Genomic DNA, 126,561 nt, shown 5'->3' with positions numbered 1-126,561 from the left:
GACATATTTTCCCTGGTCAACGACGACAGAACTCTCCTTGTGGACAAGACAACCGGTCGCCTGTCAGATGCTCAAGGTTGTAGGTATCCAATTTTACTTCTGGGTGGACATATGACACTTTTGAACAAACACTTGCCTAGGTAAGACCACAAGTATCACATGTGCTTCGTTATGGAGCAGGACAGTAGTCCTAGAAATTCTCGGGAGTCAAGATGCCAAGGTTGTTCTGTGGTGATTTGGCAAATGCGTCAGCATGAACAATTGACTCAATCGCCATTCGTATCCTGCACGCTGTATGTGATTAGCATCGTTGAGGAAGTGAGTGGCGCAGTTGTCCACAGGTCTAACTTGCCATGCAGAGTTCTGTCCCTTGGATACGACCAAATCCTAAGTTAAAATGCTTTGTTAATTTATCTTTATATGGAGGGAACCATCCGCATCAAAACAATGTTATACCAATAGTTTGATGCACAAACATTAATCTGTAAAAAGATTCTAAGAGGGCAGCTTCTCCCTGTGCCCCTTGGCTCCCGACGGCCCTTGGTCCGGATCATGTTGGGATGTTCATCAGCGACAAACACGACCTTGTGGGTTTTACAAAATGGTGTGACCGACTTAAACGACTTTGGGCTTTGCTCTTACTTAAATATTACACAAGAGGATATGGCTGGAATCCTGTTCAAATCGGCTTACGCGTTCACTCACTCATTCACTCACTCACTCACGAACGAACATACGAATGGCCGTATCGTGCTCACAAGTGTGGCTTGTCTTTTTATTTGTTTCGGCCGGGATTAATAGCTACAGATGGCTCGATGAAAATGTTTTTCTCTTTATAGAGAACTGTAACTAAGTAAGTGGCAAATTATAATCTCACCTTAAACCGGCCAGTGCTCCCTGGTGTTCAGTCCCATTAAGATCCCAGGTGGTCCTTGGTCCGTCCAGATTACAACATCATCACATTTCAGGTCAACCCATGTGAAGCCCACTTCTGATGTCTCCCGCCGTCAAATTGCTGGAAAATTGCTAAAAAGCGGCGTAAAACCATACTCGCTCACTACTTTTTAATAAAAGGCTCACAACAGAAAACAATACAGTAAATATTCCACTGTTTCCCTAGCTGATTTTCATTTTTTTATATTTCAACATTTCAAGTCGGATTAGAAAACGCCATATTTCGGAATGCCAAATTTCTTTTCTGATTACCTGCATTCCTCTTGCATTCAAAGCTAGATTTTTTATAGGAGATGTTCGTTTTCCCATGTACTGTAGCCGCTTTTCTGCTCCTCTTAAGCCGCCTTAAAATAACATAGGTAGCGTCTGCGTGTAAAATAATAACTTCCAAAATGGTGTATCTATGTTTAAAATAGGCTCGGTTATGTTTATAAAACAGTATTTATGTAAGCTTCCTAATGGGTTAAGCATATTACTATCTACTAAAACATTTATGGAGAAATTGATCTCATGTCCTAACTATATATATATATCATATCTCTACCACACATGTAATTTACATCAAGGAGACCGTCCTACGTTTTACCGTTAACGTTGAACGGTGGTCCGTGTTGACGTTGCAAGGGTTAACGGTACTCCATCGTAACGGTACTTTAGTTTGACATGATGTGTATTTGGTTAGGCTATGGAAAGGAGGCTATCTCCAGATGTACATGTATACATATAGCATGTACGCGTTATCTTTAGTTGCAACATAAACACGGCCATGCTCCATATATACAGCTGCGCACTCAACTGTAATTCGTAGCATTTTAAAGGGACTCGTCTGGCAAACTGTTAACATGCCGTTGCTATTTGTGGATGTAAATGACGAGCATGGCCAATAATATGCTTAGACTGGTTTTGCAGAGCTTTCAATTTGCCAGAAATACGTACATTACTTCCACTTATATGTATTATGTTTTTTCTCGCGAAACAAAATCATTTGAACATTATCAAAATATAAAAATGTAAGTCTGTAATTGTCTAGTTGTGTAATTAGCCCAGAAGTTAAAGCGCTCGCTTGTCGCGCTGAAATCCGGGTTCGATTCTCCACATCGGTACTATTTCTGATGTCCCTCGCCGTGATATTGCTTGTATACTGCTAAAAGGCGGCACAAAATCCAACTCACTCACTCACTCTCTATTCTTGTGACATTCCAACTAATTCAGTTTTCTAATTTTGGAATAGAATTATTATCTCAATATATTGTTCATAGCGCAGTCTGTAATTGAATTTATTTAAACCAAATTCCGAAAATTGTTTTCTGATTAGCTGATCGATCCAAGTTCCAGAAAGGTCGTTCCAGCCTGACCTGTAGTGGAATATCCTCAGTGATTTAGTTGGCAAAAGCTAGCTCTAAAGTCTAACTTTAAATAGACCGGCATCGCGCCCTGAATTTTAGCTTTCTGTATTTACAGAGTCCGTACTATCGAGATTTTATTTCATCATGTTTGAGTGAGTGAATGGGTTTTTACGCCGCTTTTAGAAATATTCAAACAGTAATACAGCGTCGGTCATCAGAAACGTCCATTACAAATTGTACCAATGTGGGGAATCGAACCCGGGTCTTCAGTGCGACGAGCTAACGGTTTAATCACTAGGCTTCCCAACAGCAACCTCACAAACATGCGTTTGACTCAAAGAGGGTTGATGTATACAGCCCAGTGCTTACACAAACCGGACCTGACCAACATATTTCACATGTACTGGGAGCCATTTGGTTTCCCATGTTTGTTTTCAAAAGCTTAAGAGTGATAAGCTGGAAAAACGCTTACGTGAATATGCGCACTGAATGTGATATGTGACTGCGTGGGGCGCAGTGTATGGGGCTTCCATGCCCAATACAGTTAGTTTATCCTTTATTCTACAGTGACAATGCAACGGGGAACCAGCACGCTCTACTTTCACTTTAATCGGGACAAAACGTTTTGTTTTTTTTATACTTCTGTATGGTTCCACTCTACAATATTCCAGCTATAGTGGTTTCATAAGCACATCTTACCCAGAAGGGGTAGCCTAATGGTAAAATCGTTCACCCGGGACGCCGAAGACCCGAGTTCGATTCCCCAAAGGAGTACAATGTGTGAAGTCCATTTCTGTTGTCCCCAGACGTAATGTTGTTGCCCTATTGCGAAATGCGGCGTAAAACTAAACTCACTCACCCATCAGCATTATTACGACCCTCATTGTGTCAATCATTTGGTCGAAGTAAACTATAGAAGTGTGCACACAAGTATGTTGATGATAAATGCCAAAAACACAACATAAATACTCTAAAAGAGAAAGTAGCTTTTGCCCAAGCTGGAAAAATGTCACATATGGTCGAGACTTCCTCTTCCATATGCGCATGCCCACATTAGAAGCTGCAGGCTGAACTTTCTCAGATCCAGTTTTGGCGATTTAAAGTAACGTTTTAGCTGTTCCAGTAGCGAGGTATTATGTTTATGTCACTATTCCCACGTTTAAATTTAATGTGGACTAATCAGCGTTTTCCTTCACAGCTGGAAAGTTTTCTTTGGTAGCCCTGAAATACTTTGCTTCCATAACACTGAACACACCACAGGTCCTCCATTTTAACCTTACATGTCTGTCTAGCCTTGTTCCAAGACATCCCTATGTCCATGAAAATATAAGAATAACACTTCTAGGCAAGTCTAGGTAAGCGGACAGTACCCCAGTTAGTCTTTATCCAAGGTTGTACTGAATGTCGAGCCCATGGATGTATAGTAATTCTATCCTTCGGAGAAGCAAGTCTGAATATGTCAACAGTCACCAGTCTGTTATTCATTACTTTTCAGAAATAATTATCAAAATTGACATTTTTTGCTCAAAAGGCTTGTTCAAGTCTATATGTCAGTCTGTTAGAGGTATCTTAAATATATATTTTTAGAAGTTATCATTTAAACAATTACTTATTGCATTAGGGACCCGTGCAAGTCTAACGTATATCCTAAACGTTAGTGTGATTCAGGGGAGGTTAGTATCCTCTTTAACTGCACACAAGGCGCTTTATATCCCAGACAATGATTTCCTAAGTTATTCCCAATTACTGGACTGAAGGAGGTTGTTTCCGCTAGCCATATACGTTGTTGTTTCCCCCCGGTAACAGCCCCCACTGTTTATACTGCCTTGTCACAATTACTAGTATTCAAGCGCATTATTTCGCACAGCCGGCCGGTAACGTAAACACTCGGACTCCTTCGTGTCAATCATCTTATACAAGCATCGACGCTCCGATTGTAGGGACTCTTATGCTACACGCTATATATAATGGGTTCCACGAAAGAAGTGAAAATATTTGGCATCATCATGGATGGGTATTGCAGTTGACCCAGTAACGTCCGTTTGGCCAGGATCCGTTCTTAGTGTGTTCGACACCCACTGGGTCACCAAATGGTTTACTCCCGTCAAAGACATCGAACTCTACTCCAGTGGCGTTCAAACAAAAAGACTTTAAGGTGCTTTAAGCGTATGTCTGAGCAATCGGAATGGCAAGTTTTTATGAATGATGAAATTGTATATTGTACAATGGCGATATGGCTGACATCGTGAAAACGGTTTCAGTATTTACACCGAAGCATCAGCATTGTCAAGAAAGAAGCTGATCATCCATAGAGACTTGTCATCCCTTTTGCTTACAACTTCTAGAATGCCACTCAACCAGTTTATGCCTGAGCACATATAAACTACCCTATTATATGTGACTAGATGAACACAAGTTAATGAATGGATGGGGCGGTAGGGGTAGGCTCGTGGTTAAAGCGTTCGCTCATGACGGGTTCAATTCACCACACAGGTGCAATGTGTGAAGCCCATTTCTGGTGTCCCCTGTCGTGATATGGCTGGAATATTGCTAAAAGCGGCGTGAAACCCAGCCCACCCTATCACTTAATGAACGGGTACGTGTCAGACATTCCCACTTGACTTGGGTCATACGGCAGTTATGCAATAAAGGTTTAAACCCCGTCTTTAAACACTACAAACATGCAACCACTTACTAGCTGTCTGAATATGAACGCGTGTGAGTGTTGCCTTCACAACGATATTAATCGGTGTGAATAAGACGTACCACAGCTCGCCACGGCAACGGCATTACCCGGGAGGGAAGATGCTGACTCCAGGCATGCGTTGTTTCAGCAGGTGCTTGAGCGGGTCCTGTGAGAGCCCATTTAGAGATTGCGTCATCCCATCACAAGTGGGGAACAGAGTTTGCGAGCGATGTCTTAAAGAGAGTTAATAGCCGTGAAGAAAGGAGAAGTACGTTCTCAATATCAAATTAACGACCTGTTGCTGACGCTGGCTGGGATTTCTTGGCAAACCTTTACCCCAGCATCCGGTAGTCAGACTTACGAAACGTGCCTTCGTGACCTTGGTGCAGGCGCGTGTGACCAGTTAAGCTAATTAAACCTTCACAATTTAATGTGTTGTATAAGGGGCATTACATCATGTGTTGGCAGATGTGAGTGTCTTCTGAAAACTTCTCGTGGTTCTTCCCGTCCTGCAATCGCTAATTGGCCCCGTTGTTACATCGTCATGGAAACACTTTTTATGAGTACACATATTATAAAAAGCACTACCAGTTTGATGAGTAGGCGATTAGACTACACGGTACAAGATCAGATCATATAATAATTCTTTGAATTATTATTCTATAGTGGACAGAGCGAAAAGGGGGCCTGTGGTGATGAATACCACAGCGTCGTCGGAAATATTGTCAGAATACTTCTTCCAGAGGCATTTAGAAGTTGGATCAGTGAAGAAGGTTAACAATATATACTGTTTATAAATGAACATCTTCTTTTTTGCTATGATAGCGACGTTTCGGCGTAGGCATTTAGAAGTTGGATCAGTGAAGAAGATTAACAATGCAGTGGAAACCTGATAAGTAAACTTTCAAGGGACTCATTCAAAATTGTTTACTTATCAGGTTTTTTTTACTTATCCAAACTTATCAATATCTGCAAATGACAGAGTAACGGACAACCTTTGTAAGTAATATGACATGTCTTATTGCACAGGTCTACTCACTGAGACTCCCAAGCTACATGTAACAATGAACTACTCATCAGGTCTATTTACCTGGTGACTCACACATGTCCCTCATGTCGCATTATGTGGTGATCGCTAATATAGTTATCAGGTCTCGTTTGGTCAGTAATTTACTTCCAGGGACCATGTAAAACGTTTACTTAAGCGGTATTGTTTACTTGTCCAATTTTAGTTAACAGGACTCAAACAGTGATGATTAATGAAGAAGTTTGCCGGGACCAAAGAATAGTGTTTATTTATCCGATATGTTTAGTTAAGAGGTTTTTACTTAGGAGGTTTCCACTGTATATACTGCTTATGAATGAACGTCTTCTTTATTGCTATGAGAGTGACGTTTCGGCGTAGGTTCTAACATTATCACCCTGCACCGTAACGTTACTCTTCCTGTATTGAAGACGTTATTCGTCCATATATTGTTATCGTTCCTTCCTGTAACAATGACAATATATCATCGTCATCGTCATCGTCATCGATGAAATGATGTCGCATGTACGGAAACGATGACGGTCATACTGTAACGGTGACGGACATGCTGTAACGATGTCGGACATGCTGTAAGGATGTCGGACATGCTGTAACGATGTCGGACATGCTGTAACGATGACGGACATGCTGCAACAATGACGGACATGCTGTAAGGTGTCGGACATGCTGTAAGGTGTTGGACATGCTGTAACGACGTCGGACATGCTGTAACGATGTCGGACATGCTGTAACGATGTCGGACATGCTGTAAGGTGTCGGACATGCTGTAACGATGTCGGACATGCTGCAACGATGTCGGACATGCTGTAACAATGACGGACATGGTGTACCGATGTCGGACATGCTGTGAAGATGACGGACATGGTGTAACGATGTCGGACATGCTGTAACGATGACGGACATGCTGTAACGATGTCGGACATGCTGTAACGATGTCGGACATGCTGTGAGATGTCGGACATGCTGTAAGGTGTCGGACATGCTGTAACGATGACGAACATGCTGTAACGATGTCGGACATGCTGTAAGATGTCGGACATGCTGCAATGATGTCGGATATGCTGTAACGATGACGAACATGCTGTAACGATGTCGGACATGCTGTAAGGTGTTGGACATGCTGTAACGACGTCGGACATGCTGTAAGGTGTTGGACATGCTGTAACGATGTCGGACATGCTGTAAGGTGTTGGACATGCTGTAACGACGTCGGACATGCTGTAAGGTGTTGGACATGCTGTAACGACGTCGGACATGCTGTAAGGTGTTGGACATGCTGTAAGGATGTCGGACATGCTGTAAGGTGTTGGACATGCTGTAACGATGTCGGACATGTTGTAACGATGACGGACATGCTGTAAGGTGTCGGACATGCTGCAACGATGTCGGACATGCTGTAACAATGACGGACATGCTGTAAGGTGTTGGACATGCTGTAACGACGTCGGACATGCTGTAACGATGTCGGACATGCTGTAACGATGTCGGACATGCTGTAAGGTGTCGAACATGCTGTAACGATGTCGGACATGCTGCACCGATGTCGGGCATGCTGTAACAATGACGGACATGGTGTACCGATGTCGGACATGCTGTGAAGATGACGGACATGGTGTAACGATGTCGGACATGCTGTAACGATGACGGACATGCTGTAACGATGTCGGACATGCTGTAACGATGTCGGACATGCTGTAAGATGTCGGACATGCTGTAAGGTGTCGGACATGCTGTAACGATGACGAACATGCTGTAACGATGTCGGACATGCTGTAAGATGTCGGACATGCTGTAATGATGTCGGATATGCTGTAACGATGACGAACATGCTGTAACGATGTCGGACATGCTGTAAGATGTCGGACATGCTGTAACGATACGGACGTGCTGTAACGATGTCGGACATGCTGCAACGGATATCGTTACAGTCTGAATAAGGTGTATCAGATATCGTTACAGTCTGAATAAGGTATATCAAATATCGTTACAGTCTGAGTAAGGTGTATGAAATATCGTTAGAGTTGGCGTTACAGTGACGTATTCATCACCACATGTCCCCTATTCGCTATGTCCACTATGGTTACATCCGGCGTCACGGGATAGTTGTTGTTACAGTATGCTCTGCATTTATTTCAACCGGTGTTAGGTATATCGGGGTTCGTTACAGCCTTTGAGTATTTTAAACATCGTAACAGGTGGCTCTCTGTTTTTATGTGACATCTTTACAGGGGGTTTGGACCCTTGATTTTTCCGTGATCCAAGTTAATTACCTGGTTGTTTGTTGTTTTTCACGTCGCACCCATCAATATTCAAGCCACATGGCGGCGGTCTTTGAATAATCGAGCCTGGACCAGACAATCCAGTGATCGGCAAACAGTTGATTGTTTGGTCCAGACTATATTATTTACGTTTATGTTATTACTCATGTAGTAGAAACAGTTCTGCCTAATAATATAAATTACACAAACATATTCACAATAAATATTTTGTAAAACTCAGAAAGTCTCTATTGAAAATGAGAACATGTTACATTTGGGAATCAAATCAACTATGAGAGCTTGATTTTCAGTAAAGCACACCACATGACAAATTACATTTCTCGTTTTAATGGAATATTTACGGTCATAAAGAAGTCGTATGACGTTCACCGCCATGCAGATGGCGTTGTTACAAATCTGCCGCGCACATGCGCCTTCCCGTCTCCCAAATGTCAACTTTTTGTAACTTTTCGCTGACGTGGCATACGTGGCTGTCAAAGAACCAGCCGCTATAGAAACATTCGACTGTAGGCTCCGGGTTTTATATTCTGCTACGGAGAGAGTTTTTAGTGGAAACGGCTGATAACATAACCCTAACAAATCTGCTACTTCGGGCAAATAACTTCCTTGTCGGGTTCTGTGACGAGAAAGATCGTTTCATCATTTAAAAGATTATTCGTCCAAACGAATCATGTCCTCATACAGACATCAACAGCAAGGCTACCATGTTAGTTGGAGACGCCTAGCTTCGTGTAAGTCTGTGGTCCGTTAGACACGGTCATCTCAAACAAAGTACGAGTGCTGTTTAATTATTATTATTTTTTTGGAAAGAAGAACGAAGGAAAGAGGATGTGTTCATCATAAACCATAATTCATTTATTGCATAAATATATTAGAAAAATACAATGCATAAAATAAAATAAAAAATAATAAAAATGATAAATATTGCCTTCGGTGAAACATATGTGATGGTGTGTGTGAGAGTTACATCAAGCCTTTCGTCATTTTCTCTGAAGATCTTGACCAAAGTGCAACTGTTACTCTGTAGAAGGTCGTAAAATGGTGAAATGAATTCTGGTAAAACAAATGTTACTTATATGATCCCAGCAATGATCCGAGGTTGTACTGAATGCTGCTTTTGCAAAGGTGAAGTAATTATTCTATACAGTCAAAGAGGCATGCGCCAGTCTGTCATAGTGATAACTTGCTGTTATTTAAATAGTCTAGACATTATGATTTAAACAGATAATTATGGCGTCAAAGACTTGTGAAAGTCTAAAGGGAATCCTCGTTAGCAACATAAATGGCACAGTCAGATTGTGAAATCAGTCATTTCGTGAAATGACTAAGAGGGTCAGCCATTTGGTGTCATTTTGTGTAACAACAATCAACCTACTTCAGTCATTTCACTAATATAAGGTGAACTGGGGCATGTGAGGTGTGGCTGCACTGGACACAGCAAGTGTCAAACAAACAGGTGTAACTGTTTAAATGCCATTCTGAAGATCCACTTTTGTAACATTAAGTTATTAAGTGAAATTTCACGAAATGACAGAGGTATATTGATTGTTGTAACACAGATGAGGTGAAATGGACTACACTGTTAGTCATTTCAAGAAATAATTGAAATTTGTAGTCATTTCACGAAATGCCTCTTTTCACAATCTGACTGTAACATATATAGCTATCACTGGATCGTCTGGTCCTGATCAGAGTTCGTAGTGCTGCGACAATCGTAAGCCTTTGATACAGTAGAGAGACACGACCAATGTTTGTCATGAAAGTTGCTCCCTAAAGACCCAGAACCTTAGAAAGTTGTGGGCTCTCTTCAGAATGTGTAGGCCCTATATTTTATATCGAAATAATACTCTTTTAGTTATTGGGGACGAAAAAGATGTCGGCCATAAGGACCTGCAGGAAACAAAAGCTGTGCGATCGTAAAGTTAAGACCTGTCGTAACCAGCCTTCAAAATTAACGTCACACCTTTGGCCCGAGGCCGACTCGTCCTAGTGGATTTCAGCTTCGGGCCTCAAATTAGGACCGACGCTAATATCGAATTCAAGGGTCCCTTTGACAAACCTCTCGTAAGTCTAAGCTCTCGTAACTTTTCTCGTAGGTACGAATGCTGCGAGAAAAGTTACGAGATCTCAGGCTTACGAGACCTTGGTGAAACGGGGCACAGGTTACGACAGGTAGTGACGTTGCGAACGCTTTGAGGCTAGGGACACAGACTCACTGACTTTGTTCATGTATGTCATAGAATCCCAGCTGTCTGGATCGACGTTCATTATGTCAATCACTGGATTATCAGGTTTAAACGCAAGCACACGTATTACTGAACACCGTCAGGCAGCTGGACTATTGCTGAATGTGGCGTTACACTACAAACGAAATGTACGAAAACAAGGATCGATCTGCGTCATCGGTGCCACTGGGAACCTCCTCGGGTGTTAGCATAATGGCCTCACCGAGAGAAATTACTTGTATCTTTATTTTAAAAAACCCCAATTAATCCCCGTCTTAACCCTGAACCAGCTGACCTGTATACCCCTTTCCCAAAACGACCGGCGCCTAATGTGTCTAACCCCTATACCTTAGGCTGCACTTCACCTACTCAGAATCCGTTTTTGCACTTCACCTACTCAGAATTCGTTTTTGCACTTCACCTACTCAGAATTCGTTTTTGCACTTCACCTACTCAGAATCCGTTTTTGCACTTCACCAACTCAGAAATCGTTTTTGCACTTCACCTACTCAGAATCCGTTTTTGCACTTCACCTACTCAGAATTCGTTTTTGCACTTCACCAACTCAGAATTCGTTTTTGCACTTCACCAACTCAGGAATCGTTTTTGCACTTCACCTACTCAGAATTCGTTTTTGCACATCACCAACTCAGAATTTGTTTTGCACTTCATCAACTCATAAAACGCTTTTTCACGTCACCTATTCACAATCCGTTTTTGAACAAGCAGTTTTCGTAGCCTTCAGTGCAGATTGAATCATCTGACAGCGGTGATTGGAAGATTTGACGTTAGAATATTGTCTTTGTACATTAATCCAGAAACTAAAATGATCACATTTTGAAATATTTAGTGCTGTCTTTTGGAACATGATGACCTTGTGACTACATATATTTTTCCAGTGTCTGAAATTTTGTGCAGAACTGGTGTTGGTCTGTACTTGGAATGGGAGCTGGTTGAGACGGTCATGTTGTGTTTTATAACTACTTGAAGTCCAGACTATGTGCACATGCATATGTAATAGGTGTTAATGATTTCATTTGTAAAGAACAGAATTTTAATATTGAATATTGGGGAAATAACTGTATTTGTGTAATATATTAATAATAGTCCATTTATCGTGGGCATTGCTCCAAGCATAATGCATGACCGAAGCACCAAATAACCTATTATTGCCCCGGATACCCCAAGCTGCCTGTGAGGCGCGAGAAGGTTAGAGATTACACGACTTATCCCACCTGGTACCCATTGTCTGCTGGGTGAACAAAGGCAAATTTGAACTAACTCACTTGTCTGAGGTGAGGCCACATGTATCACACGTTTCGTTGTTGAGGAGGACCGAAGTCCCAGAAACTCTCAGGAGTCAAGCTGCCAAACATGGTCACCCATCCAAGGACTCTCCGCGCCCAGCTCTTGATTGTTACCTGAGTTCTGTGCCCAGGATCACACAACATCTATCCAAGCATAAGTGGAACGATTTACGACCGTCATATTGAAAATGAAACATACAACTTTATGGATTACACCTTCTTGTTTATTACGTTCATTTTTGACTCACTTCTAGAATGCCCATTAAAGAAGTAGACCGTCATATTTACTGCTACGAGAGTGACCTAAGTCATATATCACAGCACTAAGTCTGTTTTAGTAACAAATTCTTACTCTTTGGGTGATAATGACCATTTACAACGCACCTATTCCACACACTTAAGTGCATACTCAAAGCGCTAACACATCAGTGCCCTGGATAACCCCAGCGCTAGAGAGTTATTAGTCATATGAGTTATTAGTAGCACCGGGTACCCATTTTCTGCTTGGTGAACAGAGGGAATTTGAACAAACTTACTTGCCCAAGGTGAGACCACAGTCTCATGTGCTTCATTGTTGGAGAGGACAGGAGTCCTTGAAACAGTCATGTGTCAAACACAGTCAAACACGGTCACCCATCCAAAGACTCTCCGCGCTCAGTGTTGGTTAACTGCAATTTATTTGTTTTCCGACAACTGCTACAGACGAATGTCTGATTATATGCTTTATATATTTCCAAACTATTTTGGATTTCGACTTATTGCTGAATTCTGGCACAAACAATATTGTATTCTCCGAGCGAACGTGCTACGGAAAGCCATGAACTGATCTTATTTATAAACCATTTTCAGAAAATGTTGATATCGTTTTCCCAGACCCGAAACTACTGTTTAACGATCCATGGCGATGTTGTCAATGTGAACTGAGTGCGAAAGGAGATTTTTAAAGCACACTTTTCTGTTTTTACTTCCCCTTGGTCGTTATGCCTGAAAGTTCCACATGCTTTCTGAGATATAACGATAAGAAGATGCTGTAAGATGTGGCTCACCAGGGACACATGTACTGGCAGGAATACCAAGCGCCTCTCGTCTCCATACATGCAAATGGATACAGCGGCTATAGGATGCGTTTATACTATCATACATTGTCGCTGTGGTCGACTTTCGTGGCGTTAGAAGACGTATATGATGAAAGAAATAGCTTTGATGTGTTATTATTACGTCTGCGTGTGTGTGCTAAAAGTTTTCTACTCTTTCGGACGTAAAGATCGGAACTGTTAGAAATATCAGAGACGAGTTGAAGGTGACGCCGCCGTTAGCAATGTTCAGTCATTATATCAATCTACGGAGGGCAACACAACTTCAGCGAGACGAGCGAACACCTGAACCACTAGACTATATACTGCTGTATTGACTATATATTCCGCTTGTCACTATGTGAAGGAGGGTTAGTGAGTGAAAGTAGTGGGTTACGGGGCGTCAGTTGTAGTGAAAGTACTAAATTACAGGGCGTCAATTACAGGGCGTCAATTGGAGTGAAAGTTGTGAATTGCAGAGGGATATTTGTAGTGAATTAAAGTAGTGGATTACAGATCGAGGGTCGGCTGTAGTGAAAGTACTGGATTACAGAGTGTCATTTGCAGTGAAAGTATCAAGGGTTTATTTCTAGTACGAAGGCCTCAGGTCCATATACAATGTAGCGCATACAGCTGTATATACAATGTATATTATATATATTATGGTAGCCATATACTGTCTATGTGATATCTATCTATCTATTATCTAAAGTTGTACATGTATTTTCTCTTAATGTATATGCATGCCATAGGAATTTACGTAAGCTTTTTAAAACTACTACATTATCCGTTGATAGAAGGGATCTAAATTTGTACATATTCGGATTTTGATGATACACAGAAGGGAGGTACTTAATTCGTAGCGTGCTATATAGTGTACAAATGAATAAAAATGGTACTCGTCTTCAGTAGCTACATTACAATGTGGACATAAACGCTGAGATTTATCTATTCCTGACCATCTCCCTTCGTTACAAACCACATCTGAACTTAACAAATTTATTCCTAAGTCGTTTGTCAATAGTGCAATCTAGATATTTCTCAGGAGCTAAAATGCTTTTATATTCACAATATAAACAATATCTGGAGCTATTATTCACAGTACAAGTCCAAGACTGGAAAAATATATTAATAGCAACATTTTTAAAGGCATTAATAAAGGAGGATATGTCTCCTACAGATTGGAACATCCACACATAACCAAAACCATGTGAGAACAAGATCTTACGAATATACGATGCATAAGTCGTGTAACCACAGTCAGAATAATATAATTGCATTTTATATACCTTGAGAGGTATCCGGGTTTCATGCATAACTAAAACTCGCATCCAATATCTTAATGTTTTACACATTGCGTTAATAGTGGATTACAGATGGAGGGTCGGTTGTAGTGAAAGTACGTGTGGATTACAGAGTGTCATTTGCAGAGAAAGTAGTGGATTACAAGCGTCAGTTGTAGTGAATGTTTTGGATTACAGTGGGTTATTTGTAGTGAAAGTAGTGGATTGCAGAGGGTCAGTTGTAGTGAAAGTAGTGGATTGCACAGCGTCAGTTGTAGTGCATGTTTTGGATTACAGAGCGTAAACCAGTACACTCCGTGAAAACGTGGCCATCCTTGGTACACTTACCGTGTCTGGTACTGTACTGAATAACCGTTCTGTCGTTAAGTGCTGTACTAACACCATATTTCCGTTGTAAAGTTGTTGCTGCGGTAACGTTGCTGTCAAAGCCGATCACAAAGGTCACTCATTCTATAACAAGTTCATCATAACATAACATTACATAACCTACTTCTAAGGTGGAGGCGTCACCAAATTAATGTCTAGACGAGATCAATTCAGGTTTTGAATACAGAACAAAACATCAAAGCGTGACCACATCAAAACCTCAATTGTGGAATATTTGAAAATATTTAAGATGGAAATAAACTTCCAGTTGTAAATGAGAGAGCGATGGTGTGTCGCCTTCAACAGTTCATTTCTGGGTCTGAATGACAGCACAGTTTGGGTTATGTCAAACTGACTGAATGTTAGTGCAAGTCAACAAATAAGACAAGAAGGGCTGCTATTTATTGACTTAAACTGTAAACCCTTGTTAACGTTTATCGGTATTTTTTATACGAAAACAAACGACATCTCTATCGTAGCAATACAAAAACAAACAAGTGAAAAGTCACCTTGACATTCTTACAATTTCAGCGCCATCAGCAACATGCATCGCTACTCTGTAGGATCCGAGATTATGAAGAGCGGATCCTTTGCGATATGGGTATACGTTTAAAAATAAGTTCTGGTGTGTGTGCGTGTGTGCGTGTGTGCGTACGTGTGCGTGTGTTGGGAATGGGAGGCTGGGGAGGGTGGGGGAGGAACGGAGGGCGTTGTATATCCTTTTGGCATACGACATTGGGCTATTGCATTTCTTCCTGTCAGTGAGAATCAAAGTGTCTGAGTGAGTGAGTTTGGTTTAACGCCACATTTAGCAATATTCCAGCCATATAAAGGCTAGGGACACTAGGAATGGTCATTGATTCCTATTCGTCGCGTTGCTGACTACTAAGTATGGTCAAAATTGTCCCATAGCTGATTGCAGGTTATTTTTCCTATTAATTGCCCAATAACAAAAAAGTATTGGTTCATAACGGTCCTATATTGCAGGTTAATTATGTCCCGATTGCAGGTTATTTATTCAGAATTGTCGCGTTACTTACTGCAAATCATTGGTTCATATTGATCACCCTTTAGCTGACTGCAAATTGCATATTTAGAATATGTGGAAACCAGTAACGGACTTCACACGTTGGGAATCGAACCTAGGTCTTCGATGTGACGAGCGAACGCTTTAAGTACCGGGCTACCCAGCTAACTAACCCATTCTTGGAAAGAAGGGAATTTGTCAAAATCCTATTGACACTTGCTAATTTTGTACATTTGCAGACTGTAACTATCCCGTTAGAATATACACAGTATGTAACAACAATGATTTACTGTTTTGGACTTATTTACTGAAACAATTGCCCGGATGTTTGCACTTTCTTGCAGATCCTCTTTATCAAAACAGCGCATGAAATGGAATTTGTAAACCTAATTCTAAATAAACACAGTCATCAAAATGCTATAGTTGAAAAGCATACTTCATCTGCCTACTGGCGAATTGTATTTACAACACTCATGAAACAGCAAAAGCTGGAAAACGTGTCACGTGACAGCAAACGCGGTCACATGATCGCTCAATCACACATCCGGAGATGTCCACGTCCGATGTGAACAGTCAAATGCTTCACTCCGGCTCGTGACCCGGTATGTGAGCGAGGTGGGAGCGGAGCCTGTGTGGAGATAGCTACCACGTAACTCAGTTGAAACGATCTACAAGGAATCGCCAGTTTCCCTGCTGTTCTCGAGAAGAACGAGTTCCGGTGAGCAGAGCATAATTGACTTCAGTGCACTAAGACTCAGTTACTCAAGAGCAAGAAACAAACCTATTTAAACAGTAAGCTAATGCGTGTTACCTCATATTGTTTACCTTATTTTGAGAAACATCTCGGTGCCCGTGTTTGATGGAATAGTTTACGTGTTAATATTTACAAATGCACATTGCAGGAAAGTTTCAGTGTGCTAAAGGATAGAAGGTCTTGAAGAAATTCACAAATATTAAAGTAATGCAATATTGTGGCATTAACATAATGAAATTTAGGTTTTTGTAACAGCCGTTCTATTAAAACCGTGTTTCCTGAGAATATCGTATAGCTGACAACAGGTTAACCTGTCCGACAGGTGATCGCAGGGTGTTGGTTCATAATTGTCTTAATTATCCAAAAGTTACTCATAACTCTCATACACGTTGCTGAGTGCAAATCATTGATTCACATATGTCTTATAGCTGACAACAGGTGACTGATTTATAGTTGTTGCGTTCTTGACTACAAAGTATTGGTTTATAATTGTCCCATAGCTGATTCCAAAGTATTGGTTCATATTTGTCCCATAGATGATTGGAAAATGTTGGTTCATAATTGTCATATAGCTGTCTGTAAGTTATTGATTCATAACCACCCTAGTGATGATTGCAGGTTATTGGTTCATAATTACCCTGTAACTGATCCTAAGGTATTGGTTCATGATATAATTTGTCATATAACTGACCAAATATTCCAAGAGTAGAATGTGTGTCAAGATTTTCACAGTTTCTCAAAATGAAGTCCCAGGGCTCCTTTTCTTCATATTTTATGATTATTAGTAATGCACCGTGTATGTTTTGTGAAAAATGTTGATTTCAGAGACAAGATATTAGTTTATCCATGTTCTTCAGTGCTCCATTAGCGTCTGTATTAGATACCATGCTTGGACGTTAACAGTCCTAGTGGCTAAAGTCCAGGCACATCATGACCGGTTCTTGTCTCCCCAGATCCACGTGGCCTGATCCCCCTCAAAACAGAAGCCGGCTAATGAGTGGGCGATGATAACACCTTGCCAGCAGGAAAGCAGAAGCGCGAGGGGGGCTTGGATTACTGTAAGTGGAGACTACAGTAGATGAGCCTTCTACACCACAAAAACTTCATGAATGAATCCTCAAAGCGAACAGAGTTCTATGATATAAATAACATCAACATATTGGGTCACTGATTCACAGTGGGCCTTACCCTTCCTCCTTGTAAATACCTCTACAGACGGTTAGCATGGCAGGGGTGATTTACCGGGGATGAGTTGTTGGGGGAGGAACGACCCTTACCGTACTTGTGGACCCCCATAGCGACAGTGAGGGGCTTGAAGGGGAAGTGGACGCGCGAGGAGAGAAGGATTGAGTGCAGGCGAGGTACAGGGCTCCACAGACGCCTTGTGTCTCGCTCATCGCTTGGTGCACGACGTGTTTTCATTCCCGCTCCACGACGCGAGGATCATGGCCGGTGATGATGGAGTTGTATATAATAAGGTGGGAGTTGTGTGTTGTGCAGAAGGTGTCCGGTGCACGTCTTCGCACAAACTGGGGCAAATAGTGTCATGAAATATCATGCTCAACCTCTCATGTGTCTGTGATAGTTGTACCTGATTCAGTGAAGATTTCAGTGCTGGATTTGTGATCGAAGACTTTCGGACTACAATCTCATCAACATGCATCACCAGAGTCTGGCCGCTCAGGTCGTCGTCATGTCGGTCATTATGACCTTGACCTTAGGGGAGACAACTCTTCCACCCCCAACTCCAATACCAACTCCAACAGACAAGTTGGAGGAGACTGTCATTACCTCAATACTGAAGATAGTGGACGAAAAGTTTGAAACTTTGAGTTCCCGAATTGCTCAGATGGAACGGGCTTTGAACGGGTTACAGTTTTTCAACATTCGTCAGTTCCGGGGGGTCACCAACACTCTGCAGACGACAGCAGCTCTCACGCAGGCCATGCATTCAAAACTCGGAGCAAATGACCTTGAAACTAGAACACTTAAATCTACCGTTACTCGGATGGGCCATGACATAAGTTCTCTTAAAGAAACAAATTCTAAAAATTTACAACAGTTGGAGCGTTCCATTGCGTATATAAACCGAAACATTGAAAAGAAAACAAACGAATTGATGACGGCTCTCAATGGTCTTGACACCGTTGGGCGAGGGGAACGTGAGAGTGAAGAAGAAACATCTGAACAGGCCTACACGGGGAGGCAAGACGCTGTTATAAACTGTACAGTGGATATGAAAATTTTAGAAGAGCATATAGATTTACGCTTCAATCATCTGAGAAATCAGTCGCATTTTCAGTATGAGAAATTGCGAAACCAATCAAGTGTGCAGTTTGATAAATTAAAATACCTCTCACAATCCCACTATAGGGGTTTGCGGACTCAGAGCGAGAGCCACACCAACAAACTGAAACATCAGTCGGCGAGTCAGTTCGACAAACTGAAACTTCAGTCTGAGACCAACTATGAAAGACTGACAAACCAGTCTCAGGTGTATTATAACAGTCTTAAATTCCAAGCCCAGAGTCAGTTTAGTCTTATATCCAATGTCAGCCAATCACGGACAGTTGAGAAGTCGCAGGAGACGTATTCACGTGGTGATGACGTGTTCATTGACAACGAGATGCTCTTCCACGCAATCACGAATATGACGTCACATGTGGTGCAGTCAGTCAGTTTCATCCGACACACCGACAGCATGTTAGAGCAAATCATTTCAAACACTGAGACCTTGGCGTACGAACAGGGAAAGCTCCGAAAAGACGTCGTCGACGTGGTCTTACAATCACCACGTGGCAGCGACCAAACCGACCCACAAAACAACCTCCTTCCTACAGGGGAAAGTCATACCAACGTGGGTCAAGGTCGCCTGCGCACAGAGGGTGAGCCTGGATGTACACTTCCGGAAAGTGTGCTGAAGGATATTGCAAAATTTTCGAAAAATGGGTCGCAGTTGTTTGAAATATTAACCGATCTTGCTCAGATGAGTCAGGTGTCGTTGTCATCTTCTCTTGTCGAGCTTCAGGACGAACTCCTCCAAATGGAGGAGACGCGGGCCAAACTAGAGAGGGAGACCAAACTGCCACCGTCCTATGGCTCGGGAGACGGTAACCTTGCCCTTCAGAAAATCCTCAATACATCGAAAGCAACGCTGAAAATGGTCGAGGCAATGGCATCGAACACGGGCTGGATTCCATACATCTTCCACAACGTTCAGTACGTTGAAGGTCAGCTGAACAGGTCGATGTCCGTAACAACACGATTCCTGGCGGAACTCCGAGGTCTGTCAAGTAAACTCAACCGACCTGATCCGAATGCGCAAACTCAGGGTGGTCTGTCCAATAATGTCCCGTCTGAGAGTGAGGGGATCAAACGAAACGGAAGTGCAATCAGCCAGGACGACGTGCTTGAGTTTATATACGACACGAGTGTCAAACTGAAGAGGATTATGCCTGCACTGACAAGACTGATAGCTGAACCAGGTAAGAATTTATCTTTTTAAACCTATCTGCATATTTGCAGTAGGGAAGGTTAGTGGCTAAAGCGTTCTCGTGTCACGCCGAAGACCCGGGTTCGATTCCCAACATTGGTACAGTGGGTGAAGCCCACTTCTGGATTCCTTAGCCGTGATATTGGTGGAATATTGCTATAAGTGGCCAAGTATTAAACCCGCTCATTCTGTCTGCACAATAGGCTCGCTTTCACAAAATATTCTAGTTTTTCATAGCTCACGGCAAAGTGATATTACTAGATCACATTTCGTTTGTGCACAGGTTCTGATTTCTCGCAAAGTTGGTGATATACTCATTCTGTTCGATGTATGTAGTGCAGCCAAAGTCTCTATGCACACAATATACAACAGGTGTTGCACGTACAAAACATTCTCGCATTCACTTACACTAATACACAGACGTTCAGTCACTCACACAAGCAATCACACAGTGTTCAGTCACACTAACACGTAAGTATTCACTCACACATATGCACAAGTGTACACTTACTCACACAAGTACAAACGTATTCACTCATACAAATACATAAGCATTCACTCATACAAATACACAAGTATTCACTGACACAAATACACAAGTGTTCAGTCACACTAACACGTAAGTATTCACTCACACATATGCACAAGTGTACACTTACTCACACAAGTACAAACGTATTCACTCATACAAATACATAAGCATTCACTCATACAAATACACAAGTATTCACTGACACAAATACACAAGTGTTCAGTCACACTAACACGTAAGTATTCACTCACACATATGCACAAGTGTACACTTACTCACACAAGTACAAACGTATTCACTCACACAAATACACAAGTATTCACTCACACAAATACACAGGTATTCACTCACACAAATACATAATCATTCACTCACACAAATACACAAGTATTCACTCATACAAATACACAAGTATTCACTCATACAAATACATAAGCATTCACTCACACAAATACATAAGCTTTCACTCACACAAATGCACAAGTATTCACTCACACAAATACACAAGTATTCACTCACACAAATACATAATCATTCACTCACACAAATACACAAGTATTCACTCACACAAATACACAAGTATTCACTCACACAAATACACAAGTACTCACTCACACAAATACACAAGTATTCACTCACACAAATACATAAGCATTCACTCACACAAATACACAAGTATTCACTCACACAAATACACAAGTATTCACTCACACAAATACATAAGCATTCACTCACACAAATACACAAGTATTCACTCACACAAATACACAAGTATTCACTCACACAAATACACAAGTATTCACTCACACAAATACATAAGCATTCACTCGCTCGCACATATACGGAAGTTTTCACTCAAATACTCGCGTACTCACAACTGATTATCCTTTACTCAATCATTCTAAAGCCGTTAGTGAAAAAAATCCAGATTTCCAAAGATTCAGCGTCTGTATTTCCCATCTCACTCGGACTCTTTTCAATTTTAATGTCATTACTTGTTTCTCTCAAAATGATATATAATCAGAGGGGAAGCGTTAGTCTATCTGTCCAACCGTTCCATTCAGTCAGCTCGTCTCTCCACGACTCACTGCCATCTTTAACGCACAGCATAGCCTCCTTAGTCTAAATGGCGTTTAAGTGATGTGCAAGCTCTCGCTTCTGACCCCCGTAACTCATTCACCAGATAGACGGTCGACTTCCGCACATCCGACAGCACAGCAGTAATGACAATCGCGAAATACGATATTCACTGACTCCAACCTTGTTTCCACAATAACATGCTACAAATGTCGAACTAGAGTTTATAAACAGTGTACACATCTAGCTCAGGAAGTGTGGCTTTGTATTAACTTCTGTAAACATGGCGTAAAGGTTGAACAACCGACGATCATTCTCACAAGACTTCCTTACAGCCAGTGAATTTAGGCTGAGGGCATCAGAAATGGGCTTCTCATCTCTTGAAAGAAACTTAAAAAATATTCCCAGTGAAGCCAATGAAAGTGTAGAATGTGTGCCGGGTTTAGAATGTTACGATCACTGGCCCCATTTTACATGATTTAGGGACCCTTTTTGCCTGTAAAATGTGTTCATTTCTAAGACTAGATGTAAATTTTAAAGACCAGATGTCAGTCGAGCTTGAGAGGTTTTAGTTCTGAGTCGCTTTTAGCAACATTCCTCCTATACCATGGCAGGGGACGCCACACATTTCCTCAAGACGATGTGCCTATTGGGAAATCAAGCCCGCACCTTCGGCGTGTAGAGCGAACGCTTAAACCACTAGGCTATCCAACCACACCCTTCAGCAAAGGTGTACGTGTTCTCACCATGCACTTGAAACGGTAAATAATTTACGACATAATATTTTGGCGATAAAACAAATAATTAGCATTCTGGAGACAATGATATATGTTGGATTTTCTTGCAACGTGATGAAGATACTATCAAAGAACGGCAAACTCGGATTTTATGAACAAATTATGATAAATTATGTTATAAGGACCTGTAACACAAGAGCTAAAGATTGTATATTATCCGCGACATTTTACTTTTCGAATTTTCTGTGTTTTATATTTTATTTTATTTTATTTTTGTTTCTTGTTGAACCAATCAGAAAATAAGTAACTGTGAACCAGTTCCAGTGTTGAAATAGCTTTAACAAAAACACAGGTCACCATTATAACCTTACAAAGTGACAAGTTAATGCTAACAGGAGAGTCAGGATACGTTTACTTGCACCCGACAGAGTGAGTGAGTATTGGTTTGACGTCGCATTTAGCGGTATTCCAGCAATATCACGGCGTGAGACACCAGAAATGGTCTTCAGGGGTTGTACTTAAATGGGGAATCGAACTCGGATCTTTAGCGTGACGAGCGAATGGTTTAGCCTCAGGGTTACCCCACACCATGTCAGTAAAGAGAGAGGACTTTGGCGAGATTAGGATATATGTATACCGCAATACTACAAGGTGGTGTAATCACTCATACAGTCTCTGAAAAACTCGCCCAATACAGCCCAAGTCTAGAATATGTGGAGAGTCTAGGTTGCCACAGTTTCTGAAAATGAGTGAGTTTAATTTTACGCCGCACTTAGCAATATTCCAGCTGTATGGCTGCGGTCTGTAAATAATCGAGCCTGGACCAGACAATCCAATGATCAACAGCATGAACATCGATCTGCGCAGTTCGGAACCGATGACATTATGTTAACCGAGTCAGCAAGCCTGACCACCCGATCCCGTTAGTTGCATTTTATAGCAAGCTTGGGTTACCGAAGGCCTACATTCTTATATGAGAAAATCCTTTTTTTCACATTTATTGCGAGAATTATAGAAACATATATTCTGTATTCCTCGTTTCTGAACGAGACGTGAATCTACGGGAGGTAGGGAGGGGGGTGTAATGAGTGGGTCCGAATGTGTGTGGGCAGTGATAGCGTGGTGAAGTGAGTTGGAGGGTGGTGGGGAGGGCAGGCAGTGGGGGTTACGTCATTTGTGCAAACGACTTTACCTGCTATCATCACATTGCGACAAGCAGCTACACAAGCACGGTCACATACTGAACATCAATTACGGCCAAGTTTATTTTCACTCTTCAATGAAAGTAGTTTCAGAGAGCTAGGTAAGCATGATGAAGGAGGGACGTGATATTTTCAATAGTTAGTGGTATCTGTAATTGGTTTAGTTCTGATAGTGCCTCGTTGATCTTCACGGTTTGCCAACGTGACTTCACATAGGTGCAGATCAGCGTTACCGAAAACACAGAAGGAATTTCTCGACAAAACCGTAACACGAGGTTTCCGGAATAACCAGGTTTAAGTATAAATTGGAAGACAAAATACATATTTGTATTTGTTTATTAATGCCAGTCTCAATATTCTACATTTACCCATATCAAATAAATCAGCTTGAGCAGAGAGAAAACTTTTACACTTGTTCATATCTTAGAAAAAAACATTCCTGTTTTGAAAATTTCGAAAATTATACAAGCGATACAGGCGTAATCTCGAAGTCTACGTCACTTTCTAAATTCTACATATCCGATCCACACGGGTCTTAACTCTCATTAGTCAGGGCAAGGGTTGGATATCACAGAAACATGACCTATCATTTTGGCCATCATTATTTTATGAAATTACGCTCATTGACTTTCTGCTGGGGTTGCATAGACATTACTACTAAGAAAAATATAATAAACTTTATGGATATCAACTTACATATCTATTATGATACGACGTTTTCAGTACAGCTTCTAAAATGCCACTCAAACAGACATTACTGCTACCTGAAATAACAGGGATTTGAAGACGGATACAATATTTTGACATGGCAGTTCATTTATAATGTTTCGATAAAGTGATGACTTTGTTTGCAACGTTTGACCTTTCGTCATGTTTTTCCGCATCTGTTGTCCCTACCCTACACCCTAACCTAGTGGTTAAAGCGTCACGCCGATGACCCGGGTTCGATTATGTGAAGAACATTTCTGGTGTCCCTCGCCGTGATGTTGTCGGAATATTGCTAAAAGCGACGTTAAACCAAACTCACTCACTCACTCACTCACTCACTCACTCACTCAGAGAACGCATTTGGCGTAAAATCGTGACCCTTGGCTGTTCTTCAGGGAGATACTACGAGGTTTATTCCGAGTAATGATATCATATGAATATAGTTTTACGCCGCCTTGTTGCAATATCACGCCAGAGACACCAATGGTAGGATATACATAATGTAGTATATACCCTTGTAAACTTTGGATAGTAATACAGAGGATGACTTCAATGTGGATGACATCGTCAAATTACGTATTGCAGATTCCGTACTGAACCCCTGTCGTTACGCTATCATTTCTTTTATGAAGTAACAGATTAATGCCAAATAAGAGGGTATACAGTGAATAAAGAACATCTTGTTCTCTGCCCCCTTGACATCTTCTCATTCAATACAAAACATCCAAATGCACCAGTATGACGTTCTATACATGTATCCATTTTGAGAATTAAACCCGGACCTTTGACGTGACGAGCGAACGCTTACCCACTTGGCTACACTTCCACTCCCATCGAGGTAGTTGGATCGAAGACCCGGGTTCGATTTTACCCCCATTTCTTGCGTCCCTCTCCACGATATTGCTGGAATAATGCTAAAAGCGGCTTACAAATGTAGTCCCTCTCTCACTAACTCAAACAGTCGGATATTAAACATAAGAATTCTTTTACCAAGTCTACGACGAACTTACCCACAAATACACCAATATATCAAATTTTGACAGAACTTCAGTGGTTTTACGTGTTAAAGGCTAATTACGGGAAACATGAACCGTTAAACAATCTCCACCCTAATCCATCAAAGTCTCTATACTCTAGCACAAGCAGTCGCTGATGAGAGCGAACTCATTGTATAACTTCCTCTTTGAAGCAGAGACTTCAAAATGAAGAATTCGGGACATGTTCCGGTTAGATTCAGACTTGAACTTGAGGCCATCCGAACTGACAGCTCTATCATTTGAACACGGCTGTCTGGCAATGCTGATTCCACCGATAACCTTAACGGTGCCAGCACCATCATCTTTCATCAACCTCGTCATCAAGGACACTAGTTCAAAAACCTATGTAACCGATGTAGTAAATAACGACCCAGTCTCAGAACACCATATATAGTCATTCCTGACTGACTCAGTCTTTGAGTTTCCGCAGGGAGAGAGCGCTGGACGATCGACCATATCTCAGTTTCTTGGCATCTGTTGTTTTTAAAGAAGAATTTGCTTTCGAAAATCTGGGATAATGTATTTTGGCAGTGGTTTTAGAAGAATATAAAGTGTATGCTGGCCCTATGCCGAGAGAATGTGTGCAGTAAATTCAAAGAAACTATAAGACTGAATACACTGAGAGGAAAACTGATAATTGTCCCTATAACATTTAGCCGCAAGTCTACCCCGCCGCTACGACTTCTAGTTAAACCTGTAAGTCGTCACTATAGCTACTGGTACAAGTGAAAGGTTTACCAGTGCCAGATTCACTCTGTGTGATGGATGGGACCCTGGTACTCGCAATATAAACCTGTCTTCAAATGTATATCAGTTGTTTACGGTAACTGGCAAGATGAGTAAGATTTATACATAATTTGTTTATCTGAATTGATCCCTTGGTTCGTTTAACACTTTACCTCACTGCAGAAATATAAAGTAGCACCAACTCTCTTGCGCATGACAAGATAACATATATTTATAGTAGTTGTGCTTAATGGGTTGTGCTCATCCTTAATGGCACCCACTTATGCCATAGTGAGTGAGTCTAGTTTTACGTCGCTTTTAGCTACACTCCAGCAATATCACGGCGGTGATACCAGAAATGGGCTTCAAACATTGTATCCGTGTAGGGAATCGAACACGGGATATCGGCTTGAGGAGCGAAGGCTTTACCCACTAGGCTACCCTACCGCCCACTTACTTAACAATAGATAGACGATACTCACTGACAAGAACAATGGAACTCCTAGTTTGGAGTGAATGTATATTGAATAATGTTTAAGGTGAACTGTGTCAGAAAATGGATGAGAAGAATATTACGGATGATATGACAATGTTGTCATACGCAAGACATTGTGGCAAAGATCGGAAAAAATGCGGAATTTTAGGCCTAGATGGCTAACTTTTGTCTCCATGCAATACTCGACTACCACAACCTCGACGCGACGCCAATCTTACTCTCCTCCAAAACAAAGTGACTGTCCGATTTCACAAATCAGAAATGTTAGGTTAGCTACTGAACACATACAATATGGACAAAAACAAAATGGATTCTAACATAAATGATGATATATTGCCGCTTATCACCACATAAAGTTTTATTGTGCGAGTTATGTGCCCTTGACGACCATAGTATCTGTGATCTATCCGGAAACCTCTTCTTGACATTAAAATATCGCTGTTAAACACTCGACCGCACGCTGGTTGCAGCAGCAGTTACGTCTCTCTGCTCCTCCACATCAGGTCAACCACGACATAAACAGCCACGTGCATTCATTCAAGATGGCCCTTTTTTCCTGAGGGAAGTACCCCGCTGTCTAGATTTCCCACATGTCGCTACTCGCCTCGCCGTTTTAACTTGACGGTCCAATTTCCTCCATGTTGTTCCAATATGGTCGCTACAGGCGAGATAAACCACCTTCAGCAGCTTAATGCTTATGAAGTCCACAGGTGAGGATTCCTGAACCAACTTGTCAATATTTGGCTCCTTAAGTGGCGATGAAATCAGTAGTAAAGCTGTTATGAAGTGGTACACAATTCAGAAGCCATATGATAGAAATGTTTGTTTATTTGACGGTGGTCCGCCGCCATTGTTAGGTTGACGCTGCATAGTTGTTTATGGCCAGTTTCGTACATGGTAAATACTTGAAACGTTATTGGTAAACGCTTTTTCGGTAATGATGTAATTCTGTGAGAGCAGTGGAAGCGTCTGAAATGATGTCATGCTGTCGGAGTAGACGACACATCGGTAATGTCGCCGTAGTTAGGGAGTAGGCCACGGAGCTGCAATGACGTTATGAATGACGTCAGAGTCCACGAACCCGTAAAGATTAACGCATGCTTGTTGTAAGAGGCATCTAACGGGATCGAGTGTTCAGACTCGCTCACCTGGCTGACACATATCATGGTGTTCCAAATGCGTAGACTGATGCTCATACTGTTGATCATTGGATATGTGAACCAAACTCGATTATTAACTTGCCGCCATGAAGCTGCAATATTACGGAGGACGGCGTTAAACGAACGAACGAACGAACGGACGGACGACCAAACGGACGGACTTACATTCATAACCCTGGGCGATAATGCCTATGACTTCGCATTTATTGTCATTAATATTTTGAAATCATTTCTGCAAATCTTATCATGATTTGCAAAGCTGATTTTCTACTCGGAAATATGAATGGTATATCACAGAATGCTATTGTCAATGGATTCTTCCTCTTCTTCCGCCTCTTAATTCCTCGGGGAACAAAGAGCTGCTACAGCACCCCTCCACCGGATTTTGTTTCGGGAGATCCTCTTCAGCTCTGCGCATGTCATTCCTGCTGCCTTTGCCAGTCGATCAATCGATGGAATAGTTGAAAACTTTCATGATATGTAGCATTGCCAGTATATCGTTTGTGTTTCTACGGCGCCATTTTTGCATTACTGCATTTCATTCGTCTTATTTTGTACGCTGTCCTCGTTTACCCTTGTTCAAACACAGGCTGACTCAAATTATAATAATCGAATGTACAAAGCAACAGTTGGAGTCGTTTAGGAATGTCCATATTGTTCTTACGTATGCAACAGCAATATGTATCCTAGCAACCGTAGCTAAGACACAGTCACGTGTTTGTCAGTGTTATATAACCAGGACGGTGTGAGGGCGTGGTCTCTGGAAGTTTTGGTGCTATGAGCAACATTCTATTACGCATTTCTCTGGTCACATACGTAATCCGGAGTGTTTGCGTTCATTGACGAGGGTGGCGCTGCAGGTCTCTGCAGTACGTGTGATTAACGCGAGAGTGACGCGAGACTTATGAAATGAGTCTAAAAATAGTGCTTATGTAAATTTTGCAGCTCAGCTGATGGCTCCATATTTTAATAACCTCATCCAACAGTCTACAGATCCTACATATACCACGCGGCTTGCAGTGTGTGGGATCAGAACCGATATGGACTTCGTTGCCGCTGTTTAATTCACATTAAATGCAAATGCCAAATAAATAAAAAATTAAACATGAAAACATGTAGTGTAACTCTACAACATAAATGTTGGTCTGTCGGCCCGTCAGCCATATGCTGTGGAAAGTTTCTGTGGGAAGATTGTGTCATTTGATGTGATATTTGAGTGGTGTATATCATCTGCTACTGCTATAGACAGAATATCCTTGGGTAGTAGACTATATATCATTTATTTGTGTGGACTGTGTCATTTGCTAGTACGTAGTATGTAATTTACTGGCAAAGCAATACAGCCCGTTGATTGTGTCTTTTAACGTGTATCAGGAGCGGTGTATACACACACACACACACACACACACACACACATACACATACATATATATATATATATATATATATACATACATACATACATACATACATACATACATACATACATACATACATACATACATACATACATACATACATACATACATACATATATATATCTTGTACTTCTTGTACTGCCTTTGTATATGATTTGACAGTAGACCGGCTGGTGTCCAAGTTTACATCTAGTATCATTTGACAATAGGCTGTTTATCAGTTGCTGATGTTGACTTTATCATTTGACAGTAGGCTGTTTATCAGTTGCTGATGCTGACTTTATCATTTGACAATAGGCTGTTTATCAGTTGCTGATGTTGACTTTATCATTTGACAATAGGCTGTTTATCAGTTGCTGATGTTGACTTTATCATTTGACAACAGGCTGTTTATCAGTTGCTGATGTTGACTTTATCATTTGACAATAGGCTGTTTATCAGTTGCTGATGTTGACTTTATCATTTGACAATAGGCTGTTTATCAGTTGCTGATGTTGACTTTATCATTTGACAATAGGCTGTTTATCAGTTGCTGATGTTGACTTTATCATTTGACAGTAGGCTGTTTACAAGTTATTGATGTCTAGTTTATCATTTGACAGTTATTAGGTCGTATAACAGTTATTGTTATCGACTATATTTGTCAGTAGGATGTATGTCATTTATTGATGCAGACTTTATCATTTGACAGTAGGCTGAATATCAGTTGTTGATGTTGACTTTATATTATTTATTTATTGGTGCAAGTTACAACGCTTAAAGTGACGGATCTTGCAAGAAACCGAAAACAAGATTTTTGTTTTGTTTTATTTTGTTCGGTTTTTCATACATGTTCTTCAAATGATCTTTTTTGTCGTTTTTATGTTGTTACAGCGTATCTCTTGATTAAATCAAGGCTACTTTACTTCATCAAAGACTAAATGGACTGAGATTATTCACGTCTAAGCAGAGAGGATAGCCTTAAGTGCACACCTCGGCTGGCATGATGGCCAAGGGCTGAGAAATGAGTGTCATTTGATGCTTTAACAACGCACCCCAGCTTGATTCAAACACCCCCATTCACCCCTGTGCACTTATCAGATAAAGCAGAATTTGAAATCTCGTTTGATCTCGTCTCGCCGCGCCGCCTTGACCTCTCCCTGACCCACTTCCGGTTCCTGGAAGGGCGACAGCTGTGTGTCATTCGATACTCCCAATAACGCTTACTTATTGCTGATGTCTCTGTGTGTCGCTACATCAACACTGGAATGGAAGGGGGAGGAGAACTTGGGGGTAAGGCTAGGGTAAACCGGGGCTGAGAATGTGTGTGTCTGTTATGGGGGTCACACCGGATATAAGCTTACAGGACACATGTACATGGCACATGCAATAAGATAAGATTATTCAGAAATCGTGGTGCATGTCAGTAACTAGCCTTGCTTAATGGTTTAACGACATGGTGAGCCCAAGGATGTATACTAATTCTATCCTTCGAAAAGGCAAGTCTAGACTAACTAGTCTCTGAAATGAACACATTTTACAGGGAAAAGATCATAGTAAAACAACAGATTATAATGAAAAGGAGCCCTGAGACTTTCTTCATTTTCAGAAGGTGTGGAAGTCTAGACTTGCCACATGTTCTTCACTTGTGCGGGCTTTCTTAGATATATTTGTCTCAGGGTTTGTATGGCAGACTACCGTAATTCTGTAACAATAAAGACCCCACTCTGTTATTCACTTTTTTTAAAATAACCATTTACAGCATTATTTTTTCATATCTTACAGATTTGTGCCTGTCTAGTGAATAACGTAATCCGCTCCTTGTGTGTTATCTTCAGGGAGAATAAAAACAAATATTTTCTCCGGTATCATAAACATCTAGCGCATGTCAACACCATGTTGATCGTGTCAGCTGTTCAGTACAGTTTGTCTGTCTCAAAGTCGTTCTTTACCACCCCATCTTACAGTACTTTAATGCACCAAAAGAAGCAAGTCTCTATTTTCGACAAGTTCGGGACTTACGAGTACTCACTTCAGCGGTCGGGTTACAAAGTAAATATATGAAACTGCCTTGGTCAGCATCTTCGCCAGTGGTCAGGAACTGTTGATAAGTAACAGTAACAGTTGCGTCTGCCAACTTTATATCTTCCACTTCACGTGGACGTCTTTTCAATGTAATTGGAATGTCTGGGAGTATTTGTTTTCATAAATTACTTTTTCAGACGCTAAGCGTTAGTTAAGCTGAGAGGGTCATTGACCACACAGACACGGGGACTGCAGATAACGTTCAGAGAGGACACATATTTTGACAGAAAGAACTCCATCAATCTGATAGGGAGTCCCAGCGAGATTCAGAGGAAATCCCGTCGTTTGGACTTTGTGTGATAGTAGTGTTGGACGGGAAGAAAGTAAAATGGTTCGGGGGCTGTAGGAAGGAGCGTACAGATATGAACATGGACTTGCACAGGTCTCCAATGTAGACTTTACAGTTTGAATGATAATATATAATGTATACATAGACTGGTCCTCTACTGTCCGCGCATGTGGATTTTTTTCTTTAATGGATGAAATTATAATACATGGATGGGCTTACCACGCAGCACAGCCTTTGGGCAAGCATAATACGAAGCCCAGTACTGCGATCCCTGTCGTGTATCTCGCACTCCCTGAACCGCATTATTCACCCCTGCTAAAACCCCTCAGTAAGGAGTAAGGTCTATATTTTCTCCGGTTCAGAATCTTCATTTTCACTGGGGATCTTTTTCAGTTTGCTCCAAACAAAATTATAATGTAATCAGGGACTAGGGGTTATTCGATGACCCCATTCAGTGGTAGTCTAGAATACAGCTGACTGTTTTCAGCGATCTTTCCTTAATCCCCACCCTCAACCCCTACGTATGTGGATTGCATTACCATTCGTGTCTGTCTCCAGCCACTGAACCATATCCTGTGTTTTCCTCTCTGGCTATACCGTAATGCCAATAAGCCGTCAATGCTGCAAGTCCAGGTTTTATCAGGTCCAGGTTCCAGCTCACTGGACTTCTTTGAGTTTGAGTCTATGTCTCCGTCGACATTCTCAGTGGCGGTGGTGTATCCTAGGTTGCCTGTCTCGCCGATGATCCGGTTTCGACTGCCCATGGCAGACTAACGCTTCTTCTCTGAATATATAATTTTGATTGTACCAAATAAACCCATTTAAATTGAAAAGAGCCCAACGGAGACCACAGATTCTGAACCTGAGGAAATCTAGACTTACTTCATTTTGGGAGACCCGTGAAGGTCCCGGGGTAAAATAGGCCTTCAGCAACTTGCTTGCCAAAAAAAGGCGACTGTGCTTGTCGTAAGAGGCGACTAGCGGGATCGGGTGGTCATGCTCGCTGACTTGATTGACACGTCATCGGTTCCCAAATTGCGCAGATCGATGATCATGTTGTTGACCACTGGATTGTCTGGTCCCGACTCGATTATTTACAGACCGCCGCCATATAGCTGGAATATTGCTGAGTGTGGCGTAAAACTAAACTCACTCACTCACTCATTCTGGGCTTTACCACTGCCAAGAGGGCTAGGTAGTGGGGAAAATAATGTGGTTCAGCGACTGTGAGACGTATTGCCCACATAGGTACAATGAGAAGTGCCCATTTTGCGTGTCGTTTCCGTGATATTGCTGGAACATTGCTAAAAGCATACTTACCCCCCTTTTCGCCTGTATTCTTAGCCACGTGAGCCGTGGAAGTTTTCCAGTGGTCACAGCGTTTGCTCGTCAGGCCGAGGACTAAGGTTCGATTTCTCACATGGGTGCAGTGTTCCTCGAAGCGAACGTAACCCTAAGACGATCGTAAGTCCCATACTTTTACATAGACTTACGATCGTCGTCGGTTTGAGGACTTTGCCCCCCAATGCCTTGACATTGCTGGAATATTGCGAAAAGCGGCGTAGTACCATACTCACTCACTCACTCACTCACTCGCTCACACAAGATCAACCCTTGTCTAACTTTCATCAAGAAGTGCAATAGCAAAAACTAAGTCGACATTACCAAATCAGGTTTGCAAGCCTGAGGATTTCTGCACAGTATGTCGTGATGACGTAATTACTGGAGTGAGTGAGTGAGTTTAGTTTTGCGCCGCTTTTGGTGATAATCCGGCAATATCCCAGCGCGGGACATGGGCTTCACACATTGCACCCACGCACGGGTCTTTGGCACTGCCCCCTAAATATCGCTGGAAGCCGCATTAGATTGGGCTCTCAAAACTATTCATCAATCCCATCCCTCCGCCTTGCTTCGACTCCATTTCTTTCACCTGACCTTTTCTCACTTTCATCGCCCTTCAAATGTCTGTTCAGTTCTCCCACGCTACATCCTCCGAGTTGACCTGCTTTAGTAGTTTGCTTGAACTGTATCCACCAGATATAAATACGTTTAATTTGGCCGCTGCCTCATTTTATCAAGGCAGTCGAGATAACAGGTGTATCAAATGAGAATAAAGCTAAACTGGTAAAAATGCAGCGTATACATACAATCAGTGGGAGAGTCACGGCATGTGCACTGAATTGATAACGTACACGGTCGTCTGAGTTACTTAGGAACATTCGTTCTTGACTCGTACTGTTCCGTAACAAGTCGTACGTGTCAATTCTCGTATTCCTCTCTATTCGTGCAAAACTCGGGTTATTCCGGGACAAGCCGAAGGGCGAGTGGCGACGAATGTAGCGATCTGCATCCCTCTCCATTCGTGACCAACTCGAGTCATTCCGGTAACAGCCGAGTCATTCGTAACTGCTCGTGTCATTCCGGCAAGCCGGATGGCGACTCGTACCCCGTGGACATGTTCGTGACTGGGCCTTGTTTAAGTTACACGACACCAAATGTTTACCTATAGTAACCTTATACGTACATAGGGGTACAGCCTGGCCTTTAAACTGCAATAAAACACAAATTCTGTCCAACTTGTCCGGCGATTGTTCCCACCACAGAAAGCGCAATACATCAAGTCTCCATTCCGCACCAAATATGTCACGTACTTGAAAATATCGGTGCACACATAAGCATAAGTCATGGTGATGAAAAATGACAGCACTGAATACTTAAACTTGTGGTCAGTTTTAATTACTGGATGGATGTACTTTAAAAACACATAAACATCTTACACCATTTCATCCAATCAGCTGTCACAGGCCTCGCATAGGTAGCATGTGATTCTGATTTAGTGTAGTAGAACCTCAAAGCGCAAACGGACACGGAGATAAATAAACTCAGCAAAAATATAAACTTTACACCCGTTTCAAAGTCGATAATTTGAACATTTTGGAAAATGGGTTTGAAATAACGATTGTATTCAATTCTCTTGTCATTAAAGAAGCTATAGCATACAGATCATGTTTGTCATGGAATCGGTTCCACCGAAAATGCGACTACAATGTCCATGTGAGTCACAACCTAATGAAATCATGTCAATATCGGGTGTGTCCTCCATGGGCGTTCACATCTGCGATACAACGTCTCCCCATAAATTGGATGATGCGTCTGAACACAGCTTGGGGAATGCTCCGCCATATTTGTACCAACATGGCACCAAGCTCCTGCAAGTTCTGTGGAGGGTTCCTTACTTGACGGAGCCGCCTGCCTAACACATCTCACACATGCTGTATGGGGTTTAGGTCGGGAGATCTTGAGGGCCACTCCATGATATTGATGCCAGCGTTCCTGAGGAAATTCGTTGTTAAATTGGACGTATGAGGTCTGGCGTTATCCTGTTGGAAAGTCAGACCAGGGCCATGAGCTGCCATGTATGGCAAAAGCTTTGGAACGAGCACCTGATCCCTGTATGCTGCCGAATTAAGGTTTCCCTGGATGACAATGAGTCGGGATCGAGCATGACCGTTGATACTACCCCAAACCATAACGCTACCTCCCCCAAATCGATCCACTTCCTGTACGCAACACTGGGCATTGCGTTCTCCTCGTCTTCTCCAAACTCTAACCCTTCCATCAGCAAAGGTTAATGTGAACCTTGATTCATCACTAAACACAACCCTATTCCAATCACGCTGGGTCCGTCGTGCCCAGAGAAGACGTTGGCGTCGATGGAAACGGGTTCGAATTGGTCCACGAAATGGTCGCCGCACAAGAAGACGAGTAGAGCGCAGGCGATTTCGGACGGTTTGGGCAGTCAGTCGACCTCCAAACAATACATTCCCAGTGGATGTGGCAGTGACAAACAAATGACGTAAGACAATCTGTCGGTCTTTGCGTGTGACGTCACATGTGGTGGACCAGGACGGGGGCGGTCAGCTCTGGTGCCAGTTTGATGGACACGTGCCTGGAAATCATGGATGGTCTGTCGACTGCATCCCATAACACTCGCAACATCAGTGACGGACGTTCCCGTTTTCAGTATGCCAATGGCACGTTCATACTGAATGTTTGACAGTCGTGGCATTGCAAATTAACGATAAAACCGTGTTTTTCTGAGATGACCCTCTTCTCTGCTACCGTGAGATCAATTGCACATGTATTAATAGGTCACGTGACTTGTGGCACGTGGAAACGTGATTTTAGCGTGCAGTGCTCTCCCCCTTGCTACGTTGGCCCGACCAGTAGAATGAATGTGTGACGTAATGCCCACAGCAATGTATTTAACCATAATCACAACAAGAACTCTTTCAGGAAAACTTTCAAACCACTATCTGAAAAATAATGAGTGTCAAGTTTTTATTTTTGCTGAGTTTAATCAGGAAACCATACTGACCACTGTCATTGATCACGGTACAGGTCTTTGGGTTGAACAAGGTTTGAGAGGAATACGGGCTTCTTGTTGACACCGAGAAACACAGATGCGTGTACAAACGCTTAGTCTTTACAATAAACAATTTTGATATAAACAAACTAGAGAGGTGGTGCTGGTGAGAGAGTGGGTATGGTTTTACGCCGTTTCAAACAGAAATGAGCTTTACATATTGTACCGATATGGGCAATTGAAACCGGTCTCCGGCGTGATGAGCGGACGCCTTAACCACTAGCCTACTCCACCACCCACGGCGGTGAGGATGGTGGATAAATGCTCAGGCCGATTCAGATCCGGTGAAAAATCCATATATCCCCCTTTAGGGCTATATATATGAATATCCATATGAATTTAAAAGGAATCCAAGTGGAATGGGTGGAAATCTAGACTTGTTTCATTTCATCACAAAAGGGATGGGCGGAAGAGAGAACAATGTCGTTCACATGAATTTGAGACCAACCAGGCCGAAGGGAAAATAACATGGTTCAGAGGCTGTGAGACAGATTAGGGCGTGTTTCGGCGATGACGGCATATGGGAGTAGACTGTGGTCAGTCTTTGACAACATATTTTGCTGAACCCCCAACCACCTGTTTACACTTACTTTGAATGAAATTGTCCATGTCACATGTTACATTTTGTAACCATTACCGTGCGAGCGATTTATTTACAAATACGCGATTATAAGACGCAAAATCCGGAGTAAAGCTGGAAATAAAGATGAGAAACTCGTAACCACAACTTTCCTCACCCAGCTGCTGCTTGTCCTCACCTTGACAGGATTTATCAACTCCGGAAACAGGAAACACTACACATCATGTTGAGACGTTTTTAATAGATATACGTGGAATAATTAAACCTTTTTAAATTCTTTACCGACCCCTGTCATGTTCTTTCAAAATGTTACATACATTGACAGTCAATATTTCCTGCCTGGATGTTTTCGTTTAATAGTGTTCACTTTTGCTTAGAACAGTAGCTGATTATAGAGACGTCCTTCTGACGATGCATTGAGACGTCCTTCTGACGATGCATAGAGACGTCCTTCTTACGATACATAGAGACGTCCTTCTGACGATGCATAGAGACGTCCTTCTTACGATGCATAGAGACGTCCTTCTGACGATGCATAGAGACGTCCTTCTTACGATACATAGAGACGTCCTGCTGGTCATGCAGAGAGAAGTCCTTCTGGTGATGCATAGAGACGTCCTTCTGACGATGCATAGAGGCGTCCTTCTGACGATGCATAGAGACGTCCTCTTGACGATCAATAGAGCCATATTTCTGACGATACATAGATACATTATTTTAACTATACATAGATACGTTCTTTTGTCGATGGAGCGATGGGGTAGCCTAATGGTTAAAGTGTTCTTTCGTCACACTGACGGCCCGGTTTCGACTCCCCACAGGGGTACAATTGTGTGAAGCCTATTTCTGCTGCACACCGCGCCACCGTGATATTTGCTGGAATATTGCTAAAACGGCATAAAACCCTATTCATTCACTCCAATGACGATACACAGAGACTTCCTTATGACATGGCCGGAAACAGGTTGCCCCCAAACCACTGATTTTCAGTGCACTACGATCTCCTATCAAAGAGATACCATTGTGCTGTATAACAGGACACGTGTATTACTTTGCACAACACCCGGACTGTCCTGCATCAGTCATCCCCACACCACGGAGGATCCTTTCCTGTATGACACTGTGGGTACGCCAGGGATGGCGGAGGTAGTGAGGGGGGAGGGGGGTACGTCAGCAATGGGGGATGAATATGAGTAGACACTCTCGCTGCTCGGGAGTGACTGGGACATTGTTTGAGAGAGGATACAACTTGTATGATAGGGTGACGGTATGTTAAACGCCCCTGTTCTGAGAGCTCCTCCGTGAGTTTGGGAAATTCCAGAATATTCGATTCGAAGTGCGAGTACGTACAGAATATTCGACTTGTGGGAGATTCTAGTGCATTCAACTAGGGTCATGTCAGAAACTTTCTAATTAACATTGTGCATATGCAAAAATGTGTAGATATGGGTATTATTGTATAGATACAAGCATTGTTTTAATCCAATTACTCACTCATAAGTGATATATGTAACACACACGTTCTCCTTGCTTTCATGGAATTTCATGTTCTTAAGACTAGAACGGCAAAGGATCGTATCCATGGATCATTCATTCAGTACAATCTTATTTTAAGTTTGTGTGAGCTTCCCCGACAAATCAAAATAAACTTCATCTTCAACGCAATATTGGCTATGTAATTTACAGCAAGCCCACTGCTTGACCGTAATCGTGCATGGCACGTAGAGTACATATCCTTTGTTAGGAATACATATCATTATGACTTGGCCACAACATCAAACCGTTTCCTTCCTCTGTCCTCTTTCATATATTAATATAGTCACTGTCGAAGATGAAGGCATCTAAGGTGCCATATGACGTAAAATGATGACTATGCAAGAAATATGCATGGGCCAAGTGTTTACATCTTGACAACCGTCCGTTCGACACAACAGAGTTAGACTGTTGAAGTGAAGATACGAATTTAGCCAGTACCATTATTTAACTACAATGTGTTTATTCGCATGCGTATGATGGAATTTACCGGAACTCCCACATTTCGCATTTCACAGAGACAAACAGTTATTTTTTATCATTTTAATCACACGCGACGACTTCCTGTTATTGCAGCGTTTGTTGGGTGTTCAGTTACAGTAAAATATTGCCAGAGTTGTCAACTTTTCACACAGAGGCAGATGACGTCAATGTCGCCGTAGTACCTACGTCACGTAGGGCAGATGACTCTAGATGACGTGAACGTCCCAGCAATATAAACATGTCATCTAACTGAAACACCATCTGGGCTCTTCTGTAACCAGCCCTTGGGACACATGGGGCGCAGATGTAATATGAAGACTCATGTAATAAACATTGCGTAGAACCATTTTCATGATGTCGATCACTGGCTTGTCTGGTCCAGACTCGATTGTTTACATGCTTCTGCCATAACTGGAATATTGCGCACATCTATTGACGTCAATTTTGTCACATTTCACAGATATCCATGTCAGTAATTGTACGTGCAAGGATGCAAGGCCGCTGGTCTCAGTTTCTGTTAATCTACTGGCGAAAACGTTCTCTATCCCCCAGCCAACGCTGTCAGTTACTGTACATGTAATGGTGAAAAGTTGTACATTTCAGAGTCGCTGGTGTCAGTTACTGTAAATCTACTGGAGATAACGGTGTGTAATTCCCAGCCAACGCTGTCAGCTACTGCACTTGTAATGGCAATACGTTGTATATTTCAGAGCCGCTCATCACCCTGGTGGATGGACGGAATGTTAATGAAGGCCGGGTTGAAATCTACCACAAGGGCCAGTGGGGCACCCTCTGCAACACTAGCCTCGGCCACACAGACGCCTCCGCCATTTGTCGTCATCTTGGATACCTTGGTGGCATTGCGGCCGGCAGGGGGCAGTTCGGTTCCGGTTCCGGTATCAACTGGGATTTCAACGTTACGTGTCTGCGCACGTTCCAGTGCCCCGCTATATCACTTGACAATGAGGCCAAGTCTTGCAGTCACCATGGAGATTTTGCAGTTATCTGTGGTGAGTTATTTTCCAAAAACTGATAAAGATTTTTGAGGTACAAATGAGGTACAGGCGGCAGTGCAGTGCCTACATTTAACGCATTTGAGGCGTCCATTGCATTTTTCTAGGCTGCTACCATGCCGTGTTCCTGGCGGTCGCGAAAGTGGAACACGCTAATATCAGCAGGGTGAGTGAGTTTAGTTTTAAGCCGCTTTGAGCCCAAGCGGGGAATCGAACCCGGACGAGCGATTGCTTTAACCAATAGACTACCCCACCGCCTCTATAAACCTTTCAAGAGACGGGGAGTTTGAGAAGGCTGGTGTGGAAAAAGAGAATAGTCATGGGTATGTTTAGACTAACAGCTAATCTCTGAAATGAACATATTTTACTGAAAAAGGTTCAAAGTAAAAAACAATAATATAATGAAATGAAGCCTTGAGACTGTCTTCATTTTCAGAAGCTAGGGGAATCTAGACTTCTCACATTTTCTAGACTCGCATGGACTTTCTTGGATAAATTTGCTTCAGGGTCTGTACGACAAACTAGGGTACGTTTAATCGGAAGAGGTTTTCCCAAAGAAACCCCACAAGACAATACCTCACGTGTTCATTTTCCCAATCCCGCTCCCTGTATCGTGAATGTAAAATAACTTACAAATCGCTTTGTTTCCATCAATCAAAACGCGCTGACAATGTGTATTCGGTATTTGTTTCACTTTTAGCTTATCAAAGGTGTTGTTCTAAATAAGCACATGCTGTGTTGAAAGATCTACATTTATCAGCTGTGAGTTTGGATCTTAACGTGCAGTAGGAGCGCGTGTTTGTTGTCTTAGCGTCCATCTACAAGGCTCACTGCCAGCCACCCACTGTCTTGTATACAGAGCGGTGTCTGTAGGACGTGTGCACCTACCGTAACATTATACAGTACGGTTTCTGTAGCAGGTGCGAACTTATCGGTACATTATGCAAAACGGTACGCACTTATCGTAACATTATACAGGATAGTGCCTGCAGAAGGGGCGCACCTATCGTAACAATATCTGCAGCACATGCGCACTTATTGTAACATTATTCAGAACGATGCCTGCAGCATATACGTACTTATCGTAACATATAAGACGCTGCCTGCAGACGGTGTGTACCTATATATCGTAACATCATATAGAATGATGGCTGCAACAGGTACGCACTTATCGTAACATTAATACAAAATGGTGCCTGCAGCATATACGTACTTATCGTAACATACAAAACGCTGTGTGCAAACGGTGTGTACCTATCGTAATATCATACAGAATGATGGCTGCAACAGGTACGCATTTATCGTAACATTATACAGAACGGAAAGTAAGAAACTGTTTACGTATCGTTCTGTAAAATGTTACGATAAGTACGCACCCTTTGCAGGCTCCGTTCTGTATAACATTACGATAAGTACGAACCTGTTACAGGGACCATTCTGTATAAGCTAGTCTGTTTAACGAATCTACTGTTTGCCTTAACAGCTCAGTGCATTTTCGAGAGAGGAAACTCGAAATGAGCAGAGAAGGAAGCGAGATCGTTAACAACACTAGGTGCATCCAATTATCACTAAATTAATGAACGTCAGAATTATCTGGATCTTATAAATCGTCCTGTACAAGCCCAAGAGTTGTGAATTACAGGGAGCGGACATGTAAACGCGTGAATAAGCACCGGAAGCATAGCCAGATATTCAGTCGAAAAAAGGCCTACAGCCATAAAACTTTAAACAATTAAAACACAAAGATGATTACTTTCAAATTTGTCATTGTCGGTCATCAAGTTTATGAAACCAATAACAATAATACAATAGCTCAAGACTGACATGACTGAATTTTGAATAATCACTTCAAGTAACACATTGCTACTCTTCAAGCCGAATCCGTGACGATCCGGGTCAAAACGAATATTCAGCAACCCAGTCTTGTCATATAAATAAACCAGTGGGATCTGGCGTGAGATACGCCGACTTTATGGACACATATCATCGTAACCCACTTGCGTAGATCGGCGCTTTAAATAGCGTCACTGGATTCCCTGCATTTTCTTCCCACAAAGGTTACTTCTGTCATATCTTCCCACAAAGGTTACTTCTGTCATATCTTCCCACAAAGGTTACTTCTGTCATATCTTCCCACGTAACCTCTGCTGTAATACGTGTTCGTAGTGTTAGTGTTCAGGATTCGTGATTGGTTGCAGTCAGATTTAGTTGTCCAATCAGCGACGTTGTTTCAAAATTGATCATTCGCAAAGCCTCGGTAATTTCCGCATGTTTCGGGGAAACTAGAACCTCTTTCCCTGCGCGATGCGCAAACGTTTCTTCTAGACAAAACACAGTAATGTAATTGTGGTTAGGTGGCGTCTCCATCGTCCTCGTTGACAACGGACAAGACAAGCTACCTACCCCTTAAAGTTCTTGACTGTCACATCAACATTAGCCATAGGCAAAGAAGGGATATTTGTGGCCCCTCTTTGTCGATGTAACACGTGTTCTGATTGGATACATAGAAGGGAGATAATTCATGTTGCGATCGGAATAGAGGTTACATGGGAAGATATGACTTAATTAACCTCTGTGGGAAGAGAATGGATTGCCTGGTCTACACTCGATAACCTGCCGACAGTCGGCTATGGAGTTCAACAGCAACAAAACCGGTCATGAAACCAGTTCCTAGTATGCGTTGACTTCAATAGGAATTAATTCAAAGAGCTAATTAATTCTTCAGTTCAATCTGTGTATGTTTTGTGGGGGGGGAGGGGGGGGGGGGGGAACATACATTTTCACTCTAAATAAGATCAGTTTTTATTAATTCGCGTTTATGGTGTTATTTCAAAAAACATATTAACAAACACGTATGTTATAAGGATCTCACTCACGCCATTACAAACACAGCTCTGTGCAAGGATGTAGGCATAGCTAGTAATCCCACACCTGCTCTCGCAAAGGAGCGCGGGCTTGTTTTCTGCTCAGTTTTACAGTCACTCAGTGCAGATTCCTTTTCTCATTCCTAAAAGCGATTCTTACTTCATTCGCTTTCATCTCTGAGAGGCTAATTATAAAACTTCCTCTTTCTGAGGAAGCATGATGTCATACCAAAGATAATGAGAATCGTACACAGTCCACCATTACACCGTGCGACCGGCTTGCTGACCTTTGGCTATAAGGCGCTTTATACTGGTTCCACTTTCTTTATGCAACTGCTGACCCTTAGAACCAGGAACTTGGAGATACGTCTTTCGGGTTTATAGTTTTTATTGTCGCTGACCCCTGTTATGGCTCTGTAAAGGAGATCACTCAGCTTCTCGTCTCCAAAATAACCAAACCATGTTTTGCCTTACCTTTCCAGATTTCCAACATTCCTGTCAATTATCATAACATTAGCGAATTAATTTTTCTTCACACTTTGAGAATAATGTCTAAATATGTGTATTTCGCTAAAAAGAAGCCACCCAACCCCCACACAAGAAAACAACAAAACCAAGAAAAAGACAAACACAGTTAAAAACTCACCAAATAACCAAATCAGAACAAAAACAAAACAACCCAAAACAAAAAAGAAAAGTACAAACAAACAAATCATAAACACACAAAACATACGAAAAAAGCAAGACAAAACACAATTAAGAAACAACCAAAAACCCCCCAAACAAAAAAGAAACCAAAAACAAAAAAATAGTCAAATGAATACGCACACACACACACACACACACACACACACACACACACACACACACACACGATAAAATTAAATAAAAAATAAATAAAAACAAAAATAAACATAAACTACAACCGACGTCTGTCGAAAGGCAGAGGCCTATTCGGTGGTCAGACTCGCTGACGCAGATGACACGTGTCATCTTATCGCGTAGATCAGTGCTCATGCTGTCTTGTGCAGTCTCAGCCATACAGCTGTGATATTGCTGAGTGCGGCGTTAAACAACCAACCAACTAACCAATCCTATTATTGTACATCGACCGCTTGTCATCTAAGATATCCTAAACAATTGTAAGGGTGTAGGAGAATGCCCCATCAAGAATTGAAACATTCTAAATGCGTTGTTCCCCATAGTGTCTGGCAACGATTCTGCATATTTAACCAAAGTGTTATAGCCCCGAAGTGCTGAAGTGGTAAAGAAATATCCCCCATGTTCTCGGCTCACTAACAAACTTAGCATAACTGCACGACAGTATGCTCTCACATGCCCGATCATCGTTTATACAACGGCGTTCTTAACACCATAACATCGTAAATTGTAGTAGTCTGACTGCACTAGTTGTAATTATCAGAAAGTGACCTGGCTCTGTCTATCTCCAGATATCCAGTTTACTTCCCATCAAGCACATGCGGCTGAAACACTAGACTGACGCCCAGTCTCTTAATATAAGTTTCAATTTCAAATTTAAAAGGAAAGGTCCAGGTGAGATGGCCGATGCAGAACCAGAGGAAATCTACACTTTCTTCATTTTGGGCCATATCATTACAGAAAGGGCAAAGCAGAAGGGAAAATATTGAAGGACTGTGAGGCAGACTATTAATACCCATTAAACTAAACGTGCTTTATGGTTCCTCCATAAATTTGATTCCTCCAACTTCTAAATGCCTTTGAAACAACTAACACCCATTAACCCGAAACAAATTGCCATGAAAACCTCATTTTCCGTTACAAAGTAAGCATGTGGCTAGTGGTTCAGTTCCGGTACTGACCACACGATTTTGACCAATTCGCAGGATACACAATTCTGATGGAAAATAGCGTTTAAAAGTAAACAAACGGCGTCCTAAAATGACATTGTGTAGTGGTTTCTTTGCAACGTGAGAACTTATTTAAGGTCAAGCACCAGTCAAGCGTCTTTTCCCAGTAAAGGATGCAGTAAGCCACGGCTGTGTTGAATTTTGATGCTAAGTCACGTAAAAACTCAGTCTCTCTGTATGTCTTCGCAGTGTAAAACCCCAAAGCAGTCACTTGGGGTCGTTCAACTTCGACCAAGGTGACTGTACTCTAGAAAAAAGTTCCCAAGATTGTGTCCGTGTACATAACCCATGAAGATCTGGGTTAGAATTTGTCTTCAGTAACTCGTGCTTGTCGTAATGGGCGAATAACCGGATCAGGTAGTAAGGCTCACCGACTTGGCTGACACATGTCATTGTATAGTAACTGAGGAGATCGATGCTCATGCTGTTGATCACTGGAATGTCTGGTCCAGACACGTTCATTTACAGACAGCCGTCATATAGCTTGGATACTGCTGATGACGCCGTGAAAATATATTCACTCACTCACTTACTAAACGTATTCAACACTCTGTTCCAGATCACATGCTGCGTCTGGTTCCGTTTGAAGAAAGCAGCGACGTGAATACGGGCCATGTGGAGATCTATCACAATTCAAGATGGATGCCTATCTGCTCACATGGGTTTGGCCGAAACGAGGCTCAGGTGGCCTGTGAACAGATGGGTTACACAGCTGGTTGGATGAGGAATTCACGTGACCGGTCACGCAACTCCAGATCCTTGTGGATGACCAATGTCCAGTGTCGTGGCACGGAGATTAGGCTAGACGCATGCAGGCATAATAACTTCGGTGCCCGTCAGTGTCCCGGGCTGAAACCTGCCGCAGTAACGTGCGAGTGAGTCGAAACAGGATGTATCAATGGACGCTACGCATGCGCCAAGCATAAGTGTATACATTGGTCAGAAAACATCATAAACTGACACTGGTCAGTTCGGACCTTTTTGAAATGTCAATTTCAATTGTTAGAAGTCGGTTTAGGACGTTGGAACGTGATGTCGGACGAGACAAACGACGCTGACATTGAACATTCAACGTAACATACACTTAACAGTGTTTCATCTCAGCTTGCAAGTCACATGTCAAGGATACTTTCATTCGATTATCCAGACGGATGATGGATTAATGAGCGTTGTGTTTGTCGGCTGGACCTTGAACGTGACATCTATACTGCACGCCGATGGGGAATGGATAAATTTGGAAACATACACTGACTTTGGCTTCCAAGACTCCTCATCTTCGTCTTTCGTGTGGAGCGCAACATTTCACAAGATTCAGTAGGACTTGTACTGTGTACTGTTATCATTAGGAAAACATATTGATAGGCAACGTTACCTGCAGTACTTGAGATTTTCTGATAGATTTAGCCAAGTATAACAATAGCGATTTAAAAATACCCCTTTCAGCTGTCGAGCGGCTCATTAGAGTTGTCTGCCCTCTGTTTATAATCCGGAAAAATGTCATCCGGAAAATGACCGGGATAGACCGGAAACGCATGACTTTTTCGGGGCCCGGTCGATTCAGTAAATTGACCCCCGAGTATACATGTGAATACAGACAGGTCCCTTAGGGACGCTTCGAACCTGCTTCTTTCAACATCTACCTGGTCATTCCACCTCTAAGAACTCGGATGGCCAGAGTTCTTGTGAGTCCGTGAAAGGAAATGATGTGCTCGACCCTCACCTTCACCTTGTGTTAAACAGCTACTTTAGTGAATCTGCTGGGGTCACCATAAATAGAGAATCTCACCAAAGTGTCTACTGACATCCGTTATATCAACACAACTGATAAAGTAACAAATATCCGAGGCTTGCCAAATAAATTTTTAACTTTATCAACGATTGTTGATATCATTGATATCAGTGGACGCGAGGGTGCGATTCTATATATCATTCAAAATCATTCTTCGTTAGTTTTCAGTGAAAAATGTACATCTCTCAACAATGTACTGCCATTAGACTTGCAGTGCTACGATGTCATAACATTGTGACGTCATCAAGTTCATGACGGTGTAAAATTGTCAGGGCATTGTACAAAATCTCACACAGCCGATATCTCCTGCGGAACACAGTTTTGGATGATAAATGTTTTCTTCCCCATCTAGCATTAAAAGACAACATCATATGTACCATGAAGTATTATCAGTTTTATTTGTCAATGAAAATACATTGCGGTTGTAATGCAATCAAGCGTTTTACATGATTATTTTCAGAGATCGTCACAAAATCGATAAACCGAGCCCGGTGTTTACTGTCCTGCCTCCCTAGCATATAACATGTACAGGTGCTTCACAGAAATGACCGAACACCGGACAATTACGCACACATCAATCAATATATCCTATTTTAAAGGTCTCACTAGTATCAAACGCCTTTGTCTATGTTTGCGATGTGTGTAGAGGCGTATGTACATCCGTTTCGTGGGTTTGTTGGGTTTTATTAAATCGCCAAAGACCGAGTTGCTGTGCCCGAAGTATGCAAAATTAGGTCTATCCTAACAGAAGATTGGTACAGGATACTGGTTTACAAGCGTGTGAGGAGGACATTCTCTTAGCAATAACATTATGGACAAAGTAACATGACATAGTCATACGAAATCTCTGTACATCATGATTTCCACATATGTCACAGTCCCGACGTGAATCACCGCTGAACATTCACATCTGGCTGCAGTCCAGTGCCCACTTGCACAAAGCGATCTTAGCGCTACAATGATTGTAATTCCCATACTCCAACATAGGCTTAAGACAGTCGTAGCGCTAAGGTCGCTTTGTGCAAGTGGACCCTGGTCTCAAACTTCTTCCCAACCCGATCAGATCTAGAGTAGCTCTGAGCTTCTCCTTCACGATGAAGAAGAAGAAGGATATTTTACTTGTGTGTCAAATATGATAAATAAAACATATACAGACAAATTAAAACATTCAGTGAAATATCACATCCGGTGATATGGTCTGTGAGACACAACACAATACATTAGACCTTAAACGGGTAGTAATGAATAATATAACTTTATAAGCAACTGTAGGGAAATAATAACTAAATAAATAAATAAATAAATAATAGAATAAAAGAAATGAAAATAACCAAGTAACTGACAAATTCGGAATTCATCAAACCTCAAGTTGTACCTCGAGTTTATACATGATAACAATTCGATTCTCCCACTGTGTCTGTGACCGAGTTTATTGCTACATAAAACCGTATAACCGTTTCTGGTTTTAGTATTTCCACAAAATCTTGAAGAACTGATTACCTTCATGAAGAAGGCACCGAGCTAACGGTAGAATAACGCTTTCTAAAATTTCCAGTATGTATCACTTTGACAGCAACAAATATACCCATTTAAATAGGGCTAGGCATTAGAGGAAATAATGTGGTAGAGGAACTATGAGACGGATTCAACCAACAAATGTGCATGTATCGCGGACAGTGGAGCAGAAAGTGAGGATACGCATATTTTACTTACGCTTCAGTTAGAAAGGAAAAAGGGTTGGTACACCAACCTGGGATCTTCAGTCATACAGTTTCTGAGATAAAATATATCCCATACAGTTCATGCAAGTATATAATATTTGGCAAGTCTAGGCTGCTGCGCCTACTGGCGGTGTCTTCGCTCCTGTATGTTATCGCATTCGTGGTGAGGCCTTCTGTCAGTCGTTGTCAGTCAATTATGACCTTCTCTGGAACTGTGACGTCAATCATGGCCTTCGCTGGAACTGTGACGTCAATTATGACCTCTCTGGAACTGTGACGTCAATCATGGCCTTCTCTGGATCTGTGACGTCAATCATGGCCCACTCTGGAACTGTGACGTCAATCATGACCTTCTCTGGAACTGTGGCGTCGATCATGGCCTACTCTGGAACTGTGACGTCGATCATGGCCTACTCTTGAACTGTGACGTCAATTATGGCCTACTCTGGAACTGTGACATCGACCATGGCTTACTCTGGAACTGTGACATCAATCATGGTCGAATGAGTCTAACTTTGATGCTATTCATGCCTTGCTTGGGATCTCACACGTTAGTCATGGCCTAGTCTGGAACTGTGGCGTCAATCATGGCCTACTCTGGAACTGTGGCGTCAATCATGGCATACATGGGAGTTGGGACGTTAGTCATTGTCTGCTGGGGAACACCAACACCACACGTGTCCTACTGAGTAAAGCTGACGTTATTCTTGGGTTTCTGGGGACACCTCATGTCAGTCATGCAATACCCGGCATATGCGACGTCAGTCCAGGCGCGTCTGGGGTCCTCCTGATAATGACCTCCTGGGGCTCACGAAAGTCAATCATGGCCTACTTGAGATCCTAACCGGATATACACTGTAACTGGAAATCTCTGACGCCAATCAAGGCCTACAGTCGATCTCTGTCTTTCTCTATTGAGAAGCTCTGACGTCAATCATGGCCCATAGAAGAACCGTGACGTTTTTCGTAGATTACTGACGACCTCTTACGAAAATCATTGCCAACTTGGGAACACTAACGTCATGGCCTAGTCATGGCCTACATGAAATCTCTGACGCATCGTCTAGTCTATTGGGCTCTGACATCAATCATGGCCCAATCAAACCCCCTCACGCCAGTCATTATGTATTGGGAAACCTCACGTCCCTGTAGATATATTCCGTCGGTCATATGCCTTCCCAAGGTTCTGTTATGTCAACCAAGACGTAGTTGTAACTGTTAGTGTGCTTTATAGAGTGTGGGTGCGAGGGGTGAAATGTCATCGTGACACATGGTGACACATGGTGACACACACGTAGCCCATACTTGTAGAGATGAGGAACCAATTTAGTTTTGTATCTACAACAACAGTGTCTTATATCGATTATTCGTATCAATTTATCCCTATAATAATATCATAAAACGTATTGAAATCGCCTAATGAAGCATACAGCTTGTCAACCCCTACGGCGCAACCTGGAGGGCGTTATTGACTCGTGTCCCGGTGGCAGATGGCTCACACAGGTGGTGTGTGAAGGTCTCTCAAAACTGATGTCTGTCTGGAGATTCTGTAACCAAACATGATTCAGAAATCTGCCTTATATAAAGGTTATATTTTGGAGATAAGTTTTATGTGTTTTCAAATTCGAGTAGCGTAATGGGAGACTGTTATGTTGCATAAATAAGACTGCGTGAGTGCGTGAGTGGAAGAGTGAGTGAGTGGAAGAGTGAGTGAAAGGGTGAGTGCGTGGAAGAGTGAATGAGTGGAAGGGTGAGTGAGTGAGTGGAAGGGTGAGTGAGTGAGTGGAAGAGTGAGTGAGTCAGTGGAAGAGTGAGTGAGTCAGTGGATGGGTGAGAGAGTGGAAGAGTGAGTGAGTGTGTGGAAAGGTGAGTGAATGAGTGGGAGGGTGAGTGAATGAGTGGGTGTAAGGGTGAGTGAGTGGAAGAGTGAGTTAGTGAGTGGAAGGGTGAGTGAGTGGGAGAGTGAGTTAGTGAGTGGAAGGGTAAGTGAGTGAGCGGATGGGTGAGTGAATGAGTGGGTGTAAGGGTGAGTGAGTGGAAGAGTAAGTGGAAGGGTGAGTGGGTAAGTGGAAGAGTAAGTGAGTGGGTGGAAGGGTGTGTTAGTGGAAGAGTGAGTGAGTGGAAGGGTGAGGGAGTGAGTAGAAGAGTGAGTGAGTGGAAGGGTGAGGGAGTGGGTGAGTGAGTGGAAGGGTGAGTGAATGAATGAGTGGAAGGGTGAACGAGCTTTCAGTAAGGGCTGGTGAGTGAGTTAGTGAGTGAGTCAGCCATTGCGATTTACGCGGCGTTTTGTAATTTTGTGAGTGGAAGAGTGAGCGAGTGTGTGGAAGGGGAGAGAGTGCGTGAGTGAAAAAGTGAGTGAGTGAGGGTTTGAGTGAAAGAGTGAGTGAGTGAGCGGAACGGTGAGTGAATGGGTAGGTGGAAGGGTGAATGAGTGGAAGGGTAAGTGAGTGGAAGGGCGAGTGAGTGAGTGAGTGAGTGGAAGCAAGAGTGAGTGAGTGAGTGTGTCAGTCAGTCAGTCAGTAAGTAAGGACTGGTGAGTGCGTTAGTGAGAGAGTCAGCCAGTGAGATTCACGCGGCGTTTTGTAATATTCCAACTATGGCAGGCGACACCAGAAATGAACTTCATATATTGAATCCACTTAGGAAATCGAACTCAGGACAATGCTGCATGAAACATCTAACTCACAGTTGCACAAGTTTACCTCCAGTCTACAATCACCCCAAGGACAAAAACATCTTATTTATGGAGCACGTAATGCACTGCTTCGTGTTTGTCATCGAGGTGACACTGAAAAGGTAACAAGGAATCAGTCCGTAAAAGAACTACCTGTAAAGCCATCAGACATAGACATGTGGTGTAATGAAAAACGTGTAGTCTAACATTAAAGAACTTCAAACTTTAACGCAAAGGTTACTAAAAAATTACAACAAAGGTATCAATACGCTGCATTCAGCAATATTACAGCTATATGGCGGGGGTCTGTAAATAATCGAGCCTGGACCAGATAACCCAGTGATCAACAACATGAGCATCGATCTCTGCAATTGGGAAACGATGACATGTGTCAAGCAAGTCAGTGAGCCTGACCACATGATCCCGTCAGTCGCCTCTTACGACAAGCATGGCGATCAATTCTAGTCCGAATTTTCTCGGGTCTTTTCTGCACGGAAAAAATCACAAAATTTAATATTTGCAACATTTCCAAATTTTGCACAATCATAATAATTCGACAGAGCAACTCTGATGATTTAGTGACAGATGATTCTGATGGGTAATAGCACTAATTCATGCAATGTAACACAAGACCAGTGACCAGATGATATACGTCTCTCGTCAACAGTAATCCAGCTTAGACAGAGGCAGAATATAAATATCATCATACACAATGCTGGTCGTCTGGTAGCTTGAGATGTAGTGTGAGACGAGAGGCAAGAGTTAACTCCCCTTGCATACCGATAAAAAAGATGCTGGCATGTTCTAAGTTAGGAACATTCTTACTGAGAATAACTACAAACTAGAGCTCAGTAGTAACTGCCACTGAAGTCACTTCAGTTATAACATGATATGTGATTTGATTGGTTGTGGTTCAGATCTGCATTGTCAAAACCAATGTGTGAGCTTATAAACGCGTGAACATACATGGAGATGATTATTTCCCCTGGAGATCTATCTAGAAATGTATTTGCAGCTTCCTACCTTCTGTGGGTAAAATGAATCCATTCCCACGGTTTTTATTGCAAATAGGCAAATGATTCGAGATACATCACCAGATTTTCCTACCTATGTCTAAAGATAGCATACCATTGCCTTTCACTGGCTATGGCACCCAGAATGCATAACAACTGGAATGAGTGAGTTTGTTTAGTTTTGCGTGGCACTCAGCCAAATGGCAGCAGTGATAACAGTTGGTACATAGGAATGGGTACATAGGAACTTCATCACTGATTTTCACTGATCCATTCACACATTTTTCATAGCTGCTGTTCCCTTTTCACCAAGGCAGTTGGGGTAGCCTCGTGGTTAAAGCGTGCGCTCATCACGCCCAAAACCCGGGTCCGATTCCCCACGTGGGTTCAATGTGTGGCGCCATTTTCTGATGTCCCCTGTCGTAATATTGCAAAAAGCGGCGTAAGATCATACTCACTCACTCACCCTTTACCCAGAACCGAATTTGGTTCTGAGTATAGTCAAGTATGGGGTTTTGTCTCAATACCACGAGACCATGAAGCACGAGTCCCTACAGCAGTATGTATCGGACATAATTTTTATTGTAGGTACGTCATATTTGAGACCCGTGAAGGTCCCGGACAGAATAGGTCTTCAGCAACCCATGCTTGCCATAAAAGGTGACTATGCTTGTTGTAAGAGGCGACTAACGGGATCGGGTGGTCAGGCTCGCTGACTTGGCTGACACATGTCATCGGTTCCCAACTGGGGAGATCGATGATCATGTTGTTGATCACTGGCTTGTCTGGTCCAGTCTCGATTATTTACAGACCGCCGCCATATAGCTGGAATATTGCTAAACTAAACTGAAAAGACTGAACTCACTCACTCACTCAGACTTGAAAGTCCACAATACAACACTGGGGCCTTGATCGTAGCGGCTTCAAAGAATACAAACAACTCTGAGTGGGGCAAAAAAAACAACATAATTGCAAAGGAGGTGCCTCTTTTAGAGCCAAATATGCATTTAGCATAAAGAAGGTTTATTAATATACTAATATTGACTTCAGGGTTGTTAACTAAGAAGTCACGATTGTGGTCAGGTAACTATTCTAAAACTGCTGAAATTCAATGCCAAACTGCTCTTGAATACTCAACCCATGCACTTCTCCCTGCTATTAATTTAGGACCTTCGCACGTCTACCTGTAAACATCCTAAGCCAAACTGCCGCTACGTGGAGATCCTCATCCATTTTTGTCTCCCAATACAGATTCCAGATCATGATTGTCTCATCGTAAACATTCTGGGACAGGCGTGTCTCCCAATAAAGATTCCATGTTTGACTTCTCGTAAAGCTTTTCTCCATGACTGACTGACTCGCCCCACTCGTCCCCGAGACAATTCTACCTATGCACTTTTCTTCTTTCCCAGGTTTGACCTGAATCTTTCTTGTCGTAAGAGGTGATTGTTCTTGTCATAAGAGGCTATTGTTTTTGTCTTAATAGGCAATCGTTCTTGACATGATAGGCAATTGTTCTTGCGGTAATGGTCGATTGTTCTTAACGTAATAGGCAATTGTTCTTAACGTAATGAGCATCTGTTATTGACGCAATAGGCAATTGTTCTTGTAAAAGGAGATTGTTCTTGACGTGAGAGGCGATTGTTCTTGTAATAGGCGATGTCCTGGTCGGAAGAATCGGTTGTTATTGTGAGAGGTGACTAACGAGTTGACCAAACACGTATGTAATCGTGTCCTACCTAATTCAAGAGAGTTGCTCACTATTTCAGTCACTTGACACAATTTCATTTTTATTAGCTAAAATCACTTGTAATTCAGGAAAAGTCGTGGATATATTATCTGAAATGCTTTATACCCACATAAGTCAAAACAGCGCTGGCTTCAAGGAAAGTGATAGACTAATATTTTCACATATTCATTGATCGCATATCGACTGTTATGCTCGCCTATGTTTAACCCATAACTACACCCACTTGAAAAAAAGATGTTTCAAATGAAACAGGCCTTACGTTGCAAAATACTATTTTCTTACGATGTGCAAAATATGCGATGATGACGTCATGATGAAATTCCTTTCTTATGACGTACGTGCTTGAAAATTCGACCCCTTTCCCCCAAAATACACTTTTAAGATTTGTCTGCAAGGAAAGCGATATTACCGATTCAGCAGACCGCCATTTTTAGCCCTCAGTACCGCAAAGCTTGGGCCATGGCAACAGCATGTATGGTCGATGTAGCTCTGTGACGTCCCACTGCAAACAGATGGGCCGCCGCGTGTCGACAGGGACCTCTCCAGATGAGACACATCCAAACTCGGCTACGCATTGAGATACACCGTCTCGTACCCATCCACAGACTTCAGGTACGTTACCATAGTAAACTCTGCACCATTGACAATGTAGGTTGTTGGTACATATTCATGTGCTTGACGAAATGCAATCAGAGGTTTCCAGTAGCTATCAAGCATTCGCTTATTGTCTGTGTCAGTATCTCGGTCATATATTGTATTGTACGGGGGCGTCTTGGCGATGTGTAATGCTGTGTAAGTGAATTGTTTCAACTACTGGGCGAACTGTGAGGGCATTCAGAATAGTTACTAGGGTATAAAAGAATGGGATAACGGAAATCAACCCTCAACACTGTACTACTTTGAACATAGAACCAGCAAGACGCCGAAACACTGTATCCCCTGGGCTCCCCATCTAGCCTCTGAGCATAATTAACTCATCATGAATCTTTTTTGCGTGATATCAGTCAATCTTAATTTACAGTTATAGTCCAAATCAAAGATGCTTATTGTATTTCAGGCCTCCAGTCCATATACATTGAAGTTACATGCATTATACATTGACATACAGCCCCAATACATAAATGATATTAACATGGGTATCACGCTTACACATTGCATAGTAAATGTATTGCAATAGTTTAACTTGATACAGTTGTTATTAGTAAGGAGGAATGTTCTTGGATCTTGGATACGTAACATTAACTATATTGTTTACGTTACTCTATCTAAGATGGCAAGGCAAATAAAAATTAAATTCAACAGATAATCAAAACTATGGCCAAATTCTGTCGATAAAAGACCTTAGACCTGCTGCACAACCTGCTTGGATACTTAATTTGCATTTAATCAATTAATTAAATGATAATGTACATAAAATGTAAAATGGTACTCATCTTCTACATCCAGCCTCTTGCACAATTTTTACACTCTGAGACAATTTAATATATGTGTGTCTATATTGTTGAATGATAAGAGTATGCGATGAACATTCCATTCTTAACATTTGCTAAAGACGTTTCAAAAGATACTCTCCAGTTTTAAACTGAATTTTAGACATTAGGTAATGTTTGCATTTTAATCAGTTGAGACCATGTTAATAAGATGTTCGAGGTATTCTCCATTCTGAATTTATACATAGTCAAACCCAGCTTCATAAATAGTTTCCTTTACAAATGTCACACAATTCAATCTTCAAGAATCATACAGTAACTGGGTGTCACACTGTATTTGTTCCACTTATAAGAAGGCATATGGAATAATTTTGCACAATATTATATAACTATAATTTTAGCCAACATGATAAAAATATTAGCATTATAAATCTACCACATTCACACACACACAGCTGTATATGTTTTCTTGTTCTTGAGTTCTTTCACATGCTTGTACTCTTGGAATAAGGCAAAGTCTTTCTTTGTAATGCCCAACACGACAGCCCCATGCAGCAAAATAGGATAATTCTTTGTATCAAAAAAAATTACTCCTGCATTGTGACGTTTTGGAATGGCAAAGTTGCCTTTGCCTGATCTCAGCTTGTCTTAAAAAAACATCATGAGTCAACTAAAGAAATAGACACACAAATATTTGGGTTTTAAAGACAAATACCCTACGGTTATAATCTTGACCGTTAACAATGAGTTTTTACAAGTATGGCGCAGACAATCAATACCATCCAAAACAGCCTGCCAGTAAAATGTTGTCCATACCAACTTGTTATCTGTCTTCTGTTTCTATGGCTAATTTGTGATTTAAGGGGAAAGGGCTTATTATGCATCCCTGCCTTATTCCTACTTAGAATTTAATACTTTGGCGTTTATCTAAATTTAAACAATTACAGTATTCTTCCTATCCTGGTCGTTTTCCCTGAGGTTTCCTCAAAGTATTAGGGAAAGATCTGACACCCAACTTGACATTTATTTTCTTTTTCCATGGCTAATTGGTGATGGAAGGTGGAAGTACTTAATATGCATCCTTGCCTTATTCCTACTTTGCATTCAAATTTATTAGATATTTCCCTTGCGTCTTATCAACGGTGTTCCGTCTACGTAGCTACAGGACAATAATTGCGACATTTTATACAGTAACTTCATTTTTAACAATAGTTTATTTCAATGTTTAGAAAACGCTGAGATATTTAAAATGGACACAGAATTAAACAGTCTGGCTGAATGTCTAGCAGCAATATCAGATAAATATTTAAATATTTCGGGTTGAAGCTGGGGGGGGGGGGGGGGGGGGGGCGTATTATTCTTCATAATCGCAATGCTTTCACTGAATTCTTACCTTGAGATCGTTGTATCCAAAACATCTTTCATACTTCAAGTTTGATCATACATTGACTCACTGGTCGCGATCTTTTTTGTATCATCCTCCGAATGCAAAATATAACTGGTAGAAAAGCAAGTCCGATGAACGTATGGAACCACTGCTGTACACCAATGGACGACCGGTACTGTCTGGATTACTCTTGTATGGTTCTCCAAAGATCTTGTCAAAAGTGAGTTGATTAAGCACTAATCAACTCGAGCCATTCACACCTCACTAGTTACTTCTACCTCTGTGGCACATAGCCTCTACCCTCTATACCTCTGAGACCTATGGAATCAGTGATGCGTGATGAAGGGAAGTGCCACGGGGGGAGTTACCGCCTATATTTATTGTGCTACAAACACGTTTTGTTTCCTTTTAAGTTCTTCGTCATGATCAAAGATAGTTTGTATAATGTTCTTTTCTAGTTTATCACATTTTTGTTATTGTAAACGTGTTTTTAAATTCTTCACATGCTATCATGTCCATTTCCTACTTTTTTATTTTTTTCTGAAGGAATTCAAACTTTCATTTTGCGAAAAAAATCCCCAGTAAAACGCCGAAATCTTTGTCTTTGGAGAAAATGACAACCAGGATTAAAACATTTCGTATCTCTAATAGCACCACACGTCCTTCCCATCTATTTCATACAACGAGTAAATAAAGTTTACGATTGTTTACGCTTTCATCAGTGTCAATAAGTTTGGATTGCATAGGGTCGAGTTAGTTAGTTACGTACATTTTCAGAGAGCATGGCCTCATGAAATTGTTCATTCTAATTATAATCCCAAAGATGAAAGATTCTTAATCGAGGTTACAGTACATTTATCATCAGGTATACGTGTTATCGATATCTCCTGTGAACGTAATTGTCTGTAACGATTCAGATTTGGCCATAGCTTTAACATCTTTCAAATAACACTGGAGATCAAATGACATAATGTAATACATTTCAACCCTCATGACAAACAAACAGAAAATCACCCATCTCTAAGCCAGAACAATATCTATCATTCATGAGATGGAGTGGGTGACTGAGTGAGTTTATTTTTACTCCACATGTAAGTATATTCCATCAAATATCACTCCGAGGGACACCGGAACCAAAAGAGTGAGTAACAAGCGATACATTTGGTATACGTGAATAGAGTTTCATTTTACGCCGCTATTAGGAATATTTGTAGTCACTGATTACGGGCCTGATATTTTTATCGGCTTTCTTAGTGCAGGATGTAGTCACTGATTACAGGGTCAAAGTCTTGGGGTGTTACCTTCACCCTTCTTTCAACAAGACTTACAGCACCAAGGGCCTTATAATAATTAAGAGTGACAATGTCATGATGGAGCGAGTTCCCAAATAGTCCAAACTCGGTCACTTGCCACAGTATTGATAGTGTATCATTGGTTGGTGTTAAAGGAGCAATATCATCATCCTGAATCTGACCATACCCTCATCACCACTAGAGTGTTGAAGGGTCAGCTGTCTCGGGATGCTAGTTTCTTGTTGTTTTCATGTTTTTATTTTCGTCTACCTATTGATGATACTGTGAGTGGTAAACCATGATTACTAATATTTGATACCGATCCAGTTTTCTTCCCATCGTGACAGTATGGTAATGCTTGCAAAAAAGGAGAATATTATTGTGAGGGTTTTAATGTAAAGAACGTGAGTTTGGTGTTGCTGTTGATCACTGGACTGTCTGCTCCAGACTCAGTTATTTACAGATCATCGCCACACAACTCGAACGTTGCTGAGTTAAACAACAAACAAGCTATCTATCCAGCTCACTTGAATTCGAAATCCTAAAACATGATTTAGTTGGACATCTATGTTGAAAATATACCAAGACGTGATGAGTATATCAACGTAATTGAAATGTGTAAAACTTTCAATGCTATGTACCATTTTCATATGTAATTGTGTGTTTTCATGTAGCTGCAGCAACATCGTCGGCGACATGACCCGACTACAGCAGGCACTTGCAACATGTTTGACTGTGGTCACTGTAGTCCAGCTGGGCAGGAATGGCGTAACGTCAATGAACACCTTTTGTAAGATTTCCGTTTCTTTCCTGTTTTACCATGAGAAATTCGACTCGTGAAGATCCTGGTAAGAGTTTATCTTCAGTACCCCATCCCTGCCATAACAGGCGTCGAACGGGTTCAAGTGGTCAGGTTCGCTGACTTGGTTGGCACATGTCATTAGTTCTCAATTGGGCAGATCGATGCTCAGGATGTTGATCACTGGATTGTCTGGTAGAGACTCCTTTACTTACAGACCTCCACCATATAGCTGGACTGTTGCTGAGTGCGGCGTAAAACTTACTAAGTCATGAGAGATTCTCTATCTACAGTAACAGCAGATGTGTAACTCAGAACTTTAAATGTTGTTACTTGTTCAACTAAACGCTTTAATTTCATTTTGTTGTCATGCACACACTGAATGTCGTGGGATCCAGAAACCATTTGGCGCCTCATCGCGAAGTAGTGGTTGAAACTGTTCTGTCGCCAAATAACATCCCCACTCCCCAAGGGTTTGAAAACACTTCTATCGATATTTCGTGAAACATGTTTTAGGGACAGATCATTTCGTTGTAGGGATGGCGCCACATGCCCTCGTGTCATTGCGAGGATTAATGATTGTTTTTTTTTAAAAATATAGAAATTTTGAGATGACCCCCAACTTGAAACCCTTCTCCGTACAATAAATCTAGACGCTGTACTGTGAAACGTTTCAAGTTGGGGATCATCTCAAAATGTTTATATTAAAAAAAAAAACCATCTGTAAAACTCGCAAATGACACGAAGGCCTGTGGATAGGGCGGCATTTGTTGGGAACATATTTTGATCCACAAAAAGAAAGATAATGCATCAACTGTTTGGCTCCCCCACCACTGCACAGAACATGAGAGATATACCCAAACCAGTACCTTCCCCGTCAACTTCCAAACCGCCGCACACACCAAAAAGTACACGCGCACACTCGCGCACGTGTACACGAATATATTCCCTAAGGATACAAGGATACACTTCTTGCAAAATTTATCTGTGTAAAAAGTTCAGATATTCTTTCTTGTCCGAAGCTTTCGCTGCTCGAAGACTCTCCAGATGAAATGAAACCTACGAGCAGCTATGGGACACAAGATATTTCGCCGCTGAACGGCTGTTCGGGTATAATGAAAACTAAGAGTAGTCCTCAGGACACAAGATGTCTCACCATGTGAATGCTCTTTAAGTGCAGTGAAAACTAAGCAGAGTCATGGACACAATAACTTTCTCTAGACGCACCTATAGAGCCACTAAGCGGCGAAAGATCTTGTGTGCACGAAGGGACTTTCAGAAGAACGAATACCTCTAACTCACTCACTCCAAACGCGCACTCACTCACTAATTAACTCAACCAACCACCCACCCACTCACTCTCCACCCGCTAACTCACTCATTCATTCACCCAACTCACTCACGCACGCACCCACTCACTCAATCAGTCAATCACTCAACTCATCCACCCACCCACACACTCACTCACTCATCCCACCATCTGTCCCTCTCACTCCAATGCAGCAACTACCCTTCTGACTTTTTACCTCCACTTGTTTCATCACCAGCCTGCTCCCCACCCTGTTTGAACGGTGGTGTCTGCGTCAGCGAGAACACGTGCATGTGCACAGCCGAGTTTGAAGGTCCCATATGCTTGACTCCCCGGACAGGTGAGCACGTCGGAAAAGTATGATCACGTGTTTCGATTACACACTGAGTGAGTGAGTGAGTGAGTGAGCGAGCTAGTGAGTTACGTTGGTTTCACGCCGCTCATAACAACATGCAGCGGTGATTCAGATGCACGTACAACATTTCTTCAATCCAGAAATAACCAAAACAAATCCGGATTAGAACTGAAATTCAGTAACTCGTGCTTGTCATAAGAGGCGACAAACGGGATCTTGTGGTCATGCTTGCTGACCTGGATGGCACATGTCATCGCATCCCAAGTGGGATCGATGCTCTTGATTTTGAACACTGGATTGTCTGGTCAAGACTCTATTATTTATAAGCCGTTGCCATATTGCTGGTCTGTTGCTGAATGCTTTGAACAATGTTATAACGAACCAAAACCAAAGATGGTGCTCTTCTGGTTTTGTAATAGAAGTGTTCTTATTTTACAGCTGCGTGGCCATCGAAGCCTAACTGTCACAACTGAGACCCTCGACAGATCCTGGATGTTTTTCGTGAATCTGTACTTTATTGACATTGAGTCAATAGAAGTAATTAGGAAACCTAATGATGAAGTCATATTTCTTATTACAATCCATTAAAGGTCACATGAAACGCAAAACACAACTTTGCAGACTCTGACACCTTTCAATATGGACTTACAGAAACAAATTATCAAACATGCAAAATTCAGCTTATAAAGTTGAAAAATAAGGCGATGAAAAAAAAACCGCGAAAAAAAACCCCAGTTCAAAGGGTTCACTATTTTCACCCCAGCGCTGGAGTGAAAAGTGATTTCAGCAGCTGTGCTGCGCTGCGCTCATAACTCATGTGAAGTGATTAGATTCGCAAGAAGGCGACTCGTAAAATTACAACAAATCATACACGCAAGGATTATCGCTGTGGTCGATGTTGGAGAACAAGAGATGTTTCTTGTGATGACAAAAATCTTTTGGTCTGCAATAATAAAAATACCCTGGTCCCATACATGTTTTCAGGGAAGTGTAGTATTAGAAATACTAATATCATTGTTAAGAATCGCTCAGCTTGAAAACTGAAATGTTTCATACATGTCTATGAAAACACAGAAAATCATGTCTCTGTCCCAGATAAAACTGACTTTGTTTTATTGACACCCGCCTGTCTGCTAACGACAATATGCAATACGTAACTTCAATCATTGACCACATGCAATTTGAACTTAGCACCTATCGTGCGATACACCACAAACAAAATACATTGATTTATGGCTCGTGCATCAGAGTTCTGCCTCTGTCAAAATATGTAATTACAGACAGGCAGGTGTGATACTTGTACATGTAACACGTTGCCTGTTGGTTGCGAACATATTGCATCCATTTGTATCGGATGACCGGATCGGACGGAAACCTGCACAAACTTCTTTGAATTTCTTCTACATGAATCCATACCGAAACCTCGCATCACATTAAATGAAAGACTTTGTTATCTATAAAAAGGTCTTACTTTCTTATTAGTCACCATACTTCTAAAATGCCAATCAAACACACAATCTCTATATACACTCAACGAGTCATCAGAGTATCGACAAAATGACCAGCCAATGAAAGACGTCATTACACTTGAGTACACACCCATCCACTCTGACTGGGTACGGTTTCCTGGGTGCTTAGTCTCGAGGGAAATAATACCAGTGAAAATTACTGTACTTTTACCTATTGTATACTTATAATTTCGTTTATGTGTTTTTGGTTTTTCCACAATCAGCAATGTATACTAACAAAAAAAGAAACGCATAGACGAGATATCTGTTGTATTTTCAAACAAGAATCACTCATCCACAAATAGACTATAGTGCATGACATTTTACATCTGTGTAGAAGAAGGTAATGTCTATACAATCAAGTGGATACTTTTCGAAAATGGAGAAGCTGAGCGCGAGGGTGAAGACGTAGCTCGACCACGACGTCGGGTTTCCTGGCTCTCAGGCCAATCTCTTTCATCCTGTTTCATACAGTTTGACCGGGTATCCTCTGAAGTACAGGTATCCCCCATGGCAATACGATCGCACAACTGTAGTACCCGGATGTGCCGATCTTAAGCTGCAATGGTAACTCGAGATCTGCTTGAACGGAGATGGTCATTTGTCATACCTGCTTGGTTGCAACGAGCTGCAAGCCATGATATCTTGCTCGGAGTAGCACTCAGACGCCTGCCAAACAAAAGATTGGTAATCTCCAGCATGCCTTTTGTGGCGATGTTCCGTGTTGCTGTCAAGATGTTACGCAGTGATTTCACCTTGAAACCCCTTCAAAATGAATGCCAATTTCTGAAAGTAACCTGGATTTGTATTGTCAGGTAGTGAATGCTCTTTGCTGCACAATTTCAACTGGAAGGTGATTTGTGCCGCGTTGTGGCGATGCCTTCCTAATCCTCGTACATTTTCAGGTAAAATCGATTGTTTACTTGTGCAATTGTGTAAAATCATGATATCAACACCTTTGTTGCATATTGTGACGATTGTTTGAACACAATAAGTAATTAATAGATTTTCAAAGAATTCAAGTCGCCTATGCGTTTCTCTTTGGGATAGTATATATTATATGCCATGAATGAGCGATAATTGTGTTTTAATTATGTTTTGGGGTGTTTTTTGTCGGTTTCGGTATGCCTTTAAATTGTTACGTTTGAGACACGATATAGCAAACAGTTGCTCCTTTGTAGCTGCCCTTGTATTCAATGTAATGTCGGAATTTTTTAAAATTTAGCATCGACTCACTAGTAGTACCAATCGATGGTAATTGGACGTAATAAAATGAAAAATGTCAATCCTTGATTTGATTTAATTCCCTAAAGAGGTTTCTTGGAGAGACCATTGGATGTCGCTTCTGAAGAAAGGTTAATGTAAAGCTATTATATATAACAATATTATATAGCCCCATCCCCATTTCCATGACAAATATATTTGAATAATTATTATGATGTGCTTGAGATCCCCGGACCTCATACTGACAAAAAGCTCAATGTAAACCAAATATATATATATGACTATAAGACTATAAAGATAAATTCCCTAATCTCTGATAAATTTAACTAAACAATCATTTGAAAAGCAGATACTTGAAACCAATATTTACTCAGAGCGGAACAGACCTTCACGGGTGCTTCACGCGGTCTTTAATTGATGTATGCTCATAATGTCGATCATTGGATTATTTACTTGATTATTTACAGACTTCCGCCGAATAACTTGAGTGTATGGTTTAACACTCAAATAGACAAGCACAGCATAGTATTTATAGTGCTGATACCTGCGTTAGTAAAGATACACCAATATAAACATAGAGCCCATTGATGTGTTTGTTTTGTTTGTTGTTTAACGCCACCCTCAGCATTTTTTTCAGCTACATTGCGTCAGTCTACAAGCAATGAAGTCATAAGCCAGTGGTTAACATCAGGAGCATCGATCAGTGTGGACATTTTGGCATGACATATTGTCACCCAAGGTAGCGAACCTGAATAAGCGATCCGTTGATCTATTAGTCTCCTACCACAGGCAAGGGTTGCTGAAGACCAGTTCAAACCCAGATCTTCAATGGTCAGTTTTGCATTGAACATTCTACACAGAAACATTCGTGTCCAAACCGTGTTATTCCAGGACAAGTCAAATAGCGACTCATGCCCCTCTCGAAGGATTTCATATTTGGGCGCATATTTCATATTTGAACATCAGAACTACTATAAACAAGAACGATAACCCTATTCCTGTTTGATGCCAACTGTACTTAATATTACCGAAGCACTCGTATATTGTATTGCTGATTTATATCATATCATATCATATCATATCATATCATATCATATCATATCATATCATATCATATCATATCATATTATATTTAAGTTATTTCTTTTAAAGAAGTAAATCTCTTTGATACAACTGAAACAAGGAGAAAACATATTTTAAGCACATTTTTCTAACGGTATTACTATCAGCTGTTCGTCTCATATTTCTAAATGTATATTTCTAAACAGGGTTTAAGAATCACAAATTTTATTACTGAATACACAAATAAAATAATCTCTTTTCAGCCACATTAAGTGCAGACACAAAAACATTACTTGAAGATCTTTTTAAGGTGACCTTTTGCGCAACCTTGTTGAAATCCCCTGGTGGAATTCTGACATGAATACCTCGTACAAAATATCAATAGCACCACAAACGTCGTACTAAAATCCCCAGTGATATCAAGTTTAAACTTTAATGTTATAGATTAAAGCTGATAACAATAGTAAACTCGAACTATTTATATTCATATTTCCTAAAAATGTTGGAAAGCGCACGTAGAATCTCCAAAACAAGTCCGTACATCCATGTCCTTCCTGGTCACACCCTGGAATGAAATTGAGCCAGGCAGCTGTCATGCAAACAAACGCACGTGAGTATTTTAATCTCTCACCGTTAATGTTTTATCATTATTAAAAACTTCACTTTAGCCAACGCAATCCTGTTTGCTAGGATTTTTGTACTTCCACTATGACATTAGAAAGTCGTGTGAGTTTAGTTCTACGCCGCTCTCAGCAATATTCCAGTCATATGGCAGCGGTCTGACATGTTTCAACCTGTGGCATACAACTCCCTAAGGAAGACAACTAAAATCGGCCAAAAGAGAAAGCAAAACAAATACAACCAGACAATACGCATGGCAGTGAGTAAGAGAGTTTAGTTTTACGCCGCATTCAGCAAATATTACGGATACGTTGTGGCGCTCTGTAAATAATCCAGTCTGGACCAGACAATCCAGTGATCAACAGCATTAGCATCTATCAATGCAATTGAGATACGGTCACACCAGGTCAGAGAGACTGTTCTCCTTAGTCCTCTCTTTCAACAAGCTTGTGTTTATGAATATTAATTTAACCCCTATATAATTTGAAATTAATATTTTCGATTTTTTAAATATCCCAACCGTCAAATCGCTCCTCTGTAACGAAACAGAAACGCCCGTTTTTCACCGCTTTTAGCAATATTCCTCCATATTTCCTCGGTGGACACCGAAATGGACTCCACACTGTACTCGGATCTTTTTCTTTTTGTCCTGTTGTTTCAGCAAGATAACCGCTAATTTCGTTATAGACTCTCGTCTAAGACTTTCTGCGTTGATTGTTTGAGCACATTTAACAATGGTCTTGATATTAGACGACAGAACACATCGGGTTACATTCATAGTGTTGAAAAACACAAATCGTTTTAGGTGTCCATGTTAAGGGCCTCTCGCCTTAGAAAGGAAGGTGCGATGTGTGATGACGTCACAGTAAAGATGGCAGCTGTTTATCTGATTTTTTTCCGTATAGTAAATGTTAAATGTTCTCGTCACGATATGGCTAAGATATTTCTGATGTGACGTTAAATCACTCACTCAACCTGATATCAAGTAACAGTGTTTAATTGCAAGATCGTATACTCCCCGAAATTTAAAGTTATGATTGCTATCAGAGCTGTTTTCAAATGAGAGACATAATATGTGACCTTAACCCCAAGTACCCCTGGGGTCATGAGGTCACATTACCCGAAGAACCCCTGGGGTAGTCTGGTCATTACATCTCATCATGTCGCTGAACCGGTTTGCCTTAAGGTGTCATGGCTGTGTTTACCACACTATTTTTTATCTTTTTATCAAACCACATTATCACGATCACATTCTCCCTAACACAGAGGTTGTGAGTGAAATGAATGTGAATATCAAACGTTGCTGTTTCGGCGAGGGAATGATAGTAGGATGACTGACAATATTACGTAAATGTACATGCAAAATCAAATGCATAATACAAAATGTGGAAAGTATATGCCATTGGGCGCACTTGAAGATACTTGCTATTGTGGGATTTACAGCCAATGTGACAGTCCCTGAACCACATTATTTTCCCTACTGCCCAGACCCCTCTGCGACGGTTAAGATCTAAACGAAGCAAGACGTCTATATGCCGTAGATTGCTGTGGGTTCAATATAGTGTATATCACATTCAGTATACAACATATCAAGTTTAATACACTGTACAAGACATTCAGCAAACAGTATACCATACTGCATATCAGATGCGGCAAATAGTATACCAAGTGCATTATTCTCCATATCACATGAAGTAAATAGTATACCAAGTGCATTATTCTCCATATCACATGAAGTAAATAGTATACCAAGTGCATTATTCTCCATATCACATGAAGTAAATAGTATACCAAGTGCATTATTATGTATATCGCATTAAGTAAAAATTATGCCATGTGCAATACACTGCATATCACATGCGGTAAATTGTATACCAAGTGCATTATTCTGCGTATCACATGCAGTCAATGACATACCAAGTGTGCACATCATATGCAGTATACAGTGTCGAGGCATGTGTCTCATTCACCACCAATCGCCCCATTCCGTAACCTACAAGAAGACTCGTCCTCCATTCGTGACCCATTCCTCTTATTGTGTGACTAGCCGAATACCGACTCATGCCACCTCGAAGGATTTCACACTGGCGTATGAACGTCAGAACGACGTCATACAAGAACGACAAGTATATTTCGTTTTAATCCCCCAGTCCGTAACACTCAGCAGAGTTTATTAGGTATGTCTATACATGTATCAAAATTAGTATTAATAGTTTTGTTGTTTAGTTTATCGTCACTAAACGATTTCTTGAAATGTCTATAATTGTCTCTTATTGGCCCACTAAAACTGTAAAACCACCCAAACCATCTAATTCCATCCGTTATAAGCATCGCGGAAGCACCATAGAATTGCTGCTTTAGTTCCTTAGAAAGATATTAACTTGATTCTTACAATAATTATATGATGATTATGATAATGGCGATGATGTGATTTGTTGAAATAACGTAATTACTCTCAGTTTTTCGCCTCAGATTCCAAATTAAACCTGCTGGAGTTTAAAACGGACACGCTGAAAGGAAAATGAAGGACCCCAAGAAATGTAATATCGCTAGAGAAGTGAAATGTAAGCACCTTGTTAAAGGTTAAGGATGGTTTTGTCACGTATACATAATATTTTCGAACTCGTCGGTAAATATCATAAGTTTTACATAAACTAAAATTTCGGAAAGTACACGCAAAATCTTGAAAGCGAACCGTCAGGGAAAAGGTTCAGTTTGAAACACGACAGTCGTTATGTAAACAAACTTACATGGATATTGAACCTCTCATCGTTCAGGGCCCTAGGCCTGTCCGTGTGGAAAACTTCAAATTGTAGCTATATGCTCTGTGTCATGTCAAAATAGACCACATCTATTTTCCCGATATTTAAACAATCACAAACTGTCTTAACTCCGATTTAAGTCCTCGGTATTATTTTTTTCAAAACACCTCGTGGTATTTCCATCGGTAGGAGTCTCCTCGGAAGATACGGAAACGGGCGAGTGGTGACGAATGCCTTCCAGTGGGGCACGAGTCGGTGTTCGGATTGTCTCGTAATAACACGAATGGGTCACGAATGCACGAATGGGTGTGCGCGCGCATGCGTGCGTGCGTTTATCCTCTTGTACCACTTGATGTAAACAGGGCGTAAACAGGGTCGTTAACATGGCGTGGAAACTCAGGGGCCACTGTGGGGAGGGCCACACCGGGAATACATAGAAAAACAACGCCCTTGATTCAAAGGGCTAACCGCTAATTAGTAATTTCACATTACTGGCTAACTAAATTGCTTTTGTTAATAATGGTAAATATGTGTGTTATCTTGGGTGATCAATGAAACAACACATCAATGTGAGAAACCTGAAACGATATCTCACTGCGCATATCGTATAAAACAAAAAGCAATTATTATATTAACATCAAAACAAATCATTGTTATATATAATGATGGATACACACCTCGAACAAGGTAATAGGCTGTCATTGTTGCTATAACAATGGTTTGTTTTGATGTTAATATTGCATTTGCTTTTTGTTTTTATTCATTTGTTGTAGCATCCAACAGAATATTTTTGGAGGTGAAGTGAAATGAGACTTAGGGCGTGAGTGTGTGAATTGTGATTCTCGGTGCAAATATTAAATTTTCTCGGCATTACAGTCATGTTATAAATTCACCATTATTATAAGCAAATATTGTGCTTTTTATGAAATGCATGCACATATGATAATAAACTAGCTAGGACTATAAGGATTAGGATTAAGACGTAAATTGACTTCGTTATTTGTCACTCCTAACTTTTATTGACCAGTGGCAGATGACTAAACTTCAAAATGTTTTCATTTGTTATCATAATGATGACGATGGATGTATTACCGAGTGAAAACAATTCCATCTTTGTTGATCAGCTTATACTTATACATTCAATAGTGCAGGTGGGTGGCGCAGCAGGTCACGTGACAGTTAAAACTTCTGGCATCTCATCCGGGGAGAAAGACAATAACAAAAGCAACAACCAGTCCACGGAAATTGCTCTGAATCTGAGCCCCTTTCAGTTAAGTCTAAGTGAGGCGCAAAAAGAATTTAGATTCATCAACATGTTACCTTTCTTGTGAGTTGCATGCGTTGTCTGAGTGCAATTTTTCACGTATTCTTTTAAAATTCATTTCATGCAGTCTTCGCTATTATTCATCCTCCCATGTCAGTAAGACATATAGGCATTTCTTCAACCTCAGTCTCACGACGCCTTGTACAATCAACACAAAATGTAAGAACTAACGCAGTACGTAAAAACCTAACGCAAAATGTAAGAACTAACGCAGTACGTAAAAACCTAACGCAAAATGTAAGAACTAACGCAGTACGTAAAAACCTAACGCAAAATGTAAGAACTAACGCAGTACGTAAAAACCTAACGCAAAATGTAAGAACTAACGCAGTACGTAAAAACCTAACGCAAAATGTAAGAACTAACGCAGTACGTAAAAACCTAACGCAAAATGTAAGAACTAACGCAGTACGTAAAAACCTAACGCAACACGTGAAAATAACGCAATATGTAAAGTATGTCTCTAATGCAGAAGTACAACGCCTAACGCAAAATGTAAAACAATTTCTCACGTCATATGTCAAAACAATACCACAGTATGTAAAGTCCAGAGTCTCACTGTCCCCCTACCCTGGACAACTTTCTGTCTTACTGTCCCGCTGCTCTGGACCACTTTCTCTCTCACTATCCCATTGTTCTGGACAACTTTCTTGTCACACCTGAACTGTACCACCTGCCTTTGCCCATTCCACCTGTTCTAGTCACTTGGATTTGGACTCATGTAGTGTTAAATTTCATTTTCAAAGTAGCCAAGATATATAACTGGACCCTTCCCGGATAAAATCCCTTTGGGTAGAACTTTTCGTGAATGAGTTGATAAGGTTAAATATCCTTTCATTAATTATTGAGCTATCAAGATGTTAAGTAGACTGAGATGTTTAGATAAACAATAGAATAACTGACTCTCTTTATACTAATGTTTGATACAGCGTCAATTCATCACATGGATGTCACAACACGCAGCGAATGGCAATCTGTGTGATTAAACGGTGAATCATAAATGTTATTTCATAGGTGTTGTTTGTGATTTGCAGTTCTAAGCAAGTATCAATAATCATGGTATTGGCATTTTTAATGGATTCATTTTTTTAAACCTTGAACAGCGAATCCTCTCTCTCATTTACATCCATATTCCATAGCACATAAACTAAATCAGTTACAATAACTTTAAATTTCACTGATTTTAAGCGATCAGCATCGGAGCCAATCTCAAAGTACTCTGGTTTTACTCGATTTCATTGGCAGCCTTATTAGCTGTGATTTGATTGCAGGAAATCAGATATGATTGGAATGGAAATACACAAATGACTGCGATGCATCTTGCATGTCCATAATACCTAAAATATCATATATCATATCAAAACTGGCCTAGATTGCATATAATTTCACATAATCAACTATTTAAGAAAATAATATAAAGTGGAAATACCAAAACAAAAACAAAAACAAAAAACCAACATAACGAAACAAAACTACAAAAAATTAACAAAGGCTAATTTAGGGATAATTGATAATTAAACATTTGTTCTTTTTCACAGAATGTTAAAATAAAACGGGGGCTACGGGCGGAAGGAAACAAAACTGGCAAGATCCAAACAATAAAACACTAATTTATAAAATGAAAACAAAACAAAACAAAAACAAACCAAAATACAAAACATTACCAATTAATCAAAATCGTAGTTCCTCCCTGACCACTTCTGGGAATTTTCAGAATTAAGAACTTATAGCATTTTGGCATGCGAGTCGGAACCTTTTCATCAGTGCTTTTTCATGAAATTGAACACGTGAATGCTTGTCACAAGGGGAATGAACTTTTAGGCAGTAGTGTACCTTCAGTAGTTTGTCGAGGTGAAACATTTCTATAGCTGCACGTTTACGGAAATTTTCTGTTATTTTTTATATCAGTGCAATAATACCTCGCCACTGTGGTCATCACAACATTGGTAATATAGTCTTTGTTCCACATCATGTTTTACCTGTCATTCTAAACAGGCAAATGCCCGGGTTCGATTCCCCACATGGATACAAAGAGTGATAAAAAGTAGGACGATTTGCTGCAAAACCAAAAACACCTACACGGCGATAAAGTCGGGCACATCCGATTTCCGTGGACAAAAACAGTTCTTCTCGAGTACACAACTTTCAACAAAACAAAACAACAAAACAATAACAAGTATAACTCTATCAGCAGTGCGGATCACTGTTTTTATTATCATACAATACCAAATTCTCGAACATAACAGGCACTGAGAAAAACCACCAACATTCGGCTGTTGCTGGCTGTATAATATGCATTTAAATTTTAAACTTACATTTGAACAAGGTCAAAGGTCACTGAAGCCCGACACGTAAAACCGGAGATAAAAACTTTTAGAAAATATCTCTGGAGCTGTGTTCCCTCAACGTAGGCAACGCTGCCTATTCTTCTGGAGGGTTTACAGTAGTAGACACGCATAATACATTGTCACAAAATATATGAGGAGTCAAACATCCACATAATGCAGCCAACGGTGTACAGTAGCAAGCACACATAATACACTGTCACAAATTATATGAACAATTAAAGATCCACAAAATGCAGCCATCAGTTTACAGTAGTAGACACGTAAAACTCACTGTCACAAAATGTATAAACACGTAAGCATCCATATCATGCAGCCAACGAACATACACATGGGCAGGATTTCCACTCTCCTTCCCATGAAACAGGACATGGGTAAGTGGTGAACACTGAAAACACAGTATAGCCCAACTACGTTGCTCGTTACAAAATCCAGCTTTCATTTCCTGGTATCCGAACCGCAATACACCTGGGGCACATACTCCACACATAAAACAGATATGCAATACACCTGGGGCACATACTCCACACACAAAACAGATATGCAATACAGCTGGGGCACATACTCCACACACAAAACAGATATGCAATACAGCTGGGGCACATACTCCACACATAAAACAGATATGCAATACACCTGGGGCACATACTCCACACACAAAACAGATATGCAATACAGCTGGGGCACATACTCCACACACAAAACAGATATGCAATACAGCTGGGGCACATACTCCACACACAAAACAGATATGCAATACACCTGGGGCACATACTCCACACATAAAACAGATATGCAATACACCTGGGGCACATACTCCACACACAAAACAGATATGCAATACACCTGGGGCACATACTCCACACACAAAACAGATATGCAATACACCTGGGGCACATACTCCACACACAAAACAGATATGCAATACACCTGGGGCACATACTCCACACACAAAACAGATATGCAATACACCTGGGGCACATACTCCACACACAAAACAGATATGCAATACACCTGGGGCACATACTCCACACACAAAACAGATATGCAATACACCTGGGGCACATACTCCACATACAAAACAGTATATGCATATATGTACATGGTCGGAGATGGGCACAGCTACAGGTCCATTCAACTCCAGCTCTCAGTATTAGGGAGTACATACATGTTAGTCCTGAATCGAGGCTTTTTCCTCCTTAAAGGGGACCGCTCCATGCCTTCGTCTCACTTCGCAAGAAGAACCCAACATCTGTTTGGCGAGAAGGAGGTACAGCCCACATGCAGACGATCACTTCTCTGAAAAGCGAAGGATTAGCACATAGGCGTCAATATAATCGCCATTGAGTTTGGTCTGTGACATCACAATCAACAAGTTGTTTTCTGTGTTATATACATGGATTAAACCATTTCAGTTTTCAAGCTGAGCACTATTTAAACAATGATGTTAGTATTTCTAATGCTACACTTTCTTGATAACGTGGTTGTAAATCTATCACACCTCCCCAATTCAAAATGTAAAACAAATGAGAAAAAGTATCGGAACAGTGTATTTATTACTTTTTAATGCAGATCAAGGAAGCTTACAATCTCAAGAAACATCTTTGAAATTTGTTCTTCAACTTAAACCACAGCGAAGATCCTTACAGGCATCACTAACTAACTATGATTTTACGAGTTGCCGTCTTGGGAATAAACTGTCCAAGCTTCCCGGTTCGAGTCACGCGAACCTAATCAACAGCACAGTATTGCTGTTGAAACCAATTTTCACCTCAGTTTTCACTTGTTAGGATGAAATTAGTGAATCGCTTGAACTTTTTTTTTCCTCCGCGTTATATTTCAAAGTTATCAGCTGAATTAACATTTTTGATCATTTGTCTCTATAAGTCCATATCAAAAGGTACCAAAATCTCCCAAGTTGCATTTTGCGTTGAATGTGACCTTTAATGTTTCACATCATTGATACTTTCAACATCGATAATGAATGCCAAAAGAATACGCATGTGATCGTTTGTGAAAAGCGCTGAAACCTGAAACAAGTAGTAACTTGCACATGAAGTCATGGTGAAAAACAATATGTTTATAGTTCTCTTCAAAAGATTGTTTGAAAATTTGCCTGCCTGGCCCCCTGTTGGCAGTCGTCCTGCCTCCACAAGAGACCTTGGTCCTCAGGAGGTGAAGCCGACGGGAACCTCTTCGTCGAACACTCCAGTGCCATACTCCAGAGCCATACTACATGTCAGCAACATCCACAATGTTGTAGAAGAGAACCACTGTCCATCTGTTGCCTTAATGTTTTACGGAGAAAATTGCACCCAGATAATCCATATTGTCGACACCTCATTTGTGAGCATTGTGAGTTATGATATTCGGTTCGTGAAGCTCAGCCTCAGTAGATCCGTCATGGTGCATGGATGACTGCGCTGTTTCACTTCGGCGCTTAAGAAACCAATGTTAGCTGATCCTCATATTCAAAGAATGAGGAATGTTCATGTATTCCATCACTTGGCTGCATCTCAGGAGAGATATCTGGCCTGGTTGTCCGGATGGTTTCAACATAGGTCAAGTGATGAGCTAACAGATCTTCCACCCAAGGCACACTGGTAAAGCTTTCACATTCAGTTCTGTCCCATTCCATGGCCGGACCTCTCCTGTTTATTGCCGATTGAGCTAGATTCCATTTTTACCGATTCTACCCTGACCACATGTTCTTCTTGTGCTTGCTTGGGCTTAAATTGTCAGGCTGACATTACGTACATCCTTGTGTTCTTCTACCACCCTCTTCTTCCTACCCTGATGTGAACCACTATCTCACATCCATCGCTTCCATCAGACTCCAGACACATGATTCACACTTTCCGAATTCTCAATACACCCAACCATATGATGATGATGATGATCATCATCATCATCATCATCATCATCATCAAAATCAGAGCTGTCCAAATCCGAAGGAACGGAGTCACTTTCAACAATGACGCATAGAACCTGAACAGTTGTGTATAGCACTTGATTTCTTGTCGTCTTGATGTCCAACTGTTACAAATATAAAACCGATTAAAACTGAAATCAAACCTGTTGTCTATAAATATACTGGTAGGATGCAATATGTTTGACGTAGATGTGAAGAAAGCTGAAGTTAAGATTGTAACAGTACCTAAAAACCTTACTCGCATTTGACAGTATTTGCTGGGGTTTACGTGGATCCCAAATAACTTTTCAAGGTAATATTTTTGTAGGTTAATATTTTTGATCATTCGTTTAGATAAGAATAGGGAATGCTTACCAAGGACCCCAAATGTAATGTTTTACATTGCCAACATAAAGCAAAAACCTTTATTGTGTTGCTAAATGGTTATCAAACTATACATTAGTTTTGTTTAATATGTGTGTCATCTACATCGACTCATGATATGGAAATCCTGTTAGGAAATAAATTATTTCTTGGAAATTTGGAAAGCTGGAAACGTTGGAATGTTGCCAGTACAGAATTTTCTAGATAAAGAAAAGTTATAAAAGGGTAAATAAGAGAAGGGAAACTGTTAAATGCTTTCAAATCTTTTTGAATCAAGGCTTTAGTGATTATACTGAAAGTCAGATTGGTCCAAGCCCCGTCGGGCGTGCAACTTTTAAAAACTGACCGTCCAGGACGGTCGGACAGGCGGAAGTTTGCAACGCTGATGTTGACATCAGTTACGAATAGTACAGTTATCTGCCGTCTCGTGAATATTCAGTTAATGGGGAGTAATTATATACTCGGATATCAAATGTGTTAGGGGTAGCATGGACCATTTATAACAAGCACATTTGCTTGGCGGATTTGTGGCCTTGGGTACACTAGACGCTCCTGTTCGAATCCCGAAGAGCCTTTATCAGGGGCCCGAAACGGTGCTTGCCTTTGTTTCAACGTCACGTGGACGTGGATTATGTCGAACCTATTAACACGTTGCACATCGACTTAAAGCTGGCTTAAAGCTTAAGTGGTATCATCAGACGTGATCGGTCTTCAACAGGTTACACGTCAGGACGCCTTTAAGCCCATTTACGGCAGTTTTACCCAATGGCTTCAAAGGTGACAGCTTACAGTGGGAGATTACGCAGACACCAGAGTTAATCTGCTACTGTGAGAAGAAGACAGCAGTAATAATCTTTGGCTGCTGATGCTGGTGTGAACATTATCAAGAAAAGGGTTAATCTTCTGCTGGGAGTAGAAGGTGGTAACTTCAGAATGAGAGCCTGGTTACCATCAATGGTTGCTGTAATAATTTATTTCTAATTTTGTGTGTGTGCGTGTGTGTGATTGTTGTTTTTGATAAAGTAACTCGTTTCTTTAGTGAGCTGGGAAAGAAAACACAGTATATGAGTGATTGCGAGAATGTAAGTTGGTAAATTGTATAGTGAGTTAGTACAGAGGAGACAACGTGTGTGTGTGGTTTTGTGTGATAATGACCCGAAACAGATCGTTAAAGACATCCAAGAAAGTCAACTTCAGTGTTTCAGGCACACAGGTAAAGCTTTCACATTCAGTTCTGGCCCATTCCATGGCTGGACCTCTCCTGTTTATTGCCGATTGAGCTAGATTCCATCCTTTACCATTTAACCCTGATCACATGGTCTTCTTGTGCTTGCGTGTGTCTTAAATTGTCAGTAACACAGAAAGGTACTAAACACGTTGATATTTCCGAAGGTGTCATAGGCCTGGCAGGTGGTTTATGCTAGACGTGCAGGACGCTGGGGTAGCCTTGCGTTGAAAGCGTTCGCTAGTCACGGCGAAGACCCGGGTTCGATTCCGCACATGGGTACAACGTACGTAGCCCATTTCTGGTGTTCCAGCCATAATGATGCTGGAATATTGCTAAAAGTGGATTAAAACTAAACTCACTCATTCACTCATTATGAAGTACCAGAAGCAAGACGTTGAAACGTTGACATTTTGAAAACCAATGCATTAATTAAGCTAGGACTAGTTGACAGAATTGTTGAACACCAATAATAACAATAATAAGAGACTATCCAACACCTTGTCAGTGGATGCCCTTCCTTGGCAGAAACAGAATATCTTAAAAGACATAATGGCAATGCCCGCTGCTTCCAATAACGTCTTTGCCATGCTTGTGGCTTTGAATGTGGCCATTCATGAAAATGACAATGCACGTGCATCCCGAGGTGTCATCCCTATAGGAAGAGCAACCGGACATGCACTGACCGACGGTTGCGAAATGCAGCCATTATCAAGGGATCAAAGGGAACAAGACTGAATGCTGACCAGACTGAAAGACAACTTGCAAGTCATTTTTCTGTTCATGTCAAAACGTATACCGCCTGCAGCAACGAGTCCAAGCCACTGGAAGCACAGTCGACCGTCCTCGATAATCTTATGCTGCTTGCTGAAACAGAGAATGATGTGAGCATACCACTGAACTGTCTTAACACATGGTACAAATTGTCTTAACACATGGTACAATAGGAACAGATTGTCAAGAAACACTCCAAAGTTGAAGGTTGTACATGTTAGGAGCCCGACTTGTGCCAGAACCAGGCCCTAGATTTTCGAAGGTCTCTTAGTGAGTGAGTGAGTTTAGTTTTACGTCGCACTCAGCAATATTCCAGCTATATGGCGGCGGTCTGTAAATAATCGAGTCTGGACTAGACAATCCAGTGATCAACAACATGAGCATCGATCTGCGCAATTGGGAACCGATGACATGTCTCAACCAAGTCAGCGAGCCTGACCACCCGATCCCGTTAGTCGCCTCTTACGACAAGCGGAGTCGCCTTTTATGGCAAGCATGGGTTGCTGAAGGCCTATTCTACCCCGGGACCTTCACGGGTCCGAAGCTCTCTTAGCGCTAAGATAGTTGTAAGTTAATGTTAATGAATGGCACTTACGACTATCTTGGAAGAGAACTTTGAAAATTTGGGCACAGATATAAAACATGCTATAACTATGCGTTTTAGCTATTTGCAGTGCTCCTGTGAGTCTGTGGTAAACTCGTCTCCGTTATCCTATTAATATTTGAACTAACTGCATTGAACATTTTACGACGCGGATAACATTATAAGTGTGTATGCATAAATTAGTTGCTGAATTAACAATATGATGCCCCAAAGAAACATGCATCTCAAACGTATATCTCAAACGTTCATCTCATACGTTTCTCTCAGATGTTTATCTCAAGCCTTCATGTCAAACGTTGGACTCAGAAGATCATCTAAAACGTTCTTCTCAAATAGTCACCTCAAACGCTCATCGCAAGTATACATCTCTAACGTTCATTTCAAATATTCATCTCAAACGTTCATCTCAAAATATTCATCACAAACGTACATCTCAAACATACATCTCTCACGTTCATCTCAAATACTCACCTCATACTTTCTTCTCAAAATATTCTTTTCAAACGTTCATCTCAAACACGCATATCTAACTTTCATCCCCAATATTCATCTCACTCGTTCATCTAAAGAAAACATCTCAAACATCAGCCTTAAACATGCATCTCCAACATACATAGCAAACGCTCATCTCAAACTACTTCTCAAAGTCTGATCACCTAAACTTTCTCAGCATCCCTCAGTTGGGAAATGCCGTCTTTGGGTGTTGTGCTCCCAGTCCTTACAGTCATTATTCACACATAGCAGTTTAATAAGAAATATTCAGGAAAGGCATCGTAAGTATGCAAACTTATTCCATTCCATTTTTCGCGAAAACGTTTCAAAAACTAAGTACCAGATCGTCACATCCATATTCCTTGATGCACCGCAAGGCTATTATCAAATGTTACACCATTCACGCATAACTGGGAGGGACGGGGAATTGCGGATCACTCTTCACATGAACTGATAAAACATTAATCGAAAGATAAGGGATAAATCTCACAACGTAATGCGTCAATCCAACCCTGAGGCTAGCCCCGCTCCGACTGGGCAGTATAACTATTGTATAGAAGATTGTTATAATGCTCGCCGACTCGCTTACATAGCACACTCATTGTCAGCTGGGACAAGGCTTCACATCTCAACAGACAACATGGTGAGCATACCGTTTCATTTTCATGATTTTTATTTTTCGTATAATCCTGTCGAACATCTGTATGGGATGAAGGAGATCAAGATACAAACTGATCTTCAGCTGCCCCCGTTTGTGGCAAAAATTTGTTTTTGGTTTGTGGGTTGATGCATGTCATCGTATTGGAAATTGCATTGGGCCAGGTCAGGGAGTTACGATCACCCTTATGTTGCGACCGCTCTTCACCTTGGTCATTTCCCTTAATGTGACATACCCGTGAACTGATCTTCAGCACCCCATGCTTGCCGTAAGAGGCGATTAACGGGTTCGGGTGGCCAGACTTGCAGATTTGGTTGACACATGTCACCGTATCCCAGTTACGATGCTGATGCTGTTGATCACTGGATTGTCAGGTTCAGACTTCATTATTTACAGACCTGCGACACATATTGCTTGCATATTGCCGAGTACGACGTTAAACACCTATCAGACAACCAAATTATTGGAACCAACCATTATGGGTTTCTGGAGAGCAAACCCTTTAAACCGAACTCGAAATTTAAGTTTGGAAGTAACGATCATGTTGTCAAAGGTCCCTGTTCAAATAGGTTTTGTGAAGTTGTGCCCTGGTCTTTATGCAGCATATAGAAATTAGATATGTTTGACTTTGTCTATGATCAAGGAAACTTCTAGGTGTCTGCTACCTTGGAAGTCGGGGTTAGAATATTGATCTTCAGTAACCCATGTGCGGTCTTGGTGTTGGTTGGCGCGTCATCAGTTCCCAGTTACGCAGATCATTGCTCATGCTGTTGTTCACTGGATTGTCTGGTCCAGACTCGATTATTTACAGCCCTCCGCCATACAGCTGGAATATTGCTGAAAGCGGCATAAAAAATAAACTCACTCAACCTAAGTGTGTGCGAGTTAAATTCCTGACAGTTACTACTGAATGACACAAGCATGGGAATATGCCAGGATATGTGGATACATAAGAATTAATGTCCTTGTTGGATCAGATGTCAATCTTCTAAATCTCGAAAAAAGTGATCAGTGACCAAAGCGATGCCCAAAACATAGCTTCACGAATGCAGCCATCATTGTCTCGTAGTGATTCTGAAACAGACAGCATAGCTTCCTTATGGTGATGGGTAGTACTTTATCGCTGTTATTTGTAATTAATAAACAAATGTTGATCGATAGCTGCTCGACCTTCAGTTATACATTGTTTGATCAAGTCATTATTGATCTAAGAACATGTGGATTTTTGGACCATTCCCTATATTGTATGTGTATTCAAATCCCATTAATGATATTTCATTTTTATGATATTTCAGCGTTCAGCTTTGCAGACATTTTGTGAGTATTAAGTCTTGTCTATTTGGTGAAATAGTTACAGACAAACTGGAGTTATTATTTATATCTGATCAGTGGATGAGATGGATGTACGTCATAGTAACGTCGTGGTAGTGTGTATTTTGAGGGAGTGAGTGTGTGTGTATGTATGTCCGTGTGTGTGTGACCTAGTGGGTGTAAGTGTATGTGTGTCCGTGTGTGTATCTGTGCCCGTGTGTGTATTTGTGACTGTGTGACTGTGTGACTGTGTGACTGTGTGGCCGTGTGTGTGTGTGTGTGGCCGTATGTGTTCCTGAGTAAGCTGAGCGGGGGTGTGCTTGTGTATGTGGACGTGTGCGTATTTGCGTCTGTCCGTGTTTATGTGTGTCCGTATGTGGAAGTTGGGGGAATGCGTAATTGTATGTGTGTGTGTGACCTGAGGGAGTGCGTATGTGCATGTGTAAATGAGGGAGTATGTATGTGTATGCTGAGGGTGTGCGTGTTGAGAGGGAGAAAGTTAAAAGTTGTTTTTCATTAGCTTTATGAAAGCCTATGATTCAACTGAACCCTCAGAGCAGTGGAATGGTTTATTTTAATCTGGCTTATACGGTAATATGCTAACTGCTATTATGAGGATTAATAGCTCTGTTAAAACATGTGATTGAAATGATAATCGATTTACAGTTTATTTTCACTGTCGGTTTAAAGCAAGGCTGGGTCCTCAGTCCGCTATTGATTTCTCAATTCATTAATGAATTATCAGCTGAATTATCAAGATATGGTAAATATTGTATACAGTCATTTCCCAACTTATTAGACACGTTATTACCTGTGTTTGCAGGTGACGTTGTGCTTGTGTCTGATACAATTTCTGTGTTACAAAATCAACTTAATTTCTCTGAATACTCGTGCTTGAAACCTTTTGATAAAACAAGTGTTGCTCTTTACAAAACGAGAGGTCGCCTAGCGAAAAGTTGTGTTAGAATGATGACCCAATAACAACAGTTAATACTTCTAAATATTTGGGACAATTAGATGTAATGTTTTCTTTAACTTTTGAAATAAGAAATCATGTTAATGATCTGGCACTAAGAGGTGAACGGGCTTTAATGGAAGTAATTACTAACCTCAGTAAACTTGGAATTACGGTGTCCTTCCTTTTTGTGAGAACTCCCATTTGTAAGGCACATTAATTAATGGTTGAGTGCACATCCCTACAATGAAAGGGGGAACAGCCCAGTTGCTGAAGAGTGCCTAAGGGAGTCATAGTTCATTAATGAGTTAGTTAACGCAGACGACATTGTTCGTTAAAGAGCGTGTATTATTTTCTCTAAATAACAGCGATAGGCAAAAAAAATTAATGAAATAGATTATCAATGACAGGCCGACATCGGAACTTGCTGAAGGGCTGCCATATAACGGTAATAAAAAAAAACAGCACTCAAAGGTTAATAAGTATATTTATATAAATTATAGTTAAAACGTTTATTGCAATCAGACGTCGTGATTTGCGGTGAATTTGACAGATACCCCGTCAGTACGTAATAAACGTTATGTTGTAATGGCAGGTTGAATATCATTTGTCATAATGTTATGTACAATTCATATTCTCCAAACGCTGATTTTAATTTTCCGTTGTTATCAAGTGTCAAGCGTATCGTATCATTTGCCTTTTTATAACCTTATTTGTTACAATTACCGTATTATTATAGACTGATTACACTAAATTTAGAACTTCAAACCACTGGTTGCCCATTCAAACAGGACGTTGTAGCGATATTGTAAGGTGTGAAAGAATCCGATAATTTTTATACATCATATGTCTGTGATGAACTCCACATTATATTTTGACCAGCAATAAATGTCATTAGACATCAGTTTCGTTCTCAATATTTCTGTAAAGATCCAAACATTTTAATGTGTGTCAATATGCTACGTGTTCTCCGTGTCACTATATGTGATTTTGTAGAATGAAATGTGTGTTCTGTTCTGTTCACAAGGTTCAGAAACACAGCTAAACCCTAACCAGCTAAGGTTATCCATTCTATCAGATAGGGAGTATACTGTTTTCTTTGTTAATTACCTACTCCACTGTCTCACAACTGGGAGTCTCACAAATGGGACTTCTCACAAATGGGAGTAGACCTTTCTGGGTACATGTAGTGGCAAAAAGAGTATACACCGTGCATGCCTCCTTCGGTGTGTGTACGTTGAATTTTTACCATGGTGAAACAAATCGGACTTACATATTTTATTCATTATCTTTACCACCTTTTAACAAAGGCCATGTCCTGCCAGGAGTTTGTGGCTTGTCATGTTCCTGCCAAATGGGAACCACATACGTGTGCCTTATACTAAAATATGGACATGATGCAATCCTCACATGCTCATATAGTAATACCGGACCTTGGAGACCACTACATACAGTTATCTGGAAAAAGTATGATGTGGGTTGTCACTATTTTCATTTATAACACTGTTTCAGCCCGATGGCTCCTGTTGTTCATTAGTATTGGATTGTTGGCCCTCGTTGTGTTCAACTACTTGCCACAGATGCCAGAGTTGGAAGAGCTCACTGGTAATGACATCATCATATCTCACATTTTACATTTTACACATTTTCTTAAATCTTTGAAATACAGAGAGTAACCTCCTAGTGGATATTGTCAGAAATGTCTTCGTTTCATTATTCAGATTCAGATGTTCTTGACGCGATCTTCTGATCGAGAAGGATTATAAATATTCCAAGATTAAGTGTTGTAACTGAAGTTCCACTTCCTTAAAAATGGTTTAAAGGATTTAAGCACAAAACATCTACCGCGATATTTACCATGCATATTCTGATATATGTAAATTTATGTTTTTACTGAACACCAGTGATAGAAGCAATATTCGTAAACTTGGTATTTATTTACCATGCTTTTGTATATACTTAGAAAAACACGTCTGCAAGCTTTGTTATTGTTTACCATTAATATTTGTTGATTTTTGTACTATAGACTTCGATAATGGAATAATTTATTTAATCCTCTACAGTCAAGCAACGGTTTAGAAAATTTAACGAAGGTATCTGTATATTTAGATGACCCACTCGCAGATGGAAAGGCAACAGACACACACAAAAACCTGGCATCTGAAAAACGAAGATCGATTCGGGCTAAACACACGGATGAAGGTAATTTGCATGGTTCAAATTAGTGTCTTTGTAAACGTTTGTTACAGGGCAAACACGGTAAAACGTCCTAAAAGATTTGAGTGTAATGTTCAGTGCGATCATTAGACAATCAAAGACAACTCAATGTATTCAAAATCTATTACGATTATGAGTATCATAGTGTCAGTTCAGGGAGTGTTTCTCGTTAAAGGGATATTCATTTCAGTATATTGTGTCTTACATAAGAGACATCAACACTGAATATATTCTATTTAATACAAAAGAAACATTTATGAAATGTTGATAGATCCAGTGTCTTGTTCCTAAGGTAAAAACACAAGGTAACATATTGGAAATAGAATCAGTCACTTCTGTACACTGTTCCTTTGTGATAAATATTTGTTTCAGGATCACTAGCAAATACAAAAAGGTGAAATTGATGTTCTCTCTCATTACTTCCCCACAAACACACGCAGTGACAAGTCAATTGATCATGTAAATGGACTGGACATACCCTTTCAACCTATGCAGGTTAACCATGACATTTCCACAGCCGTATGCAATAACTGATTTCAAACAATATCTGCTTTTTTCAACCAGAAGTGCGGTTTGAGGACCTGTTCATCGACTACTCCGCTAGAATCCAAAGTAAGAGACCTGGAAAAAGAGAGAGAAAGAGAGAGAGAGAAAGAGAAATGGAGAGAGAGAGTGTGTGTGTATGCGTGTGTGTGCGCGTGCGAGAAGAGAACGGGCGGGATGGAGAAAGTGGAGAGGGAGATTTCCTGAACGACAAGGCAAGAGACACATATTGTCGTCTCATTCGGTGTTTAGTAACTTCCATTCAAGTAAAGTAAGCAAATTACTTAATTCGAAATCATCTAATGGTACCTTTGGTTTCTCAAAATATTAGATGTCTGCTACATTTAAAGTTTGAAACTACATGTACAAGCCTGGACACTAAATTCCATTATGAGAAAATACCTGTATAACATCCCCAGCACCTGTCTCCCCAGTACGTGTGTAATTTCGAGCTTATGTCATCAGCTATGAAAGACGGCGGTTTTTGGAAGGCGAACCCCCCGACTGGGACCTGCAACAATGTGTCAGGAACATGTAAGTTTTACTCTGCTGCTGTAGTTGACGTTGTCGATGATGACGTAGTTAGTTGATGAGGTTGATGGTGGCCATGGCACTGATGAGGATGACTCATTTGTGAGTGTGAAGTCAGACCTAGCAACACAATGTGAATGTAAATGCATCGTCACGTCAAACTCCCGGTATGGGGAGTGAGCCCAGTTGACAAGGTGTTCGCCCATGTCGCCAAAGATTGATTTTAGATTCCTCAAAGGCATTCAGATACGCTATTTTCCATGCCACCTCAATATTTTTTGGGCGCAAACACAAAGCATCATTCAGAGTATAAACAGAAAATGATCCACTTTAGGCATGGAGTCAATAGCTTTAGATACAATTCTGCTGAAATGGCATAAAAATCAAAAGGTAAATACAAATTCGATTTACACAAAAGACAAGTAAGAGCAATGGCTTACTGACACCCTTCCTGGTAATTTACCAGGAGTCAATTTGCTTCAAACATAACATTATCCGAAATAGTTCATTACGAATATCAAATCATGTTAACTGATAAATTATACTGTGATGTTTAAAAACCATTCAAAGTCAGAAGTGATCGCTGTATATTTTTTCGTGTCATTGTTTTGCAGCAACCCCGTGTGTGGACACCAACTGCATAGGGAGTGTAATATCTGACCCCAAAGAAAGTCTGTCCAGCGTTCTAAATTCTATGGTGCACCTTGACAGAGACACACTGTCGGAAGTGACCAGACTTCTGAAGCCCAATTACACAGCCAAGAAGGTCGTGTTTGTGACCGCTGCCTCTTCGAACCATTTTCTCGAATCGCAAGCAATGATCAAGAACCTCCATGAAAGAGTATTTCCTCTGCTTACCAATTACAGTTTTGTCTACTATGACCTTGGACTTACAACCGAAGAAAGGAGTGAGGTGAGTTGTGAATGGAGTTGCCTCCCTTACAGGTAACCGTAGTTGGTGCTGAGACGAAATTATTCAACCACATGTAATGTATTTGTCGACATTTCATGCACCTTGTCGTTTCTGAGCGCCATGGACAGCTGTTCAACAAAACTGTCCAGTGAAGGAGAAACGGTATGTGTTCTGTAGAATGTTTGGAAGTTAATTTCAGATGTTCCGCGACGCGATGCTGCAAGGACATTGCTATATGAGACTTAAAACAATATTCACTCAATCTTTCTCCTGTCCAGGTTGAACGTTTCTGTCGCTGCGAAGTGAGGACCTTCCCTCTATGGGCGATGCACCCTCGTCTTCGAAACCTGAAATGCTATACGTGGAAACCCCTCATAATCAACGTGAGTAGTCTCCCTTGTCATGCTGTAAGCGGTTTCGAGTAAAAATATGTGGTTGTATTATCAGCAGTTATTACATGTACATAGTCGAAAGGCAAGTGACAACAATGAAACATACACATTCACTGTTACTTTGTTGAGAGGTTGGCATTGTTATACTCGACAATTCTATTGCCCTACGGTAAACATTCCATTGCCGTGCCGGACTGTGTTGATATCGTGCTAGACAGCACCAGGCAAGAGAACCAATTACATTGAACTATCAGATAACGTTTATAATGTATTTGCAAAAGGCAGGATTTATAAGGAGATATAATGATAGACATTTCAGGCACGCACGCACGCACTCACACCCTTGTCATATGTGGCGACACAAGCATTGGGTGAAGAATACTCGCACACCGGTAGACACTATCATAGAATTCCTATTGCTTAGATCAGTGCTCATGCTGTTGATCACTGAATTGCCTGGGCAACACTCCATAATTTACAGACACCACTATATAGCTGGAATGTTGCTCAGTTCGGTGACAAATAGCAAACAAACTTCTGTTGGGTCGTGTGCATTGCTTGTCGTGAAGGTTTCTTAACAGTGCGTCATTATTGCAGGCCAATCTTCCGACAGCAGAACATCTGGTGTGGACGGACGCCTCGGTTCGGTTCCAGGGGGATTCCATTCTCACTCTCTTAAAGGAACTGGACATCAGGGGCGTGACCATCAACAGGGCTGATTGGTCAATTGGTCAACACACCACCCAGGATATGATGAATTACTTTGGGGAAAGGACATGCAAATTCTCTCACACGGTGGAGCCCGGTGCTTTCTTTATCATGCTGAAAAATGATCGGTTTATTCGCAATGCAGTGGTGAAGCCCTGGGCCGCATGCGCACTCAGCCCTAATTGCATGTGCCCGGAAAATCCTAAAAGTCTTCTTCATTGTAGAGGAGAAATCCGGAAGTACAGCAAGTGTCACCGTTTCGACCAATCAGCGATGGGTATTATACTCGTGAAGCTCTTCCGGGATCACGAGATCAGTGTTACAGTTCCACTGAAGTTAATCAAAGTACGACGCGGACATAAGGAAAAATACTTTGAGGTATTACGGAGTCGAATGACTCCCAAGTTATTCAAAAACTATGCTTGATATACAGATACGGGTACAGTTACGACGGCAGTGTGCAGAGTTGTGCCGCTCAAGAGTGCCAGAAATTCGTGGCCTCTGTTGGACCTGGTTACGTTTCAAACTCTACCAAGACCATCTCGAATGTAGTCTTTCCAAAAATGCACGGAAGATCTTCATCGTTTAGCTGTTTTGCCGTGGTATCATTATCCAGAGGAACTCTGTTTTCAAACCAATCCATATTCACTCATCGGCACGTTTGTAAACATTATTATCATGCTTCATTTATTTCCTCGTAATAAATATGAACATCGTGTCTTCGCCTTTTATTGGCTTTGTACTATATAAAGGATCGCAAACTGTTGCTCGGATGGGGATTCAAGCACATGCAATGTGCATACCGAAACATGAGTCTCATTAACCTATTCAGACAATGACCTGCTTTTCAGACGATCCGACTTTTCTCGTGTGAAAGTGTAAATTGACACCACAAACAACTCTGGTTAAACTGAATTCCAGTTCCTTGTTTCATAAGAAAATGGTATTTACATATGAATTTTAATTTTAAGCTTTAATTGCATCGTCATTCTCTACTTTATGTTGAGGTTCAGACAGCATACCTTTACTATGGAATCACAGATTGCCCCTGTCTGATGAGGTCGCAAAACGATTTGGAATGCATCTGGCACACTGGTTAAACCTGTTATATGTTGTTTTGCGCTTATTGAGCGTAGTTCTGTAACGAACAATGAGGTTGATGTAATATCAGTTCCGTCAGAGACCGCTAAACTTTTCTAGCGGCAGAACCTCATTTTGAGATTTTCACGATTTCCAGGTTTCCATTTGTCAGAGCTACGGCGTATTTACTGGGCTTAGAAGGGGCTTAATGTTGCAATATACAACTGCGTAGAATTATCAGATCACACTGATTAATATTTATGCATCCAGTTAAATGACATAGTCTAAAATAGTGGACTGGTTATCGCATTAAGCTGCGCAATAGGACGGAACCAAGGAAACAGGAAACGAGACTGTTCCGTAATCAATGTTTTGACATGTAGTAAGGGTGGATGAGTGAGTTAAACTTTATGCTGCTTTTAGTAATATGCCAGCAATATCACGACGGGAACACCTTGAGCTTCAGGTATTGCACTCATGTTTGGAATCCGTCCAGGGTTGTCGGCGTGACGAACGCTTTAAATGGGCACAGATCCAGATCACTTTCCGTGGACAAGTTGTTGCCTTTCTTATTGTTTTCCTCTTATGAGAACCTGGATGATTTCTCATAAGTATTGACTGGTTCGTCATCCCTACTGCGCATCCTCAAGCGCAATTGACAGTATAGGTTGATTAACAAAGATGAAACTGTTTTACTCCATAATATTTCCACCGTCATTATTACGACAACAAATTAAAACATTTTGAAGTTTAACCATCTACCAGTGGTACAAAACTGTTAGGAATACAAAATGACGAAGTGTACGTCTTTCTATCTAATCTTATAATCCTAATTAGTTTATTATCACATACATATTTATGTTGAAACCTGATGAAAAGCACACGCTCTCTTAATATTTGTATATAAAACGTGACTGTAATATGTAGACATTTTGTTCACTGCCAATATGAATCATAGTTCACACACGCGCCCTAAGCGCGACTTAGTGCATGTTGTCTGACTCAGTACACTTCACGGTGAAACAAATGATTATGTTGAATCCTACAACAGACTGCAAGAAGTAAAATTAAAGCAGTGTAAAGTTATAGAAATAATGTCAAGATATTACTTTTTTCGAAGAATGTGTACTTCAGTTAAAACTGTATATACCTACTGTGGATTCTGTCCTTTAGAAACTGGGACCGGATTAAGCAACTTTTGTCCGTTATCGTGTACAGTTCCACGATGAGTTAGTAACCTCCCTTTGTTAAGGCCACCCAACAACTTAAATCTGCCTTTTTTAAAATTTGTATTCACTGGAAGAAGTCTTTAAACACAACTTGCTTCTGCCCCTGTAAACGTCCATGCAATACAACTTTTTTCAGTTATTTAAGGTCACATGCAACCAAAAAATCAAACATAATTAAGACACAGTTATTGTTCATGATATATAAAATGCATTGGTGATTGTGAAAAAACAAATAAACAAACTTATAAGCGTATAATCAAATCTAAAGTGCAATATTTTGTACTTGGGTTTACCTCCTCATGTGTAACGACGCCTTGTCATTGGCCACTGGTTCATTTGCCGATACGCTCAGCCGGCTCTTTGTTTATGGCGCATAAGCCCGATAGGTGTTAATTTCAAACTGCAATTGGTCAAAGAGAATTGAAATTGTGCATTGCATATTGTCAATAGCAGACAGGCAGGCAGACATATAGGTGTCAAGACACTGAGTTTTCTCTGTGACAGAATCGGCTTACCACAATCAACATATTTTTTAAAGCAAAGAGTAGATTATATACTTGTTTGCGTACACAAAACGACCTTATACTCAGGGCTGGCATACCGTTCCAAGCTCCTAGAACCTACCCACTACGCATGCGCAGCGCAGCATAGCTGTTGATACCACTTTTTCCTCCAGAGCTGGGGGAAAATTAGTGAGTCCTTTGAACTCTATTTCGCGGTCTTTTTAACATCGCGTTTTTTTTTCAACTTTATACGTTGAATTGGCATTTTGGATGATTTGTTTCGGTAAGTGCATACCGAAAGGTATCAGAATCTGCAAAGTTGTGTTTTACGTTGCATGTGACCACTCGGCCATCTTCGGAGATTTCTCGGCTCCGTTCCGTGAAACTCGCACATCTAAACATGGCGTCACTGGAAGGAGCACCCGTGTCAGTGAGTTTTGTTTTTAGTTTCTAATGTTTCATTTTTATAATTATCCACATGCGTTTACCTATAAGGTGTTGTCGGGACTATAAACTGTATTTTGAAGAAAAGATCGTCGCTGCAGAAGAGTGTCATAAGTCATGCCCCTGGAGGTTGTTTACGTCTGAACATCGGAAGCCTCCAAGGGAATGACTTATAACACTCTTCTGCAGTGACGATCTTTTCCTAATAAAATAATGTATAGCTCCGACAACACCTCATACAAATCTCCGAAGATGGCCGAGCGTGTTTCAAGTATTACCGACATTGCTTCCGATCGGGGCGTTGTGTTTATGTTAAACTGCCTATATCGCTGCAGTTGTTTCGCGACTGGGCTGCGCTTGTTTAGAATTTTAGAATTTTTAGACTAAATCATTTAACTGGATTCATAAATATTAGTCAGTATTATTTGATTCATCAAAGCCACTGTGTATTGCAATACTAATCTCCGTCTAGTCCTTGCAAACACGTCGTACAGCGTGCTTTGTCTTGCAGCGGGTTCTGACAAACGGAAACCTGGAAATCGTGGAATCGTAGAGGCTCTGTCTCTAGAAAGGTTTGTGTGGAATGGATATTATATACATTGTGCTTACAGAATTGCGTTGAATAAGCACAAGAAAGCACATAACAGGTGTAACCATTGAGCCAGATGCATTGTGAATCATTTTACGACCTCTTCAAACAGGAGCAGTCTGTGAAATCTTAGTTAATATCATGCTGCCTACACATTGCCATAAAATATAGAAATACGTTCTTGTTAAAGTTTAAAATTAAAATTCATTTGTAAATACCATTTTCTTGCGAAAAAAGGAATTGGAATTCAGTGTAAACAGAGTTGTTTGTGATGTCTGTATTCGCACGAGAAAAATCGGATCGGCTGAGAAGTAGGTCTTTGTCTCAATATGTTAATGAGACTCATGTTTTGGTTTGAACTGCTTGAAAGGGAGATGAGTTAGCTTAGCGATTAAAGCGGCCGTTGACTAACCAGGATTCGACTCCCCACATGGGTACAATGTATGAAGCCCATTTCTGGTGTCCCCTGTCGTGATATTGATAGAATAATGCTAACAGCGCCGTAAAACAATACACGCTCACTGAATATCTAAAAGGATATACCTGCCACATAGAGTCAGGACGGCCATTGTTCGAAAGAAGTTTTAACTCCTGATATTCATAACCGTACAGCCATGACGTGTCTGCATCTCGACTGATAATCATCATGACCACAAAATATCTTCAAGTTTCTTTTCTCCCAAACTCTTCTGAGATCTATCTACTAGCTCAAAAGCGTCCAAACTTTCCATACTTAGTCTCCAGGGACTACCTTGTACATTGAGGACGATAAGGAACAGAAAGTCCTCAAAATCTAACCTGGAACGAAAGGATATAGTCCATTTGGCTCCAAAGCGGATGATGAATTGACGATAAGGAACAGAAAGTCCTCAAAATCTAACCTGGAACGAAAGGATATAGTCCATTTGGCTCCAAAGCGGATGATGAATTGACGATAAGGAACAGAAAGTCCTCAAAATCTAACCTGGAACGAAAGGATATAGTCCATTTGGCTCCAAAGCGGATGATGAATTGCTATGTAACTCAAAAAGTAATAAAGATATAGTACTCAGCGAAAAGCTGATGATAACCAAAATATCATACCAACTCTGTGAGTGTATTTTCCAGACTTGAGAGGAACAGGCATGTGTGTGAGAATGGATGGAAAGAAAGGATGGAGAGAACAAAGTGCGGGTATATGAATCCATTTTTATGAATCCAACTTTGTCGGCACTTGTGCACGTGCACCTGGATGTTCCCTACTTTGCACTCCTCCCTTGTACCAAATACCAATTGTGTCCAAATGTTTTTTAAACACAATCACAGAATGATCCAGTGATCAGCAATATGGACTTCGGTCTATACAGTTGGGACACGAAGACATATGCCAACCCATTCAGGGAGCCTGACCACCCGATCGCGTTAGTTTCTTCTCACGGTAAGCATCGTTTTGTGAAGATCGTTTTCAACACAGACCTTGAAGGGTCTCAGATGTCACGAAGACGCAACTATACCATTGTTATAACATATCCGAGTCAACTATGCGATTCCGATTCTGTCATAAACGTGTTTATATGTCACTATCCAGGGACTACAAAGACTATCCAGGGGCTAGACTAACAACTAGTCTCTGAACGGAACATAATGTGCTGAAAAGAGTTCACAGAGAAAGAAACTTAAATGAAATGAAACGGACGCCTGAGACCCGAAGCTGTGGAAATCTAGACTTGCCACATTTTCTAACCTTGTGTGGGCCTTCTTGATTATATTTTGCCTCAGGGTCTGTACGTGAGACTAGCCAGGGGCGTACCTAGGACGGAAAAGAAGTGGAGGCACAACTGGACGTGGTAACATATTTAAGCAGTAATAAAATAGCTTTCCGCTGAATCATTGTTCTATACTGGTTTATATGGCATGCGACGGCCCCCTTCCGTTTATTGTCCTTTAGATTCTGTTTTAGTCGCTTAGTTGTTTAATAAAATATCCTCTTTGGGTATTCTCTTCTCGGCATTTTGTACACACGCTTCCCGATGTTGAAACAGTTGGGAAGATTTATATAACCACAGTTTCGCAGATCATGTGATCGCGATCACGCACTACACGCATGCACACGTCATTTCTATACACCGATGTTATAGTCCGTCTGGGACAACACCAGCACACAATCAGGTGCACTCAACACAGCCAGGGGAGATGACTCCAGCTTGTCGGGCGCTGTTCTATCAATTGTTTGTAAGCACCCCGCTCCCCCCAACTCCAGACCCCCTCAACCCCCCTACCCCCGATATGGAGGGTGAAAATTTGATATGATGGTTTCTTAAATAACTTTCTCCGTGTTAGATAAAAAACGTCATATTTCAGATCGTGTTGGGTAGAGATATTTGATGACCACGCGGCTTATTTATTTTTTACGCACTTATCAATATTTTCGAGTTATTTAACCATTTATCATTGTCATTTGAACCCAAGCGGACTATATACGTTCTGTCATGAAGCAAGCAGGGATGGATGCGACTCTAAGTGTGAACTGAAAAGGATATCCTTCGTGTAGACTGTCCTTTATATGAAATCTGTGATAAAAGTGATACCATGAAGCAGTCAGGACATGCTCAGCACAGTCAGAGTTCACGATACAAAGTACAAGTACACACACACACACTGTGGTAGATTTTGTGTTACATAGTCCCTTAGTAGCAGTAACTTTGAGGAGCTGACGCCATTCACCTGGCTTAATGGCTGAGGGGACAAAATCAATTACCCCCTCCTTCAGCTTCCCATATTTTTTAGCATCATTTTTTAGTATTTTTATGTACAAACTTGCCGGCCCCCCACCCCTTAGATGATGTGTGAAAAAAGATTCATGACCACTCTACCTCCCCACTTAGTTGACCTCCACCCCCACCCCCAACCCACACCGTTAAAATCATCATAACCCTCCCCACCCACTATAAATTATAAACGGCCCTTAAGAGCCATGCCTTTGGGTAAGTCTCAGTTCTTGTTCGCCAATGGGCAGCAACCACTATCGTATATCCACGACTTTGTTGGGTCAGTTCATGGTTAGGAAAACGTTATGTACTTACTAAATGTAGGAAGAGGGAGAGCAATCTTCTTTTCTCATGCCGTGACACGCTCTTCAGTAACCTTCAGCTGCTCCCATTGATCGAGATGGGAATGTTTTATTATGAGGATAATCGAGCAAGTGTAGCGCTGAGAAACTAACGAGACGCTATTAAAAACAGGATGAAAAAACTACGGCAGACAAGTGTGACCATTAAACGATTGTGAGTGACCAATTCTGTTTTATCTAAATTGTTCTATTAAAAACAGGATGAAAAAACTACGGCAGACTAGCGTGACCATTAAACGATAGTGAGTGACCAATTCTGTTTTATCTAAATTGTTCTATTAAAAACAGGATGAAAAAACTACGGCAGACTAGTGTGACCATTAAACGATAGTAAGTGACCAATTCTGTTTTATCTAAATTGTTCTGAATAAATTGCTGGATAAACAAGTAAATTATTTGAAAAAAGAAGGGCCACACAAAACGAGATAGACAGATAGATAGACCCGTTAAACAGACAGATAGATAGACAGATGGACAGACGGACAGACGGACAGACAGGAAGATAGATTGAAACTAAACACCGAGTAGTCACATCGTCTTTTGTCCAACGAAGTGGTCCGAAATCGCCAAAAATCGATCGCATATAAAGCCAGGCGATCAGACAAAACAGCATGGTTATCTTGGGGTCACAGTAGTCGATCTCGACAGAGTCGATAAAGGCAGTTGTTTCTTCTGTGTCACTTACGGAGTGAATGAGTATATAATATGGTTTTAGTCATCTAAGTTAATAATATGGAGTGAGTGAGTGAGTATGGTTTTACGCCGCCTTCAGCAATATTCAGCTAGTATAACGACAGGCGACACCGGAAATAGGCTTCACGCACTGTAACTCTGTGAGGAATCGAACCCGAGTCTTCGGTGTGAACGAACGCTTTAACCACTGAGCCACCCCACCGCCCCGTCACTTTCTGAAGTCTCCAGCTATGCTTCGACGTCGATTTTCACGCATTGTATCCATGCGGGAAATCAAACCCAGGTTTACGTTGTGACGAGTCAACACTTTAACGACTAGGCTACCCCACCGCTATCATGATACATGTGACATGGTGTCTTTTTATGCGTCATAGCGTAATTTCTTACTCATTCAATTAGAGCAAATATGTCCGGAATAGTTTACCATATTTTCCATCGCCTCCTTGACTCTGAAGCTGATTACCAGTGCACACTTCCTCAACATCCAATATGGCGTCATCTGGACGGGCCACTCTTCCAGTTCTTCTCTGTCTATTTCTTGTAGATGTGTGTTCCAGTTACAACATTGACGTTGTCCACGCACGTGTCCTCCATGGGCCAAGACAAAGCATGTTTGGATACGCTACTGCCTTCAAGAGGACTCAGACTGGATATAAGTAAGTGAAAAACGTAAAGTCACATCTTTCAGCAGGAAGCCACTGTAAACGAACGATCACACCCAGTGCTAAACTTCCTTGCTTTCTTAGTGATGCAAGGATTGTATAATAAAATGTTATATTTATGATAATCTTACAGGTTAGGACTTAAGTCGCTTTGTAACACCAATCATAAGGTTGGGTGTGATGGCACTATCATTTTGTGTATGATTAAACTTCGCCTTCAAGTTATCGCTGCAAATGTTTCGTCAAGGAAATAGATCAATATATTCAGGACGCAGTTTGGGCAGCATTTTTATTTTCTGTGTTTCTCATCGCCTGGCTGACCCTTCTAAATATCGACTCCGCACCCACCCCACCCCTCCCCGAAACTGTTTTTTCACTCCAACATCGCAGACTCGAACCTAAAAGTACCTCGTCATAGATCACGTTTATTATTTAATGTGTTAATTGTAATAGGAATTGCAATACATGTGCATCAAGATCATTATTCATATAATCTTGTCTTTATTAATTTGTTTCGTTGAAACTTTTTTTTCTCAGACCGACTCATGTTCAGACTTTGGTGGCAACGTGAACCACATTAAAATATGCCTTTGATTGTGTGACCAGTCAAGTGTCCCATGTAAACAGACACCCTACTCTGGGAAACAATGGGCTCTCTGAAGCTTATTTTAGCTCTGTGGCAAGGACCAACCATCCCCCATCAACGCTTAGCTATATATAACATTAACGCAATAGTGCTGTCACAGCCAGTAGTTCGCGAAATGTCATCCTACACACCAACCGTTCAGCCTCAGTCGTTGTATCCGGGTCCTCCCCCCCCCCCTTCTCACCCTCTCTCTCTCGGTCTCTCTCAGTCTCTCTCTCTCTCTCACTGTCTCTCATTCAACCTCCCGCCCACTTTCTCTCTCTCTTGCCCTCTCTAGCTCACTCTCCCTTTGTCTCTCTCTCACTCTCGGTCTCTCTTGGTCTCTCTCTCTCTCTCTCGGTCTCTCAGTCTCTCTCTCTCTCCCTCTTTCTCACTCTAACACTCTCACTGTCTCTCATTCACCCTACCACTCACTTTCTCTCTCTCTTGCCGTCTCTAGCTCAATCTCCCTTTGTCTTTCTCACTCTCACCCCCTCTCACTATCTCTCTCTCACACACACATACATACACACACACATACACACACACACACACACACACATACACACACACTCATACACACGCATTAGTATTGTGTTTGTGATGTGATTCAACACTATATGACTGTTGGATCATGATAGGAAAGGTACAAACTCGCAGTTCTTCAAAGGGCAAGATTGATCTTAATACATATCATCTCATATGATTATTTCTTTACCCTGGGTCTCAGGAGTTTGCGGTTGTTTCTTATGTTATTGATTTGTTGTGGGGATGTCCATCCAAACCCTGGACCCACTGTATCAAATAACAAATATCTAATATCTAATTTGAATGTAGTCCATATAAACATAAGGGATAAAATCGACATTATCAATGCTGAATTTTCAATGCTGAATTTTCAATGCTGAATGTAAAGATTATGACATCATGTGCATAACAGGAACATGGTTCCACCCTTATATCCAAGACAATGATGTTATGATATCTGGATTTCATAAACCTTTCAGACCAGATAGACTGAATCGTGGAGGGTGGCGGGTGTTCGTAGAGAGACTTTCAAATCGACTATCTTAGCAATAAAAAGCAGCGTTTAGATGAACTTTTAGTTTAGTCTCACATTTTGTAAGTGTAACTTCATCAGAAGTCCTTGATCCGGTGTATAGTGACCGCTGTCCAGTCTTTCTTAGCATTAACCATCCCAAACCTGGAAATCTTACCTTTAAAAGAAAGATATGTAATTATTCCCAGTTAGACATTGAAAGCCTAATTTCATATCTTCGCGACTTTAATTGGGACACATTTTAGACATTGATGAATTGGATTCGCTTGTTGATAACTTTACGGATATCCTTGTAAGTGTATATGTGATACGTTTATTACAAACAAGATCATTATGGTTAGAATTGAAGACAAGTTATGGATGAATTCCGAAAAACGCAACACAGACTTGCAAATATTTACCCTCGGACTGGCAAGTTTTCAGAACCACAAGGAATAAGATAGTGTCAGAAATCAGAAAAGCGAAAGAAAATTATTTCTTAAAATTAGATAGTATGATAAATGAACAGTGTAATTATAAGAAGTGGTGGCAGTTAATTAAACACTATCTAAAGAAAAAAGAGAAATCAACATCATTTCCTCCTATCTCACATGATAATATAATTTATGATGATCCTACGCCAATGGCAAATATTTTTAATGATTTTCCGTTGCTCAGTCCGTGGTTGAAGATTAAGATGTAGTAAATCGTCTAACAGTTTAGTGAATATTACATTAACCCAGAGATATGTAGAAGATATACTCCCTTCCCTAGCTATAGATACTCGCAAAGCATCGAGCCCTGACGGTCTCTCACGTGCTGTTCATCTAAAGCTTATGAGAAATGTGTTCACAAATGTTTTTCTTAAGATTTTTTAAAGACAATGGTATCACAAATAAATTACAGTCAGGTTTTATTCCTTATGATTCAACAACTTATCAACTATTAGAGTTGCAGAACTTAATTCCAAGTGCTGTGGATAAAGGTAAAGAAGTAAGGGCAGTCATTTGTGAAATAAGGCCTTTGATAAAGTGTGGCATAAGGGAGGTCTACATAAATTACAACTGTAATTGTAATCTGTGTCCCCCAAGGATCTGTGCTTGGGCCATTATTATTTCTTGTCTATATAAACGACCTTGCTGAAAATATAGATTGCCATATAAGACTCTTTGCTGGTGACACTTCGCTTTATGTCATACTAGAAGATCCTACTGAAGATGCTAAGATCCTCAATAAAGATTTAGAAAGGATTTCTCAGTGGGCAGTACGGTGGCAAGTGATATTCAATCCATCCAAAACAGAAACCATACTGTTTAGTAAAAGACGTTCCGCAGAGACTAGTCCGAGATAATTAATGAAAAAATGCAGCTTTATGCATTGAGAACAATATGTGGGGCAGCAAGGGGAACAAGTCATAATAAATTATATTCAGAAACTAATCTCTTGCCTCTAGTAGAAAGGCGCACCCAGAAACTGACTCTTTTCCATAAAACGATACATAACATAACCCCAGGCTACTCTTCAGTTCTGTACCTTGTAGCAGAAATAGATATGTTTAAACCCAAACCACAGAGACACTGAGACACAGAGACACACAGAGACACAGACACACACACACACACACACACACACACACAGAGAGAGAGAGAGAGAGAGGGGGGCACGCATTAGTATTGTGTTTGTGATGAGATTCAACGCTACACGACTGTTGGGTCATGATAGGATAGGCGTTTTCCGGTGACAGAAGCTTCCGGCTTTCCAGAACAATAAGGAAGTGCAAGCCGCTTCTTAATTAAATATTGTAATGTTAAGTAGGGACATGGCTAACAAATCATCTTTGAGGAGATTCTACACCAACATGTTATCTATGAAAAACATCAACAGGGAACGTGAATCGCAAATCCTGCTTGTATAATGGACTACATGATGTGGGACACTGGCGAATCCTACATCCATTTATCTATCATGAGCTTTTCACAGGGTTAATCTTACATATATTTATTATGACTGGGAGACATACTCAATAAAGATATATATATATATATATATATATATATATATATATATATATATATATGTGTGTGTGTGTGTGTGTGTGTGTGTGTGTGTGTTTACGTTGGCTCCCCAGTCAGAATATAATTGAGGCATTGAAATACCAATATTTACCAAATATTTTTTCTCCAAACAGTCACTTAAAGCCACCTACAGCCAGACTTGCTTAAATTATAGACTGTATGAAGGCAGATATTTCTCACGCATGATGCTGGACTCCATGCCTAGCTTATTTGAATCCTCATGTGGATTAATCATAGAAACAAAGTTTACTGAAGATGTTGGTTCAGCCAACCTTTCAAATCGCCTGATCTGAACCCGACCATCGTCTTCAGACACTTGCACAATTTGCCAAAGCGTTTCATGAGGAATGATGAAGAATTCCCCAAACAAAACCTCGACAATTTGTGCAATCCCATCCCTTCTCCTAACCCCTTCTCCTAGGAGCAATTACGGCAGCAAGGGGTGGTGTCACCTGCACTGACCTGAACGCCCCTTTGTGTCCATACATGTACCGTGAGTGAATTGAATTATTGCTGACTGTGACAACAATGCATATGTTCATCCGTGTGACGACTTTCCTTTATCTGTGTTCAAGATAAACGATGTACAGTATTACGTTTAACATATTTCCTTATTTCGGGCCAATGGTTTCACTTTTGTTTCTGAAGAGTGTTCATCGCACAGTACCCCTTTCACTTTTGATCTTCTCAAATGGCGGTCAAAAGTTCGAAGAAGCCTGGTCGAAAATGTAAAACATCTTAAGACTCTGGCATTTATTTGTGCCAATCCATGGAGATTGAGTTGAGTTTTTTTCCAGAACAATATTAAGAAGTGCCTCTGTAACCCAAATATAACCATCTTCTCAAAGTATCTTAAATACAGGCAGTCTGTTTATAGCCAAATGTGTCACAGAGTGCTTCACTCTAGAATAATTTGTAAATCAGGAGAGAAAATTTAAAAGCTTTTCCTGAAATTAATTTTCACCAGAAGTGCAGCATTCGTAATTTAATTTTAAAATCCTGTGGAGGTCTCCCTATAAACCATAAATGAAGGGGATCATTTTCATAATGAGAGGATGGCCTTTGAAAATTTAAAATGAACATTCTCTGTCCAAAAATGATTGTCGGAACCCCATGTATGAAGAAAACAGTCTCAACCAAACAACTGAATGATCGTAACTGACAAACCCAAATGAAGTAATGTACTTATAACGAAATGCAGCCATTTATATATTTTGCATGGTAATTTCCGTGTATTTATGAAAAAAACTTTCTCTAAAATATGATTTCCAAACCTGAAACAATATTGTTATAAGGTAAAAAATCATCTTTATAACCATAAGAAAATAAGATCAGATTCCGTATTTAGCTTGATAGGTTTAATAACGGTTAGGCACGGTTTGGAGATAAAAAGTCTTCAGGGAATGGCGATTAGCCGTAGGTTATGGAATGAGAGACAGAACACATTCGTTGTGGGGAAAAAACAGACTAATGTTACATTGGAACCATAAAGAATACATTAAAAGAGGCGAGTGTCCAAACGGTTCTGCTCAATAATCACGAGAGCAAGGTAGGATATAGGATTAACGAATCAAAACAATCAGTTGAAACAGATAATCATTATAAAGATCAGGCCAGACTCGAACCATATAAAAAGACAGGTTGGGCACTGAGCGAGTCGTGCTCGCTTTTTAGTGACGGAAGCTCGTCCACGTCACTCAGTTGCGGTACGAGCCTAGTTGTATTCAGAGAGAAGGACTGAGACAGAGTAAAATCTATGTGAGTATTCTTGTTGTTGCTTTTATCTATGAATGTATCTATGCAAGAATGTTATGTGGTTAGTTAGGAGTTCAATTCGCCCGACCCCTTGACGTAGCGTCTGGAAACGGACTAAGCGAGTGGAACGCAAGAGCTATCTCCTGGACAATGTGGAACGGTCATAATTCGCAGGTGACTGTGGTAGGGTTTACTGAAGCCCAATCGCCAATCACGACATTATAACAGCATTTATAATTTTTCTTTTTGGAACCACCAACTATATGTATATTTTTTGTATACATTTATCTTATTGCATGAACTTGTGTTGTAAACCATATGGATCAGTATCGTCGGTGTGCAACATAACAAATCATATTTATATCACATAGAGTTATCATATTTCCTCAGCTGTTGTTAAAATCATCAAGATGTAATTCGACTCCACCATTCGAATGCATACCGCCATTCGAGGCACCCGCGCATGCTATCCGACATGAAATCTCTTTTCATTTCATGAAATTTCCGTTTCATTTTATGTCTCACCGAATACATCATTCGATATAGGATTTGGGAAAATGACTTCAAATGAGGCAATTCAAGGAAACAAAATACTATTGCAATAGTATGATAAATTTGGTCGCAATAGACTATCGCCATCGGAACTGTCACTTATAATTTCACTGAGTTTAGCTAAGGCGATTGTAAAATTGGCTTTGCTTTCCAAGACTGATCTTGGATAAGACCGGTTAGTGGAACGGCACCCAGTTTACTGAAACTAGATTATTTGCTTAACAACGTATATGCGTATTGCGCGTGATGTTCGCCGTTGACCGTAGAACGTGCACACCAATATATAGTGAGTCATGAGTGTCAAGCTACAACGTTGTGATATGAATAACAATGACTACACGGGTTTTGAATATAAAGTGAAATGAAATAAATAATAATAAAAACACTGAATCTCATGGTGTTGCGAAACCATTTTCCACATGTAAGTCATGAATTACATAAAATCTTTTTACGTAAGGAGTTAAGAAATGATCTGACATATTCAGGGGATTGCCAATGTTGTATTGCCAAAATTTGTCATATGTGAGGGCGTATTGCAATATATTTTGAAAGTGTAAACATGGTTTAAGGTAATGAAATTACTGCTTCCTTTCGTGTGAAACAATGCCATTGGCCATTGCCAGGACTCAGATGTGATTGTACAAGAGATCAAATGAAAATGTTTCCAAATTGAAGACATCGCTCTCAAGTTTGGAAAGTGCGTCTGCAGCACCGGAACTCGATATAATTTTTATTTATTTATATGGTTAAATACGTACGGAACTGCAAATACATGACCAGTAAACATTCTCCAATGTTAAACAGTAATAAGAACAGAAATGATTGTAAATTATAAATCCTGATCCAATATCGGTGTTTCGTGTTTTAGGATCATTGTAGGCTCCCCAAAGGACAGCTCCGAACGACGGAACTCCACCGGTGCCACGCACGAGTGTGATGTCACAGAGCCTTTTAGCTGTGTCAAGATGTATTTTAGGAGAGGTAATGGTCAAGATCCAAGTAAACTGTTGTACGTAAGTCCTCTAAACGTCAATGAATATGTTAAAACACAGAACTAAGCGAACCGGGTTAGAATTGGTCTTTCGTAATCCATGCTTGTCGTAAGAGTCGAATAACGGGACAGGGTGGTCAGGCTCACTGATCGATGCTGTTGATCACTGGATTATCTGGTCCAGATTCGATTATTTACAAACCACAGCCATATACCTGGAATATTTCTGAGTGCGACGTTTAACAACCAAACCATACAGGGTAATGTCGGTTGCACTATATATACTCATGGGCAAAAGTTATTGTGACATGCAAACAACAAAAAGAATCAGTGATAACCTAATTTATTACATCGAAAGACAAATGAGTTGGGCATGATAACGATCAAAAGTTCTTTCGGACAGACCACCTGGCATATACAAATGATTCACATCGTAAGAGCGAGTTCACAAGCACCTTTACACGGTTAGGAGCGAGTGTCTCCTCCTTGGCACCTGAGGCCACAAACTCTCTCACTAACATTCGCTCCCACTCAATAACACTGTTTCTCACATCCCTCTCTGACTAACGCTCATTCCCTGTCTCGCTACCCTTTCCTTTGTCTCTCACTCCGTGTCACTCACACTCTCATTTAGCCACTCACGTTCCCTCTACGACGTTTTCTTTACGAAGATACTCACTCTGAATACCTGAACTTTCCAGAATATAAAGAGGCGCCTTCAGGAGTGTGGAGCGTTGACAACGAGATGTACGGCTCTGTCATCGTACAAACCAACGACACGACCACTGTAAGTCGTCGAATAAGTACATCATCAATACAATCATTCTGAGTTATTATTGGACGAGTACCTGGATCGATTGTCAGACGTGTTAGCACACGTAGAATACTCGATTTACCCGTGAACATCCGGGTTAGAATGGGTCTTTAGCAACCCGTGCTTGTCGAAAGAGGCGGCTAACGGGGTCAGGTGGTCAGACTCACTGACTTGGTTAACACGTCATTGTATTCCCACTGGCATAGATCGATGTTCATGCTGTTGAGCACTGGATTGTCTGGTCCAGAATCGGATATTCACCAACAGCCTTAATATAGCTGGAATATTGCTGAGAGCAGCGTTAAACAACATCCAAACAAACTCTGGATTTGCTTTGTCCAAACTCAACTATGCTTCTCCCTGTGCTGTAATCGTTAATAAGAATCTACTGATGAGGTCTGCACCGCGATGCTGGTCTCTGATCTAAAGACGTTTTACAATTTGTGTGGACAATGCATTTGGAGCAATGTTGCCCACAGTTTGTGAATCAAATTGCCAATTACTGCACCCAGTGACATCCGGCTTCCTGTTGTATAGAGTCGTGTACAATCAGCCCGTTATACAAGTTTAACATTAAAATGCACTACTGGATCACCTATCGCTGCAATGTACGACACGTTATATAATGAACAACAAAAGACACGCAACTCTGGCGTTTTGTCAAGGTTATAAATAGAAGACAAAACCATGAACGTTTACTTTTATGAGATTTCATGTTTTCGAAGCCTTCGGTTATGTTTTCGGTATATTGGTTATTATTATTATTATTATTATTATTGGTTATTACAATTTCTCAGTAAAGTACAGGACCACTTTTTTAATGGCTTTGCGTATTCAAAGCCGTAAAACAACTTCCCGATGGCATTTAGAAGTTGGTGAATTATTGAAGAAGTTGTAAATCCATAGAACTCTCCTTGTTCAAGGTGGCGGACCAATACATAGAAGGCTTTATATTGTGAAATACTATCAACGATATCCTTTGTTTTGTTTCAATGATTCTGTTAACATTTATAATTGACTGTTCACTCCAGGTCTGCGCACCTCGATTCAATGACCTTCGTGATGAGGCAACTGGACGTGCCTTTTTAATAGGCCGTTGTGTTAACGACAACGTCAACATGGGGTCGGAAGAATTCTACCCTTTTGACCCGGACAGCTATGTCAGACTAATTTCCCTCGACGCCGGAATTACTAAGTCTGTTATGTGGAACGGTATGGGCGAAGCTGGGATGTCTGGTGACACAATGGCAGTAAGTTTCCCCCAAGACAGAGCTCATAAACCTGCTTCAATTTACCTCCAGGACGAGAGTTTTGGTGAATCTTCTCTGATCCTGCATCCATTCTCGTGGTTCTCGAAATTACAAATTACTTGCCCTTGATTTCAATTTGCGATCTGATTGGCTAAACTAGTAGCGATACCATTTCGAGTAACAAGATAGGTTCGGTTTGGTTTGTCTAACGACATGGCTGCGACCTCCACGGGTCACGGTCAAGTTTGCGAGAAAGTTAGTATTGAAAAACTGACCGATAGGCAAAAGAAAGCCCTCAAACTTATGAACACTGTCTCCAGGCGTAAATCATACCCTCGAGAGCATACAAGTTGTAGAGTCGTATCTATACTTCCTATAAAAAGTTTAGACTCACTTGAAACACTCACAATGTTATTTTTATATGGTCACTGTTACGAACAACATGATTCCTGTATGACTTTATTCACTGTCCAACATGTCCAATTCCATTTCCAGTTCTAGTTCTAATGTTCATGTCTGTTGCCTTTTACAGTAGAATAACTGATAATAGTAGACGAACTAAGTACGTTACTTGACATTGTAAGCCAGAAAACAGGAATAAACTTGCAAATGGCTGTACCGCCACTTCCAAATTCATTCAAACGTCAAAAGCACAAAATACTGTTACGTGTTCCTAAACACATATGAAATACGATTAAACATTAAAGGCATGAAAACTTATACAAAAGACTTAGAAAAAAAATAACCTTGTGCCATCAAAACAATTGTTTAAACGAAAAATGTACCGGAGATTTTGAAAAATATAGTTTTAGGAACTATGTGTTTTGACCGTGACAGTTACATCGAAGACCGACTTCTCAACTGACTATGGGAACCACCTGCAAACCTTATACAGATGAATTCCATGATTATCATGCATCCAACTGCATAAGGCATGTGCAAATATTGTGCATGTGACAGCTGCAGTATTGGTGTGGAGTTTTGTTAAGAATTCGCCAGTTTTCACTGATATTTACTTATTGAACTCATGACAATAATAATATCAATGCTACGAATTTGTTTTACAATACATCAGTTCATGTGTAAACAGTACCTTTAGATAGTATGGAATATTTTGCACAGTTTAGTTAAGAACAGTTGCTTGAAATAAGTGGCTATATTTACACTAGTGAGTCTAAACCTTTGACAGGAAGTATATGTAAATAACAACTGGAATATCATCTCATGCGATCTCCGCATAAAGTTGATAATATTGAAATCCAATAATCTGTTGTTATACCTCAAATGCTGGACAAATTATGTTTAGGTTACATTTGGGGTAACATAGCAGAACTTTACAGAAGTGTCTACCTTGGTTCAAATTCTGGATCCCTGATCCTACTTCCCACCCGCCCCCTGAAGTTCCGGGTTGATGTAACCCATGCTTGTTGTGAGAATCGACTAACAGGATCGAGTGGTCAGACTCGTTGACTGGGTTAACACATTTCATCGTATCCCAGTTGCGGAGACCGATGCTGTTGATCACTTTATTGGCTGGTCCAGACTCGATTATTTACAGACCACCTCCGTATAGGTGGAATGTTGCTGTGAGCGACGTAACACTAAAAACTCACTCGCTCACTCCATACTGCTCAGGCACCGTTCCACAAAGTGACAGGTGATACACACTGAACACACTCACACAAGTACATTAATTACAATCAAGCAGTTTATTAAATTATGAAATGCAGGATTTTTTCTCAATATAATTTTTGTTACAGGATGGCAGTGTATTGATTGGCGTCCCAGGATTCAAAGACTGGACGGGTAGGAAATACATACTAGGTTTTTTACTTCTTACATTTGCAAATATTTGGTGGAATTTAAGCATCTTTCCGAAGCTCAGACTTTTCAAAAGAATTTATTGTCAGTGAACTCACGACTTTACCGTAAAACACGCTGTTTACAATGTTTACAACTGCGTTGATGTACGTCTGTTCCTATGCAGTTCTGTTTTTTCTGCGTGTTCTTTTGGGTTTTTTTTTTGTTTTGTTTTGTTTTTTGTGTGCTTGTTTCATTACTTTTTTAAAATGATTTGGGTTTTCTTGTGTTTTTACTTTTGCAAAAAATATGGGAAGTTTCCACTCCTTTGAATATTACTGTATGTGTTGCAAATCACCATTTCATCTGAAATGAAAATTTGTCTCTTTTCAGGAGGAGTTGTTTTACTGAAAAGGGAGGGCGACCTTGTGACTCGACTGGAATTGAAAATGAACTTTCGTATTCCCGATTATTCATACTTTGGTAAGTCCTGTGGATAGAGAGAGAGAGTCTGACCAGACACGGCGGTGTGTGAATGATCGAGTGAGGACCAGAAACTCCAGTGATCAAAAGCATGAGCACGCAGTAAGGATACGATGTGTCAACCAGTGCAACATGCCTGACCATCCGATCTGAAGATTACTTCTAAAGGGGATATTCGGCATGGTATACGTCGGCATCTCAGCTGACTCGCTGTTTAAAACTGACATTGATCCTAACCAATACAACAAAAACACATGCACATGCACACGCATACGCATTCACATTATCTGTAGAAATCACCCTACTTATTGCTATACTTGATAAGAATGCACAGTTATACTTATACAGTTGGGTACGGTGGGTAGCTAGTGGTTCAAGCCTTCGCTTGTCGCGCCGAAGAACCGGGTTTGGTTCTCGACATGGGTACAAGGTTTCAGGTTCATGTCTGGTGTCTCACTCCGTGATATTGCTGGAATATTGTTAAAAGCGGCCTTAAAACAATATTCTCTCACTAACTCACCCACTTACACAATTGTTATATGTTGCGATGACTCTATATGACATGTTTGGTAACCATGGTGATTGACCAACGAACAGGCTACTCTGTGGTCACGGGAACGTTGTGCGGTCATGGAAATACGTGCTTTGCTGCAGGTGCTCCACGTACAGAGATGGTCCACGTAAGTCTAATGGATAACCACATCAATGTTATATTTAAAGGTTCCTTATTAATTCTTGAAGCGGGCCGGATAGTTGTGACTGTTCAAAAGTATTTACGTGACGTAATGCAGTCACTGTACATTATCGGCTGCAACGGAAACAGCTGTACACGCCCTCTCCAACGCTTCGTCGCGGAGCAGAGGCGCAACCGTTACGTGGCCAGATCAGCAGATTGTAATATTGGTTTGTGGGCGTGTGGAGTTCTCCTAAACTCTATTGTCTATCCCTTCACACTTACCTGCATCGATTATCTTGAACTCTTAGTTGCATCATTTTCCTCCAACACGTTGCTACGTCACTCTCCTCCAACTCGATTTTACGCCACTCTCCTCCAACACGACCCTACGTCACTGTCCCCCAACCCAATCACACACGCCCATCCTACAACTCGATCCTACGTACGTCACTATACTCCAACAAGTTCTTATATCACTATCCGCCAACATGATCGTTCGTCACTATCCTTGAACCCGATGCTACGCCACTATCCTCCACCCCGATCCTACGTCACTATCCTCCAGCTCGTTCCTACGTCACTATCCTCCAACTCGTTCCTACGTAACTATACTCTAGCTCGATCCATCGTCACTATCTTCCAACTCCAACCTACGTTACTACAACGTTACACGAGGATTGACACGTACCTTCATCACTATCTACCAACATCACTTCCCTTCAATATATTCCTTCACCACATTCCCTTAAAACTTTCCTACAATACTTTCCTCAAAAGTTTTGTTTCATCCGCAGCAAAGAACTTGTTGGTTTCATTTACACCAATTATGCATCACACAATTTGAACATGTCATTTTAAACTATTTCAGATTGTCCTTCTCTTCAGCTTAAACTCACTTTCATTGGTGCAGTCGTTGGAGGGCGACCAGGTGAGTTGCCTGGAGATAAGCATGATGTGTCTGTTATTGTGTACGTGACAACGACGTAGATGCACACACACACACACACACACACACACACACACACACACACACACACACACACACACACACACACACACACACACACACAACGTGAACTTTGCAGTCCTACACATCAGCGACAAACGGAAGAAGACTGTTGCAGAGTTTAACCCGCTTTTAGCAATATCACGGCGGCTGACCCAAGAAATGGGTATCGCATATAGCATCCACCCAGATTTTCGCGTAAATAGCTAAGGCTTTACGCTAGACGATGATACGTAATTTTCTGACAATGCTAACTATTTACAAAACGATACGATTCGTCAAGGAGCGTCTCACAAACATAGAGAACGTTATAGGATACATTGATACGCAATTCTTAGAAGCGTCTTAAAATCAACCTTCTGCCGAGGCGCCTTTTACGAAGTAACCTTTACTAAGGTTAACGTTAACTCCCATTCTTTAACCCTAGTGACTGTTACACAAGTGACTGTTACACAAGTGACTTACATCACATTAGTACATTGTGAAAGGAGCCGAATGTCTCCAAAACGCCAGGAAGCCTTGTTTACTTTTGTGCCGGTACGGTATCGTTGAGACGTTGGCACCTCACGTAAAAGACACGGGTAAACTCAACCCATTATTCAATTACTCCCACACACATGACCAAAGGTCCGAGTTCGAGTCCCACTATGGGTACAATGTAACTCTGTCTGCTATTTCCTTGCTATTGTTATGATGGTCTTGTAAGTGGTGTGTAAAAAGTGTTCAATTTCTCTTTTACGCCGCTTTTGGCACTATCCCAGCAATATCAAAGCGGGGGGCACCAGAAATGGGCTTCCCACTTCGTACCTATGTGGGAATTGAACCCGGGTCTTTGGCGTGACGAGCGAACGCTTTAACCACCAGGCTACCCCGCCGCCTCGTGTCATAACGAACAGAAGACAATTATGACAATTATGAACAATTATGGTTTTAGGCCAGGGCTTACTTTGGTGCTTCCCTGTGTACGGTAGACGTTAATGGAGATGACTTCGACGACCTGCTAGTCGGAGCTCCTTTCTTCACCGACAACAACGACGGCAGTGACCATAACAAGAAAAACTACATGGATGAAGGGCGGGTGTTTGTCTACCTGAACCTCCTCAACGACAATCGCCAGGCAAGAAATAAACCTTAAGTCGCCTTCTACGTGTCCAGACATAAGGTTGTAAATACCACTAACCGATAGGTGTATGCATTAACTTCAAGTTCAAATCGTGAAGAGAGCGAGGCAGTGTCTGTGTCGTTACAGTTGATGGAAACTACTTCTGACGTTGCAGCTGTCCAAGCATGAAACTGCTTCTAAAGTTACAGGACCCGTGAAGGTCCCAGGGTAGAATAGGCCTTCAGCAACGCATGCTTGCCATAAAAGGCGACTACGCTTGTCGTAAGGGGGCGACTAACGGAATCGGGTGGTCAGGATCGCTGACTTGGTTGACACATGTCATTGGTTCCCGAATTGTGCAGATCGATGCTCATGTTGTTGGTCACTGGATTGTCTGGTCCACACTCGATTATTTACAGACCGCCGCCATATAGCTGGAATATTGCTGAGTGTTTCGTAAAAGTAAGTCAGCGAGCCTGACCACCCGATTCCGTTAGTCGCCTCTTACGACAAGCAGAGCCGTCTTTTATGGTAAGCATGGGTTGCTAAATGCCTCTTCTACCCCGGTATTCCACGGGACCTGTAATAAGAGTAAATACAGGTACAAAAACGCTTTCACGTGTATCTCTAACTGGAGAATTAGTATGCTTGGCGTCATGAACTTGCATGTAGCCTTGCTGCCAAACTCCACCTGGAATTTATAATGAATAGGTTGACGAAAATGAAAGACCCCAGAGGTGATTTGGTATATGAAGAATATTTTGATTTGCAACTCATGGCTATTTATCATAATGTTAACTAAATATGTCTGAAGCGCGCGTAGAATCTCCAAGACCGCAAATCGCCCCAGAAAAAAACAAAGCTGGAAATGTAAACAAAATGCACGTGCATATATTTGAATCTCCCACCGTCCATAACACAATTATGTTAGCTACGTTCTTGTTACTTTCAATAAGACGATAAATAATTTTTATGATTTTCTAAACTATATCTAAATGCTATAAAACGAGTCAAGTACTCGGGATATTTCATTCACAGCACCGCAATCATCACGTGCGTTCTCATTGATTTGTCGTGTTTGGCACATAATTGTCATCGGGGCAGAGACGTGTCTTCTTGGAGCTAACGGAAAAGAGCGAGTGGAGTGTACCTTAGCTTATTTCCTAAAGCAGCCCAATTTCAGCCCAGTTTGGAGCTGATGTGTTTACGTATATATTTTCTCAGGGCCTTTTGTCCGTTTATTCATTTCACAGCGGGATCCTTTGCTGTCTGCTTGTTTGATCCTTTGATTCCACCTGTTTTGATACTGTTGTTTTCGCTTGTTTTGTTCTCTGCAGAAAAAAAACAAAACAAAACAAGAAAGTAATTCCACTTTAAGACGAATTCAAGAACATGTATCTGTACCGTTGAGAGAAACGTTTGACTTAACACAGACCATCATTTTCTCAGCGGCCGTAATCCGTTTTTGCATTTCACAGCGGGTATTGACACGGAGCTCGGTTCTCAAGGGCAACAATGAACACGGAGCCAGATTTGGAACTTCCATCAGTAACCTTGGAGACATCAACGGTGATGGTTATGCAGGTGAGCTTGGGATTACCGTGGTAGTCATCGACTCATCAACAGTGATGGTTACTAAGGTGAGCTTGTGATTACCGTGGTAGTCATCGACTCATCAACAGTGATGGTTACTAAGGTGATCTTGGGATTACCGTGGTAGTCATCGACTCATCAACGGTGATGGTTACTAAGGTGAGCTTGTGATTACCGTGGTAGTCATCGACTCATCAACGGTGATGGTTACTAAGGTGAGCTTGTGATTACCGTGGTAGTCATCGACTCATCAACAGTGATGGTTACTAAGGTGAGCTTGTGATTACCGTGGTAGTCATCGACTCATCAACGGTGATGGTTACTAAGGTGAGCTTGTGATTACCGTGGTAGTCATCGACTCATCAACAGTGATGGTTACTAAGGTGAGCTTGTGATTACCGTGGTAGTCATCGACTCATCAACGGTGATGGTTACTAAGGTGAGCTTGTGATTACCGTGGTAGTCATCGACTCATCAACAGTGATGGTTACTAAGGTGAGCTTGTGATTACCGTGGTAGTCATCGACTCATCAACAGTGATGGTTACTAAGGTGAGCTTGTGATTACCGTGGTAGTCATCGACTCATCAACGGTGATGGTTACTAAGGTGAGCTTGTGATTACCGTGGTAGTCATCGACTCATCAACGGTGATGGTTACTAAGGTGAGCTTGTGATTACCGTGGTAGTCATCGACTCATCAACAGTGATGGTTACTAAGGTGAGCTTGTGATTACCGTGGTAGTCATCGACTCATCAACGGTGATGGTTACTAAGGTGAGCTTGTGATTACCGTGGTAGTCATCGACTCATCAACGGTGATGGTTACTAAGGTGAGCTTGTGATTACCGTGGTAGTCATCGACTCATCAACAGTGATGGTTACTAAGGTGAGCTTGTGATTACCGTGGTAGTCATCGACTCATCAACGGTGATGGTTACTAAGGTGAGCTTGTGATTACCGTGGTAGTCATCGACTCATCAACGGTGATGGTTACTAAGGTGAGCTTGTGATTACCGTGGTAGTCATCGACTCATCAACAGTGATGGTTACTAAGGTGAGCTTGTGATTACCGTGGTAGCCATCGACTCATCAACAGTGATGGTTACTAAGGTGAGCTTGTGATTACCGTGGTAGCCATCGACTCATCAACAGTGATGGTTACTAAGGTGAGCTTGTGATTACCGTGGTAGCCATCGACTCATCAACAGTGATGGTTACTAAGGTGAGCTTGTGATTACCGTGGTAGTCATCGACTCATCAACAGTGATGGTTACTAAGGTGAGCTTGTGATTACCGTGGTAGTCATCGACTCATCAACAGTGATGGTTACTAAGGTGAGCTTGTGATTACCGTGGTAGTCATCGACTCATCAACAGTGATGGTTACTAAGGTTAGCTTGGGATTACCGTGGTAGTCATCGACTCATCAACAGTGATGGTTACTAAGGTGAGCTTGTGATTACCGTGGTAGTCATCGACTCATCAACGGTGATGGTTACTAAGGTGAGCTTGTGATTACCGTGGTAGTCATCGACTCATCAACAGTGATGGTTTTTAAGGTGAGCTTGTGATTACCGTGGTAGTCATCGACTCATCAACAGTGATGGTTACTAAGGTGAGCTTGTGATTACCGTGGTAGTCATCGACTCATCAACGGTGATGGTTACTAAGGTGAGCTTGTGATTACCGTGGTAGTCATCGACTCATCAACGGTGATGGTTACTAAGGTGAGCTTGTGATTACCGTGGTAGTCATCGACTCATCAACAGTGATGGTTACTAAGGTGAGCTTGTGATTACCGTGGTAGTCATCGACTCATCAACGGTGATGGTTACTAAGGTTAGCTTGTGATTACCGTGGTAGTCATCGACTCATCAACGGTGATGGTTAGTAAGGTGAGCTTGTGATTACCGTGGTAGTCATCGACTCATCAACGGTGATGGTTACTAAGGTTAGCTTGTGATTACCGTGGTAGTCATCGACTCATCAACAGTGATGGTTACTAAGGTGAGCTTGTGATTACCGTGGTAGCCATCGACTCATCAACAGTGATGGTTACTAAGGTGAGCTTGTGATTACCGTGGTAGCCATCGACTCATCAACAGTGATGGTTTTTAAGGTGAGCTTGTGATTACCGTGGTAGTCATCGACTCATCAACGGTGATGGTTACTAAGGTGAGCTTGTGATTAACGTGGTAGTCATCGACTCATCAACAGTGATGGTTACTAAGGTGAGCTTGTGATTACCGTGGTAGTCATCGACTCATCAACAGTGATGGTTACTAAGGTGAGCTTGTGATTACCGTGGTAGTCATCGACTCATCAACAGTGATGGTTACTAAGGTGAGCTTGTGATTACCGTGGTAGTCATCGACTCATCAACGGTGATGGTTACTAAGGTGAGCTTGTGATTACCGTGGTAGTCATCGACTCATCAACGGTGATGGTTACTAAGGTGAGCTTGTGATTACCGTGGTAGTCATCGACTCATCAACAGTGATGGTTACTAAGGTGAGCTTGTGATTACCGTGGTAGTCATCGACTCATCAACGGTGATGGTTACTAAGGTTAGCTTGTGATTACCGTGGTAGTCATCGACTCATCAACGGTGATGGTTAGTAAGGTGAGCTTGTGATTACCGTGGTAGTCATCGACTCATCAACGGTGATGGTTACTAAGGTTAGCTTGTGATTACCGTGGTAGTCATCGACTCATCAACAGTGATGGTTACTAAGGTGAGCTTGTGATTACCGTGGTAGCCATCGACTCATCAACAGTGATGGTTACTAAGGTGAGCTTGTGATTACCGTGGTAGCCATCGACTCATCAACAGTGATGGTTTTTAAGGTGAGCTTGTGATTACCGTGGTAGTCATCGACTCATCAACGGTGATGGTTACTAAGGTGAGCTTGTGATTAACGTGGTAGTCATCGACTCATCAACAGTGATGGTTACTAAGGTGAGCTTGTGATTACCGTGGTAGTCATCGACTCATCAACAGTGATGGTTACTAAGGTGAGCTTGGGATTACCGTGGTAGTCATCGACTCATCAACAGTGATGGTTACTAAGGTGACCTTGTGATTACCGTGGTAGTCATCGACTCATCAACGGTGATGGTTACTAAGGTGAGCTTGTGATTACCGTGGTAGTCATCGACTCATCAACAGTGATGGTTACTAAGGTGAGCTTGTGATTACCGTGGTAGCCATCGACTCATCAACAGTGATGGTTACTAAGGTGAGCTTGGGATTACCGTGGTAGCCATCGACTCATCAACAGTGATGGTTACTAAGGTTAGCTTGGGATTACCGTGGTAGTCATCGACTCATCAACAGTGATGGTTACTAAGGTTAGCTTGGGATTACCGTGGTAGTCATCGACTCATCAACAGTGATGGTTACTAAGGTGAGCTTGTGATTACCGTGGTAGTCATCGACTCATCAACGGTGATGGTTACTAAGGTGAGCTTGTGATTACCGTGGTAGTCATCGACTCATCAACAGTGATGGTTACTAAGGTTAGCTAGGGATTACCGTGGTAGTCATCGACTCATCAACAGTGATGGTTACTAAGGTGAGCTTGTGATTACCGTGGTAGTCATCGACTCATCAACGGTGATGGTTACTAAGGTGAGCTTGTGATTACCGTGGTAGTCATCGACTCATCAACAGTGATGGTTACTAAGGTGAGCTTGTGATTACCGTGGTAGTCATCGACTCATCAACGGTGATGGTTACTAAGGTGAGCTTGTGATTACCGTGGTAGTCATCGACTCATCAACGGTGATGGTTACTAAGGTGAGCTTGTGATTACCGTGGTAGTCATCGACTCATCAACAGTGATGGTTACTAAGGTGAGCTTGTGATTACCGTGGTAGTCATCGACTCATCAACGGTGATGGTTACTAAGGTGAGCTTGTGATTACCGTGGTAGTCATCGACTCATCAACGGTGATGGTTACTAAGGTGAGCTTGTGATTACCGTGGTAGTCATCGACTCATCAACAGTGATGGTTACTAAGGTGAGCTTGTGATTACCGTGGTAGTCATCGACTCATCAACAGTGATGGTTACTAAGGTGAGCTTGTGATTACCGTGGTAGTCATCGACTCATCAACGGTGATGGTTACTAAGGTGAGCTTGTGATTACCGTGGTAGTCATCGACTCATCAACAGTGATGGTTACTAAGGTGAGCTTGTGATTACCGTGGTAGCCATCGACTCATCAACGGTGATGGTTACTAAGGTGAGCTTGTGATTACCGTGGTAGCCATCGACTCATCAACAGTGATGGTTACTAAGGTGAGCTTGTGATTACCGTGGTAGCCATCGACTCATCAACAGTGATGGTTACTAAGGTGAGCTTGTGATTACCGTGGTAGTCATCGACTCATCAACAGTGATGGTTACTAAGGTTAGCTTGGGATTACCTTGGTAGTCATCGACTCATCAACAGTGATGGTTACTAAGGTGAGCTTGTGATTACCGTGGTAGCCATCGACTCATCAACGGTGATGGTTACTAAGGTGAGCTTGTGATTACCGTGGTAGTCATCGACTCATCAACGGTGATGGTTACTAAGGTGAGCTTGTGATCACCGTGGTAGCCATCGACTCATCAACAGTGATGGTTACTAAGGTGAGCTTGTGATTACCGTGGTAGCCATCGACTCATCAACAGTGATGGTTACTAAGGTGAGCTTGTGATTACCGTGGTAGTCATCGACTCATCAACAGTGATGGTTACTAAGGTGAGCTTGTGATTACCGTGGTAGTCATCGACTCATCAACAGTGATGGTTACTAAGGTGAGCTTGTGATTACCGTGGTAGTCATCGACTCATCAGCAGTGATGGTTACTAAGGTGACCTTGTGATTACCGTGGTAGTCATCGACTCATCAACGGTGATGGTTACTAAGGTGAGCTTGTGATTACCGTGGTAGTCATCGACTCATCAACGGTGATGGTTACTAAGGTGAGCTTGTGATTACCGTGGTAGTCATCGACTCATCAACGGTGATGGTTACTAAGGTGAGCTTGTGATTACCGTTGTAGTCATCGACTCATCAACGGTGATGGTTACTAAGGTGAGCTTGTGATTACCGTGGTAGTCATCGACTCATCAACGGTGATGGTTACTAAGGTGAGCTTGTGATTACCGTGGTAGTCATCGACTCATCAACGGTGATGGTTACTAAGGTGACCTTGTGATTACCGTGGTAGTCATCGACTCATCAACAGTGATGGTTACTAAGGTGAGCTTGTGATTACCGTGGTAGCCATCGACTCATCAAGGGTGTGTTTAGTTTTACGCCGCACTCAGTAATGTTTGGAACTCTCAGCAGCAGACTTGGAGACAGTGACTGTCATACAGATGACTTGGAGAATGACATAGCATAATGACAAGTTTCTGTTGGAACATGAAAATTGATGGTAGTATAAATACGTTCGTGATAGTCAATTTGGGTGTTGGAGACGTCAGCAGAGGTGACAGAAGATATGTGACATATGTCGTTATCATCTTCCAGATGTTGCTGTTGGAGCTCCATACGAGGATGAAGGACGCGGGGCGGTATATATCTACCACGGAGGGGATGGAGGGTTGAGCGCCGAACCGATGCAGAGAATAGGAGGCCGCGACATTAACGACACGGAGACAGTGACGTCTTTTGGCTGGAGCATTTCCAAACCTGCCGACGTGGACAGCAATGGCTACCCCGGTACGACCCACCACTCAACAGACACACTCTCTGATCTCCTAAGTGTAGAATCCGTGTAGAATCTTCATATTTTGTAGGTATTTTTGTAGGTTTGTTGCCTGAAAAAGTCAATACATTATGCTACTGGATGACCCTTCCATGTCTGCCTGTTTTCATCCTTTGATGTCTGCCTGTTTCATCCTTTGATGTCTGCCTGTTTCATCCTTGGTTCCCCGCTAGTTTTGATTCTTTGCTTGGCACTTAGTTTGATCTTTTGATCTCCACCTCCTTTGATCTTTTCATTCTCGCCTGTTTTCACCCTTTGATCCCACCTGTTTTGATCTGTTGACCTCATCTGCTTTGATCTTTGATCTGTTTTATCCTTGGATAACCACCTATTTTTATCCTTTGATCTACCTGCTTTGGTCCTTTGGTTTTCGCCTGTGTTGGTTGTCTGATTTCCCTCTGCTTTGGTCCTTTCATATCATCTGTTTTGATCCTTTGATCCTCTGTCCTGATACTACACATCCGACTGATCGCTTCATCACTTCCTGTTGTCATCCTTTGATCGCAGCTGCTTTAAACGTTTGATTTTCACCTGTTTGATTTTTTTAGATATGTCTGTTTTGATCATTTGATCCCCCCATTTATTTCCGCCTGTTTTGGTTCTTTGATCTTCGTCTTTTTTATCCTTTGACCCCCACCTATTCTGATAATCCTTCAATTTCCACCGGTTTTTCCTTTGATCTTTTGATATCCTCCTGTTTTGATCCCTTAATCCCCATCTGTTCTCATCCTTTGATCTCCATCTGTTTTTATCCTTGTTCTGGCTTCCTCATGTTTCACCATTTTCGTTCATATCAACGGATGTACGATCACGATTACTCTAGGATTCTGTCCTTCATGAAAGAATTCTACGACTATTAAACTGAAACAGTGTTCAAACCGACATAAGTGACCAGCAACTTTTTTGCAGATATCGCTGTCGGGGCATACCTCTCGGATTCTGCTGTCATTCTCAGAACGAGGCCCATAGTTGACCTTCACGCCAACGTCACGACTGAACCCCAGCTTGTCATCAAGGACAGGTCCAATTGTCCAGCGGGGACTAACACTGACAGATGTTTCTTGTTGCGGATCTGTTTCCACTACACCGGAGTCAGCCTTCCTCCAAGCCTCAGTAAGACTCAGCATCATTGTTAACGTTGTTGCTTTTGCTTTTATGAATTTCTGTATCTATTTTAAATATTCGAGCTACAGTCCAGTTGTGACGTGTCGAACATTCGGTTGTTTCAGAGTGAAACCTTATTCACTGCGTACCCCTTCTTCAACCTTTGTCCCATACTGTGTCAGTATAGATACGTCGAATAATCTATAAAGTGCCTCAAATTTCGACGTTACTGTCTTTGACTGAATGTGCATGGTGAAGCAATACACAGCAGGTCTATGTGTCACATAATTCCCCATGCTGCAAAAACACACAACAGGTATATGTGTCACACAACTCCACATGCTGTAACAATACACAATATGTAGATGTGTCACACAACTCCCCATGCTGTAACACTATGTAACATGTACATACGTCACACAACTCCCCATGCTTCAAAAACAGGTATGTGTCACACAACTCCCCATGCTGTAACAATACACAATATGTAGATGTGTCACACAACACCCCATGCTGTAACAATATGCAACATGAACATGTGTCACACAACTCCCCATGCTCTAAAAGCAGGTATATGGGTCACACAACACCCATGCTGTAACAATACACAAGAGGTATAGGTGTCACACAACCCATATGCTGTAACAATATACAACAGGTATATGTGTTACACAAACCCCTGCAATACTAAACGACACATTTATGTGTCACAGAACCCCCTATGCTGTAACGCTATACGACATGTGTATGTATCACATACCCCTCATGCTGTAACGCTATAAAACATAAGAATGAAGATTTTATGGATATCAACTTCTTTATGAGAGAACACAACGTTTCGGAGTTAATGCTTACTCCTTCATCAGGTGATTGAGAAAGGGATACAGAGGTGTATTTATATGTACAGGTAAAACAATAACAAAGTAACAAGTGGAACGAGTTAACGAAAGCTAGTATAAACAAGCACTGATAGGAAGCCGATAGTTAAGATAACAATGATGGAAGCCAACGGTAATGCATTACAGTTGATTGGATATGTTTACATAACATGATTGGGGATAAGGATGGAAGCCAATGGTGATACATTACGCATGATAGGATGATGTACATAACACACGATAGGGGGTGAGCATGTATACATGAGGGTTGGTGATGTACAAACACAAGTATGTACTCGGGTAGATAGGCTATACATGAATTACATAGATAGAATGTACACAGGTAGATGAGATTAATTTATCAATAAGTCCCAGGCACTTGGTAGGTACACTCCTTGGTCGCGGTTGATGGCTGGTTTCTGTCTCCGGATCTCGATGGCCTCTTGCAGTTTCCTTTGGCGCCAGTTGTTGTTGTTGGTAGATAGTATCCTAGTGTCCTCCCATCCAATTGAGTGTTCAGGGTTCTTGAGAATATGTTCAGAGATGGCCGATTTCTGGTCGAGTTTCCTGACTGAGGTCTGATGTTCCTTCATTCTGGTGTTGATTGGTCTCAGCGTTTCTCCAATGTATAGGTCGCCACAGTTGCAAGGGATCTGGTAGATGCATCCTCTCGGGTTAGGGTGTTCACAGCTGGGTCCTTTACCGTTGGCTTTTAGGTAGGTCTTGATGGTCTTGCCACTGGAGAAGGTGACATCGATGCTGGCTTTGGTCTTGATGAGGCGTGATATTTGATGACTGATGGGGCCAAAGTAGGGTATGGTTACTCTGATGGGTGATGGAGCAGGTTTGGGGCGGGGTTCTCGGTCCTTAAGGGTCTTGTTGATGGTGGCTGTGACGAGCTGGGGAGGGTACCCGTTGAGTGTGGTGAATGTCTTTCTGAGGTGGTCCAGTTCATTGTTTAGGGCATCGGGGTGGCAGAGGGCTTTGGCACGTCTGGTAAGGGTGGCGATGATAGCTTGCTTGATCTGAGGGTGGTGGCAGGAGTTGTAGTGGATGTACTGGTCGGTGTGCGTCGGCTTGCGGTATACTGAGGTTCTAAGTCCATCGTCTGTGGTGTGGAGGGATACATCAAGGAAGGGCAGGTGTTGGTTGGTCTCAGTCTCCATGGTGAACTTGATTCTTGGATGTTGGTCGTTGAGGTGGTTGAGGAGCTCATTGGGGTCGTTGTCATAGGCGATGGTGGTGAAGGTGTCGTCGACTTTGCGGTACCAACAGAGGGGCTGGAACGGAGTTGTGGAGAGGGCTGCTTCCTCGAAGGAGGTCATGAAGATTTCTGTAATGAGAGGAGAAAGAGGTGAGCCCATGGGGAGACCGTGGATCTGCTTGTATATCTTACCATTGAATGTGAAGTAGGAGGTGTCAAAGCAGCTGCGGGCGAGGTTTGGATACAACATGCGTATCAATTGGATGGGAGGACACTAGGATACTATCTACCAACAACAACAACTGGCGCCAAAGGAAACTGCAAGAGGCCATCGAGATCCGGAGACAGAAACCAGCCATCAACCGCGACCAAGGAGTGTACCTACCAAGTGCCTGGGACTTATTGATAAATTAATCTCATCTACCTGTGTACATTCTATCTATGTAATTCATGTATAGCCTATCTACCCGAGTACATACTTGTGTTTGTACATCACCAACCCTCATGTATACATGCTCACCCCCTATCGTGTGTTATGTACATCATCCTATCATGCGTAATGTATCACCATTGGCTTCCATCCTTATCCCCAATCATGTTATGTAAACATATCCAATCAACTGTAATGCATTACCGTTGGCTTCCATCATTGTTATCTTAACTATCGGCTTCCTATCAGTGCTTGTTTATACTAGCTTTCGTTAACTCGTTCCACTTGTTACTTTGTTATTGTTTTACCTGTACATATAAATACACCTCTGTATCCCTTTCTCAATCACCTGATGAAGGAGTAAGCATTAACTCCGAAACGTTGTGTTCTCTCATAAAGAAGTTGATATCCATAAAATCTTCATTCTTATGTATTTACACTTCTAAATGACATTCAAAGGCTATAAAACATGTATATAGTTTATACAACCCCAAGCTGTAATGCTATACAACGTGTATATGTCACACAACCCCCAAGCTGTAACCTATACAACATGTGTACATGTCACACAACCCCCAAGCTGTAACCCTATACAACATGTGTACATGTCACACAACCCCCAAGCTGTAACCCTATACAACATGTGTACATGTCACACAACCCCCAAGCTGTAACCCTATACAACATGTGTACATGTCACACAACCCCCAAGCTGTAACCCTATACAACATGTGTGCATGTCACACAACCCCCAAGCTGTAACCCTATACAACATGTGTACATGTCACACAACCCCCAAGCTGTAACCCTATACAACATGTGTGCATGTCACACAACCCCCAAGCTGTAACCCTATACAACATGCGTATATGTCACACAACCCCCAAGCTGTAACCCTATACAACGCCTACGTTTCAGTGTTTGACTACATACTTTCTGTGGATACGTACAAAGGAAATGGACAGAAGCGTATACTCATTAACTCCACACAGGGCTACGTCGATTTCGTATCTGATGTAATAACTGCTAACAGCCAAACAGGAGCATGCCGGGAGTTTCAAGCCATCAGTGTAAATGTAAGATACGCCATTTCTATATATTGTTGTTCACATGACACCTTGGCAGCAGCGAGTGAACACAATTCTTTCACTTCGTACGTTTTGCAATGTTTCTCTATGGATCTTTGTAGGATCGCGTAGATAAGGATCCGTTCACTGTGGTCCGTGTGGAGGCCATGTACCAACTCCCACAACCGGCGGATCCCAACTCCGACATCCAGCCGGTCACCAATCAGTCACGACCCCACAAACTGATCAAAGACGTGAGTGGTTAAACGTTGTTCTCTCAAAGCTCTTCTTACAAACTACCACAGGGACTTGTATCGCTTGCTACTACATTTCCAGAATAGTGTCCTCTGTTTCTTTAATAGCACAATCAATCATGAGAAAACAATAGCTTTTCAAGAAGAAAGAAATGGTAACTCGCAATAATGCCGACTGCGGCGTTAAACAAGATGCAAACAAAACACTATTTCCAAACGAAAATAGGTTATCTGTTCAAAACAGCGTTTGTCTATATCACGATGTGTCAGAATATAACATATGATGAAGAAATAGCCTCAGTCCTAATTTCGTTAAAGTGTACATTCGTCTCTGAATGTATACCAACAAAACACTCAGACTTACTTGAAATGTTTACCTATCAACCAGCTTCTTCACTGCCGTGATTCGATAAGATACTGTTTTGCAGATAGTTCAAACCTCACAAAAACAGCGGATGTGAACCAAATTAATTATGTGGCTATTATATGTTAAGTATCTACGCAATATGTAGACTGATAGCTCCCTGTTGGTATTCTTCTTGATGATTCAACTCGATAACAATGAAATCTTTCCTATATTTAATTTTACCTGACATTTTTCCTTGACTATCTTTGTGAAAGTTTGCATGCTGAGGCTTTCATGATTCAATGCTTCAAACTTAAAGTGACTAATAACTTCTCCGTGACTTCAGGTGGCTTTTCAACTTGAATGTGGTCAAGAGAACCAGTGTTGGTCTGACCTCATCCTTGACCTTCAAGCGAGCATAAATAATGAGGATGGGGCCCTTATAAGGGAGCCTTTAGATAAGGATGTCGTTATCAACGCGACAAAAGACTTGGTGCTGAACGTGGCTGTCAGGAACGACATGGAAACGGCATTCGCAACAGTAGTTTTTGTCACCTGGTCTGGAACTGTGTCAATGCAGACGACAGAGTCATCCTCACAACAACCTGTCGTCTGCGACGGAGAATCTGAGGAAATCGGAGTGTTCCTATATCGGTTGAAATGCAACGTACTTCTTCCGGTATATTTCAAGGAGACGTTTACCTTTAAAGTCTTCTTCACGGCCGATGATATTAAGACTGATATGTCCTCGCTAGAATTTAATGTCTCAGTGCAAACCGGAAGTAATGAGACGACACCGGATAATAACAAAGCCAGTCTGACTACCCGCGTCTGGATCGATGCTCAAACAGGAATCAATGGGTAATTACATACTCTACTCTGTTTCCAAAAGGATCACGTTTTGGCGATATGTATTCAACGACCTTAGCTTTTCTACACTTAAGGATTCGGGTTAGAATAGGTCTTCAACACCACACGCTTATCGGCGACTAACTGGATCGGAGGGATATTGTTCAGTGTGGTGTTAAACAACAAACAAACAAACAAATATAAACAAAATCATATTTATTTCTCCAAAAGAAATCACCACTGAGAGTGTTTTCCTTAAAATACAGTTTATATGTGTTGACTTGTATCACCAATTTTATTCACTCAAACAGAAATACTTATCGATGCATGAGATATGACTTTATCATTGTAAATCAAAAGTCACGGTGTTTTGTAATCTGACTGGTTGAAAACGCCGTCAGTTCCAAATGTATTCACGGGCTTCAAATACTCAATAACACCCGGAATTGACCAACACAATAAAAAAAAGTCATGATGTTTATCTTTTAATTCAATACTGTGTTCCACATGAGATATCGCTGGTGTAAGATCATATGACATCCCTAGGAGATATCGATTTGACTGTGGATTTGTGCAATAACGACCTGACACAGCTATGACGTCGTGAAATTGATGACGTCACAATGCTGTCACATCGCCGCACTGCAAGTTTAATGATAGTACAGTGTTGAGAGAGGTACATTTCTCATTGAAAACTAAAATAAAATCACACCCTCATGTGTACTAACATTAATCATATCAACACTCGTTGATAAAGATAAAAATATCCCCGACAAGTCACTCATATTTGTAACTTTATTAACTTGTGGTGATGTATTTGATATCAGTAGACATTTGGGTGGGAGTCTGTTTTATGCATTGCAGAAAGTCGGATCCCGACCAGATTCTGGTACGGATGGATGAACTGGACAAAACCAAGGTTACCATCGGACAGAAATACGTCATCAAGAACGCTGGCCCCAGTTTTTTGCCGCACACACGTGTCTCTGTCAACCTTCCTTACTTCACCCAGAAAGAGGAGGCGCTAGTGGAGGCAGTAGACATGAAGGTAAGGACTCGATGTGAGATGTGATGCTCTGACTGATGAATATAGCTAGTAGGCGATATAAGAAAGGTGCAGATCTCAGTGTAAGGACCCGATGTGAGATGTGATGCTCTGACTGATGAATGTAGGGATTAGGCGATATAAGAAAGGTGCGGATCTCAGGGTAAGGACTCGATGTGAGAAGAAAGGTGCGGATCTCAGTGTAAGGACTCGGTGTGAGATGTGATGCTCTGACTGATGAATGTAAGGAATAGGCGACATAAGAAAGGTGCGGATCTCAGGGTAAGTACTCGATGTGAGAAGAAAGGTGCGGATCTCAGTGTAAGGACTCGGTGTGAGATGTGATGCTCTGACTGATGAATGTGAGGAGTAGGCGATATAAGAAATGTGCGGATCTCAGTGTAAGGACTCGATGTGAGAAGAAAGGTGCGGATCTCAGTGTAAGGACTCGATGTGAGAAGAAAGGTGTGGATCTCAGTGTAAGGACTCGATGTGAGATGTGATGCTCTGACTGATGAATGTGAGGAGTAGGCGATATAAGAAATGTGCGGATCTCAGTGTAAGGACTCGATGTGAGAAGAAAGGTGCGGATCTCAGTGTAAGGACTCGATGTGAGATGTGATGCTCTGACTGATGAATGTAAGGAATAGGAGATATAAGAAAGGTGCGGACCTCAGGGTAAGGACTCGACGTGATGCTCTGGAGTGTATCTCAGTGTAAGGACTCGATGTGAGATGTGATGCTCTGACTGATGAATGTGAGGAGTAGGCGATATAAGAAATGTGCGGATCTCAGTGTAAGGACTCGATGTGAGAAGAAAGGTGCGGATCTCAGTGTAAGGACTCGATGTGAGAAGAAAGGTGCGGATCTCAGGGTAATGACTCGATGTGAGATGTGATGCTCTGACTGATGAATGTAAGGAATAGGAGATATAAGAAAGGTGCGGACCTCAGGGTAAGGACTCGACGTGATGCTCTGGAGTGTATCTCAGTGTAATGGCTCGATGTGAGATGTTCAGCTCTGCCTAGTGAATTTAAGGAGCAGAAGAAGGGGTCAGGGTAAGGACTCGGTGTGAGATATGCTACTCTGGAGTCGATCTCAGGCTAACGACTCGATGTGAGGTGTGAAGGTAATACGCTGATGAATATAAAGAGTGTGAGATATAGCAAAGGCGTGGGTCTCAGGGTAAGTGCCTGATGTGAGCTGTGCTGCATTGGAGTCGATCTCAGGCTAAGGACTCGATGTGAGGAGTGAAGGTAATATTCGGATGAATATAAGGAACATCAGATATAACAAAGGACTCGGCTTGAGATTGCTGCTCTGGAATGGATCTAATAGTTAAAGCGTTCGCTCTACACACCGAAAACACGAGTTCTGTTTAACACATGCGTACATAATAATTCTTTGTCCCCCGCCGTGATATTGCTGGATTATTGCTGAAAGCTGCGAAAATTTAACTCACTCAACCACTCAGTACTCCATTGCCTCTCTTCTTGTCAATCCAACATCTGTAAATCTAGCAACACTCATCTGTTCCCCACAGATCCTACATGAAGACGGATCAAGCGTTGCCTGTCAGCCATACATAAAAAGTGACGGCGTCGAGCAGAGTTCCACCACATCGACGACAACGACAACGACAACGACAACGACAACAACGATGACGTCGACTAAACCAATGGCAATAACGACTTATGTTTTACCTGTTCTGACGCCTTCGAAAGTAAAGGAGCGCCAAACAAGTGACGCTGCGAAAAACCTCCTGGACATGGTAGTAATCAGTTTCATACAGTTTCATACAGTTATTTATTATAGGGAGGGTCTGTATTTGTTTGGTTTTCGTGGTAATCGATTTATAAGTGGAAGAAAAACCGGATAATCCCATTTGTTTTCAAATCATATCTCTTCGGAAAGTCCTTTATTTATAGCAAATCAGTATTTCAAAGCGAAGTTTCCCTCTTTAGTATTTTCAGAAAGTAAGGTTAGGGTTTTCATAAATATAATATACGACTTGGGGTGGGTCTCTTCAACATATTTTCTTATTTTTGAAAGTAACAAATATGTGCTTTTTGCAACATTTAAAACATGGAAGTGTTATAAGGTTATAAATTCTTTTCTTATCTTTTCACAAATTACTCGGTCAAACTGCCACCACGATTGCTTGACTATTAAGTGGAGGTGAAATAGACATAACTATATTTCACAGACGTTCTGCTATATGTCAATAACATAACAAACCCGTTGTAGCTGTTTTATGCCCTTAAGTCTTGATATGATTCTGATAATATATTTGACTGTTGTTAGGAGACATGTTTAGCCACCAACCGGTGTCATCGTTAATCATTTCACCTCAGATATAAATGTCGCTTTCTGTTTGGTTGAGCACTCTTCTAATATTTCTATCGCTTACAAGCGAGTAACATTTCTATGTACACCGCTGGGAATGCCGAACTCATGTGGTACTTCATGGTAGTAATTCTTTAGCTCGAATACTTTTGGAACACGTATGATGTCTGGAAATTACCGGTGTTTTTGCGAATGCAAATCGATGGAAGGGAGACAACTCTAAATCTGTTTTTCTTGTCTGCAAAATGTACAATCAAACAGTTCAAATTTAACATGTGTTCGGTAAGATAAATACGTGGTTCTCTGGTCACGAGGGGAACATGGTTTGATGTACCCACGATGTTTGTTAGTGTTACGTGAGCTCATCGAGGATACATTAACCCATTACCCTTGTGACCAGCGAATAACTCATGATGTATGGGTCAATCTTGGTTTCTGTAACTCTCTATGGTATATTTGATGGAGACTGCTTCTGACGTTACTGTGGTTGTCTGGTTTACAGGACTGTGCTGACTTCAAGTGTGTTGAGTACACGTGTCCTTTGCATCATCTCAGCCCGGGTAGTAGCGCCATCGTCAACATCACCGTGTGGATACCAGGAAGCAAACTCCCCTTTCGTGAGGTGGGTAGCTTCCTGCTCAAAATTGAACCCGTGAAAATACAGGTTAGACTGTGTCTTCAACAACCGGTGCTTGTCGGAAAGGACGACTAACGGCGTAGCGTGGTCAGGTTCGCTGACATGGATGACACATGTCATCAGATATATCATAGATCGATGCTCAGTCTTTTGATAACTGTATTGTCTGGTCCAGACTTAAAAAAGCAGCCAACAACCAAAGCTCATATTTGGCTTATATTCTAGATCACCAACGTTTCTGTTACTTTATATACTCTTTGAACCGTCTTCATCAGTCCTCGCTACTAACGTTGTCGGGTGGTCATTCGCGCCGACTTGACTGACACGTCAGCATATCCCAACTGCGTAGATCGATGCTTATTATGTAAATCACTGGATTGTCGATGAATTACAAACAGCTGGGATATTGCTGAGTGCGGCGTCAAACAACAAACTATCCAACCAATGATAATTTATTCTATTACGTGTATATTACTGTTGATGAAACTTTGTGTTCCTGTGGATGTGACGAAGCATGTGTAAATGCTGATATAATAAACAAACGCTGACAACCCTGGTTCCATTTAGCTGCAGTCTGCAAAACGCGTTCTTTTGTTTTGAATTCAGCGGGTTGACTTTCTGAGGTACTACACTGAAGCCACAGTGATCCAACCTGACCACCTCCTGCTCTACCCCTGGGGACAGTCTGTCAAGACGAAGGTAGGGTGTGTGATTACCTTACTACTACATCCTGTGCACTTAAGGACTTGTTTTGACGAGGGTTATTACATCCTGTACACTTGTGTACTTCTGTGTTTGTCTAGACGAAGGTAAAGTGGGTGATATATTGACCGTCATTTCCTGTCTTTCTCGGAGACAAGGTCTCTGACTTTCTTGCCATCACTACCTATGATCTATTGACATGCTGTAAGAGAGGAGCGTGTAGGTTAGGCGGGCAATATTATAACATCACTACCTGTGACCTTGCGACATGTTGTTGAGATGAGGGTAATGTAAGTAATATCCTGGACATCAGCACCTGTATTCCCACGTATTCTACATGATGCAGTGACGAAGTTGTAAGTAAGACGGGCGATATCATGAAATCACAATCTGTGATATTCGGACAGGTTGTCTAGATGGGGGTAGGATGTGTGATATCCTGGCCATTGGTACCTGTACGTTTAGGTACAAGCTGTGTAAGATAAAAGTGTAGGTAAGACGGGCGATATCTTAACAGATGTAACCACGCGATATTTAACGACAGTCCTCTTCTCATTTAAAGGTAATGACGCCAATCTACCCCGATAATCCACCCGGTAAAGTCAACATCTGGATCATCATCGGCAGCGTCCTTGCCGGCATCTTCATCCTTATCATCATCCTCATCATACTATGGAAGGTAAACGTCACCAAAGTCTGCACACATATGTAAGACTTTGGCTCGCTAACACTCTCAGAATCACATTGTTGTCATCCTTATGCAGCGTTCGAAATAACCGCCGGCTCG

The 126,561-nt window shown here is 41.4% G+C and overlaps 3 protein-coding genes across 3 annotated transcripts in view; all 3 read left to right on the top strand.

The window, feature by feature from the left end:
• Positions 1-16,196: 16,196 nt before the first annotated feature.
• LOC137255217 (uncharacterized) lies at positions 16,197-46,259 on the top strand. The gene is made up of 4 exons (XM_067792636.1): positions 16,197-16,330; positions 17,320-19,851; positions 39,038-39,337; positions 44,653-46,259. The coding sequence occupies exons 2-4, from the start codon at positions 18,024-18,026 to the stop codon at positions 44,970-44,972; spliced, it is 2,448 nt and encodes an 815-aa protein (XP_067648737.1). The 5' UTR covers positions 16,197-16,330; positions 17,320-18,023; the 3' UTR covers positions 44,973-46,259.
• A 4,099-nt stretch (positions 46,260-50,358) lies between these two features.
• LOC137255389 (uncharacterized) lies at positions 50,359-85,502 on the top strand. The gene is made up of 9 exons (XM_067792832.1): positions 50,359-50,399; positions 57,824-57,939; positions 59,496-59,597; positions 81,285-81,377; positions 82,554-82,601; positions 82,998-83,066; positions 83,678-83,976; positions 84,255-84,359; positions 84,966-85,502. The coding sequence occupies exons 1-9, from the start codon at positions 50,359-50,361 to the stop codon at positions 85,500-85,502; spliced, it is 1,410 nt and encodes a 469-aa protein (XP_067648933.1).
• Positions 85,503-93,200: 7,698 nt separating this feature from the next.
• Positions 93,201-126,561, top strand: part of LOC137256592 (integrin alpha-4-like) — a 34,876-nt gene continuing 1,515 nt past the window's right edge. The window contains exons 1-20 of the mRNA XM_067794466.1: positions 93,201-93,379; positions 100,300-100,412; positions 101,124-101,209; positions 102,268-102,486; positions 104,247-104,292; positions 104,680-104,769; positions 105,367-105,449; positions 106,314-106,373; positions 107,386-107,568; positions 109,032-109,137; positions 114,675-114,866; positions 115,822-116,025; positions 119,447-119,604; positions 119,718-119,849; positions 120,542-121,056; positions 121,909-122,092; positions 123,633-123,860; positions 124,938-125,057; positions 125,679-125,771; positions 126,337-126,453. Coding sequence (XP_067650567.1) covers positions 93,213-93,379; positions 100,300-100,412; positions 101,124-101,209; positions 102,268-102,486; positions 104,247-104,292; positions 104,680-104,769; positions 105,367-105,449; positions 106,314-106,373; positions 107,386-107,568; positions 109,032-109,137; positions 114,675-114,866; positions 115,822-116,025; positions 119,447-119,604; positions 119,718-119,849; positions 120,542-121,056; positions 121,909-122,092; positions 123,633-123,860; positions 124,938-125,057; positions 125,679-125,771; positions 126,337-126,453 — 3,096 coding nt within the window. The 5' untranslated portion in view covers positions 93,201-93,212. The remainder of the gene's footprint in view (positions 93,380-100,299; positions 100,413-101,123; positions 101,210-102,267; positions 102,487-104,246; positions 104,293-104,679; positions 104,770-105,366; positions 105,450-106,313; positions 106,374-107,385; positions 107,569-109,031; positions 109,138-114,674; positions 114,867-115,821; positions 116,026-119,446; positions 119,605-119,717; positions 119,850-120,541; positions 121,057-121,908; positions 122,093-123,632; positions 123,861-124,937; positions 125,058-125,678; positions 125,772-126,336; positions 126,454-126,561) is intronic.

This window comes from Haliotis asinina, chromosome 11 (assembly GCF_037392515.1).
Source record: "Haliotis asinina isolate JCU_RB_2024 chromosome 11, JCU_Hal_asi_v2, whole genome shotgun sequence".
NCBI lineage: Eukaryota > Metazoa > Mollusca > Gastropoda > Lepetellida > Haliotidae > Haliotis > Haliotis asinina.
This window is presented reverse-complemented; position numbering and strand designations above follow the sequence as displayed.

Coding starts and splice junctions, on each gene's coding strand:
- LOC137255389 (XM_067792832.1), top strand. CDS start 50,359: ATGCACTGCTTCGTGTTTGTCATCGAGGTGACACTGAAAAG. Junction 50,400..57,823: donor ATCGAGGTGACACTGAAAAG/GTAACAAGGAAT, acceptor GTTTTCATGTAG/CTGCAGCAACATCGTCGGCG. Junction 83,067..83,677: donor CAACAATGTGTCAGGAACAT/GTAAGTTTTACT, acceptor ATTGTTTTGCAG/CAACCCCGTGTGTGGACACC.
- LOC137255217 (XM_067792636.1), top strand. CDS start 18,024: ATGCATCACCAGAGTCTGGCCGCTCAGGTCGTCGTCATGTCGGTCATT. Junction 19,852..39,037: donor AAGACTGATAGCTGAACCAG/GTAAGAATTTAT, acceptor TGTATATTTCAG/AGCCGCTCATCACCCTGGTG. Junction 39,338..44,652: donor AGATTTTGCAGTTATCTGTG/GTGAGTTATTTT, acceptor ACTCTGTTCCAG/ATCACATGCTGCGTCTGGTT.